Genomic DNA, 116,518 nt, shown 5'->3' with positions numbered 1-116,518 from the left:
TTTATTGACCTCGTTAAAAATTTATTATTTATTTATTTTAATCTTGTTTATATTTAAATATAAACAATTGTATTATTTAATAATTAAACAACTTTTAATTATCATATATTATAACATATTTTTTTTAAAAAATATTTATTTTTCATTTATAATACTTTTTTTAGTCTATTATTGTAAATACAATATTTATAAATATATATATGTTGCTATTGTTGACAATTGCAATACAATATACTCATAAAAGTTATATAATATATACTAAAATATTTTTAATTTATTACAAAACAATAGTTTTGTGAATCATAGAAAACATAGTTAAAATGTTAGTAAAAAAATTTTTTATGATACTATTATCTTATTATAATTAATACACTCACAATGATATTTATTGAAAAAAAAAACTTTTAAAATATTTAGTTTTCTGGAATTGATGTGTCTGTCTGTCTGTCTGTCTGTCTGTCTGTGACTTATATAAAGTATTGAATATTTTTGTTATAATTTATATTGACTAATTGTTTATTATTAATGAATATTTTGGTTATAATATAATTCAAATTGAATAAAATTACCAGCAATTAATAAATTTTTTTAAAAGTATAATATGATTTATGGACTAATGGTTAAAGCAGCAATAAATATTTATTTTTGAAATATTATAAGTTATAGTTTATAACATATATATATTGTAGAAATATGGAATCAGCAATAAACATTTCGATTATACTATGTTACTCTACTATACCATGGATTTAAAAAAAATATCGGTATAATGGTTATCAACAATAAATATTTATTATTATTATTATTATTTTTTGAATAATGTACGGCTTTTTCTATTAAATATTAATTAAATATCATATATTAAAAAATACAGCCAATAAAATCTCAGTAACTGCATATGTATGGGGTATATGTATATGTATACATAATTTACGCCATATTAAAGTTTGTTTGGCGCGGGGCATTGCTTTCTAGCATTGTCAACTGGCGGTTTTTTTTAATAATAATTAAAAAATAAAAATAAAATATTCAAAAAAAAAAAAAATATTTACTAGTCACCTTTTTTGTTAATCAATATAAAAATATTGCTAAATATTGAAATATTTGAAGTTTAATATTTGAAGTTTTTTTTTGTTTGTTGCTGTTATTGTTGCATAAGAAGCACTTAAAAAAATACTAGCAATTTCTTGTTGTTTATTATATATCAATAAATTTCAATTATTCAATCAATTGATTAATTACATGATTATTATTTGCTAAATAAAAAAAAAACAATATATATATATATAGTATAGTATATATATAATTTTTGTTTAATAACTATTGTTAGTAATTTTTTTTATAGTAAAACAAAAACTTATAGTAGTATTACATTATCACTAACTAACTAAATATTGTTGTTATCATTAATATTATTAAATTATTAATATTTTATTTTTTTTTTGGATAAATTATTCAATTTTTTTGTTTCAATCAAAATGATCGGTCAAACAGTTAACAGTTGTGTTTCGGAAAGTTTGACCCAAAAATATCGGCTATTTTTGACGATAGCTTGTGTTGTGTCTTATTTTTTATATGTAAATACAAACATAAATATTATTTATATACTAAATATATATATATATATATATATATAATTATTACTATTAGTAATCATTAATTTATTTTTTTAAATACTGTTGTGTGTTATATTGAATCTATTAATAATATTATTTATTATATATTTATGAATTGTGTTTTAGAAAGCTAACTATTTTTTATATAATTAATTAATTAATTATTTTTTTTAAATGTATTTAAAAGGCATTTAACAATTTTATTATTGGCCAAACATTGAAGGACTTGCAAGATATCTATCGGTGTAGTTATGGACAGATATCCAATATTAATACAATCAGGGCGTTTACATTTGCCCTGGGATCAATTAGTAAGTTATATTATCAATTGTTATCAATATTATCAAGTACATTTTTCTATACAATTAAAATAAAATAAAATACAACATATAATTACATTTTTTTTATAAATTAATTTAATAATAGTGTTAAATATTTAAAGGAAAAATAGTTAGCAATTTATTATTGATATAATCAAACAATGAAAAATTTTAGGTAATTTTTATTAATCAATATTACAATTAAATTAAGTTAATTTTAATTTTCTTAAAAGATAAAAAAATTATATATATATATATATATTATATATTAAATTATACTAAAAATATTTAAGTGTAAACTATGAATTTTTTGTGCAAGTGCATTTATTATACCTTAAAATATTGAATAAAATTTATCAGATTATACCCAGTGAGTAAACAAAAAAATAATAATTATTATTGAATTTGATTATATAAGTAAAAAAATATGAGATTGCTAATTTTTAATATAATTTTATTGAGTAATAATTTATAATAACGTAATAAAAAAAAATTGTAATTAATTATTTTAACAAATATAAATCAATTTACAATCAAACAGTGTAGCAATAATTTTTTACTATTTTCAAGTCAGCATAAATTAAATTTTATTTTTATTGATAGCATTAACTAAAATAATTTTTAAGTAAATCATATTTAATATACTTATTGTAACTATAGATGGATTTGCATTTGACATAATCAACAAACAACTGTGTCTATTGACATGTCATGTCATAATAGGTCTGACAATGATATTGACGCCATTCCTCTATTACTTACCGCTTCTATACGTTAATAATGCGGTCAACGGTTTCCTTAGCGGCGGTATTGAACTGTTACTCAACGTATGGGTAGTAGAAATGTGGGGCCAAAAGTGCGGCCCATATATACAGGCCGTACACTTTGGCGGCAGTATTGCTAGTCTAATAACGCCACAAATTTTCGGACCATTTTTAGAGGTAAAAGATATATCAGTGATTATGTCAAACAATACACAAGGATTGGCGGTCAACGGGACCGATATAGTAATAATCACACCGTCGACAATACAGATACCGTACGGCATATTGGGTGGCCTATCGGTAGCGTTCGGCCTGTTTATGGGTTGCAGTTATTTCTATCGCAAATATGAGGGACGAGTTGTCACAGTTAAGGGAAACAGTAATTGGCGACAACGGTTCACAGTAGCAACCAGTGGTCAATCACCGCAGTCTCTATTAATGGTCATTGTATTGCTGTGCGGTTATATTGTATCGATAGCGTTGACCATACAGTGGGCACAATTCAATTATATGCCCACATATGTTGAGGACTCGCAGCTACACGAAACCGCCCAGGGAGCCGTCACAATGACCACTGTATTGGGCGGCGCACTAGTAGTCGGTCGATTGGCCGGTATGATTATATCGCAGTTCGTCAGCGCCAAACTCATTGCTATATTGTTTTTGATCCTATTGTTTGGCGCCGAAATTGTTTACATTATATTCACAAATATCGGCTCAACCGGTGTATGGGTGGCTCACGTTTTATTCGGGTTCGGTTTGGGACCGATGCAGGCCGTCGGCTATCAGATTGTCGAAACGGTAACACCGATGACCAACACGATAGGTGTACTCTATATATTTATGAGCGGACTGGTAGCAGCCGTTACGCCCATAATTATGAGCATATATATCGATACCAATGTGTTTACACTGATCTATGTTAACCTGTTTTTTATTGTCACTGGACTGGCGGTAGTGGCTATTATTTGGTGGTTAATCCACAAAAACAATACAAATGTGTCCAACTATGATATGAAACCAAATAAAAATACTACTATAGATGTAGTAGAAATCATGACAGTAGCGGCACCGGTAGCTATCGATACTAGACGTGTCATAATAATTGATAAACAAACTAATTGGTAGTAACATAACTATATATTTAGTATATTTAGTTTTTAGTAAATTAATTAATTAAAGCAATAATGTAAATATAAAATAGTTATATATAATTTTTTTTACATTTATTACATTTTATTTAATTCAATTTTTAATTAAAAATTAAATTATTAATGTACTAATATAATAATAATAAACATAAAAAATCATATCATACTTATATATTTAAAAAAAATTATTTTTTAATAATATAGTTATTTTTTTGAATATTATTTTTTTATCGCTAACAAAATTTCTTTAAAAAATAAATTAAAATACAATTATAAATAATACATAATTTTTTATTTATTTATTTATTTAGTTAAGTATTAATTATTTCAGTCATACGATAGATATTTATTTATTTTATTTTAATTTAATTTATTTACACAATAAAAGTACAATATTTTTTTTTATGACATCAATATATCCAGTTATATCCTGATTTAATTTTTTTCCATAAAAAATATTATGAAAGTATAGTTAAATATTAAATAATTAAAACTAATTTTTTTCTCTATAATTTTGTTGTTGTTGTTGCATAAGAAACATACAAACATATAGAAACATGAGTTAATTTTTTTTAATATTATTTAATGAATAATAAACAATTATAAATCAATTATTGCCTAATATCATCAATATTTTATATATAATATTATATATATTTACTAATAAAAAAAATGATATAAATATATAGTATATATATATATATATATATATATATATATATATATATATATCTAATGATCATTTTTTTGTTGGTTTAATAGCAAATTTATTTTAATAGTTTGCAATATTAGTAGTAATAGTAAAATATAATTATTACTATTATTTTTTTTTGCTAACTAAACATCGCTGTCATTATTATTGTTATATTTATTAATGAAATTTACTATTATTTTTATTACAATAATATTGTCTATTTTTTCGCAATCAAAATGAACGACCAAACAGACCGGAAAGTCATTGCCAAACAGTCGGGTGTTTCGGGTAGTCTGACCCCAAAATATCGGATATTTTTGACGATAGCCCTCGTTGTGTCTTATCTTTTATATGTAAAAATACAAATACTTATTATTATTATAATAGTATTTTTTATAATTAATTTATAATACTATTGTTATTTAAGTTATTTGTATTATTTTTTTCGTTGTTGTTATAATATAACATAAACTATATATAATTATATTTTATTTTTAATATATATATATTTATTTATCATATAATACTGTTTTATTGATAAGTTATTAATATTAATTATTATTTTTTTTAAAATTGTGTTTTTTTAAAGCTAATTATATTATAATTAATTACTTTATTTTTCAATGTATAATATCTAAAAGGCATTTAACAACTATATTATTGGCCAAACATTGAAGGACTTGCAAGATATCTATCGGTGCACTTATGAACAGATATCCAATATTAATACAATCAGGGCGTTTGCTTATGCCGTGGGATCAATTAGTATGTATATTATCAATTGTTATATATATATATATATATATATATATATATATATAATATTATCATGTACATTTTTTATACTTGATTATAAGGAACTGGATGTCAATGATCCAGTTCCTTATATGTTCACACGCAAAAAAATATATAGATATATATTCAATTAATGAAATGTAGTCTAAAACTTTATATAGGGTTATAACTTTGTAAATGTAATAAAGTTTTGTAATATTTTAAAGATATACACTTATATATCAATATATGTCTTATCAATGTATATATAAGTTATTATTTTAATGTCTCAAAAAATGTTGAACAAGAAATTATAAATAGATATATAAGACTATAATTGTTAGTTTTAAAATAAAAATATCGGAAAAAATATTTAACTTTTATAATGTATACTTTATATATAATATATACAGTATAAAAAGTAAACTTGTTGTACTTTAAAAATAATTTATATACAGATTAAGTGTATGTACTGTATATATTTGCTGTTAATTACTTTAACAATGAGTAGACAATAAATACAACAAAAAATATAAATAAATAATAATAACTTATTATCAATTAAATCATATTTAAAAATTTTTTTTTATTTATATATCTATAGATGGATTCGCTTTTGACGTAATCAACAGACAGCTGTCACTAATGATAATTCATGTCCTGATTGGTCTGACAATGATATTGACACCGTTTTATCATTACTTATCGTTGTTATACATTAACAATGTGGTCAACGGTTTCCTGAGCGGCGGTATTGAACTCCTACTAAACGTATGGACAGTAGAAATGTGGGCCCAAGACTGCGGTCCATATATACAGGCCGTACACTTTGGCGGCAGTGTTGCCGGTCTGATAACGCCCCAGATTTTCGGATCATTTCTAGAGGAAAAAATTCAAAAAACACTGCCAAACAATACAACGGGTCCGGCAATGGATGGTCAGGTCACCGAAACTATAATCATTAGACCGTCGACAATACATATACCGTACGGCGTATTGGGCGGTATATCGGTAGCGTTTGGCCTGTTTATTGGCTGCACGTATTTCTATCGTAAATATGAGCGCCGAGTTGTTGTCCACAACAACAACAACAACATCAAAAATACAGTCGACGGTAAAAGTAATTGGCGACAACGGTTCACAATTGTGACCTGTGGTCAATCATCATCGGAATCGCTGATGTTGGCCATTGTTTTGCTGTGCGGCTATATTGTATCGCTGGCGTTGACCATACAGTGGGCACAATTCACTTATATACCCACGTATGTTGAGGACTCAAAACTAAAGTTAAGCGTCGATATGGCCGTCGAAATGTCCACTGTATTGGGCGGTGCACTGGTTGCCGGTCGGATAGCCGGTATGATTATATCCAGGTTTGTCAACTCGAAACTGATTGCCATATTATTTCTGGTCATTTTGTTTGTCGCCGAAATACTGTACATTATATTCACAAATATCGGCCCGACTGGAGTCTGGGTGGCCAACGTTGTCTTCGGTATCGGTTTGGGACCCATGCAAGCCGTCGGCTATCAGATTGTCGAAATGGTAACACCGGTAACCAATATGATTGGTGTACTCTATATATTTATGAGCGGACTGATAGCCGCCATTACCCCGATAATTATGAGCCGATTTATCTATACGGATGTGTTTACACTGGTCTATGTTAACCTATTTTTCATTTTGACGGGTCTGATAGTAGTGGCCATTGTCTGGTGGTTGATCTACAAAAATAATGACAACAAATCCAACTATAATATGCAAACTAAAGCTAACAATTTTACTAAAACAGATATAGTTATGGTGGCACCGGTAGTATCTATACTAGAAGTATCATAATATCAATCAATCAATGATTGATTGATTGATAAAAAACAAAATTTAAAAAAATATATCTGCATTTATTTTTTTGTTGTTTATTAGTTAAATTATATATTAATATAATTATAAGTAATTTATTTATTTAACTAATTTAATTAATTAGTTGTCATTTTAATTAATATTATACAATTATTGTTATTTTTTTTAATTATATTAAAATGTTATTTATTTATTATTGTTAACAAAATTAGGATTAAATTAAATTTAAAAAATTAAATTTATAAATATTTAATTAAAACAAATGTGATAAAACAAATTATATAACAAACAATTTTTTAAAAACAATTGAATTTCTAATAATATCTAAAAATTAGTTTCTAAATGTAAATAATTAAATTTCATATACTATTATGTAAAAAAACGATTTAAAAATATATGTGCTATAAAAATTAATAAAACAATAAGCAATACAAACATTGAACTAAAATAGATAAATATAATGGGATTGTTGTCTATATAGTGACCCAATATGGCCTAAAATGTGGCCTGAAATAAACCGGATAAAACTATGATTATGGCCCCGAACATGTTGGTTACCGGTAGTTTGCCGCTCAGTAATTGATAGTACGATGCCTGTATGGGTCCCAGTCCTACACCCATTAGGACATTACCCAACCATAGGATAGTTAGCGAACTGTTTCTATAAATACCGAACAGTATTACCGATACTATCAAAAACTATAGACCACCGTAAATACGTAAAACGGGTGGCAAATATATGGACAGTGGTATAACTGGTGCCTGACTAACTGTAAAAGCAATTTTGTTGACATTCATCATATTGTTGGCCAATTGTTTGCTGATTATATCCTGTTTGTTGTTGTTATCCGTAGAAAACTGTATGTATGGCAACCAATAGGCTGACCAAAACCATTGAATAGTAATTACAAGCGATAACTGTAAGCATATCATCAATAAGATAGCGCAGCCTATCATTGATGGACACAGTTGTGTGGCAAACAATCGGTTGGTTTTTGTTAATTAAATGTCTAAACCATTTGACGGTTAAGTTTGAAGTGTTGTCGACTGTTGTTAGCAAATCGTTGTTAGATTTGTTATTATCAGGCGATACATAATATCTATGCCTATAGTAAGCAATACCGGCAAACAATATGCCGGTAACTATATTGATTACACCTACTACTAGATATGGTATCCATATTTTGGATGGTGTTTCCATATAATCGTATGAAATATCCGTTAATGTAGTATTTAGTTGATTTGTATCTATGGTGGGGGTGGTGGTGGTGGATAGAAATTGGTTAACTAATGGTATGGCCACTATCTGACCCAAACCAATAACAAAATGTAGTGCCTCTGCAAATGGTCCGCATTTGTTCAGCCAAATGTCGACCATCCATACGGTAAGAAAACTGTCAATAATACCGCTATCAAAACCATTGATACCGTACACCACATATAATAAGCTCAGATACTTTAGATTAGCAAACGGTACTGATGTCAGACCAATGACTATTAGACACACCGAAAACACAATGTATTTATTGAACTTTCCATAGATTGCCACAACTATATATACAGTACATGTATATGTATATAAATATATAATCTTATATAAAGTTTATTGAATATGTTTGACAACAAAATAAAGTTTATTTAAAAATGATTTTTATTTATTTGTTTCGTTAAATACCCAGAGCACCCATCAAATAGGTAATACCCCAAATGGTATTGAGATAGGATATCTGTTCAAATGTGCACCGGTATATTGATTGCAGGTCAAGCATAGTAGGACCTATCATACTACTTTGAATTAACTTTGAATTTTTATAATAAAAAAATAATAATAAATCAATCACATTTAAATGATTTAGATTAATTATAATAATATAATTAATAATATGTTATTTAAAAAATAAAATCAAAATATTTACATAAAATAAGTCACTAATATAAAGTTATATTGAAAATTTCAAAAATATTTTATAGCTAATCGACCACTTGTTGTTGTTATCGTCAAAATTAACATTGCTAATATTATTATTATCCATGTTATCAAAAATTATTATGTTATTATTTAAAAATTATTTTAACAGTTAATTCAATACAATAAACTAAATAAAATTAATTTTGAATAAGTTTTACTTATAAATTTTTTTTTCATGTATAATTATTAACTTATATACGTAATCACATACATAATTAAATAATCAATAAAATAATTTTTTTTTTTAAAATTATATTTAACAAAAAACAAATAAACATTTGATTTGTTGATCTATTAATTCATATTTGAAATTTTCATATTTATAATAATATTATTTTCATATATTATAATATTATCTATTTGTAGTTAGTTTTACTTATTATTACAGTGCAATTATATTTTATCTATTAGACAACAAATTTAATATATATATATATATTGAATTTAATTAGTAATAGTTATGTAATTTTATTATAATTTTTTTAATATTTGTTAGTCAACATCTGTTCAAATTCAATTGAATTGAATTTTATTTTAACTAATTAACTTATTTTTAGACATAATTAAATTAATTTAATTAATTAATAATAATAATGAATATTATTAACAACAACAACAAAATGTTGAAATACAACTTTTAATAAAAATCTTGATATAATTGATTAAAAACTATGATCAACACTATATGTATTATTATTTTTTTTTAAAAATCAATCACATTTAAATGATTTATATAAATCAATTAGTTTAATATAATTAATAATATGTTATCCAAAAATTATATTTACATTTAATTAATTAATTGTTTGTTTGTTTAAGTAAAGCATGTGTTATAATAAATAGTAAAACAATGATCGCTACGAACATTACAGTCAAATAAATAAATATTATAGGATTTGTGTCGATATAGTGACCCAATATTACTGAAAATATTGCCTGAAATAAACCGTTTAACAATACAGTGATAGCCCCGAACATGTTGGTCACCGGTAGTTTGCCTTTCAATAATTGATAATACGATGCCTGTATGGGTCCCAATCCTAAACCCATAATTACGTTACCCAACCATAGGACAGTTAGCGAACTGTTACCGTATATGAGAAACAATACGACCGATACTATTAAAGCTATTAGACTACCGTAAATACGGGGAACAGCTGATATATAGATGGACAGTGGTATAAACACGGCCCGACTGACTGTTATAGCAATTTGATTGGCGTCGACCATATTGTTGGCCAGTTGTTTGCTGATTATTTTATTATGTTGTTGTTGTTGTTTGTCCGATGAAAACTGTATGTATGGCGTCCAATAGGTTTGCCAATACCAGTTAACAGTGAATATAATTGATAACTGCAAACATGTCATCAATATGATAGCACAGCCAACCATTGATGGACACAATTGTTTGGCAAACATGTGACCGGTTTTTCTAAAAAACTGTTTGAAACTACTAATACTTGTTTCGATAGTTGTATTGGTGTTGACTGTTGTTGTTGTTGTTGTTGTTGTCGACACACAACAACAAGTTTTGATATTAATTTTCCGATAATATCTGTAGTGTCTATAGTAAGCAATACCGCCAAACCATATACCGGTCAGTATATTGATGACACCCACCACTAGATATGGTATCCATATTTGAGATGGTGTTTGTATAGTATTATCAGTAATTAATGTGGTATTTAAATTATTAGTGGTATCTATTGGCTTAGTTGTTGTTGATAGAAATTGATTGACAATAGGTATGGATAGTATCGGTGCCAAACCGACTATAAAATGTAGTGCCTCTGCAAACGGTCCGCATTTGGTTTGCCAGATGTCGACAATCCATACGGTAAGAAAACTGTCGTTAATACCACTTTCCAGGCCATTGATACCGAAAACAATGTATAATAAGGTCAGATATTTGAGACTAGCAAACGATACTGATGTCAGACCATTGACTATTAGACATACCATAAACACAATGTAATTATTGAACTTTCCATAGACTGCCACACCTTTATATGTTTAGTTTTTTTTTTGTAGTATTATGTTTGGTTAAAAAAAATATACAAAATAAGTTTATTTAATAATGATTTTTTTTTGTTTGTTTGTAAATACCCAGAGCACCCACCAAATAGGTAATACTCCATATGGTATTTAGATAGGATATCTGTTCAAATGTGCACCGGTATATTGATTGCAGGTCAAGCATAGTGGGGGCTACCAAGCCACTTTGAATTAACTTAATTTTTTTTTAAAATAATAAAAAAAATAAATATAAATCAATCACATTTAAATTGATTTAGATTTTAAATTAATTGATAATATGTTATTTAAAAAATTAAATAAAAATCTCATAATATTTACATAAAATAAGACACTAATATATATTGAAAATGTCAAAAATATTTTATATCTAATCGACCACTTGTTGTTGTTATCGTCAAAATTAACATTGCTAATATTATTATTATTATTATTATTATTTTCCATGTTATTATTTTAACAGTTAATTCAATACAATAAACTAAATAAAATTAATTTTTTTAAATGATTTTTTAATTATAAATTTTTTCATGTATAATTATTAACTTATATGTAAATCACATACATAATTTTTAATAATCAATATATAATAAATTTATTTATTATAATAAATATATTTAACAACAAAAAAAACAATTAAAAACATTTTAATATGTTGATCTATTAATTCATATTGAAATTGTAAATTTTTACATTTTATAATAAGCAAATTTTAAATAATAATAATAATTTTAAAACTTTACACAATATTGTTTTTTTAATAAAAAAATAAATAATATCATTTTCATATATTATAATATTATCTATTTGTAGTTAGTTTTACTTATGATTATAGTGCAATTATTTTTATTTTATTTTATATATTAGACAAGTTTACATATATATATATATACAGTATATAATATATATATATACAGTATATATAATATATATATATACAGTATATAATATATATATACAGTATATAATATATATATACAGTATATAATATATATATACAGTATATAATATATATATACAGTATATAATATATATATACAGTATATAATATATATATACAGTATATAATATATATATTAGTATATAATATGATTAAAAAATAACATTATGTATAGAAACAGTTTAGGTGTAATGCTAGTAATAGTTATGCAATTTTATTTTATATTATTATTTGTTAGTCAACACCTGTTCAAATTCAATTGATTCAATTGAATTGAATTTTTAACTAATTAACTTATTTTTTAGACATAATTAAATTAATTTTTATTAATTAATTTTTAATAATAATTATAATAATGAATATTATTAACAACAACAAAAATAATGTTGAATAAAACTTTTAATTAAAATCTTGATATTTGATTAAAACTACTGTATTATCAACACTATATGTATTATCATTATTATCATTAGTAATATTATTATTATTATTATTATTATTTGTCTGTTTAGAAAAATTAAAAGTCACCTTGATTACTTTACTAACAAGCACATTTTGGCAAAACATTAAAAAAAACTAATGGCACGACAATACAAAATAATATAAAATATATGGAAAAAGCATAAGATTTATATATGGATTCAAAAATAATGATAATATTGTTTTTTTTTTAATACTATATAAGCAAATGGAAAACATAAATACATTTATAATTTTGTTTGTTTGTTTTATTTTATTAACAATTTAAAAATTCAATTAATAATATAAGTAAATTAGTGTAATAAATTAAATCACAATTATATGGAAATAATAACTAAAAAAATTTTAATACTAATATTGTTTAGTATTCATAATAGTTTGTGACAATAGTTTTTTATAAATACAATTATATCTGTTTTTAGTTAATAATTTTATAACATTTATCGATATATAAATATTTATTATTATTATTATTATAATTAAATAAATTTTTGCAAATGTCACTATAGATATTTGATTGTAGTTTTTACATAACAACACTTCAAAAAAAAAGTTGTGACATTAGTTTTTTTTCAAATAATATTTTAATAAAAACATTACCTAATGGTATCTAAAAAAAACCTAAAATCAGTAATTAATTTTTGTAGACATATAAACAACTATGAATCCTAAAAAATCAGTATAAAAACAAACTGGTATTTAGAAAAATTATTTTCAAAAATCAATACATTTTATCATTATTTTATCAAAAAAAAACTTGAAAAGTTTTGTTTTCTGAAATCTATACGAGCCTTTTTTTTTGTGTGTGTGTGTCTGTAGCATTTCATTTTGCGAATTTTGAAATTCTGACCTCAGATTCGGTTAGAGGACTACTAATAATGTATTGAAAAGTTTAATTCAAATTTTGATATCTCTTCGGGAACATAGACAAAATGGCGGCCAAATAAAAAAATAATTTTAAGAAAAATTTTTTTAAGTATAGATTTGAATAAAGCATCAAAAACAAGAATAAAAATATACATTAAAATTTTGATATCTCTTCGGGAACATAGACAAAATGGCGGCCAAATAAAAAAATAATTTTAAGAAAAATTTTTTTAAGTATAGATTTGAATAAAGCATCAAAAACAAGAATAAAAATATACATTAAAATTTTGATATCTCTTCGGGAACATAAAGAAAATGGCGGCCAAAGTAAAAAAATTAGGTAAAAATTTTAACGTTTAGAATTGTAAAAAGTATTAAAAATATGATATAATAAATCAGTATAAATTTTTTTAAATGGCGGTAAAAGTATATAAAAAATTTAAGAAATTTTTTTAAAGTATAGATTTGAATAAACCATCAAAAACAAGGATAAAAAATATGCATTAAAATTTTGATATCTACGGAAACAAAAAGAATAAGTATAAGCGGAAAAAGTATAATTATAGATGATTATTTTGTTATACTAAATCATTTGAAACTACACATGAGTAGTTGATTATTTTGTCAAACCGAGTCATTTGATACCCCACATGACTATAGTTGTTTATTTTGTCATACTGAATCATTTGATACCATACATGACAATATTTATATTATGTATATTTGACCAGTTTTTAAATTTTTATATGTTATTATATAGCCGCTATAATTATACAAACTAATAGTTTTCAATGTTATTCAAGTTTTTTTTCTGAAAATGCTTTCTAGCATTCTTAACTGGTTTTTATAATTAAATATATTTACACTTTGAGATTATAATAATAAATTAGTATAGAATTTATTTATTTTTTTGTAGTAATTGTTATATATTTCTATTAATATTTTTTTGTTGTTGCTTATATTATATTATAATTGTAATATTTTATTAAAAAATATTAATTAATTTTTTATATCATCTATAGACATTATTATAGACTTAACAATAATATATATATATATCTACATTTATATATTAATAGTATAATATTGATGAGTTCATGCATTGGTAATGTAAATTTTCATTATTGACAAACAATATATTTTATTTTAATTAATTAATAAAAAGTTTTATGTAATTTATTTTATGGATATTTAAGTGCAAAACACAGTATATATATGATTCAGATAGTTGTGAAACATTTTTGTATTTTTAGTTTTTTTTATGTCACTATTATCTTATTTATTATATTAGTACTGTTTATCACTAATTATAAGCAAAACATTGCTTTGATTATTATTATTATATTATTGTTAATAATAAATTTTTTTTGGTTGCAATTATAATGAACGGCCTAACAGACAGTTGTGTTTTGGGAAGTCTGACCCAAAAATATCGGCTATTTTTGACGATAGCTTGTATTGTGTCTTATTTTTTATATGTAAATACAAACACAATTATTAATTTATTTATCATATAATACTGCTTTTATTGATGTTATTAATATTAGTTATTTTTTTTATAAAAAAATTGTGTTTTTTCAAAAAAAAAACTAACTATACTAGAAATTAATTATTTATTTTTCAATGTATAATATTTAAAAGGCATTTAACAACTTTATTATTGGCCAAACATTGAAGGACTTGCAAGATATCTATCGGTGTACTTATGAACAGATATCCAATATTAATACAATCAGGGCGTTTACATTTGCCCTGGGATCAATTAGTAAGTTATATTATCAATTGTTATAATATTTAACAAGTACATTTTTCTATACAATTATACTAAAATACAACATATAATTACTTTTTTTTAAAAATAAATTAATATAATAATAGTGTTAAATATTTAAAGGAAAAACAGTTAGCAATTTATTATTGATATAATCAAACAATAAAAAAATTTAGGTAATTTTTTATTAAAATGTTAATTTTTTATAATAAATATTATAAAAATTTAGTAAAATTTAATTATCTTAAAAGATACACACATTATAAAAGAAATATTATTTATAATTAAAAAAATATATATTTAAATATTTATATTTTCTATATATATATATATATTAATATATTTATAGATGGATTTGCATTTGACATAATCAACAAACAACTGTGTCTATTGACATGTCATGTCATAATAGGTCTGACAATGATATTGACGCCATTCCTCTATTACTTACCGCTTCTATACGTTAACAATGCGGTCAACGGTTTCCTTAGCGGCGGTATTGAACTGTTGCTCAACGTATGGGTAGTGGAAATGTGGGGCCAAAAGTGCGGCCCCTATATACAGGCCGTACACTTTGGCGGCAGTATTGCCGGTCTAATAACGCCACAAATTTTCGGTCCTTTTTTGGAGATAAAAGATATATCAGTTGTTGTGTCAAACAATACACAAGGATTGGCGGTCTACAGCATCGATATCCTGGTAATCACACCGTCGACAATACATATACCGTACGGCGTTTTGGGTGGTCTATCGGTAGCGTTCGGCCTGTTTATTGGCTGCACTTATTTCTATCGCAAATATGAGGGACGAGTTGTGGTCAACAACAACAACAATACGGTTAAGGGAAACAGTAATTGGCGACAACGGTTCACCGTACCGACCAATGGTCAATCATCGCAGTCTCTATTGATGGCCATTGTATTGCTGTGCGGTTATATTGTATCGATAGCTATGACCATACAGTGGGCACAATTTGAATATATACCCACTTATGTAGAGTACTCGCAACTACACGAAACCGCCCAGGGAGCCGTCAAAATGACCACTGCATTGGGCGGTTCACTTGTAGTCGGTCGGGTGGCCGGTATGATTATATCGCAGTTTGTCAGCGCCAAACTCATTGCTATTTTATTTTTGGCCCTATTGTTTGGCGCCGAAATTGTTTACATTATATTCACAAATATCGGCTCAACCGGTGTATGGGTGGCCCACGTTTTGTTCGGGTTCGGTTTGGGACCGTTACAGGCCGTCGGCTATCAGATTGTCGAAACGGTAACACCGATGACCAACACGATTGGTGTACTCTATATATTTATGAGCGGACTGATAGCCGCTGTTACCCCGATAATTATGAGCCGATATATCGATACCAATGTGTTTACACTGATCTATGTTAACTTGTTTTTCATTTTGACGGGTATGGCAGTAGTAGTGGTTATTTGGTGGTTAATACATAAAAATGCTAACAATGTAACCAACTATGATATAGATAATATCAAAAATACTATAGATATAGATGTGATACAAGTAGAAATGGTCAATAAGGTTGAACCGGTAGCTATAGTTAGCATAATTAATAATCTAAATAAATATTAGTAAAAATAGATAATTACTAATAAATGTAATAGTAATTAAAATAAATTTTCAACAATAAAATAATCTAATAATTTAATTTTTTAATTGATAAACAAATATTTAAAAACTATATATTTTATTTGATAAACATTAATGATAATAATAATAATAAATGTAATATAGTGTATAATATTTATAAATGTTTATATAATATAGATGAATATTTTTAGATTATGTTTTAAAAATAATAATATTTTTTTGTTTCGTTTATAATAAATACTAATTTGAAAAAAAAATATCTATAAGTGCTAAAAAAATAAAATAATAATAATACTTAATAATATCTAAATATTTTTTTTGTTTATTAATATTTATTATAAATACAGTATTACATTACAATTAATATTTTTTTCGCAATTTTCACCTTATATTGAATAGTATAGTATTAAGCAATTAATAATTGTAATCATATTTATCTCTATTATATTAAACTAATTAAATAACTTTCACAACAAGTTATAAAAACTAAATTTATAATATTGATGAGCTCATGTATTTTTGTACAAATATATGATATATATATATATATATATATATATATATATATATATATATATATATAAATATAGTTATAAAAATATTGAACAGTAAATAGTAATTAAATAAAGTTAATGTAAAATATTTTTATTGATTGCAAAATAAATTACATTATGATCCTGTTTTTATTTATTTATTTATTATCAAATAATAATATACTTTATTATTATTATTATTCTAATAATTTATTAATAATAAAATAAATTATTGTTATAAAGTATATAATAATGTGTTAATTAACTTTCTCTCTCTCTCTCTCTATCTATCTATCTATCTATCTATCTATCTATCTATCTATCTATCTATCTATCTATCTATCTATCTATCTATCTATCTATCTATCTATCTATCTATCTATCTATCTATCTATCTATCTATCTATCTATCTATCTATCTATCTATCTATCTATCTATCTATCTATCTATCTATCTATCTATCTATCTATCTATCTATCTATCTATCTATCTATCTATCTATCTATCTATCTATCTATCTATCTATCTATCTATCTATCTATCTATCTATCTATCTATCTATCTCTCTCTCTCTCTCTCTCTCTCTCTCTCTCTCTCTCTCTCTCTCTCTCTCTCTCTCTTCTCTCTCTCTTTCTTTCATTAAATCATTCACAATCACACACACACACACACACACATACATACATACATATAAAACAAAATAATAATTTTTGAAAAATTATATTTATTTAGATATAAATAATTGTTTTATTTAGATTTATTAGATATTATTTTTTTTTATAAAAAAAAGTTGACAATAAGTTTATATAACAAAAAATTACATTAGAAAATATTAACAAAAATCATTTAATTTGTTTATCGATAACATATTTAAGTAATATATGTGTTATAATAAATAGTAAAACATTTATACCTACAAACATTGCAGTCAAATAAATAAATATAATGGGATTGTTGTCTATATAGTGACCCAATACTATTGAAAATATTGCCTGAAATAAGCCGCCTAAAAATGTAATAATAGCCCCGAACATGTTGGTCACCGGTAGTTTGCCTTTCAATAGTTGATAATACGATGACTGTATGGGTCCCAAACCTATACCCATTACTATATTGACTAACCATAAAACTGTTAGCGATGTCGATCCGTATACGATAAACATAAGGACAGATACTATTAAAATCATTAGACTAAAGTAAATCCGATAAACAGGACCAACATATACCGATACCGGTATATACAGGGCTTGACTGACGGCTAATGCAATCTGTTTGGAGTTCATCATATTGTTGGCCAATTGTTTGCTAATTATTAGTTGTTGATGTTTGCCTAAATTTGCCGAAAATTGTACAAATGGTGTCCAATAGGACGACCAATACCAGCCGAGTGTCATCATAATTGATGATTGAAAACTGGTCAACAATAAGACGGCAAAACCGATTTTCGACGGACATAATTGTGTAATAAATATATCCCTGGTTTTGATAATCAATTGATTAAACCAACAATAATTGTTGGCATTTATATTATCCGTAGTATTATTAGTGATCAACAATGTGTTGTTAGTCAATGGGTTGTCATCATCGGGTGATCTAGATTTACGGCGTCGGTTATATTGTCGCCTATAGATAGCAATACAGCCAAACAATATGCCGGTCAGTATATTGATGACACCCACTGTCAGATATGGTATCCATATTCTTGATGGTAGTTCCTCCTCCTCTTCGACAATATATAGACTATCATTAATTACTACTGTATTAGTAATATTAGTGATATTATTATTATTATTGATAATCAATGAACTATTGGTATATAATTTTGTTGATAAAAATTCATTGGCAAACGGTATGGTCATTATCTGACCCAAACTCATAACAAAATGTAAGGCAGCCGTAAATGGACCGCAATTGGTCTCCCAGATGTCGGCCATCCATACCGTTAGAAAACTATCGATAACTCCGCCTTCGATGCCATCAAAACCGTAGGCAATGTATAGTAAGCTCAGGTATTTAAGATTAGCGAACGGTGCCGATAGTAGGCCATTGGCTATTAGGCATACCATAAACACTATGTATTTGTTAAATTTGCTATAGACTGCCACACCTGTTATATATATATATATATATAATAATTAATTATCGTTAAATAAATATAACCAAAAAAAATTATTATTATATTATTTTTTAAATAAATAAAAGTTTATTAATACCCAATGCTCCCACCAAATACATGATACCCCATATAGTATTCAGATAGGATATATGTTCAAATGTGCACCGGTATATTGATTGCAGGTCAAGCATAGTCGGTCCAAATAGGCTACCTTGAATTACCTATAAATTTTATTTGAATAAATTAATTATTAAAAAAAAATATTCATATTATATTTAAAGTATATATATATATATATAATTGTATATTGCAATTGTATTGTATATAATTTCTAACTTATATTCAATATATATACAGTATAAATATAAGTTAGAAATTATATACAATAATATAAACATTAATTTAAAAATATATATAATTTAATACTTACATAAAATAATACACTAATATATATGGCAAATGTCAAAAATATTTTATATGATGTCCACCACTTGATATTATTATTATTATTATTTTTGTTATCATCATTATTAACATTATGGTTATCATTATTCAAATTTATCATCTCCATGTTTTRTATAAATTCAACTTTTTTTATAATTAAAAAAATACTAATAAATAAAATACTAATWATTTTAAAAAAAAACAATAGATTTATTATAGTTTATAATAGTTATATATAATTTTGTAAAAAAATAATATTTTTAATAAGTATTTTTTTAATTAAAAAAAAATAAAATAATAAATAATTTTTTTCTATAGAGATTTAATTATAAACATGTAGTACATTAATTATTTCATATAAATATTGAAATATAAAAATTAATATTAATATATAAAAAATTTAATACTAATACTAAATTAATATTAATTACAATTAAATATTTTGACCATGTCACTTTATTTTATGGGATTTTCATTTTTATATTTTAATAAATATATATATATATACTGYATATACTGTATATATATAATATRATTATATTATTATTAKTATACAGTGTATGAACATTAAATAAATTAATAKTTAATTAAATAATAAAAATTGTATAAATTTATTATAGATTATAATACAATTATTCATTATATAATTATTATTATAAATTATATACAAACTAATATATTAAAATATTTATTTTCAAACACATTATAAGTACTAAACAGTAGATTATATACTGTATATTAGGTATTATATGCTAATGATAAKTGTATWASAAAATTACAAAAAAATAAAACTAATATATAGTATTCAATAATATTAAGTTTAAAAAAAATATATTTTTATATTTAAAAAAAAAATTATTGCATATTATTATTATTATAGTGAAGTTGTGTTGTTATTAAAATTTAATATACAGTACAGTATTACAAAACACACACACAAACACTGTATTGTATTTATTTATTTTTCAAACAATTATTAGTATAAAACGTTATATTGATATGATTATTGTCCCCCAAATATTTGTCCCCCAGTTTCTCTCTCTCTCTCTCTCTTTCTCTCTCTCTCTCTCTCTCTCTCTCTCTCTCTCTCTCTCTTTGGTCGATTGATATTCTTAAATGTACTTTAAGAATTAAATTTTATACTTACCGTGTGTAAATTTTTATAATAACATTATACTGTAGTACTGTATATTTATATGTATATAAATTTATATATATGTATATTATATGTATTAAACATATAATTTATACAATATTTGATGAGTATATATATATATATATATATATATATATATAKAGAGAGAGAGAGAGAGAGAGAGAGAGAGAGAGAGGAAGGGAAATAAAATATTTTCCATATATTCCGGGAATATTAAAGTGAGAATATTTTAAGGAATTTCTCTATTAGGGAAAGTTACTCGAACTCTAGTAACGATTATATTATATAATATACTAATATAACTATTTTTAATATTAAATAAATGTAATATTTTTGTTAAAATAATAATTACAATAATACTATGTATAGTAAGTATTTGATGTTATGTTAGTTATTAAAATTAAGTAATAACTTTAATTTAATAAATATATATTTAAATTTTAATTTAATAAAATATTTATTATTAAAAAATTATAAAAAAATGTGTAAATTTTATCAATTTTTATTATTATTATGTTTGAAATACCTTAAGTATATAAGTAGAGTATATAAAATAATAATTCAAAAAATATAAAAATAAAATAAAAAATAGTTAATAATTAATTTATAAATTTAATTTTATAGTTTAATTAATAAACTAATTATTTATTTCTAGTATTGTATTTTTTTTAAAAAACTCATTTATTTAACTCATTTCCTAACCTATTATATCACACTTTAACTAAAAAAAAAGTTTGTATAAAAATTTATGTATTAGACATTAGACGTATAATTAACGCAAATAATTAATTAATTAATTACTTATTTATATTCTAATAGATATGTAATAATTTATTTTCAACAATAACAAACAATCAAACAAACAAAAACTTACCTAGCTTATAAATTGTTTTACAGTATTAACAAACAATAATAATAATAATAAATTTAATACTTTATTTGAACTTGATCACAAAAAATATTTTATAATACACATATTGATATATAAAAATCTAATAAACTATGAAAATAATGTACTAGGTTAAAATAATTAATCATTATTATATTTAAAAAAAATACTTTATAATTAGAGTCATTCAGAGAGAGAGAGAGAGAGAGAGAGAGAGAGAGAGAGAGAGAGAGAGAGATTGCGTTACTAATTAAATATTTTAATGACAAGAATTTTATTATTATTATTATTACATTATATTATTTTTAATATTATATATTAATTATCAGTAACCCATTGGCACGCTATTAGCAAACATTGCTATTATACAATTTAATAAACTCATTTAATAAAAAAAATAACAATTTTGATTAATAATTTTATATATTATATATATATATATATATACAGAAATCTTTTTTGCTTTACAAAAAAAAACATTGAACTCAAAATAAAAGTAAAAATAAATAATAATTTCATTATAATGACAATAACACAATAATTAGCTTTATATCAGATTATTTAGAAATATTAATAATACATTTCAATAATAAATGTGTTAAAATAAATAGTAAAACATTAAGAAATATAAACATTGAACTCAAATAAATAAATATTATGGGATTTTTGTCGATATAGTGACCCAAAACAGTTGAAATTATGGCCTGAAATAGTCCGGCCAAAAATGTAGTGATAGCGCCAAACATGTTGGTCACCGGTAGTTTGCCTCTCAGTAATTGATAGTACGAGGCCAGCAATGGTCCCGTACCGGCACCCATAAGCACATTACCCGCCCATAGTATAGTAATTGAACTAGTACCATAGATTATAAACAATACTATCGATACGATCATTAATAGTAGTCCGCCGTAAATACGGGGAACGGGCGATACATATATTGAAAGTGGTATGAATAGTGCCCGACTAACTGTAAAGGCTATCTGTTTGGCGGTCGACATATTGTTGGCCAGTTGTTTGCTAATAAGCTGACTTCCAGCCGATGAAAACTCTACGTATGGCATCCAATAGGAGTTCCAATAGGAACCGAATGTTAGTAAAATTGCCGTTTGTAGACATGTTATCACTATTACTGTACAACCGATCGTCGATGAGGACAGTTGTGTGGCAATCATTTGACGATATTTTCTAAGTAAATGCTTGAACTCGTCCGACCGTTGGCTTTGAAGTCAAGCTTTCAGTTGTCATTGAATTTTGTAATGATTTTCTATCACGCGTTACATAATGTCTGTAAACAGCAATACCGGCAAACAATATACCGGTGACTATATTGATGACACCTATTATCACATATATTATCCATATTTTAGATTCAGTTTCCACAACATGTGAACCAATGGTTGTCACGGAAAATGTTTGATTATTTATGTGTTTATTATCAGTATTATTAGTATATATTGTTTTGGTTGTCGACAAAAACGGGTTGATTATAGGTGTGGCTATTATTTCGCTTAAACTCTGGACAAAATGTAGTGCCTCTGTAAATGGTCCGCATTTGCTCTGCCAGATAGCAACCATCCATACGGTTTGAAAACTATCGATAATACCGCCAAAAATACCGTTAATACCGTACACCACATATAATAAGCTCAGATACTTGAGATTAGCAAACGGTACTGATGTCAGACCAGTGACTATTAGACACAATGCAAACGCAATGTATTTATTGAACTTTCCATAGACTACTACAGCTATTTAAATGAATTATTTTATTTAGAAAAAATAAAAAACTTATTTTTATTATTATTATTGAATATCAAAAAATAATAATTATTATTATATAATAAAATGGTTTTATACCTATTGCACCCACCAAATAGGTAATACCCCAAATGGTATTGAGATAGGATATCTGTTCAAATGTGCACCGGTATATTGATTGCAAGTCAAGCGTAGTCGGGCCAACTAGATTACCTTGAATTACCTAGTTAATTTTAAATTTAAATAATATTTTTAATAAAATATAAATATTTGATTAAATAATTAAATTTAACAACAAAATTAAAAAAAAAGTTTACATAAAATAAAATGCTAGTATATATAGAAAATGTCAAAAATAATTTATAATTTTTGTTATTATTATTATTATTATTATTATCCATATTAATGTTGTTTATATATATTAAAATATATTTATACAGTAATTATACATTTATTAAGTATTTTATTCAATTTGTTTAAGAAATATCATTGAAAATTAATATTTAATAAATTATTATAATGATAATTTTTTTTTAATCATAAAACTATAATATTAGTGACACAACCAATTTATTATATTAATATATATTATATATATTTATTTTTAAATTTTTTTATATAATAAATGCTATTAGTATTATTATTATTATTATAGAATAGCCAATGTCAAATAATTTATCTGTAAATTAATAAAAAATCAATGATTTAACAATAATATTTGACATATAATAAAATAAAAAAACAAAATAAAATAATGTACAATACATATAATTAATAACATTAACTAACAAATCATATATTTTTTTTAAAAAAATTATATAATGTATATGTAATTGTGTGCGTGTATATGTATAATTATATTTTTTATATTAATATATTTTTTTTAATTTAATTTTTATTATTATTATATTTATGTTTTCAATATGTTTTGTCAATATAAAAAAACATGTATTAATTTGTTAGTCTAGTGTTAATATTTTATTAGTATTTATTAATAACAGTTATTAATTTCTATTAATAAAGTTAATTGCCAACTTTATGGATTTAATTAATTTTGCAATTAATTTTTTTTATATCACAATTAATTATGTATAAATATGTAAATTAAATAATTTAATTTATTTTTTTATTAAATTATCAATTTTATTAAATCAATTATTGTATTTTATGTATAATATTTATATKTTRACCCCCCCCTCTCCAACCTGTATAGATAGTCAGCATTATATTTTAATAATAGATAATAACTAATGTGAATAAATAAAATATATTTAAATAACTATATATATAAACACAGGTGTTGCATAATTTTTTTTGTAAACTATATTAAAAAATTAAAAAATTAACAAACATTAGTTAATTAATTTATTAATTGTTGATATTACACACAAAAATTAATTTATATAATATACAAAATAATTTAATTAATTTACTGTTAATTTTTCTAAAAATAAAACATTTGAAAGTAATTAATTAATTAATTTTTATTAAAAACAAAAATATTAATTTAGAAATCTATTTGATTTACCATGGTAATTATTTATTTTTTATATAATAAATTTTAATTCAATTAATTAATCAAATAATAATTATTATTATTTTAATTAGTCATATATATAAATTAATTACTGTATAAATATTAATAATTAAAAAATATATATATATATTTGGTGCATTTAATAATATTTTTTTTTAGATAAAAAAATATAAATAAATTATTTTATAAATACTAATAATTAAATATAAAATAATATATTAAAATTTATTATTAGTAAGCATTGAATCCCAAAATTTAAAAAACACTAGTTGGGGGAATATATTGGGGGGGGAATTTTTTTAAGGGAATTATTAATAATATTGAACTTTTTAGTAAAAGTTTATTATTAGTAATACAAATAATAATTAAATTAAAAAAAAGACACAAATGTTACGCTTGTGGACACTTAGTTTGCAGACCTTTATTATATATATATATAYAYATATATATGTATTAATAATAATAATACTTAATATTTGGTTCCAAATGATTAAAACAATTGATTTATTAATTGGTTTTTATTTCATCGGTTAATACATTAGTATTGTATTTAAAGATATTTTTTTTGAAGACATTGTTTGAAGATATCGTTTGAAGACATCGTTAGAAGACATCGTTAGAAGACATCGTTAGAAGACATTGTTTGAAGACATCGTTAGAAGACATCGTTAGAAGACATCGTTAGAAGACATCGCTAGAAGACATTGTTTGAAGACATCTATTGTAAACAAACAGAGAAATCAAACCTTTTGGTAGTAATGGACACGAAATACGGTTCGCAACATAAACTAATGTTGAAACCGAGAGGACAGTTGACCAGTGGCCGAGTGATGGCCAATTTGGCCAGCAAATACTTTCCCGGTCATCAATTTGACCAGTTGTACGATAATACCGCCGAATCGATGACGACCACCACTATCGATGGCGGCCGCAGAGGTGTTTACTCAGGCAGTCAATCGCCGGTAATCAATATTACCGGTAATAGTAGTAGTAGTAGTTGTAGTCAATTGTCGGCGACCGTCGGCAATCAGTACAGTAATGTACTCAACGGTGGTGTCGGCTCTCAACAACAACTGGACAGTCAGCGATGGTCAGCATCGCAACAGTCATTGTTGTCGTCGTCGTCTCAGATAACGATCAACGACAGCGGCAACTGGTCTACGGGACGGCTGTTGCCAGCCATCAACAGGCGGTCATCATTGTCGCAACAGCCAATGGACACAGCGGTCAACAACAGTCGACTATTGGTCGGCATTAACGACAAATTGGACGCCATTATCGGCCAATTGAAACAACAATCGGATACTAATCGATGCTCGTCGTCGTCGTCGACAATAATGGCCAACAATGACAACAACAACAAATTGGACGGCAAATTGAACGCTATAAGCGAGGACATGGAGTCGGCCAAACAGGACTACCAGCGACTGGACAATGAACTGAAGTCTGTCAAACAGGAAGTCGAAACACTGATCGCCGGCGATGTTGTCGACAAATGTGTTGCCAAATATGTCGGCCAACTGTTGGACGAGTTGGCTGTTCTCAAGCGTCAGCTTCTGGTGGCGTTGGATCAGATTGACTACGAAGAACCAATCGATTGGTTCGATGAGATCCAGTGTTATTAACAGAACTATCATCGATGGTTCAGTCAATTAGCTATCGTCTCGATTGTATTTACATTATAATTGGTTTTATTTTTTTGTGTATTTTATTTATTTTTATTATTATTTTGTTTTTGTTATATTTCATATAATTTCTAATTATAATAATAATAAAACCAAACAACAAAATATAATAACATAATTACAGGTAATTTTAGATTTTTGTTTTTCTATTGTCTGTTTTTTGTATGTCGCTGTCTAGTATTTTTTTTTTGATATTAAATTTACCTATAATTTAATACTATTATTATTATTAGTTCAATATTTTTATCTATGTCTATTTTATGTCTATTTTATTTTTATTTCATATTATATATTGAATATAATGTTTATAATGGTTATACAATATTATAATTTATTATAACCATACGGGTAATTACAATGTATATAATGATATAATACAATTTTTTTATGTTGAAATTACTTATTATCTGATTACTAAATAATTAAACCAGTGATAGATATTTAATATTATTATTATTATTATGAAAAAAATATTGTGGGTGTATTATATTAAATAATAATAATAATATTGAAACATGACATTGAAACAAAATAATAAAAAAATTTTTAATACATTTTTTTATTACAAATGCTTATTATAATTACTATAGTATTTAATATAGTATTAATATAAAAACATAACCAGAATAATCTTGTTATATAAAAATTTATCTAGATAGATTATATTACAGTATATATATATATATATTTATATATATATAAAAAATATTTTATTTATTTGTTTTATTGATTCACACTGTCATTTGAGTGCTAATAACTTGCGTCCCCAAAAATAATCACATTTTCAATACATGTGATACAATACAACATTAAAAATAAAGATAAATAAAAAAAAAATAAATCAATTACCGTATCTATAATATAAAATGTCATCAAATTTTCATGCAATTTATTACAGTATATATATATGTGTTTACTGTATATGTTTTGCATGTTTTATTGTAATAAAAAACACACTTAAGAATAATCTAAATATATATATATATATATAATAGAGTAGAATATTATAGAATATTCTACTAAATGTATATTTATATTATGATATTTATTTATACAGTTTGATTAAAAGTGTGTGTAAATAATATACAATATAATGTAGAAATATTTATAAGATTTAAATTATGTCATTGATATTGTGTTTGATTTTTTGTTTGTAAGTTTACAATTAAATATACGTATTTAATATATTTAAAAAAATTTAACATTTATTTTAATACTACAGTACAATTAACTTGAATAAATTAATTTTGTATTAATTTTTCTTTTTTTTTATCTAAAAAAATAAATAAATCAAATTAATTATCCAAAAAATAAAAGATTATATTCATTCAAAGTTAATAACTATTTAATAAGTTTATTGGTGTATAAGTTTCAAAAAATCAAATTTATAATAATTTTTTTGTTTAAAAAAATCAAAAATAGCTATTTATTTCGTGACATGTTTTTAACTGAACTTAATCATAAACTTTTGTGTCATAAAATATCATATATATATATATATATATTTGATATATTATATATATATATATATTATATATATATGATATTATGATATATATATATATATATATATATGTATATTATAGGAAACGGTAGACAACGCAGGTGCCGGTATCACTATTTATTTTTTTAGCACCGACACACAAACACACACACACACACACACACACACAAGGGTTAGTATCAGTTTTATATTGTAAATGATAAAACAGTAGCTATTTTTTATATCAGATGTTTAGATATATATAAAAAATAAAATAATATGATTTGCCGATACATTAGTCTAATATAACTCATACACACACATAATATTTAGCCCAAATGTACGTATGTTTGTATTGATGTGATGTGATGTCAATGTCTAATGTATTGTAAATATAAATTATTTATAGAAATATATTAATACTTATATTTATGTGTCCATCAAAATACTGTTTTGATAAATAAATCTATTTATTATATTTCTATAAAAAAAATCATATAATGAAAATAAAAAGTATATTATAATTTATATGTAAGTTAAAAGATAAATCATTATATAAATTATATTATATATAAATTTATATATATATATATATAGTTAGATTTAAAATCTATTTTTTTCAAATAAGTATAATTAGTTATCATAATTATATTATTGATGATTATTGAAGTTATAATTTATTTAATTATTTTAAAAGATTAATATTAATTGTATTATAACTGTATAATTGTAATTGATATTTTATATTATGTATAACATAAATATATATATAAATTAATATTTATTATTAATATTATAACTATTTAATCATAATTCAATTGAAAATATACTCTATAAATATATATATAATATTTTATTTTACATGTTATATAATGTTAATATTGTAATATCTTATCAGATTATATTTAACATTTGATAAAAGTTATAAATAATTTATAGATACGACAATAGGATTATTATTATTACTGTAAAAATTATTATTATTAATACTTAATGATATATATAACTGTATTTATCTATTTAATTGCCTTAAAGTATAGTATTTAAAAAAAAAAATCTCAATAAATGAAATCCAATGAAAGTCGACAAACATATCATCAACAATATTACTACAGTAGTGTCGCTAACATGACTTTCCTAACATCAAACATGGATAGTAGTATTGGTGTCGACAACGGTAGCGGCAGTGGCGGCGGCGGACTCGAGGCCAACCATTATGTCATAATGTTGACATTTTCCTGTTGCTGTCTATCGGCACTGTTGGCCGTATTTGGCAACACAATGATCATCTGGCTAATAGCTACCACCAAATCGATGCGTACACCGACCAACCTGTTCATCGCCAATCTGGCCCTATCGGACATACTGATCGGCGCACTGGTCATACCGTTTCAGTTTCAGACAAATCTACTGAAACGTTGGGTATTACCCTATTTTATGTGCTATACCTGTCCGACCATTCAGGTGATAACTGTGTGCAATTCGGTGTTCACGTTGACCGCCTTAGCCCTGGAACGGTATCGGGCAGTCATGTATCCATTGCTGGCACACGTATCCAAGTTTAACGCCAAAATCGAGATACTGGTCATCTGGGTGTTGGCTATTGGACTGTCGGTGCCGACCATTATAGCGCTTAAAGTAAGTAACTATGAAGTAAGATATCATTTAAATTTTTTTATTATATATATATATTTATTTATAAAATATTACAATTAAGTTATAGTTGAATAAATGTTTTATTAGAAATATTTTATTTAATTAGGAAAAAAACTAAAAATAAATTTTTAATTTAATTGTAATTATTTAATAAAAATTTGTTAGTTTTCAAATATTTATTATTATTATTTTTTGTTAAATACCGGTATTTTGTTTACAACAATTTTAATACAAATATAAACTATTTATAAATCATTGATTATAAATCTAATACTGTATCTAATATATATTATTTTTTTTAAATAAAGTAATTATATATTAAAATTGAAAAATTTGTTTTCGTGAGGAATTTAATATAAATTAAATTAATTTTTTTTTAAAAATGATATTTAATACATTAGTAACTATACGATTAAATTTTTTTAAAAAATCTTTCAATCTATCAATTATATTAGTACTATACTGTAGATTATAGATACAAATACACTTTATATAAGTCTATTAATATATATATATATATATGTTTAGTCAATAATTGCGTCAATCAGTTATTTATAATTTCAACAACAAAATAATAATAATATTTTTTGTAGCATAAAAATTGAGTTGAATTTGTCAAAACTAAAAATCTTTAAATTAAGTTATACCATATAAATGTATTTTTTATTTGAATTTTTTTTTGTTTTGTTTATCGATTATATTATCAATAATATTTATAGAATATATATATATATAGAAATATTTTGCTAAATTATTAAAATGTTTTAAAAAATAAATAAATATAACTAAAAATACTTGAATGTTAGACATACATATTGTATTGTATTGTTATTTTTTTAGAAAAATATTATGATATTAAAATATTATTTTTATGTGTCCATTGTTATCCCATAAATTTTTATTTATATATAGTTTTATATATATATATAAAACTTAAATTAGCAAAATATTTCTTATAAAACTCAATATTATTGAATATTCGAAATTATTAGTATATTTTGTTTTTATAATTTAGTTAAAAATACTGTATATTTCAAAATTATTTTTATTTATTTATTATTATTATTATTTAAATCTGTATATATAATTAAATATCTAATATATCAGTTAATTTGAAAATTATATTGAAATTATTTTAAGCTAATTCTAGTTTATTGGTAAATCCTATTTAATTATATTACCGGTATGTGTATGTGTATGTGTATGTGTATGTGTATGTGTATGTGTATGTGTATGTGTATGTGTATGTGTATGTGTATGTGTATGTGTATGTGTATGTGTATGTGTATGTGTATGTGTATGTGTATGTGTATGTGTATGTGTATGTGTATGTGTATGTGTATGTGTATGTGTATGTGTATGTGTATGTGTATGTGTATGTGTATGTGTATGTGTATGTGTATGTGTATGTGTATGTGTATGTGTATGTGTATGTGTATGTGTATGTGTATGTGTATGTGTATGTGTATGTGTATGTGTATGTGTATGTGTATGTGTATGTGTATGTGTATGTGTATGTGTATGTGTATGTGTATGTGTATGTGTATGTGTATGTGTATGTGTATGTGTATGTGTATGTGTGTTTGAGTGTGACTAATATTTTATATGATTTTGTGCTAAAATTAGTTCAAATAAAATTTAAGCAAATAATTACATTTATACTATGCATTGATATATTGTGAAATCATTAATTTAGTATAGTTAATGTGTTTTTTATTTATATTTATTTATTCCCGGAAAAAATTGTTGCTGATAAATAAATATATTATTATATAGGTTTTTAAATTGAGTACAGTATATCTTTATTGAATAATCTAGAAAAATTATAGGATTTAATTTAAAGTAAACTAATAAAAAAAAATCGCCTAATATTAAATTTTAAAAATCTAAATGAAAACTAACTATTAGTTATAGACTATAACTTATAGTATATAAGAAAAAAATAATTTTTTAGATATAAGAAAAATATTAAAACATCAATCTATTAGCTATCTTATTATTAATATTTAATACAGTATTAAAAATTCAAATATATATATATATACTGTATATATAGCTAAAATTTTGTAAAAATGTTTTTTTAATACCTTTAAAACTGAGTTTATGTACTCTAATCTTAGTTTACGGTAGACTAAAAACTGTCGTTAAATAAAACAATTTTTTGTATTATTATTTTTTTTGTTATTTATTATTGTTATTATTATTCTTAGTATTTGAAGAAAAAAAACAAATAAAACTTATTAGAAATTCATTAAAAATATTTAAATAAATATCAATAATTAAGATTTCACTGAAATTTTGATTTAATGAGTTTTTTCTATTGTAAATATAATAATTAAATATTTATTTAATTTAACTTTAACAAAATTAATCTTTAACCAATTTTTGCTATCAATCCTATTTATTATTATTATTTAGAGATTTAAAATAATCCTAAAAACTATTTAATAATAGAAAATTAATATATAAGATATATATATATGTCATTAAAAATAATTAAAAAATTTTAATTTTCAATCATTAAAATTATTTGATCGTATAGTTTTAATTAATCTTTATTATTTACAACATATACATAATTATAGTTTTAATTATATAATAATATTATTTTTTATCTATATTTTTCAACAAAAAAACAATAATTTTATGTTTTAAGTATTATATAAATTAAATATATTGCAAAATTTATTTATTTTTTATATAAAATTTTTCTGAATTTTTACAATTATTTTGCAATATATTAAATTTATATAATACTTAAATACATTTATTATTTCTATTTATTTTTATTATATATTATTATTTTTCAAATTTTATTATTTTTTAGGTACACTTAGTGTGGGACGAGTTGACCGACGATAAGACGATGCCTTTCTGCCAGAATACTGGCCTAACAAACACATTATACGGCACTTATAACAGTGCACTGGTATTCATACAGTATTTTATACCCTTATGTATCATAACCTATACATACGTACGGATGGCCGTCAAGTTGAGCGTCGAGGACATGGAGACCGATCTGTCCGTACGTGTTATCAATAAAAATAGTGTCAGAAAAAAACGTAAAGTATGTGAAAACGGGAAAAAATGTCTTATAATAATAATAATTAATTAATATATATATAAAGATTTTATTAATTTTATTATTAATAATAAGAATTTTGTTTTGATTTTAATTAATTTGGTTTTCTTTTGTTCACAAAAAACTCTATTATTTATAACCATTTTTTATTATTATTATTATTATTATTATTATAATTATTATTAAAATTTTCTTTCAATAGATTTTAATTTATAATTATGTGTGTGTGTGTGTGTGTGTGTGTGTGTGTGTGTGTGTGTGTGTGTGTGTGTGTGTGTAGTATGTGGGTGTTTGAATGTATGCATATTTGTGTGTATATATAATTATGTAATATAAGTTATGCTAACATTGATTATTATTATTATTATGAAAAATATAAGAAATTAAATTTTATAATATAATTTAATCATTATGTCAAGTAGTGTTAATATATATATATATATACTTATTATTATTAAATATGTGTCCATAAAATATTTTAAATAACTTTAGCTTATTTAAAATAATTTATTTTTTTTAAAAAAAAATAATTATTCTTTATATTTAAAAATAAGCCGACAATTTATAGTAAATATTTGTAAACATTATTTTTTTGTTTTTTTTATTTTAAAATTGACAAAATGGTTTTATTTAGTATTTTATTTTATTTATTTTTTGGTAAAAATAATTTATATGTAAATTTTGTTATTAGATTTTTAGTTATTTGTAGAAAATAGTATTATTTTAGATTTTTTTTGCTTTTAGGCACATAGATAAATAGATAAATATATAAAATTTAATAAAATGTTATTTTTTTACAATAAATACCGTATATAAATGTTTTAACTAAAAACTTATTTAAACTAAAATTGAATAGAATAATATATTTTTACAATTTAGTTTATTTTATTTTTAAATATTTAATTACTTGTATAATATTGAATAATATTTTTTTAAAAAAAACTTAACTGCATTATTTAAATTAAATTTATTTTTATATATTTATTTTGTGTTTATATTATTTTTTTCAAATATTTGTTTTAATTAAATTTAAAAATTTTATTAATAAAATTTATTTTATTGAATCTAGGTAATTAAAATGCTATTTATAGTGGTCCTATTATTTTGTATATCATGGCTGCCATTACAATTGTTTAATTTTATCAAGGAGCTTTGGCCAAACATTTTAAAGTAATTTATTTTTCAAAATAATTTTATTTTAATGATATATATATATTAATTAATTGTTTTTTATATTATTTTATATTTATTTATTTAAAAAATATAACTTAATTTAGTGTCAAATACATGGATGTGTTGCGATTTACGTGCAATTGGTTAGCACTAACCAACTCGTGCTATAATCCATATATTTATGTCGTATATAATGTAAGTTTGATAATTAAAATATTTAAAAAAATAGTTTTATTATAATTATGTGTATATAATGTGTATATGTTTTTTTAAAAATTGTTTTTTGTATTCAATTTTAATTTTTATTATTATTATTTGTAACTAAATAATTATGTTAATGTTAAAAATATTTTACCTAAAAAATCATTAACAAATAATCTCAATAATAATAATATTTAATTATGAATCTATTAATTATTGTATATCTATTTTTGTATTTATCTATCTATTATTACACCAATTTTTGTTGTTGTTGTTGTTGTTAAGTACAACAAAACCTAAGTTCTGTATATTATTTGTCAAATCTAATCATCTTTTTTTAATGCAATATTAGGATTTATATGTCTTTACTAAGAGGTTTTCATGTATTAAATCGGATATCTGATACTATAGTTATATTTATATATATCGGATAATTATTTAGTATTTACAAATATATATTGAGAGAGAGAGAGAGAGAGAGAGAGCCTATTGTATGAAATAGTAGTATCAGTTGTAATGATTATTATTGTAGACTCTCTTTATTAATTATACATTAAATGTAATGTTATATATAATATATATATAAAAAATATTTTTGTTGTTGTTGTTGTTAATTTGTTTATTAATTATTGATATTTATAGGAAAAATTCAATCAACAATTTCGACAACAATTCAAAATTGTTTACTACCTGTGCTGTTCAATGCGACACAAACCAGGACCAGCACCTGCACCTAACGGCAACGTTATATCCGACAAGTTTGTTGCTATATATATATTTTTGATTATATATATATATATTATTTTTTAAATAAATTTGTTTAATTGTTTTATTTTTCTAAAAAAAATCTATTATTATTTTTATTATAGATGGTCATCAATCTAAAATCATATTACTTAATATATATATATATATATATATATATATATGTAATGAAATGGAAAATTAACTATAGATTTTAATTACCGGAAACATTATATATATATCTGAAAATATGAAAAATTATTTATAATTATAATAATAATAATAAGGGAAACATACATACAATATGTAATAAATTTTCTCAACTATAATTCAATTATAAAATATATTTATCACACAATGATTATCAATATTTGTTTTTAAAAATAATTGTTTTATTATTTTTGTTGTATAAATTGTTTTATTATTAATTTATATATATATAATACTTAATATATTAAGGTATTGTAATAGCCTAGTATATAAACTAATTTAATATCCGATCCATTTTTATTCATTACCCCCCGGTAATTGTTTGTACTAAAAAATAATTTTTTAAAAATATTTTGTATCAATAATTGTCAAATAAAATTGTTAAAAAAAATTAATACACAATATAATACTCATTATAGTAGTTACTGTATCATAAATAACCCATAATAATAAACTACAATAATGTGTTCAACAACAACAACAAAAAAATTTTCCAAACATTGTGATACATATGTAGTAATTATTTATTTATTTATAAAACTCTAAATATATATATTTATATTAATTAATTAGTATTATAATTTATGATATATCAAATTTGTTTTACATATTATATATATATTATTTTTATAGTGTGTGTGTGTGTGTGTGTGTAAGTAATTGTATTAATCATTTATTTATTACTATTATTAGTAGTAAAAACAAACTTGACTTTACTGTAAAATAATTTATAATAATAATAATAATAATTTTTTGTATTACAATATTATATTTATATGTTTTATATTTAACCATTTGTTATGACATTAGCGCACACATACATACATACACACACACAGAATATTCTGTAGTATTATTTATTGCTATTTGGAAATCATATGATAATTATTAAATGACATGTTATTTGTATAATGAATTATTGTATGACAAACACACACACACACACACACACACACACACACACACACACACACACACACACACACACACACACACACACACACACACAACTTGTGATGTTTTTTTAAATTTATTGTTTTTAATAATTTCATATTTATAATAATATTTTATAAATAGGTATTTATAGATATAAAAACATCATGAGTACAAAACAAAACAAAAAAATATTGAAATAACTAAATAAAGTATATATAAAATAAACCTAACTGTGCCATCAAATCTACCCAACCGTAATACCTGAATGTTGTTTTTGTAAAACAACAGTTATTTTATTAGTAGAAAAAATTATTAATAACTTTTATTTTTATTATTGTCTATATTTACTACTATACTGTATTTATACACATAAAAAACAAGTTTGAACTTGTAATACAATACTAAACAAATATATTTAATGTACTAAAAAAAAATATTATTATTTTAATTTAAAATAAAATATATTATAATTTATAATTTCATGTAACAAATAATATATGATTTTTATTTTACTAAATTAATTGTAAATTATTTTTTAGTTTAACATTAGTTTATATAGTTATAAATACTATAATCACTAATAATCTAATCATACAGTAATGTCATAATAATATAATAATAATACTGTATTTATAATTGATTGAAAACAATGGTATGGTTTTGGATGTCTCCACTGGCGATACTGTAATGTAATGTATATAATGTTAAGCCTATGGGTATACATCAGTGTTTTTACAACAATACACACTAGTGGTATCAACCAATCACACATGTGGTATCAATGTAAAGGTAGTAATGACATCATAAGTAAATTAATGCACAAATGTTATATAGTATTAATAGTGCTTTTAGCAATTAATACAAAATATAATATGCAGTGTTACCAAATAAAAAAAATAACAACCCAAATTTTAAAAATTAAAAATATAAACTTAAAAATTATGTTGCTTCAATTTAATTAGGAAATAAATATATATAAATAAATATTAATAATAATTTAATAATAATTTAATAATAATTTAATAATAAATAATAATTTAATAATAAATAATAATTTAATAATAAATAATAATTTAATAATAATTTAATAATAAATAATAATTTAATAATAAATAATAATTTAATAATAAATAATAATTTAATAATAAATAATAATTTAATAATAATTTAATAATAAATAATAATTTAATAATAAATAATAATTTAATAATAAATAATAATTTAATAATAAATAATAATTTAATAATAATTTAATAATAATATATAACATATTTATACAAAATTAATTAAAAAAATTTTTATAATATTTAATTATTAATTTAATTATTTATTTTATTTAATCAAATAAAACCAAAATACCTGTCTTGGATGGCAGTTAGATAATATTAGGTTCGAAGAGCGCAAACCGGTACTTAAAATGTCGCAAAGTGATGATAGCCCAGACCTCCCTGAGTCACACCATACTACTTACATACATATCCCTCTACCGCAATTGAGATTTTCGACAAGTTCAAAAATCGAAATTTTTTAATTCACGTTATTTATGCATATGATACATGATTTCAATGTATTTTTAATACTAATGATATATCTGAAAACAAAATATTAATGTCATTTAGTATTCGAAATATTCTACATTAAAATCGTAATTATTTAATGCGTTATTTATGCATTTGATAAATTATTTCACTGTATTTTTAAAAAATGATTTTTATACTCGTATAAACTGTTTTATTTTTTATTATCTTAATATCAAATATTTTAAAATTGTAATTATAATAAAAATAATGAAAATAATAAAATAATTAATTAAAGTAAAATAATTATCAAATATAAAAATAATACAATGTTAATTTCTATAAAGTAGTTTAATTATATAAATACTAAATACTAATTACTTTATTGAAATTAACTGTATTATTTCTATATTTGATAATTATTTCACTTTAATTAATTATTGTATTATTTTCATTATTTTTATTATAATTATAATTAATGTAGAATATTTCGAATACTAAATGACTTATTGATATTTTGTTTTCAGATATATTATTAGTATTAAAAAATACATTGAAATCACGTATCATATGCATAAATAACGTGAATTAAAAAATTTCGATTTTCCAACTTTAAAGTTGAATATCTAAAACTGCGGTAGAGGGATATGTATGTAAGTGGTATGGTATGACTCTGGTAGGTCTGAGCTATCATACATTGCGGAATTTTCATTACCGGTTTGTGTTCTTCGAACCCTTTGGATAACATGTTCTTTCATATTATTGAAACAGTTATGTCAATATAATTTATTGTCACTTTATAAGTCTGAGTAAGTTTTCGTGAGTTTTTAATTGTTATTATAGTAATCTTAAAATCATCAAAAATTTATAATATATTGCTTACTAGATAATTACTAGTGTATTACTAAAGTATTATTTGGTCATTCTAGTTATTTCAATTATGACATCACTACTTTACCACTAGTGTGTATTCTACTAAAAACCCTGGTATACATATAGCACACACATACACACACACACACACACACACACACACACACACACACACACACACACACACACACACACACACACACACACATACATACATACATACATACATACATACATACATACATACATACATACATACATACATACATACATACATACATACATACACACATACACACACACACACACACACACACACACACACACACAYACATACATACATACATACATACATACATACATACATACATACATACATACATACATACATACATACATACATACATACATACATACATACATACATACATACATACATACATACATATACATAGAGCATACATCTCAATGATGCTCATCATAGCCATCATCAGTTGTGGTGACATACAGATAGAGCACAGGGAGGACAAGGAGTTTGTGTGTGTGTGTATGTGAGAGAGAGAGAGTAAGAGGACGGTTAGTATTTGTTTGCAGAGCGCCTAACAGTGCGCTCTCGGCTATGACAGCGCACGCGTAGAGCACATGGAGTCCAACGACAAGAGAGAGAGAGAAAAACCGTTTGTTTGAGTGTTTCAGTCAATGAAATGACTGTTTGTTTTTTGTTATTAAATTAAAATTAAAATATTTTTTATTTTGTATTTATTTATTCAAATGAAATGATTTATTAAAGAGAGAGAGAAAAAAATCAATCAATTTTACCGATCAATTGATTTGCGGACAACAAATACTCTCTCTCTCACACACATCGAACCGTTGACTGACCATCGACTCCGACGGATTGCTGAGATAAACACCGAGTTGTCTGTCTGGCCATTGACTTACCGCCAGAGAGAGAGAGAGAGAGCTTCCGCGGGTTTCCCATCCGAAGTTGTCATTGTCTCCCACACCACACACACACACCCGAAGTTGTGGACCAGTTGTCTACGGGTTGTTGTTCGTGGCCACCACCACCAACGCCAAACAAAGTTGGCCAGTGATTTACCGGTTAGTGACATCATCATCATCGCCACCACCAATCATAATCATCGACATCATTGACCCGAAAAGTGTGAAACTACCACACATTTAGAAGACATCTGATAGAGAAAAAAAACAAGAGATGGATGCGTCCACTTGTATTGAGTTGGCCATCGAAGGCGAACGGCTATCCAAATTGGGCGACTTTAACGGTTCGGTAGCCTTTTTCGAGGCGGCCGTCAAGTGCGGTACGAACGACCTGAAAACATTGTCGGCCATCTATTCCCAATTGGGTAACGCCTACTTCTATTTGGGCAACTATCACAAGGCCATGGACTACCATAAAATGGACCTAACAGTGGCCAAGTATGTGTTCGGTTTCAATGGACACCATATAGTAGTAGTATCGCGCGCGGGACTACTCTTATAATTGTCCAGAGATTTAACTGTTTTTGTAATCATTATTTTTTCTCACTCTCTCTCTCTTTATTTCTTTCTTAAAGATCTATCAACGACCGCATCGGTGAGGCCAAGGCTTCGGGCAATTTGGGTAACAGTTTGAAAATGATGGGCCGTTTCGACGACGCCATCATTTTCTGTAAACGTCATCTGGAGATCAGTCGCGAGTTGGCCGACAAAGTAATATAATTATTATAATTATTACTCAATTCAACTGATTTACTAAAATGTCTTTTTCTTTACTCTCTCTCTCTCTCTCTCTTCCCCCGCGCACAGGTAGGCGAAGGCCGCGCACTATACAACTTGGGTAATGTGTTTCACACAAAAGGCAAGACAATGGCCAAAGCAGGCAACGAAGATCCCGGCGAATTTCCCGACGATGTCAAACAATGTCTGGAACAAGCGGTCGACTATTATAAGTACGGGCGGCTATGATGGTCTTCCTAGACTGTCTCATAGATCTACAAATATTAATTGATGTCTAAAACAACAATTGATTTTTTTATTTTGCAGACAAAATCTCGATCTGATGACACAATTGGGCGACAAGTCGGCTCAGGGTCGGGCCTGCGGCAATCTCGGCAATACTCACTATCTATTGGGCAATTTTGCTCAGGCAGTCGCCTATCACGAAGAGGTTTGTTGTCGTTGTTATCATAAATATCTTAATCCCTGTCCAGTATTATAATATTGTTATTTGTATCTCATTTTTGTTGTTTGTGTCTCATCTTTCTGTAGCGATTAAATATAGCCAAAGAGTTTGGCGACAAAGCGGCCGAACGTCGGGCTCAATGCAATTTAGGCAACGCTCACATATTTTTAGGACAGTTTGAAACGGCTGTTTATAATTACAAGTAATATATATATATATATATCCCTTTCCATTTAACTGATTGACTAATTTATGGTAAATTGTTTTTTTTACTAAATCGGTAGACAAACCCTAGAACTGGCCGAACAGCTAAAGGATCGGGTAGTAGAGGCCCAGGCCTGCTATAGTTTGGGCAATACCTATACACTGTTACGCGATTACAATTCGGCCATTGAGTATCATTTGCGTCATTTGAAGATTGCCCAGGAATTGCGCGACCGTATCGGCGAAGGTCGCGCCTATTGGAGTCTCGGTAACGCTATGACAGCAGTTGGCGATCACCAGGAGGCGCTCAATTATGCACAAAAGCACCTGGAGATTAGCCGCGAGATTGGCGACATTACCGGCCAGACCACTGCTCAGATGAGTATTTCGGATCTACGAAAACTATTGGAAAAAGATATGGCCAACAAAACTATAATACAATCCGATATTATCGGTCGACACAAACGGTTGTCAATGGAACGAATGGATGTGATGGCACTGTCGCCACAGCAACGGAAACTTTCACTCAATACTGTCGAAGAAGTGGTGGTTAATACTACTACTACTTCATCGGGTGTCGTCGTCGTCGAAACGGATCAACCAATTGATAATATAGTGTCGTCCACGAGTACCGATTTTATTAGCAAATCTCACGAAGATTTTCTAGATTTGGTCTCAAAGTTTCAGAGCAAACGTATGGACGACCAAAGGTGTCCGCTGATGGGTGCGGCGGCGATCATCGAAAACAAGGAGAATCGCAAACCCATTTGCGGTCAACCGATTGCTGCCAATAGCCGACAGTACGCCAGCAGTGGCTGCTCAGCAAATGCTGGTAACAATGGTGGTGGTGGTCCGGGCGGTGCTCATAACGCCCGCATTAATCACTCGGTCGCCAACAACAATGCAATGAATACAAATAATAATACTACTAATAATAATAATCACATCGGACGGGTTGGCCAGTCGGCGTCGCAGGACTCTCAACAGTCGTCCAGCAGTGCCGACCATTTTCACGATCTCATCGAAATGATCGCCGGTATGCAAGAGCGTCGTATGGACGACCAGAGGGCCGCACTGCCACCTCAACCGGCCGTACGCCGTAACAGTGCCACCAACGGTCCTGAAAGTCTTCCACAACAACGAAACCATACGTCATATGTACACCAAAACAATGAGAACGGCGGTGCCGGCAACGAATTGGGTGGACCGGCGGCGGCGGCCCGATTGCGGCCAAACAATGTTGCTAACGCTCGGCGAACGGCACCCAATCGGCAATACTCGTTGGGCGCCAATGTTCTGCCCGATGACGACTTTTTCGAAATGTTGATGCGCTGTCAGGACAGTCGTCTGGAGGATCAGCGGACACTAATGCCCAGTACGTCCAGCGACGACAACACTGGCGGCGGCGGTGCGACACTCGATCGGCCGTCGACTCTGGAGAGACCGCAAAGTGTGGTCTCGACGTCAAGTAATTCGCCGCAACAGGTAATACCATAAAAAACTGTAACCTATTTTTTTGTTAAGACACTGTTTGATGTGTGTATCTCCTCTTTCTTACGCTCTCTTATGAACTACCAGAGCGTCGCACCTACCGTTCCCGACGAAGATTTTTTTAGTCTAATCCTGCGTTTCCAAGCGGGACGTATCGAAGATCAACGATCATCGCTACCCGACCGCCAATCGGACGACGACCCGATGAAATCAAGTTCGCGAAAGTCATCGACGGCTTCGTCGTCCACCACAAAGTCCAGCTCTGTTGCCACTAATACGACTACTGTTACCACTAACGCACCGTCGGCTCGAAAGTCGTCGAAAACTCAGGTCTGAATCATCCAACAGCACAGTCGGTGCGCACATCCCATACCAACTGTTTTAAATTAAAAATAATAAAAATAACTCACGACTCAAGACACACACACTTACAGTATGTTTACACTACCGTACTCTGAGAGACAAACATAATATATAAACAGACAAACAATTGACAACAAAAATTGTCTAACCGTTTAAACTACTCGTTTGGGTATCGAACTCACTCACTCACTCACTCACACACACATACAGTCACTCCTTGTCTAATACCGACTCACAGTAATTATTATTGTAATAATGTGTGAATACACTAGAAATATGTACATAAATTGTATTTATTTAATAGTGTATTTGATTATTATTATTACTCTGTATTATGATTACTAAACAAACAAAAAAATTACCGCTAATATAATTGACAGACATAATAATATACTATCTTTTTTTTTGTCGTATATATATATATATATATATAACTATATATATACATATATAATAAATTTTATATATATATATATATTTCGTAATAATATTCAAACATAAAACAGGAAAATAGTTATTTGGGGTTTTTTTTATTAAACAAACAGAAAAATTGATGAATTGAAATATTTTTGTTGTCTTAGTATTATTATAAAAAATTATGATAAAATCATTGGAAAATAGTTTGCATACAGATATCAAAATATCAAATTGTATTATTACTTGTTGTACTTACAGTATTATTATTATTATTTTATTATAAATTAGTTAATAACTTATTGATATTGTGTCACCCCCTCCACCACCCAAAAAAATAGTTGTTTAATTTATATTTACTGGTATATCCCTACTGAATATATATATATATATATATATATCGATATATATTTATAAATACAGTATATTATTGATGGAAAAAATAATAGCATTTTATTTATCTTAATAAATAGTATTTAAAAAAACAACAAAAAATATTAAACCTCTGTAGTAATTCCGCAATCATAGCTATTATTATTATTAATAATAATACATTATATTACAGTATAATTTAAGATATAGTATTTTATTTACGATAATATTAAATATATATACTATTGTAGTAATATAACTAAATATTTATCTCATTTTTGTTGAGAAATTTTATTTTTTTAATAATTAACTTAATGACGATACTATAATTAGTGATTAATTGATTAATTTAAACAAAACAAAAATTAATTTATTAATTAATTATTACATTTATTATTTTATGCTTCAAATTATTTTTTAAGTTTATTTTTACTGTAAATTATTATCTATTTATAGTTTTTTTTTAAAAAAACATAACTAAAAACAGTTTATACATACATATATATTATATGAAAGTCTATTTATTAACAACAAAACAAAAAAAACCGTAAGAAAGACAATAATAATAATAATATATTGACGGAGATTATGATTAATTAAATCTATTATATATTTTATTGAAAATAAAAATAATAAAACTGTTAACTAAATTGATATATATATATAAGTTATATACTATGTATATATATATAGATGAATATATAATTGTAAACTCCGTAATACAATAGATAGCATTTTTGTTGTTAATTATAATATTACTGTAAATTGTTTTATCAAAATTATTGATTCAAATATATATATATATATATATATATCCATTTTGAAAAGTATTGAAAATAAAAATTTGTAATTAATTTAATTGATATATATATATATATATTATTTATATAACTTACGGTACAAACAAACAAAAACATACACACATATACTATATTACAAATTTTTAAATATGAATTTTTTTTGCATTTTTAAAAAATCAATTTTTGTTTGAAAAAAATATCCTATGATTTTCTGTTGTGTCATAAATAAAAACAAATTGTTTGTTAATTAATTATTTTTTTTATTATACAGTACTATATATTATTATTATTATTATTATTAAATGAAAATGAGTTATATTTTTATTATTGCTTAATATATTGTATTTTATTTTGTTGTTGAACTCAATGAAAAAAAAATCTGAAAAAGACATTACTATTTATTTGTATAAAAAAACAATTATTGCATTTTTTAAAAAAAACAATTAATTATGTGAAATTGAAATACCAAATATAATTTTTTGGATAAAAAAAATTGTTACAAAAATTGATGAAAATTTTTAATCTGTAATCAAAATTAATTGAATTAATGATTACATATAATTTTTTTTTTGAAAAAAATAACAGTATTAATATTATATTAATTAAAACTACAATAATTGTTGGTGTTTAAAATTTAATAACATAAAATTTTTTAAATAAATATAAATAATAAAACTAAATTTGTTAAACTAACTAAAAAAATATATATATGATAAATATATTAAAAATAAATACAGATTATATATATATACGAAAAAAATTATTGTATATCTAACAAAAAAATGACATTGGTTAAATCATTGTAAAAAATTTACATTATTATTATTATGAATATTATTGATTAAAATTATTGATAATAAAAAAATGTTTACTTAAAAAATATATGTTTTTTTCTAAAAAAAAATTAATTTGAAATCCTATCAAATGTTTCAAATATGATAAATTTAATTATTTTATATAAATATTTAATAATAAATAGATATAGTTTTTTTTATTATATTAGATATTAGTTACATAACTAATAATAACTAAAAAATCAACAATTATTATAATTTCAACAACAAAAAACATATTTAATAGTAATTTATTTAGAAATTAATACAGTTTATTACATATTTATATTTTTTGATAATAATAATAATTACAATAAATACTATGCTATATAGTTATAGTTTTTTTTCAAAAAATCAAATATATATTTATATTAATATCAATTAAATATATTAATACCGGTATATAGAGTATATAGAAATAAAAGTTATAAAAATAAATAAAACAAAAAAAACAATATTTGATTATATTATGAATTTAAATGTAAATATTATAATAGATAATAAAGATAAATGTGTTAATTAGGGAGGGTTGCGGGACGGGTATAATAAAAATCGACCACAAAACAACACCCTGCCCGTCCCGCCCCACCCAAACCCAGCCCCCCGAAAAAAAATCTATACAATTATACTGAGTCTGTCGGTCTTTTTTACACTAAACGATCGCCGTTGACGCTGACCGGTGGCACTCAACGAGTCGGACGGTCTGATTACCTGCAGATCGCAATTGAAGTCATCGTTTAACGGGTCGTACAGGTCATCGAGCGATTCGACTTTTGTGCCGTCGATATTGACAATAATATCGCCCAAATTGATACCAGCTCTGTCAAGGGGGATGGGGGTGGGGTGGGGTCGGGAAGTAAATAGGAATTGAAAAAAATTAGACAACAAATATACAGTATTGATATATATATATAATATAGTATATAGTGCTTACTTATGAGCTGTCGATCCCATCATTATGTGACAGACAACAGCACCGGTAATATCGGCCGGCAATTCGGGCGACTGGTGTCCCAATCGGGCGTTCAAATGGTTTTGAATGTTGGTTCGGGTGTTCGGATCGTTTTGGTTGAGCCAACCGACAATCAAACCAAACGCTTTCATGTCGTCTATAATCATATTATGAACTCCTGACAGAAATTCTAGGTATGGGTCGTCGGGAGAGAGAGAGAGAGAGAGAGAGAGAGAGGAGGGGAACAGTAGTCAGTGGTTATTAGGTTTATGTTATGATAAGCAACAACAACATGAAATAGATTTTAGAGAGCTAACTGTGCTCTTAAAAAAATATAATATAAAATTTCATGACAACCAACCTCGAAGACATGTGGCATTGATGGCTAAACATCTGTTTCCTCCTTTATCCCGATTGAGTCCAACTATACGACCCATTTCGTCGACAATAACGTTACCCAATCCATCGCTATCGAGACTACAAGAATGATAGAATGTTTGTAATGTCTGATTGATATTACCGCTAATACGGCCGGCCGTAAAATGATGGACAAAAGCGCCGGCACTGACCACTCCGTAGACTACTTGACCAATGTCTAGCTGTTTGATGGTTTGTTCGTCTGCGTAGACGGCCTCGCGTAACGGTTTGCCGTATTCGCGCATTTTGTCGTCCGATTCTAGCTTAATGATGGCCAGTTTGGCGTCAAACAATCGCAAGGCTACCCGTCCATTCAGATGATGGCCGTTAAACATGCGAACCTTGACCAGCGTATAGTAGGCCACAGTATTGATATGTGTGACAACCAGTACGTTGTCTTGGTGTTCGCTATCAAATATATAGCCCGAACCGAGCACTTTCATCGGACCGACATAACCGGCCGGGAATTTTGTTTCGTCAGCTTTGGCGAACCGCGGCTTAATGGACACAAACGGCTCGAACCATTGTTCATCGAATACCGCCGGCGCCGCCGCCGCCGATGATGATGATTGTCCGTTGGCCAACTGTGCGCTTCTCAGTCTCGGTGGCTGCCAATTGTCTGCCAATGAAACCAACGATCGGTCAATGGTTTCAAACCAACGGTACTGTTGTTGTTGTTGGTGTTGGTGTTGCCGTTGATAGTGTAACACATATATTGATGATATGATCGGTAAGTAACTCCTGTTTATACAATCATATATGTGTTCAAAAGGGGATAGGGATATGAAAAGATAGTTTATTTTTGTTGGTGTATTTGGTTAGTTGGTTGAGATATAAAACTTTAAAAAAAAAGATTTGATAAGGGATTCAGTTTATATAAACTGAATCCCTTATCAAATTAATTCAATGGTCAGTATGTCCTTACCTTTTCAGTAAACTGTTCATCAACAGTGACATTACACCCAATCAAATTAGATGACCACTGTTTTTATATATCGGGGGGGGGGGGGACAGTTTGATTTTTTTTTTGGTGTGTGTGTTCAAGTAGGACTTTCCCACTGTATAAAAATCAGTTAACAATTATGACAGTTATATTAATACTACCAAACAATAAACTGTAATGAAAAAAGAAAATTAAATTTAAATTATGTTAAAAAATTATTTTTTTTTAAATTTTATTTTTTGTGAATCTCGTAATTATTATTGTAATACAGTATATATTTTTAAAAAATAAATGTAAGTATAAATGCATGATATTATATAATGCAATTTTTTATAAATTAAATATTAAATAAATATTTACAATTAATTATAATTTAATATATTTTTCAGTTGTTTATAAATTAATTTTTTTTTGGTTACGTTGTTTTATATTTAAAAAAAATTAAATAATTATTGGTATTACAGTATTTTTTTTTTTAAATTAATAAAAATATTTACTAAATTTATAAAGTAATCTATAGTTTATTATTACTGTAATGTATACAAAAATTAAGATATTAATGACATTTAGATTATCGGTAATAAAAAATATATAACAAATGAGTTTTTTATATAAAAAACAAATACTAATAATAATTATTATTATATTATATAAAATATTTACAATACTTATTAAATTTATACTAATTTATAATATGATAGTATTGTTAAAGCAATATATTATATAATACTGTATATATATATAATGTATTTTATATGAGAAACAATTTAGCAATTATAGTAGCAAAAAAATAATCGTCATCACCAGTATTATCAATATTATGACAACAACACGACTGTCCTTCATATGGTAAGCGCCTGACTGTTGCACTGGCAGTGGTGGCCGCGGCGACGGTGGCAGAGATAGCGGCTGTTTGTCCGGTGCATCGGTTCCAGTATAGGTGCCACTGATGCGGGCCAGTACCTCATCAATACTACAATATAGCCATTGCTGGAACATTGGGTCGGCATAATGTAATTTGTCGTTCAGTTCATTGCAGAACTGGTCGGTTAGGTCGACCCCGTATTTACTGTTAAAATCCTGTCGATCCCAATCAAACTCTCTGACGATTTCATCGGTAAAATTCTTAGATATATTGCAATTTCTGCTAAACTTTTTGTTGTTGTTGTTTTATTTATTTATTTGTTTGTTTGGATAAATCAAATCAAATACAAAAGAAAATTTAAATTATATATTGATATAATACACACACACATACATACACACACACATACACACACACACATACATACATACACATAGAGCACACATCTCAATGGTGCTCATCATAGCCATCATCACTTGTAGTGACATACAGATAGAGCACAGGGAGGACAAGGAGTTTGTGTGTGTGAGAGAGAAAGAGAGAGAGAGAGAGAGAGAGAGAGGGAAGGAGAGAGAGAACGAGAGGACGGTTAGTATTTTTTTTGCAGAGCGCCTAACAGTGCGCTCTCGGCTATGACAGAGAAAGAAAGAAAGAGAGAGAGAGAGAGAGAGAGAGAGGACAGATATACTGTATAATAATAATAATAATGTATTTAAATTACATGAAAATATGTTGCACACCAAAAGTCTTTACGATAACAAAAAAATTTTGTATTCAATTTAGGCCTATAGTATCCATCAGATTTTCTATCCCACTCGACCTCCCATTTGGTAATATTTAAGAAATCAATGATACGATCCATTTGCATATGAGTTTCCCGCATATCATTGCAAACATAATTCTGTACGATTGACGACCGATAGGCCGTAGATCGGTGACCATTGTATCTGTTCATAGCATCCATAGTCAAGTGATGACTGTCTGACTGTTTGACCGATGATGACGACGACGACGACGACACCGACGATGACGACTCTTTTACACCAATTATGGCAATTGTCGTAACAATTATAGACAACACCGTCGACGGCATTATTGATGACTAACTGACTGATTGACTGACCAATTGATTAGATACACCAATGATTTTTTTGGGAGAGAGAGAGAGAGAGAGAGAGAGAGAGAGAGAGAGAGAGAGAGAGAGAGGACTATACTAAATGATTATTATTCAAAAATATCAGTTTTTATTTTACTATAACTTGCATTAAAAAAAATTAACTGTAAATTCTGTTTTGTTATTTCAAAAAAATAAATATATACAGTATATATATTCAATAATAAATAACTTAATCAATAGCGAGATGTTTGTAATGATACCAAAAAAATAAATATTTTATTAACAATTTAGTATTTTAGTTATTAAACTGTCGACATATAAATTACAATTACAACAACAACAAAAATTGCACGAGTTTTACGCGCGCGCGTGCTTTTAAATAGTTTTTATTTTGTTTTCAAACAAAAAAATCTCATAATTTTTTAGTGATTTACTACTACTAATAATAATATATTATATATACAGTATATATTGAGACAACATTTAATGATTGATTATATTGTATATTATGTTTAAATATTTAGTTTAAATTTATAAAAAACACAAAAAAAATGATTACAATTATTATTAATAGACATCAATATAGGCAAATATCTATTAGTATAATTGTATTGATATTATTATTAATATTATTATCAAAAATTAATACCAAAATATCATCCGAAACTAATAAGCGATTAAAACATGTATTTGTTGTTAGTATTTGAATTGTAATATAATTATTAATTAAATAAAACAAAATATAATATAATAATTATTTTTATTTATTTTGTTGGTTTATAACTATTAAATTGGTCGTCCATTTTGATATCAGATTCACCGACACGGCGAGCGGACACCGGACTATACCTATCCAAACGATCCGTACGGTTCGGTGGACAAGTACTGGCCCGACGGCTGGCAACAACTGACCAAAGTATTTATTTTTAAAAAACCCGAAATCTTATTATTGATCAAACATTTTATATATGTTTTTAAAAATTTTTATTTTTTTTTGTTTTATTTTAACAGAAAGGAAAGCAACGAATGTATTCATTGGGAAAATACATTAGAAAACGGTATAAAAACTTTTTAGGCGACTCTCCCCGCGAGGTCTACGCCCGAAGTTCATCCAAAGACAGGTGTCTGGAAAGTGTTGGCCTAGTATTGTCGGCACTGTATCCGCCGGTCGGCCGATGGAAATGGGACGGCCAGTTGGGCCAACATTGGCAGCCAATACCGATAATTACGGTCAGATTTTGCGAAGACGGGGTAAATGTTTTTTGGCGTTAAAACCTCTAATTATTAAATAATAATTTTTAAAAAAAAATTCAATATAACTGTCCTCTCATACTGTATATCACCCAACAGATGCTGAATCCGCGATCGTACTGTCCGACAGCTGATAGGGATCGCAAACAGATATCTAAGTCAAAACCGGTCAACGAATTGATGGCTAAACATCGAAATTTGTTGCAATATGTGTCGGATAAGTGTGGCGTCCAATTGGACGACTGGAGCGCCGGTATGCTATATAATACATTGGAAATACAGAAACTACATAATTTGGGACCAATTGGTTGGCTCAATCAGACTATCTATCGTATGTTACGGGAGTTTCACGAAATGGTTTTCATATTTGACGCCAACACTCGTCTACAGAAACGATTGAGAGCTGGTTTGGAGTTAAATATTTTAATTATTTTTTTTAAAAAAATAATATTTTATTATATTTTATTTTCTTTTGGTTACAATTGTTTTTTCTTTGCTTAAGGTTTACTACTTAAGGATATAACTGATCGCATGAGACAATCAATCAGTGATAGAAATTATAGCCACAAAATTGCTTTATACTCAACGGTAATGTTAAAAAAAATTAAACGATTATTAGCTAATTATTAACTATTATCCCCTCTACCCGCCACCTACCCCCACCCCCTCAATACAGCATGATATTCAAGTGGCGCTATTGCTTAACACTCTCAATGTTTATGATAAGCGAAACATACGTTTCGGTAAATATTAAATATATTATTTATATATATTTATTATTCAATAGTCAACCACTTATTCAACTACCTGTCCCCTACCCTCCTCTCCACTCTCCCCTGTTTATTGACTATTAGGCGCCACTATTATCATAGAGTTATACCAATTGAATGACAGACCCCAACAACAACAATACGGTGTTGAAGTGTATTATCTGAATGTTACCGAATCGGAACAGCCGTACAAATTGTATTTGAATCGATGCCACCAAAGAGGAGGACAGGTATGCCATTTGGATGACTTTGTCCGATCAGTACAAACCTATATACCCGACAATTGGTTGGACGAGTGCCGATACACGGGTGGCGGTGTCGGAGGAGTTTTTAATATCAAATTAGAGTTATAACTGTTTGCATATAACGCATGTTAAACAAAAAATAAATATAATAAACAATTATATTAATATTAAAATATTATTATTTTTAGTGTAAAATTTTATTATATAAAGCATAACTTAATTAAACTAATTTTTTCACTTTATTGATACATATACTGTATATAATAATATTTATTTTTGCAATATATAGATTTTAATTTTCATAATTGACATATTTATAATTTTTCAATTTAATAGTCAATATAATTATGTATATATTAACATCTATTAACTACAAACTGTAATTAATTAATTGAGCATATTTATAGACTATATATAAAAAATTTAAATTTTATAGATAGATTTTATAGATTAACAATACAAAATATTTCGTATAAATCTATTTTAATTTTTATGTTATATTTTTATAATTACAGTAAATAAATTTGATTATCAAAAAAAACTTGAAAAGTTTTGTTTTCTGAAATCTATACGAGCCTTTTTTGTGTGTGTGTGTGTGTGTGTGTAGCAATTTTTTTGTGAATTTTGAAATTCTGACTTCAGATTCGGTTAGAGGACTACTAATAATGTATTGAAAAGTGGCATTAAAATTTTGATATCTCCTCGGGAACATGGACAAAATGGCGGCCAAAGTAAAAAATATTTTAAGAAATTTTTTTTAAAGTATAAATTTGAATAAAGCATCAAAAATAAGAATAAAAAAATGCAGTAAAATTTTGATATCTCTTCGGGAACATAAAGAAAATGGCGGCCAAAGTAAAAAAATTAGGTAAAAATTTTAACGTTTAGAATTGTAAAGAGCATCAAAAATATGATATAATATTTCAGGATATTTTTTTAAAATGGCGGCAAAAGTACACAAAAATTTTTAATTATAGATTTGAATAAAGGATCAAAAACAAAAATAAAAAATATTCATTAAAATTTTGATATCTACGGGAACATAAAGGATAAGTATAAGCGGCAAAAGTATAATTATAGATGATTATTTTGTTATATTAAATCATTTGATACCCTACATGACAAAAGTTGAATTTATTTTGTTATACCTAGTCAATTGATACTCTACATGACAATATTTATATAATGTATATTTGACCAGTTTTTAAATTTTTATATATTATATAGCCGCTATAACTAATGGTTTTCAATGCTATTCAAGTTTTTTTTTCTGAAAATGCTTTCTAGCATTCTTAACTGGTTTTTATTTGTATACAATTTATTGTACCGGTAATATTATATTTTTTTTAAATTTATTTTATAATAATATGTATTATAAATTTAAATTATATGTAAAAACAATAGTGTATTAAGTTATATATATAATATATAAAAAAAACAAGTTTAACTGTTACGATAAAGTTATAAAAAAATAAATAATAAATTATTAATAAATTAAACTAAAAAAAATTAATTTCATTAAATTCGATGTTATTTAAAATTAATTATTTTTAATTATTTTCCAATTAAAATTTGTATGAAAAAAATACACCATTAAATTACTGTTAATTAAAAACTACCGTAATTTGAAAAACCAAATAATACCAAATATATTAACATCTATTTAACTAAAATTGTTAGTTATGAAAAAAGATTTTTTTTTTAAAACATCAAAATTACAAACTGTAATTAATTAATTAAGTATATTTATAGACTATATATATAAAAAATTAATTTAATTTATGAAGATTTGATTCAATTATAGATATTTAATACAAAAATTTTGAACTAAAATCTTTAATACTGCAATAATATATATTTATATAATTAAAAAAAATTATTTATTGACATGCATTAGTAACTTTTTTTTAAAAAAATAATTAATAAATACATAAATATATTATGTTAAATTATATTTATATTTCATAAAATGTCATAAATTGTAATATGTTTTTTATTTCGACAAATAAACAAACAAACAAAAAATAAAATTTAATTAACATTTTTATGGTTTATTATAGTTAATATTGATACAAAATTTTTTTTTTAAAAAAAACATCAAAATTATAAACTGTAATTAATTAATTAAGCATATTTATAGACTATATATAAAAAAAATTTAATTATATTTATGAAGATTTGATTCGATTATGGATATTTAATACAAAAATTTTTAATACTACAATAATTAAAATATTTATATAATTAAAAAATATTATTTATTGATATGCACTAGTAACTTTTTTTTAATATAATAAATTTTTATTATTTTTAGTGTAAAATTATATATATATTAATTAAAATACTTAATTAAATTAATTTTGCAATTTATTGATATAGTGTATTATAATAATTAATTTAATTAAATAATTTATGTTAAAAATATATTTTTGCAAAATAGATATTTTTTAAAAACATCAAAATTACAAACTGTAATTAATTAATTAAGCATATTTATAGACTATATATAAAAAATTTTAATTAAATTTAAGAAGATTTGGTTCAATTATGGATATTTAATACCAAAATTTTGAACTAAATATTTATATAATTCAAAAAAAAATTATTTATTGATATGCATTAGTAACTTTTTTTTAAAATATAATAAATACATAAATATATTTATTTAAATTTATATTTTTGTTTTGTTGTAAAAAAAATTATATACAATTTCTAGTCAAAAGCAATATTTATTAGATAATCATAATTATTATTATTATATTGTCATAAATTGTAATATATATATTTTTTTAAATTTCGACAAACAAACAACAAATAAAATTTAATTAACATTTTTATTGTTTATTATAGTTAATATTGGATACAAAATTTTTATATAAAAAAATTGTCCAACAATTCTGCAATCATATGAATCTTATAAAAATTCAATAAAGTTTTTTTTTAAAGATTTTATTTTACATACAAAATCATTGATTATTATTGGTTTAAATAAAGTTATTGTTTTTTTCCACAAATAATAATTTGATTTTCAATACAAAAATATTTAAATCTATTTTAATTTTTATGTTATATTTTTCTAACTGTATACAGTAAATAAATTTAATTATTTTTTTTTGTATCCAATATTATTTATTTTTTATTTATTTTTTGAATATGTATTATAGATTAAAAAAAATTATTGGTAAAAAATCAATTGTGTATTAATTTTTATATATAAAAAACCAGTTTAAATGTTACGATAAAGTTATGAAAAAATAAATAATAAATTATTAATAAATTAAACTAAAAAAAAATAATTTCATTAAATTCGATGTTATTTAAAACAAAATTATTAATTATTTTTAATTATTTTCAAATTAAAATTTCTATGAGAAAAATACATCATTAAATTACTGTTAATAAAAACTACCGTAATTTGAAAAAAACCAAATAATTATATATAAAATTAAAAATATTTATTAATTACAGCAATTAATACCTAAAAAAAATAATTGAAAATTCAATCACATCTTAAACCAAAAAAAAAATCAAATTTTTTTTAAATCAACTAAAAATAAACTTAAAAAACCCGATCTTTAATATCCTTCATCTGACCACTTGATCTCTTTGTAATCGGGAAATCGTTTCTTTAGTATTTCGCAGGCAATCGAGTGGTCAGCCTTGCCGTAGCCCTGACTGTAGCCGAAGACAAGTATGGTTTTCTGGTCGGCATTATGTTGAATACGTCCGCCGCCGACACAATCGCTCAACAATTTCAGTCGCCGTAACTGTGGTTCAACTTCATCGACAATATCGCCTGAAAAATAAAAATGATTTTATTAAACAACAAAAAAACACATAATTATTATATAACTACGAAATTATTATTTATTTATTTATTTTATAAATATAATTATAAAATTTTTTGTAAAATATATATATTGATAACAAAAAAAAAACTATATTCAAAATTATTATAATTATATATATATAATTATATGATAATAATATCGATAGAAAAATTTAAAAATAAAAATAAATTCAATTTAATAGTATTATTAAAAATTAATTTTTTTATAATTGTGTCATCTTTTTATATATATATTAAATAAATCAAATTTTCGTTAATATTTTATAAATTAATTAATTGATTAATAAAAAGCCCAAACAATATCTTTTCTAACTTATTATTATTATTATTATAGTATTTATTGTATGACAAGTAATAATTTATATTAAAAGTATATAAAACTTATATTAAAAAAAGGTGTTAAAATTTAATATATATTATAATTATTATTGACTATCAATAATAAGATTGAAGTACCCAGGTAACTATTAAATAGCAATAATATAAGTCCTTTAATTTGTTAATAATAATAATAAAATTATATAAATAATTAATTCATTGTAAAACTTAATGATCAAATAAACTTTTCAATAAATAATTAAAAATTAAATTTAGTATTAAAAAAAACTTCATTACTTAAAAATGTAAAAAATATAAATTAAAAAAAATTTATGTATTAAGTTTAGGTTGAAAAAAATTAATCAAATTTTCGGACCATTGAATCAATAGGACATAAATAAAATAAAACAACTTTTTTTGTTGATTAATATATAGTATTTAAAAAAAACATTATTATTATTACTATTATCTATCAAACAAATAGCAAATAAATAGTCAAATTAAACGATTATTTGTTGTGTAAATAACTAATTAATATGTTGTTTATTATGAGAAAGTTTTTTTTATATAACATATATATATAAATAAATAACATTTAAATCTCAATTAATTTTTTTGTACCATTAAATCAATAGTACATCAAATCAAATACACAGACAAAACAAAATATCATAAAAAAACAAAATAAACAAAACCTTTTTTTTACAAAAAACAAAAACAAAACTTTTATATATACTAAATAAATATACAAATAAATACAGTATATATATATATATATATATTGATATATACTATTGATATTATCAATCAATCAATCAATCAAAAAAAAAACAATAATATAGTATTAATAATAAAAAAAAATAACATAAATTAAAGGGCTATTTGTTATTATAATATAAATTAAATACAAAGTTATATATCATATATAAAAAAAAATAAAACAATAAATTAATAAATCATTAATAATTATATCAACAAATTTTTAAACAACACATGTTTTTTTTGTTAGTGGATATCATAAACAATATATTATATTATAATATATGGGATCAGTCAGTATAAGGTGACTATCGATGATATCAATCGGTGGTCAACTATATATAGGTATATATATATATATCACTAGACATACCATGAAATGGTGCCCTTTTGTAACCCCTGACAATATATTTGGTTTGGTTGGCATCCTTGGGATCCTTGACCTCAATCAATACATACTTAAATCTACCGCAATCTATGTCCACATCGGTTACTTCATCCATGGTTTTTTGGGATCAAAATAATAATAAATTTGTTGTTTAAAACAATGTATGAATTTTTTGTTTGTTTGTTTGTATATAAACCGATTGACAGTCAAAATAATATTAATAATACAAAAATAATGTGTTTATGTGTAATACCTGTATATTGTATAGCATTGTATAACAGTATATACATAGAGATGGCACTCTATGTATATATATATATATATACCATATATTTAAAATGCTATATAAAAATAAATTATTTTATCAATTAAATTATATATTATAATTTAATTGTTTATTTTATCGATAATTTCCGGTAATAATAATTATTATTTTAATTAAAAGTTAACTAAATACAAAAAAATATAATTTATTTATTTTGTAATTTTAACTTACATTATATTATTAGTATTATTATTATTAGAATATATTAGTATATTTTACATTTAAAAATTTTATTATCATTTAAACAAAAAAATACATATTTTTTGATATTTTTAATTAATTAATTAAACGACTAAATATTTAATAGCAATTCCTTATGTGTATTAATAATATAAAAAAAGTATATCTATTTGTTAATACAGTACATTAAAAAAAAACATAAAACACATGTTAACATACTATAAATTAAATATATTAAATATTTTTTAAATACTAAATTAAAATATAATATCAATTAATTAATTAATACAAAAAAATAAATAATTCACTATTTTTACTGATTTTTTTCACAAAAATAAATAAATAAAATCAATTTGATAGATATTTTCTATATATTTATATATATTTACCATCCATGTCCACCACCACCCCAACCACCATCGCCACCTTCACCACCATAGCCGCCAACACCTCCATGACCACCGTGACCTCCATAGCCACCCCAACCACCTAATCCGCCATGTCCGCCGTGACCACCAATACCACCCATTCCACCATAGCCTCCATGTCCTCCCTCGCCTCCATGGCCACCATAAACATTAATCTTATGTTTATGAGTTCCCGTATGTACCGGCACATAGATGGGAACTGTAATATAAATAAATAAATCATTTAGTATATCATAGAAATATATAGATATATATATATATATTATTTAAAACTAAAATTAAAAAATAAATAAATAATACCTTTTTTAGTCGACTCGTGATGATAGTGATGACCACCACCACCTCCGCCAATAGGTATGGGTATAGGTATGGGAACTGTTGATTGTTTTTTTTTGTTGTATATTGTTTATAGTTTTTAATAGAAAATATTGTATTTTTTTAAAAAAATAAACTTATATTAAATTAATGGCAAACCAATTTGAACATCCTGGTGATGGTGATGATGATGACCATCATGTCCGCCACCACCACCGCCTCCTCCCCCGCCGATTATAATGATAGTTCCGCCGCCTTTATTACGGCGGCCATCGATTAGTTGACTATAATTTATGATAATTATTAAAATAACAAAAATAATTAGTAGATTACTGGTCATAATCATCATCAGTGATGTAACCACTTATTTGGTGTCCAAACAAAAAAATAAATGTATAAATAAAAAATTATTTAAAAAAATTATTGTTACATTCAAGTTATACTTTTTGGTATATATATATAAAAATGGTTAAAAACAAAATAAAAATTTTGATTTTCAATCTAAAATTAATTGACTATTAGTTTTATAGTTAGGACTCATGTTGTTGTTGTTGTTGTTGGTTAGGGTATGATATGGACCCATCTCTTAGCTGTAAATACTGGTTGAAAAAAAGGGAAAGTTAGTTATGTTTGTCTATCACTTATTATATATATATATTATTATATCATTGGTATATATATTAAGTAAGTATAATAATAATAATATGTAATTTATATGTCAAACAAGTGAAAATTTTTAGTTATTTAGTTTATCAATAAATATATATTTATATATAATTATTTAATAGACAAAAAAAACCCTAAAAATTTTAAATCTACTTAAACTTTGAGAGCAAACAACAAAAAAATCTAAATATATATTAAAAAAAAGTCCAGACATTTCATTAAAAACCAAAACCAAACAAAACAACAAAAAATAAAACTAAATTAATGTTTAATAATAAACTATTTAATAGTAATTTTATTGTAATTTTTTCAATAAAAATTTGAAAATTAATTACACACACACATACAATGTGTACAGGTTGTAGACAATTTTTTTTGTCAAATATGTTATAATTTTTATTTTTATTTATATTTAGCTTTTTTATATAAATAAAAAAACTAATCTATACTTATTTTTTTTAAATTATAATTTTTGTTGTTATTTTTTTTGCATATCAAAAGTAAGTGATGCATAAAAATAAAATGTAATCCTTTAGGAAATATGTTTTTTTAAGGAAAATTATATTGAAATTATTATTATTATAATAATTATTTTATGTATCATAATAATAGCTAATTTGTTTTAAAGCCACATAATTATGAACTTTATTATTAATATTATAATAGGTTTGAGACGTTATAATAATACTGATAATACTGTTTAGTATAGTATAGTATAATATTTTATATGAATAATAATTATTATAAAATTTATAATATAAATTATATGCGAAAATCTGTAAAACTATTAGTTGTTTATAAAAAAATTAAACAATTTTAACATAAATATTAAATTTAAAATATTTTATTTTTTGAAAAAAAATTTAATCAAATATTTTTTTAATGTCTAAATATATATTTTTTTTAATTATTAGACATATTAATTAAATCACAATATGTTAAACATAAAAAAATAATTATAATTATATAAAAATATTTGGTATAATAGCACAGTATAAACTCTATAATTAAAATTATAAAAATTTTACAATTATTAATTGTGCATGATGTTTGATGATATTGTATTTTTTTAAAAAACACAATATGATATATATATATAAAAATTTAAATATCACTATAAATTTTATGTAAAAAAAATATTACATGACTTTTACTGTATGTAAATCAAAAAAATTGCTGTCCAACTTATGTAGACTTATGTATATGACAATCAATCAATCAATGATATCCACCGCCTCCATGTCCTCCATGATCCGACTCACCACCCATACCACCTTCGCCTCCATGGCCACCCCAACCGCCACCGCCACCATATCCGCCCCAACCGCCATAGCCTCCATGACCGCCATCGCCGCCATAGCCACCCCAACCTCCTTTACCGCCCAAACCTCCTTCACCGCCATAGCCACCTTCGCCTCCGTGGCCGCCGTAGACATTAATTTTATGTTTATGCGATGCCGTTTTGACCGGTATGTAAATGGGAACTGTATGTAATGTAAAATTATTTAGTTACGCTTATTAAGGTAATTAAGTTATTTATTTATAAAAAAAAATATCAAACCAGCTTTCGATGAATGATGATAATAATGACCGCCACCTCCTCCGTGACCCACTGGGATAGGTATGGGAATGGGAACTGTAGTTTATTATTATTATTATATGATTATACCAAATTAATCAGCACATAAAAAATTATAATTATAATTATTAATAAAAAAATTATTTAACAAAATATAATTTATTGATTGGTTTCGATTGAATTACCAATTTGAGCGCCTCCTCCATGATGATGATGGTGTCCGCCACCCCCACCACCACTGCCCCCACCAATTATTATAATATCCCGGTGCCCGTACTTACTTGACTGACAATCAATCATATTAATTAAGACAATAGCATAAATTGTTGATACTATTAACGTATAGCTTAAATTGCTATTGAAATACATTATTATTATTATTATAGAAAATATTGTTTTAATTAACTTATATTTATTATATTATTATTATCACTACTACTATAAAGTTATTGTTATATACAATAAAAATCAACAATAAATCTAAAAGATTGAAAGTTTTATTTGATTATAAAACTTTGGATTATCAAACACTAAACCTTAAAACTTATCAAAAAATTTTCAGTTATACTATATCTTTATATAAGATTTTTATTTATATATTTTTAAATAAACATGAAGTGAAACGTTTGAGTGAATTATTTGGTAAACAAAAAATAAAAATATTTAATTTCAATTTTATTATTATTATTCAATTGATTAGAAAAATAATAAAAACCAACCAAAAAATAATTGTGACTATAAATAAAAATTTTTTGAAAAAACTATAAAAATTATTACTATTTTATATTATTATTTAAAATAGTTATACATAATTTATAATTTTTTTATAAAATTATTATCTAATTTTATATGACAATAAATTTTATTTAATTTTTTGTATAAATCAATTTGAGATAAAAATTAATCAAAAAAATAGACTATATTTTTCTTTATGCAAACAATAAACGCTGTCTTTTTTTAAATAATTTTTTTGATACAATAATAATAAAAAAAATTAATAATATTGTAGTACATTGTATTCAAGTGTCTAAAACAGGAACATATGTTGAATTGTATATAAAAATTTAAAATAATTTTTTAATAATAGGGGAAATCATATCCGAAAATTTACTTTAAAAATAAAATTATAAAAATTATTTTTTTTTTCGATTTCTTGAATACTTACACCAAAAATAAAGTGTTAATTAGATTATATTTATATATATATATAAATATTAATTATAAAATTTTAATTTTTGTATCTAACAGTACTGTACTTATATGTAAAGTACTAATAATTTAATATTTTCAACAACAAAAAAATAAAAGTTAAAATAAATCAATAAAATAAAAACATGTTTTTGCAATTAATAAAATAATTTTATATTAATATAATATCTATAGTGTACTAATCTAATAATGAGAGTATAAAATAATGTTATATTTTAAAATATTAGTTATAAAACTAATTTATTTAATGTATTTTTATTTTATTTTTTTTAAATAAAAAAACTTTGCAATCAACTTTACTAAAATTTCAAAAATATTATTTGATAACCTTATATATACTGTATTATACATCTTATATATATTTTTTATTTATTTATTATAAATTTAAATAATAATTTTTAAAACTGAATAATAAATTATTTTATATCTATAATTTGGCCTTAAATTAACATTAATAATTATATTTTGAATTCATATGATATTATTATATATTACATATTGAAATAATTATATAAATAAATAAATAAATATATACAGTATATATATATATATGAGATTTAGATGTCTTTTTTAAATTTGATATATAAAATAAATAAATTATTCAAAAAAAAAATTTTTCCATTCATTAGTGGTTTAATTTTTCAACAAAAAAAACAAAAATTTCAAATTGACTCTCAAAAAAAAATAATCTTTTATTTAACTATTAATGTCTATAATATTTTTTAAAAATAATAATTAATAGGAATATTTTTAATACTAAAATAATACTAAATATAATCTTTTAACTGTATTTTCCATATTAAACATATTATTAATACATAAAAGTATAATTCAATGGTAAATAAATATATATATATATATTAAAAACTATATTTAAAATTAATTACTAATTACTAGAATTATGTTTAAACCTTAAATAAAAATTATTAGTACAACAAAATCATTTATAAAGTTTTACAAAAAAACTTAAAATTTTTTCGACAAAAATAAAAAACTATGTCAAACACAAGTGTCGTCTACTAATAATTTTATTTACATCAGAAAAAACATTTTATTTTTTTAATTAATTAGTTGTTTAAATTGTAGACAATTTTATTTTTTCATAATTATTATTATTAGTAATAATTTAGTTTTAATTTTTTAATTATCAATAAATTAATAATAATAATAATAATAATAATGAGTAAAATAGCTGCGAGTCTAGCGTTGGCGTCAAAAGGATGTCAAGCAATGGATACGTCCGACGATTACATTGAAGCCATCGGTTTACTAACAAAAGCTATTGAACTAAATCCAAGTGATTTCCGCTATTATGCCAACCGGTCGCTGGCTTTTTACCGCTTGAATCGCTACGAAATGGCCGCTCAGGACGCCTTGAAAGCCGTCAGACTTAATCCCAGATGTCCGGCCAATTATGTCCGGTTGGCCGCTGCCCTGAACGGCCGTCGCCGATATCGTGACGCCGAAGTGGCCGCTTTGCGGGCACTGGCTCTGGAACCGACATTACGAATAGCCGCGTAAGTGTATGGGTGTGTGGGTGTGTGTGTGTGTGTTGTGAGCTCAGGGATGTTAGTTTTTTTTCTAATATATGAATTTATAGATATGAACTACTAATGGCCCGCAAAATGGCACTAATATCTGTCGGCTTTGACAAACACGATGTCCTACAAGTGATAGCCAACTGTAATACCATTGATGATGGTTTCGGACGACTGTTGAAATTGATTCAAATGAAAGACATTTAAAAAAAATTTTTTTATTAATTAATTAATTTTGTTTTTGTTTTAGTTTTTCTATTGAAATGTTATTATTATTATTTTAATCGACACTTGTTTTGTCATTATATTACTGTATTATTAGTATTATATTGTTTTCTTGACTATATTTATATATTGTTTTTTAAAATTTTTATTGTTATATTTGTTGAAACGTTTTTAATTGTTTTTTTTAATTTATTGATTAATTGATTTATTGTATAACACAATATTATAAGTTATTATTTTTAATTGACTTAACTATTATGTGTTAAACCCATTGAAGTTATTATTATTATTATTATTATTATATATATATTGTAATTGTATAGAAACTTTTAGACAACAATATCAATACACATAATAGTTTGACTAAATAAATAATAATAATAATAATAATCTTAATGATAAAATTTTTTTACAATAATAAAATCCTATTTGAATGTAACTTTTGCAACAAAAAATTCAATCTCAAAATAAAAAAATATATATATTTTACTAACAATTTTTATAAAGGATATCCCCTCCGATTTCATGTGAATAATACTAATATTATTGATAGTTATATGACATTTAAGTTTTATACTTAACAAAACAATTACTACTAAACTGTATGCTATATTTTTTTTAGATGGAAAGGGAGGTAAAAATTTTTCACTGAGTAGGAGGAGGACGACGAGGATATGTATTATCGTAACTAAATGATAGACTAATAATTGTTGTATAATATATAGATAAAGAAAAAAAACTTTATAAATTGTCATCAATTTTCAATATTTTAATTCAGTAGTACTTGTTTGTTGGTTTTATGTGATCATTAGACACGATGGGCTTATTGGGTGGCATAACGATTGTATTATTAGTGCAATTAATTCAGATAAATGCACAGTACGGTGGTGGAGGAGGAGGAGGATATGGTGGTGGTAGGGGTGGCTATGGTGGGGGCTATGGTGGGGAAGGCTATGGCGGTGGTGGCTATGGATATGGGGAAAAGGTTTTTATTTTATTTTATTAAAAAAAAAATATATTAACTTAAATATAACTTTTTTTTATTATTATTAATATCCATCCCTTTATCCATTCATAGAAATTCCTGAAACCAGCCGTAATTAAGCCGCCGATAATACCGTACGTCAAACCAGTGGTAACATCCTATCAGAAATATCCGAGTTTTGGCGGTTACGGTCACGGTTACGGTGGCTATGGACATGGAGGCAAAGTTATACCGATTACCAAACTAACCGAATTTCAGCCCAAGTTCGATATAACACCGTTTATTAAGTCCTACGAAGGGGCACACCTACTACAGAAACACCATAAGCCCGAACTGATCGTCAAGAATGCGCCGCCGGTTTTCATCAGACAGCCGCCCATCGAAAAGACAATCATCCAGAATGTATACGTCAAACAGCCGGTTATTGTTAAGGAACAGCCGGTAATTCATAAGGAAAAAGAGATTATTGTCAAGAAAAAGCCGGCCATCGTTAAGATCAACGAAAAAGCGCCGGTAGATGTCAAAGATTTCGGACAGACAGCAGTGGTCAAGGGTGTAAAGTCTGAATACGGCGGTGGCGGCGGTAAATATGAGGGCGGCGAAGGTTTCGGTGGTGAAGGAGGACGCGGTGGCGGCGAAGGTTTTGGCGGCGGTCGCGGCGGTGGCGAAGGTTTCGGTGGTGAAGGAGGACGCGGTGGTGAAGGCAAACGCGGCGGCGGTGAAGGCGGTCGGGAGGGTTATGGAGGTGGCAGAGAGGAAATCCAATAGATAATTAGTGATTCAATTGATTCAATTGGTGATTGGATCAGTTTATATTTATTTATTGTTTTTTTCTGTTTATTTATTTAAATTAAACTAATTAATTAATTAATTAGTTTGTTTGTACCGTTGATTTTACAATAATATTACTACTAATAATAAAAAAAACCTAATTTAGATCTCATGTATGAAATTATAATTAATTTTTTTTTTTTCTCCGGTTTGTCTGTCTGTCCRTATATTTTGAAGTTTGAATTTATTGACAATCATATGTGTGTGTGTRTGTGTGTGTATGTGCACAGCACAGGTATTATAATTTATAAAATTTATAATACCTGTGCATATATATATATACAATACATATACATATAATATTATTAATCTATTGAAACATGAATTACAATAATGTTAAACATTTATATTATAATTTATTTTCCTAGAAATAGTAAATAATAATAATAATAATTAATTGATGGTTTATTTTTTTGTCCAGTATAAATGGATACAACAAAAAAAACTAATTAATTTGTTTGTTTGTTTGATAATTTGATTATTATAACTAATGTATTCAACAACAAAAAAAAGTATTTATATCGTTTCAATCATACAATATGATTGCTAAAACAAACAAACAAAATACAATCAAATTAATATTAAAACCAATTGATAATTAATACTGTATATAATATAAAATATAATTTATATACCTGTATTATAACTTATATATGAATAATATATAAACAAAAATCATTAAAATTTCTATTTTGATTTCTAAATTAAATGTCATATATTTATTAAGTTGCAATTAAGTTAGTTGTCTTAAATTTTATTTTTTAAAAATCATTTTTAGATATATTTAATAATTTAATTTAGCAATTGTTTGCTTTAGTACAGTATTATTATTATCAAGAATCATTAATTATTAAATATATGATTAAATTTATATTAATATTTTATTAGTTTATTATATTTTGAAAAAAACAGTTAATATTTATTAACTATGTTTCAAACAATATTACATTTGTTAAATAATATAAATTAGATTTATTTTCAGAAAACTTTTTTTAAAAATATTATTTTATTAGAAATATTTATTAAAATATACAGTTATATTAATACATAAAAATATTATACCTTAAAAATTTATAAATAATTTAGATTTTTTTTTTAAAAAATGATAAATATTATTTGTTAAAGTAGAATTTATTTTATAAGTAAAAATAAATTAGATTTTTGATTATAAATATTATTATAAATATATTATAAAAATTTTTTGAATTTATTTATTTAATTTTTGATGTTAGTCATAAATTTTAAATTTAATTTTTGTAAACAAATTTTTTTATGAATACATTCATGTCATATTTGAATATAATTTATATTTCATAGTTATTTATATGTTTTTTATATAAAAAAAATTATAATTTAAGCAAAAATAAAATATTTTTAATTTATTTTATAATTAGTTGTATCACAAATAATATGTTTGTTTAATTAATAAATTCATTTATACTGTATTATATACAATATAATAATTAACATTTAAAATACTTTGAAAACAAATAATATTTTACTGTTGCATTAAAAAATAAATAAATAATTTTTTGATTATAAATTGAATTAATAATAATAATAATAACATTTAGCTTATCATTTAGATTACAGTATATAAACAACAAAAAATATTACATTAAATATAGATTTAGTTTATCAATAAAATTAAATAAATATTTAAATATATATATACAGTATATACACATAATTAACTTATTATATAATTTATTTTTTCGGTGATTATATAATATTTAACAAATATATAGTAATTAAATCTGAAAATTAAAAAATAAATAAATTACTGTAACATGAAATGCCTGTCCAATTACTCTGTACATCCCAGTGCTCCATCACTCACACACACTCACACACACTCACACACACTCACACACACTCACACACACTCACACACACTCACACACACTCACACACACTCACACACACTCACACACACTCACACACACTCACACACACTCACACACACTCACACACACTCACACACACTCACTCACTCACCCACTCACTCATCGACGAAAATAGCACTTAATCTTATTGATAGTATCCGTCAATTCATTGCGAATAGCCGTATGAAGAAAGCCATAGAGTATGGCGTTAGTGGTCGCCGAAGACATGGCTATCAGATGACAGACGGCCAACACTAGGAACAGATCTCTGGTACTTAAGCCGACGTCCGGATTAAAGTCAACGTAAATGTTGAACACATTCAATGGTAGCCACGAAACGCTAAATATGGCCGTCAATGTGACCAGAAATATGGTCACCCGATTGTTTCGGTGCATCTCTTTGTTGATACACTTGTTGTTGTTGTTTTGGTTTAGACCAACAAAACTTGGCGATCCTTTTACGATTGACGTCTCCCGATCGTTACCGACGGTCAACTCGTGGCTGGAGTCAAGTTATATGGCAGTCATTATATATAAAAAATGATTTTATAAAAATAAGCAAAAAATAAAAAAATTATTATTTTTATATTAAAAGTTCATATATTAAACAAATAATAATAATAATTAATTACTCTTTTTTTTAAAAATCTACTAATTATTTATTTTAGATATTTATTCTTTAATACTATACTATATATTCAGTATATATAGTATTATATATATATATATTTATATACATACCGGGGTAATATGTAAACTACTTAACAATTAAAGTTTAGGCAAATTTTTAAAAGAGAGAGAGAGAGAGAGAGTTTTCCGTTTTAAAATTCCTCCAAATTTCCCGGAAAATAAAAAAATTAATTTATATTCCTATCCTTCAACTATATGGGTATTGATAATAAAATGAGAAACCGGGGGTGGGGGGGGGGGATTTGCTCCAACCCTATATACTGTACAGTATTTTTGTTTAAAATACTGTATCATTATCTTATTGAAACTACTGTAACATAATATTCTCTATCTCTCTCTCTCTCTCTCTCTCTCTCTCTCTCTCTCTCTCTCTCTCTCTCTCTCTCTCTCTCTCTCTATTAATAATAATAATGTTTTAAAATTTATATTTTCAAATAAAAATAACTTATAATATTATATTTACAATATAATTCAACAATTTATTTTCAATACTACTACTATTATTATTAATATATATTATATAATATGAATATCTTTCTTAATGGTTGATATTTATATAAGAAAAAAAAATAAATGTATCCAAAATAATAATACTAAATAAAAAAAAACAATAACAAAATAATAGAAACCATTTGAATGACAATTTTTATTGTTAAGTAATATTGTACTGTATATCTAATACTAAATAATAATAATAATAATAAATCTTACATTTAGTAAATGGGATTTATTTAAATAGTAAATATATTTCTTTATTAATCGTCCAAAAAAACTGTGTTTTTTGTATTATTATTACAATAGAGGAAATTATATATATATATATATATATATATTGATATATATATTATAAGTATATTTAAAAAGCTATGATTTATATGTAAATATATATATATTAATGCTTAGAATTGATGTTTTATTCAATTTATATATCTTATATAATCTATTACCTGTATATATATATATATATATATATATAAATATTTTTTTTGACTTACAATAGATAAATGCTTCAAACAATAGATATCTACTAAATAAATGTTTTTCTCTCTATTGTTTGTTTTAATAGTTATGTTAATAAAAATGATAAGATCTATCACAATATAAGTTTTATTTTCGCAAATAAAATTTAAATTTGCTCTCTCTCTCTCTCTCTCTCTCTCACTATCATTGTGTGTGTGTTTAATAAAATTGATTAGTTATTTTCAACAAACAAAAAAAATCAAATATAAACAAAACTAAATAAAGTTGTTTTGTTTTATTTACAAAAAAAATAAAATAAATAGAAATTTGATATTTTTGTGATTTTATTTTTATTGTTTTGTTTTTAACTATTGCTTAATATTTATTTTTTTCGCAATTTATATCGACTTACCAAGTAATATGATACAATATTTTATTAAGCTAAAACCATACAAATATCTTATTATATAATATAATTTAAGTAAATACCTTATTAAACATAACTTTCATATATATATATATATATATATATATATATATATATATACATTATATTTATTAAATTATCAAATAAACAACTTTTAACATTTTCCTTAATAATAATATTATTTATTTAATTATTTAATTTTTTTGTTGGTTTCCAGTAAATTCTAGTTAATTCAATTGTATATATATTAGATAAACAATATTATTTCCAACCCTATCCACAACTATACCATTCCTCAACTATATATATATATATATATATTCCAACCCCTATACCCAACCACACACCCCACCCCCTATCTGCCCACATAATATATATATATATATATAAAACAATTATTACCTGTTAGTCCTAACAATATTATTATTATTATTATTTTCATAGTTATTGTTTCCAATATTTTTAGTATTATTATTATTATTATTTCCGCTATTAGTGTTCAACTGTGTTGTCGATAAACTGCTGACGGCTTCCTCGTCATCGGGTTTGGGCGGCGATAAACTGTTGCCACAATAATATCTGTTGACCGACCGATAACAACGGGACACCCTATGATCGCTTAGATGCGATCGGATACGATAGTGCGATACCAGCATAACGGTGCTCGGTATGAGCAACTGTGTTATCAGTATGACCAGGGAATAGACACCTCGTATATGATAGGGCCAGTGTTCGACACATTTATCAAATATAACGACACCGGGTATGCCGTACTCGACCAGCGACTGATAGATACATATCGGCGACGATATAATTGTAGATAACAACCATATGATCAGTGTGTTTATGGCATATTTGATTAGTTTGGGTGTCGACTGTATTGACATACCGGGTCTCACTAAACAAATATAGATATTAAAAAAAATATTTAATAAAGTATAATATATCTAATTAATTAAATAAAAGTTAATTAAAATCCCGCCCCTCCCTCCCCCTCAAGTACAAACGTAATATATGAATCACCACCCTTATTAAAAAACTATTGGATTAACTGACAAATAATAATAATAATAAAAGTAATTATCATTTATATCATACTATAGTACTGTTAAAAACTATTGTAATTTTTTTGTCATTAAATAACTAATTATATATAAAATACTAATTATAGTAACTTTTCATTTCTAATATAAATAGGAAATAAATATAAATTAGTAAACATTATCAAAAAATATATATATATATATATATATCAAATAAATCATTATAAATTAATGAAAATAAATATAGATTGATTACAATAATGTTATAAATGATTTTTGATTAAATTTTTTAATTACAAAATTTTTTTTATATACAACTTATTATATAATAAAATAAATACTTTATAATAAATTAATTAATAAGTACTAAATTATACAGTATATATATAAATAATATATCTATGTTATTACACAATATATTTTTTTAAGTATTTAAAATTTTTTATTGTACTAAAAAAAATGTTTTTAAAAATAATCCGTTTTCAATTTTAAAACATTATAATAAAGTCGTTATATATTACTAAATAGATTTAAAAAAAAGATTATAAAAATAAATTTATTTAATAAAATATTAACTTTTCTGATTTTGAGTATTTAATTTTTAATCCTAAAATCTATTAATAATAGTAATAACTGTAAAATGTAGTAAATATAATAAATATTTTTCTTGGTAATTATATAAAATATATAATATCTAAATATCTATTATTTTCTAATTTAAATATTGTATTAATATTTATTGCTTAATATGCTTATAGATATATATTTTTATCAAAAATATTTATAAGGGGGTAAATATTACGTAAATAAAAAAATTAATTAATCAATTAAAATGTCAATTATTATACCGGATATTATATTATAATGAAAAATATTTTTGAATACTATATTTTTTATAAATTAGTAAAATAAATAAATATATTGCGAAAAAAAAACATCTATCTATATGTAAATATCTTTATATATATGTTTTGCAATAGTCTCAAAAAATGATTAGTAAAAGTCATCATTATAAATAAACTTTATATATATATATTATATACTGTATAAAGTAATGCAATTTTATTGTTTTTTTTTAATTTTATATTTTTATTAAGGATTTTATTGATGAATAAATTATTTAAAAATCTTATTGTGTAAAAAACATACATTAAGTAAATTGATTATAAATAATTTAATTTTTCTGTCTATTTTTGTCAATTAATTTAAATATATTTTTTTAAAAACAGTATAAAGTTTTATAATATTATATAATGTAATAAATTGACATTAAGTTATATATTTTTGTGATTCAAATTTTTTTTAATAAGTATAAAAAAAAAGTTTTACTAATAATTCAATTGAAATAAAGCCTTTAGTGTTTTTCTTAAAAAAAATATTATTTAGCACTTATGTATATTTTATTTATTTTTTTAAATTTTTTTATCTAATTTATATATATATATATATTATTCAATATAATTTCAGTGAATATTTATTTAGTAAATTTGATTTTTTATTGTTTTTATTATTTGTTTTGTTTCTAATAAAAAAGCATGAAATAAAATATTTTTTAAAAATATTTTTTAAAAACAGTTATTATATTCCTTTAATAAATATATTTCTTTTTATTATAATATAATACTAGAAATACAAAAAATAAATAAATAGCAGGTAATAAAATAATATATCACTACTATATATATATATATATATATACTGTATATATATTCAGAAAATATATATTATTAATATTATTATCACAATATATTGTTTTTTATTAAATAAAATATTCAATATATTATAATAAATACCTATTATATAAATATTATATATAAAACAAATTTAAGTAAAAAATAGTATCCAATTTTTTTTTTTTTGGTTAACTTTGGATTACTAAATAAATTGTATTATATTATATATTGATTTTTATTTATAAAATTATTATTTATACTGTGTAAATATAAATATATATATATACATGGTGAAAATATTTTTTTTTTAAATTTATGGTCGAATATTATTGATTTTTTATTTTATTTGATGTTATATTATGATATTATTTATTAATAAAAAAAGCTTATTATTATTTGATAAAAATATTTTATTAAATATTGTATTAAATACAGAAAAAATGTTTTTTTTGAAATTAATGAAAACGAAAAAAATAAATTTATAGTATAAATATATACTGTATTTGACATACAATATACAGTTGAACTACGGAAACTAAACTAAATATAATACAGTTTAATATCTTTAATAAGCCATTAAGTGGATTTGAGTGTAGTTTCCTTTAAAAAAATACATTTTATTTTATATTTCTAAATTAAAATATATATAACTTATATATATTACACTAAAATACAGATATAGATTTTTTTTTAAATAATAATTTTATGTTTAACATACAATATGCAGCAATAAAATTAATTTGTTTAATTTGTTTTTTTTTGTAAAATAACTATTTACTGTATTTATTTTTGCTTAAGTTATTTTATATTATCAACTATTTATATTAATAATATAAATATATATATAATAATAATAATATATATTAATTAAATTTGTGATTAATAGTAATCACATATATTAATAATATCCAGCCTAATAATATTGGGATTTAGTTTATTATTTATAAAGTAGCAAAAAAAAATATTAACATTAAATTGATCAAGTAAAATTGAATAAACTTAAATATATAGTTAAAGCAAAAAAAAAATAAATATTGTAAATAATTGAAAAGCAATGTCATATAAATATTGATAAAATAGTCACCAAAAAAAATCTAATAAAAAATTTATTTTTAGTCTACAAAAAATATAATAAATATTGATATATAAAATATAAAAATATTTTGTAATAAAACATTATAAATTATATATTATATATATAAATAAATCATAAATATTTATTAGTGATGAATAAGTTTAATTAAAATTGGAAAATATTAACTATAATTATAATTTTAAAATATATATTAAATTATGATATTTTTAGTCATCTAATCGGTAATTGATATATCTATTTGTAGTGTCAAATGAAAAAAATAATACAATTGTATGGAAATACTAAACTTAATAATTATATTAATACATAAATCTCTAAATATTTTTCCTCTCTTTCTCTCTCTCTCTCTCTCTCATTCATTCATTTAATATATAACTTATAACTCATTAACATTCAATATTAACGGTTCAATAAATAAATGCAATAAAACAAAACAAAACAGTAATTTATTTCTTTTATTTATTAAATTAATTTTTATTTATTTATAGTATCTAATATATATATATAAAATATTATTTTAGTTTAACAATGTAATGATTAAAATGTCGTCAAATTATATAAAATCAAATAAATTTTATTTATAAATTAAAAAATGTTTCATATTATACTTTATTTATTTATTTATTATATCATATTATGAATTTATAAAAATAATTATAAAATTAATTTAAAATTAATATTCTGCTACTCTCTAATATATTGAAAAATATTTTTTGTTTGCTTTAATATTATGCTAATTAAAAATAAATTATAATATCATAATTCAACAAAAAAAAACATATATTATTAAAAATAATAATTTAAATATCAGATTCAGTAAAATCTCAATCTCATCAAAGTTAAAGAATTTTGTTTTTATAAAAATATTAATTATATAAATATTTTATCAAAAAAAATTAATAAATTATTGAATTCAATTTTAACGATAATAATCTATTTTATTATATTATTATTATTATTAAAAAGCCACTAAAACAGGAAAATTGCAGTTAATTTATGTAAATATTTTTTTTTAATCATCACTACTACTACTTAAAAGCAAATATACCATCAAATCCCTAATGGATTTGCTTTTGGGGGTTAAATAAAAAGTAGTAGTGTTTTTGATTTAATATTAATAATAATCATATATTTACTCCTAAATCAATATATATATATATATATATATATATATATATATATGTATCATAAGTATATAACATTATACTTTATAATACAGTACTACAGTATTTATCATTTAACGGATACATTAGAAACCATAATACTAAACTTGTTGACTATATCTACTATATATTTGAAAAAAAAATAAATAAAAATTCATTGAAATCTATTAAATATTAAATATATATTATATATATATATATATATATATATATATATATATATATATATATATATTGCTAAAGTATCAATATTGTATAAACAGTGTATAAAAACGTTATATCGTAGTAAACATATGTTATAATTACACAATTAATTTCAAATATATTATATATATAATAGATTATATAATAGTGCAATAAACCTACTGTATTTATATTCAATATATACTGTTTATATAGTAAATTAAGTATTAAACTTATAATATAATATGTATTACAGTACTTATTAATAAAATTTTGTTGTTTTTATTATATAATATATTCAATATATATATATATTAATATCAAGATTTTTATAGCTTATGAAAAGTTATTATTATTATTATTATTAAAATACTATAATACCATTCATATATAATAATAATAATAACTTACCAGCAGTTGATTGATTGGACTTAATCTGTATCATACGGTCGATGGCTATCGATAGGACAGTGGCCGCCGAAACCAGTGTAGTGACCGCCTGTATGAATGGCACCAGTTTGCAGATCCACGGCCCAAACGGATAGCTTCGGCGTGTAATAGCCAACAGTGTGAATGGCATACAAAATATACACAATAGTATATCGGATACAAACAAATTCAATAACAATAGGTTATTGCTGGTCATCAGTTTTTTGTTGGCCACAATAATGCCGATGACCAACACGTTGGCCACAATACCCGTCAGTATCAGTAGTGTATAAGCGATTTTCAATACAGTTTCGGTCAGACCATCGAAAATATGGTCTCTGTTGGCAAAGTCGACTATGATTTTGTTGAGCACCTGACTCTTGAGCTCATCCATAGTGACATTCATAAGCAATTCATTGGGATAGTCATAGTTAATGATTAGTTGGGTAGTGTCGCTGATTGTGGCCATAGTTTTTTGATTTTTGTTTTGTTTTATTTTATTGATTATATGAATATTTTGTGTCTAATTTTTTCCCTCTAATATTATCTTGATTATCTAAATAAAGAGACAAATAATTTTTTTAGATTAATTATTGATTTAACAAAAAAAAATATTATTATTATTTAAATATAATTAATATAATTTAAATATAGTATTACTCTACAACTATTATATTAATTATACATTAGTTACAATTAAATAGTATTACAGTATATACAGTACTGTTTTTACTGTAATTTTATAGTGTAAGTGATTTTTTTTAAAAATATTTTTATTTGATAGAAAAACAATTAAGTAATTATTTATATTTTAATTAATATTTTAAATACAAATAAATATATTTAAGTATTTTTCCATGTATTTTTATTAATTAATTATAATAAATAAATATATGTATTATATATGTGTGTGTGATTTATTAAATAATTAATTTTTTGAATGATACTTATGTTACTAATGTTTAAAAGTATTTATATTTTTAACCTAAAATAATATATTATTTACTATTGAAGTATAAATATATTTTATTTATTAGTATTAGAAAATTTTCCGTTTAATAAATTAATTTTTATTATTAATAAAAACATTATCAATAATAATATTTATAAAAGTGATACTTGAATGGATTTTTTTTTTATATTTATAAAATAAAAAGTTTTCACTTTTATTATAATATAGAAAATATTTACATCATTTTTAAATAGCGAAAATAATTTTGTTATAAAATAGTATTTTTTTAATTCAAAATTTAATTATTTTAAATCTACTTTAAGGTTACTTTTTTGAATAGTTTTATTAAATACTAATTAAATAATATTTACAATTATATATTGTTTTAAATTAGTTGTTTTTTTAAATTATTTAAATTGTTTATAAATTATAATGAATTGAAAATAATTTTTTATATTCATTAAAATATTACATTAAATATAATATATATATCTTAAATAAATAATAAAATTTTATTTATTTATTTGGATTCAACTTCTATTTAGTTTAAAGAAGAGTTTAAATAATTTATTTATTATAATAAATTTAAAATATATAAATCATTTATTTAAAAATATTTTATTATATCAGTTATAAATTGTATGATATATTTAAATTAAATAATTCATTTGTTAATAATAAGATCTAAATGTCATATAATTATATGTCAAATATTTATTTAGTTTGTGGATTACAAATTTATAAGTAAATTTAATATAATCATAAATATATAAATAAAATTTTATTTATTTATTTATTTATATATATATTTAGTGTATTTGCTTTCTATTGAAAATAATGTAAATATATTTTTAACATAAAATAATAATAAATTAATAAAAATAACTTAATTTAATTTAAAACTAATATGTTTTCCATAGAATAAAATAAGATACAAATTTTTAGTTTTTTTTTAATTAACTATTGAATTAAATTTTATAAATAAAACATTTACATAAGTACTGTATATTGTATTGAATAAAAATAAATTAAATATTTAAGTATATTTTTATTTTTTTCATAGATACAAACTAAATGCTAACTAAATGCTAACTAAATGCTAAACTATTAATAGTAAATCTTTTGTATTATATAATTAAAAGAAACTTGGTTATATAATTGTATGATTGCTTAGAAATAGTTTTATAATAATAAAAAACAAACAATTTATTGTTTATTATAACTTTTATAACTTAAATAATATTTATTTTACACATTACATAACAATTTACATCACAATAACAATTTTTTTATAGTTATAATACATTACTTAATAATTAAGTTTTTTCAATTGTCAAAAACAATAACGTTAGTGTATAATAAATTTTTACAAAAAAATAAATAAAATAATAGCAAAAATTTTCTATATATATATATATATATATATACATAAATAATAATAAAACTTCCTATATGTGTAATTTATAAATCTATTTTTATATTATTATTATTATTATTATTATATAATAAATTGTTTGATTTAATTATTTTTGTTACTTTATAAAATAATATATATATATATATGTTATTTATTAATCTAATCTTTTATTTTATTTTATTAAAAAAACATTTCTACTAATAATTACAAATTAAATAAAAAACAATTCGTATATTTAGTATAATAATAATATTATATAATATAATATAAGAAATTAGTTAAAATCTATATTAACATATAATTTTATACATATATATACAGTATATTCATTATATAATTATATTATACAGTATAGTATAGTATAATTATATTGTTTTCATATGACTAATCAAATAAAAGCATAAAATCAGTAAAATTGCTTTATTTGTACAATAATTGAAAAATGTTAATTCAAAACGGATAGTAAAATCAGATTTTTTTTAGCTATTTATAAAATGCAATATTAATAAAAATAAAAGTTAATTATTAGTACAACAATCTTCAAACATTTAAATAAAAATTAAATTAAAAACTGACGTTTGTTTTCATATGTAATATAATTTTAATTTATAAAACAAACAACAATTTCAATAAAACAATAGTTTTATAGAAAATAAAAAAAAATTTGCTAAAAAAGTTTTGATAATAAATAAATTTCAAAAACTATATCAACAATTAATATATAGTATTTATTTTTGGTGTTATTTAGAAAATATTCATGGATTTGAATTTATATTATTATAATTTATATATTGAAATACTAATCTGTTTTTTATGAATATAAATATCAAAATTGCGTTTTTTTACATAAAATGTTTGCTCTTTTATAATATTTAATTTATTTACAGATATTTTCATTAATTATATTTTTTTCGAGCAAATATTGTGTTTATATTAAATTTTTATGTCTGATTTTGAATTTAATATTAAAATTATTTTTATTGCACTTCAAAATGAATAATCTAATGAATAATTTGCATTAAAAAAATTTTGTAATAAACAAAAATTTAAAACAAAAAATCAATTCAAATCAAATATAAGTTTTTAAAAAATTATATATTAATATACAGTAATATAATTTTTTAGATTATTTAATATATTATTTAAGTAATAAATTATTTAATACATACTTTTTGATGAATTTTTATTTTAAAAGTGTTCACAAATACCACTGCAAATCAATAGCACAGACAGTCAGACACTATTTGAGTTACAAAATCATAAACTAATTGACTGTTTGTTTAAATATATATAACAAACAACAACAGAATCTCCAGAATTTCTCTTAGCATTTGATTGAATGAAACGACAATTGAGAGACAAATCGTTTTTTCAAACAGTCTATACTATACAACATAACATTCACTTAAAACACAACATCACACGTATAGGTGCGCACAAGCAATGGGTCCATAGATATGATAAGCAAATCTTTTATTATATAAATTTTATATTAATATATATATATATATATATATATATATATATATATATATATATACTCTCTCTCTCTCTCTCTCTCTCTCTCTCTCTCTCTCTCTCTCTCTCTCTTTATGTCTATATATATTTGTATGTGTATGTGTATGTGTATGTATGTATGTGTGTGTGTATGTGTGTATGTGTGTATGTATGTGTGTATGTGTGTGTGTGTGTATGTGTGTGTATGTGTGTGTATGTGTGTGTATCTGTGTGTGTATGTGTGTGTGTGTATCTGTGTGTGTATGTGTGTGTGTATGTGTGTGTATCTGTGTGTGTATGTGTGTGTGTGTATCTGTGTGTGTATGTGTGTGTGTATGTGTGTGTGTATGTGTGTGTGTATGTGTGTGTATCTGTGTGTGTATCTGTGTGTGTATATATGTGTGTGTGTTTAGTAAAATTAATTAAAACATAAATATTAATGTCTAATTAACTTTTAAATTTTTAAATAGCTGTTTACCATATTTAATTACAAAATTATGTATAATTAATGTCTAAGAATGTTAAAAATTAAAAATATTATATTATATCAAATAAAACATTTTGTTTGATAAACAATTGAAATAATTGTTTACAATTAGTCTTAAATAAAACGATATATTTAAAACAATAAAATTTTTAATTAAATTAATTTTAGTTTGTTAAAAATATGTTCAAAAAACACATGTTTAATATAATTTATGTTTTCTAATAATAACAATTAATTTTTACAATTTTTTTTAAAAAGATTATTGATTAGTAAATATACATAATATATATATAATATTATAAAAACGTTTGTTAATTTATCTAACTAATTATTTTATTTAATTATAAATATAAATAAAATTTTAGATTATGAATAAAAAATATATATATAATTAAAATTATATTTAATTTCTTACTTTATAGAGTATCTTATGTATGAAAATTAATATAAAATATATTTGAATAACACATTAGTTTTGAATGTAAATTCAAATAAAATTAATTTTAAAAACCAAATAAATATACTATTTATTGTAATTATAATACTGTATATTCAAACTATATAAATACTATATTATTGGAGTATAATATATACAGTATATACAGTTTGATTCAAATTATTATATTTATTAATGCATCCGTAAAAATATTTTTTTTAAATAAAATTTATGAACAAATATTTCAACAAATTTAAAAAGCAAATAATAATTAAATGAATTATTTTTTTATAAATTGATTTTTTTTAAATAAATAATTCATAATATATTATATTTATTTTTTTATAATTCTAAAGCATCCTATTTATAAATAGTATATAATTATATTTTATAGAAATTTTAATATCAGGCACTATTTTATTATATGCAATATTTTAATATTATAATTTTTTAAAAATAAAATATAAGTTTAATTTATTATATTTTTTTTAAATTAATTAATTTACATAATTAATCAAAAAGTAAAATTACATTTATTATATTTTTGTGTAACTATAATATTATGGTAATTTCCTTTAAATTTCTATATAAATCTTATATATTGAGAGAGAGAATATTCCTTAAGGGAATATTCCTTTATTAATATGCAATTGTATTAAAAAAAATCAGTTAATATAAATGTAAATATATAATAGATAGCTTTATTATTATTATTATAAATACATTATGTTATTAAAGACATTAATTAAAACTAGATTTTATATTATTTTTATTTTTTTAACTTTACTTTTAATAATAAATTACTAATTCAAGATATATATATATTGAGACACTAAGCTTTTAACATTTAAAAATAACTAAAACATAACTGATTATAATATTAAATTTTATATAAAAAAAATATATTAAGTAATTTATATGAACATATTTTTTTATTATATCATATTTATAAGAAAATATAAATTATCTTATACTGTAATTTTAATATTTATATATATATATATAAATTTACATTTATGTATACATAAATAGACCAAAAATATTTACTTGAAATATATAAATATAAAATTTTTTTAGCAAAAACATTAAGATTATTGAAATTGCAATGATTTTTATTTTTATAATTTATAATCAAATAACTTTATTATTTGATATTATTTAATAGTTTTATACATAAAGTTGTAGTTATAATATTTTTTGTAGTTTTAAATATCTAATTTAAAAAAAAAATTATACAGAAATAAATAAATAAAATAAAATACTTCAGTCAATAGTATTATTCACAAATAAATATATATAATTATTGAATAAGATTTTCATATAATATTTTTTTCAAGTAAAATTGAATAAAAAATATAAATGTTTATTTAATTAAGTTTAACTAATTTTTTGTTTATTAATGAAATTTATTTGGAAAAAACATTATATCATTTATACAAAAAAATAAACTTTTTAATTTCAAATCATCATGGACATAATAATAATAATAATAATAATTTTAATACACAGGTTATCTTAGTATCATTTATACAACAAATGTTTTTTTTTTAAATTAATACCATTTACAGTAGTTTTATTTATTTTTAAAAAATAAAAAATTGTATATTAAGTTCATTGTACATAATGTTATTCACCATATGTAACATTATCTTTATAAAAAAAAAATTTAAATACATAATAAATATATTAAAGTAATTATATGTACATTTAATAATAATAATAATAATAATAAACTAATGAACTATTTATTATTTATATAATACACCACATATTACATTGAACTATATATTTTTAATACAGTATATACTGATATACAATAGTATTATTACATGTATATTGATATATGCTGTAATAATATGGCACATGTATTACCAAATTTATATATATATATATATATATATAAGCTAAACAACAAACAAATTAACTGTAATTTTTAATGGTATTTTTCTTACACAACAAAATTAATTACTATATATATATATATAAACAAAATATATACACACAAAAAAAATCTCAAAAAAATGAAAATTAATTCATAATTCAAACGATATAAAACTTTTGAAACTTTTAGCATATTTGGATAACTCTTGTTTGATGGCTGTATGATAGTAGCCATAGAAGACGGCATTAGTTATAGCCGAAGACATGGCCACCAGATGACAGACAGCCAACAAAATATAAAGATTTTTCGTAGACATTGAATCCGTGTCGACAACAAACAGATCCGTCCATACGTTGAACAGATTCCAGGGAAGCCACGAAACGCCAAACAATATGGTTATCGATAGCAAAAACATTGATATCCTATTGTTACGTATCATACCTTTGTCAGCACAGTTATGGTGATGGTGGTGGTGGTGGTGATGATGATGATGACTACAACTAGTAGTCTTAATAGTAGATCGATGGACATCATCAGCATCGTTGGTGGATGTGATTGAAATGGTCGGCATCGGCGGCTTAGTTGTCGACGTCAGGGTAATCGTAAAGTGATCGCTGATAATGTTATCCCTAAATATATATATATCAATATATAATAGTTATGTTTATAGTTTGGTAGTAATAGTAGGCGTTTTTTTTGTTTGTAACTACCGTTCCGATCCCTTGTCCAACAGTGATATGTCGCCATTAGCCGCCAGTGTCAACATGTTTGTCCTGATCCGCCGATAGGTATTATTATTATTAGCAACCGATTTACCGAACCGATGCCGGCGCAGGTAGTGTCGGATACGGTAGTGCGATATAAGCATAACAGCATTGGGTACCAACAGTTGGACAATCATAACGGCCAACGAATAGACTATTCGGTAATTGTATGGCCAAATTTCGGCGCATTTGTCGTAAGTGGCCACATGTTGTATGCCGTAAGCAACTACGTCCTGATAGATGGCTATCGGTGCGGCCAACAGTACGGCCACCAACCATATGATTAGTGTAGTTAAGGCATACCTGTGCCGGTAGTGCGGTATCCATGACTTTTTTTGTCCTACAGTTTGAAAAAAAAATATTATTTTTTTTAAATAGTTTTTTAAAAAATTATTTTTGTTTGTAATTATTACTAAAATTATAAATTTATTTCAATAGCATACTTATTATTATTTTGTTTACTACAGTATATTAAGTAAATTATATAATATAAAAAAATCTATAATAATTATAAGTTATATATTATTTATTTATTTTTATAAATACTTTATTTAATTAAATTAGATAAATTAAAAAAAAATACTGTTAAATAATTTATATTTTACGTATAAATTATACATTTAATTTTTTTGCTTGTTTAATTTTGCTAAATTAAATCTAACAAGTAATAATAATAAATTTTTATTTTATTTATTTTTTAATTACTATACACGTGATTATTATTTTCTTGAAATAAACGGATAACAAAATAATAATTATTATTATCTAATATAATTAAATTAAATCATTTTAGTGATAAAATACAATACTGTACAATACAACAGTACAAATAAAAACATGTGATAAAATAGATAATAGATAATTAAATACTATTAAAAAAGATTTTTTCTTAACAAACAGTTTAGTTTAACAAACCTTTAATTATTTATAAAATATATAGTAATTTTTGAAAACAAACAAATAAAAACTATATATTGCTAAATATACAGAAATAGATAATTAATTAATTTATTTAAATATTTAAAAATAATATTGAAATTATATATTTGTTATTTGATTTGATATTTGATTTATTATAAAGTTAATTGTGGAGTTTATTTAGAAAATAAAAAAACAATTTATTATTATGTACATAAATAATATATATATATATCAGGGTTGCGAAAGGGGGGGTAAGGCCATCTTACCCCCCTGAGGTCGAGATTTTTAGGTTTTACCCCCCCCTGGCCTAAAGCCAAAAAGTTAGGGGGCCCTCTACCAATTTTCGGCGCCGMAGGCGCCGAAAATTTTTTTGATTAGTGTAAAGTTTAAAATTAAATAAAAATATAAATACTTTATTAAGTTTTAATATAAATAAATAGCTTATCTTAACAAAATAAATAGATAAAAATACTTAATTACATCAATTTAACATTATTTACACCAGTTGGGGCACTCCACTAGTTCCCTAATAAATTCCCACCAATTTTCAAGAAATTTTTTTCATTTATGTAAAATTTAATATTAAACAAAAATATAAATACTAATTGAGTTTTAATATAAATAAATAGCTTATCTTTAGAAAATAAATAAATATAAATTTGTTAAGTACTAAAAAAACTATTTAGAGTTGGGGCATTTCAAGGGTGGATAGTTCCTTAATAAATTCCCTCCAATTATCAAAAAAATATTGATGTTTTTATTTTATAAATTATAATAATTGTTTATGCTACTTAATAAACAAATTGATCTGTATTTTTCAGATTTTTTAATAATTACTAATTAAATTAACTAAATTACAATTTAATTTTTTAAGACAATAAATTCACTACAATATCATTAATTTTAACAACATTGTAAATAATTAATTAAATAGTAGACAAGTAATTATAGTAATTGTTTTTATCTTATATATATTATGTAAAATTTCATTTTTTAATATTGTAAAAATAATATTGAAAATATATTTTGAGTCTTAAGAAATTAAGTTGGAATATTTTCCTTTTTTAAGAAATTTATGTGAGAATTTATGAAGAATTTAATGGGAATTTAATGGGAATTTAATGGGAATTTAATGGGAATTTAGTGGGAATTTAATGGGAATTTAGTGGGAATTTAGTGGGAATTTATTGGGAATTTATTGGGAATTTATTGGGAATTTATTGGGAATTTATTGGGAATTTATTGGGAATTTATTGGGAATTTATTGGGAATTTATTGGGAATTTATTGGGAATTTATTGGGAATTTATTGGGAATTTACTCAAATTTGGGAAAAATTGTCGTTTAAAAATGAAATAAAAATTGTTCACCCCCCTATACCCCCCCCCCCCCCCCAAGCTTTTTCAAAAATTTTGACATTTTACCCCACCCTATACCCCCCCCCTGAGATCGAAAACCTTTCGCAACCCTGATATATATATTACTGTAAATTAAGATAAAAATAACTAAATAAATTTTATATTAACAAATACCATATATATATATATATATATATATAATAAACTAATTGGAAAAATTTTTACTAAACTAATTAACTAAAAATTTAATTAATTCAATAAATATTAAGAAATAATAAGATATTGTAATTAAAATATTTCCACTGAATTTTACAATAATATTCAATATACTGTATATATATATATATAATAAATTTAATATTGAAATATTCAGATTTACATTTTTAAAAAAAAATTATTATTATTATTATCAATACTAATATATATTAATATTAATATTTGTATATAAAGTTTTTAAAAACAATAATTTTTCATAATATGAAACCATAAATGTCAATAAAAAAAAGTTTTTTCTCAATACAATTCAATGGAAAAATTTATTTATTATTTTTTTGTAGATCTATTAATGTATCAGATTCTGGGTAAAGTTATTTAGTATTAAATGATAAAATTAATAAAAAATAAAATAGTTGTAACCTTGATATTGTTAATATATTATATAACAATATATTATTATTTAATATTTTTATAATAAATATCGCATTACAATAATTGTAACAAGCACACATCAAATAAAAAACATTATTATAAATTAAATGTTAATTTTTATATAACTATTTTTTTTTATTATTTAAAACAATTTATTATTTAAAATTTAATAAGTTTTATTATTATTATTATTATTAATACTGATATCTTATATCCATAATATATTTGCAATAAACTTTATATTTAAATAAATAGATATTATATATAAACTAGAATTTATTTATTATAATATAGATAAATATATTATTAGTTTTTTAAAAAAAACATTATGACCAAGCTTAGTTATACAGTATATATTATATACAGTATAATCATATAAATAATATATATATCATTTATTTTAGTTTAGACACAAAAAACAAACAATTTTGCTATGAGTTTAAGATTTTATTGTTTGTCTTTTTTTTGTATTAAAAATAAATTAAATTATTTATTGAAATGTATTATTATTTTAAATCATGTTATTTATAAAATATTTTGTTATTCCCGGCAACACATTATATACTGTATATCTATAAAAAAATCCTATTATTTAATAATACATAATATATTTTCTAGAAATAGTTAACAAAAATATATAATAAAATTCTGTTTTAGTTTTTATTTAATTTAGTATTTATTATAATTTCAATACAAAATTTTAGTTTAATATATATATTGTTAATATTTTTATAGATATTTTAATTCCTGTATAATAGTGTTTAATACGTTTTGATAATTTTTATTTATTAAATATAAATTTACTGTATTATATAGTTGCTTAATTAATTTATCCAAATTTAGTTTATCTACAATTATATATATATATATATATTAATAAGTAATTAATTTATATAAATATTGATAATATACAAAAAAAATTCAATGTTTGCTATTAATAAACAAATTGTTACTAAATATATATATATCCAATTGTAGAGTATATTGCCATTAATTTATGTGAAATATTATAAAATTATTACAACAAAAACAAAAAACTTTAATGCAATTATTATTATTATCATTATTATATAACTCTTAGTTTATTTTTTGCTGACAATTATTATTGTAAATATTTACATTACATTTAATTATATATATATAATGTAAATTTATATGATATTTATATAATATTTTATAAATATAGTCAACATTTATATATAAAATTGCACTGTTGCAATGTTTGATTTTTTTATAGATAATTAATAAAATCAAACATTAGTTTTTTAATTTCTATTTTTATCAAACAAACAAACAACAAAAAAAGTCATAAATAATTTTTGTTTTGTTAATTTTTTTTGGTGGGAATAATATATTATCTTACTATTGATAATAATAATAATAATAATAATGTTTTTTTTTGTGTATTCAATAATTATTAACAACAACAAAATATTACAACAAATATGTTGTAATATGTTTTGTTTGTTTGTTTTTTGTTTTTTTATATAAATGTCATTGATATTTATTAATTAATATTTTTTATGGTATGTATTTAATTAACAAGGTCATTAACAATATTTATTATTATTACTAGTATTATTGTATCATGTATTATAATAGTAATAGTATATATATTTAATTGTTATTAAATAATTATATATTTATTTATATATATAACTATATGTATAGAATTTCAATTATAATCTAATCATAAAACAAAACTATAAATGGTACCTGGTACAATACCTACAATATCAATTACAATTTATTACAATATCAATTTTATCAATTTATAGTGCAATACTTATATAATTAATATTTATTTTTTTTGAAAAATACGGAAACAAAATTACGGTAACTGGTTTTTTAATAAATTAATATACTAATAAATTAATATTATATAAATATTCAAAAGTTTAGCTAGGACAAATATATTTTTGGTTACATTTAGATTTTATTTATAATGATATAAAATCTTTTTTTTGTTGTTTGAAGCACCGGTATGCCATGCTCAGGGAGATACTTACGCCAGAAAAAATTAGATAAATATTAAAACAGACACGTATTTATAACTAAAAAAAACTATAGCTACAAAAAAATATATTTTTTTTTATAAAAAACCAGTTACTATAAGTTTGTTTGCAATTTTATATAGATATATGTAATATGTATATTATATACAATATATAAACCTTATATATATATATATATATTATACATGGTATTATTATTATAATATTGTAAATATCGTATAACTTATATAAACTTTTATATATTAATTTGCAAACTTTATGTATGCAATATTTTTTTTACATATTATGTAAAATTTTGCAACAAAAAAATATTATATATAATATATATTTATATTAGCTTATATTTCAGTCATATTATTATTATTAAATATGTAATATAAAGCTTATACGGTATGTATAATACAATAAAAACAACAACAACAATAAAACTTTGAAACTTGAGGTCTTAAATCATTTAAAGAAAAAAGATATTAATAGTAATTTTATTTTTATCAATAGATTAAAATTATTATATATTTTTTTATATAAATATAAATCAATATATATTATAAAATATTATTTTCCCTAAAATAATAAGTACTATATATTATATATATATTATGCTATAATAATAATTATAATTATTATTATAACTTTTTATTGTTTAAAATTAATATAAAATTTATTCAATGCTATATTTGTAATATTTAAATTAAAATATGTATATATATTTATAAATTTATGCAAATAAAAATAGTCAAACAAACTTTAACATGAAAATTTGAAAACAACAAAATAATTTTTTTTAAATAACTTTAAAAAATCCAATATTTTAGTCACTTTACAATAAATTATTGATATCTTTGTTGATTTATTTATTTTTTTACTTGAAATAAATATAAATAAATTACTGACACAGACATAGACACAGTTATGTATGTTTTATATTTCATATAATGATAAAAATAGTTTATTTTTCTGAAAAAAATATAATATAATACTTAGTATTATATTTATATACTGTACTGTATATATAAAAAAAATAATATAAGTCTCTTCAAGCAAACATAATATATGGGTATATAAAAAATGTATTAATAATAATAATAATAATATTTATATATAAATTTTAACAATAACAACAATATTATTATAATACGATTATAATAATTTGATATTATTATAAATATATTATATATATTTTTTTGGTACAACAAATAAATCATAATATTAATAAACATCTATTATATTGATTTTATTTATACTGTATATTTGGAAAAATTTAAATTGATTATTATTATTTCCAAATGTTTGCATTAAAAAATTTAAATATTTATTTATATATCTATATATTATTAATACATAATCAAAGATTATTATAAAAAATATATTATATTTTTTTAAAAACTAGATAAAATAAATTAATATAAAACTCAATGTACTAATAAAAATATTATATAATAAACTATCAAGTTTTTTTGGTGGGATTATAAGTACATACTTTGAATTTAATTTATTAGAATTTTAGTACACATTATTTTTTTTATCAATAACAACACTAACAATAAAACTAAAAAATAAATTATATTATGATTATAATGCATATATGATTTTAATCATTTTTATTTATTTTTAACCAAAAAAAATAAATAAAATAAATCATATCATTATCATCTTATTAAATGGAAAAAAATATATTATTATTATTGCTTAATATTAATATTATTATGTGATATAATAATTTTATATTTTTTTAAAAATAATTAATAAAAGATAAAAATTAGTTTTAAAATTATTAATAAAATATAAATATCTTATAATAATAAAATATTTTAATAATTATTTTATTTAATAAAAATATTTATTTTATTTTTTTTAAAAAAAACCAAAAAATACCTGTCACTGGATTAGCAGTTATATGTAGCATACGGTCGATGGCAATGGTAGTGATGGTGGCGGCCGACACAAAAATGGCCACTCCCTGGACAAACGGTATCAGTTTGCACAGTGATCGGCCAAATGGCCAGTCCTTGCGTACCAATAGCAACAGTGTAAACGGCATACATAATAGACATAATAGTAGATCGGATACAAACAGATTGACCAGCAATAAGATGTTTGACGATTGCATCAGTTTTTTGTTGACAACAATAGCACCGATGATGACAATGTTGGCCAATAGACCGGCCACTATGAGTATACTGTAGACAATGGTCAGTATAATTTCGGTACCCGAATCAAGTATGCGGTCGTGTTTGATGTACCGGTCGACCAGTTCGGCAATCTCTTGGACGGTCAGATCGACCGAATCGATGATTTGCGGCTCATTTGTGGCCGAAATCATTACTAGTGTCGATAAATTCATTAAATATTATTATTATTATTTGTGTTTTATTACAAAAAAATTAATAACTGTTTAAATGGGATATTATTTTTAAAAAAAAACTATTATAAGATATATATATAATCATAAAATAACTTAATATATAACTATGTATTATAACATAGAAAAATAATTTTTGTTTTAAAAATTAAATTAAAATAATTAAATTTATGTTATAAAAAACTATATAAATTTTAACAGTTATAAAGATTGAATGCACTTTTACTGTATATTATACTATTCAATATTAATATATATATAGAAAAATAAACTATTTTTTAATAAAACAACTATATTATATTATAATACAAATATAATTGTTTTTTTTAAACAAAATCATATATATATATATAACAATAAAATTCAACAAATAATAACTTATATATATTATATGTATCACTAATTTAACACTAAATTATAAAATTATTTTCTTTAGGCTAATACTGTAATAATTACATTAACTGTGTGTCTGAAAACACTCATTACAAACACTCGTATATATTATATTAATATTGTTTTTATTAAAGTATAGCCTTTTTTTGTTGTATGGATGAGTCGACTCAAATAATTTTTACAGTAAATTAGTTATAGTAGTAGTAGTAGTAGTAGTAATATATAGTATACTAATTATGATACTGTATTACTATAGTATAAAAACAAATATATAAAATTATAATTTTTATAAAATTTACTAAATTAAATTATTTTTTTTTAAATTATTAAATAATAGATATCAAGTTTATGGCAATACTACAATAATTAATTAATTATAATAATTATCAAATAAGTTATTTAATTAATTTTTTAATCATATGATTTTTTAATTTTAATGCATTACGATACTACAATATACAGTACTATACGTTTATAGTATATACAATAAAAATTTATATAATGTATATATAAATTATAGTATCTGGTTGTACTGTATATATTGTAAATTTTTTTTTATAATGTTATAAGTTATTTATTGTATAATTATCTTATCTATTTTTTTTAAAAAATAATATATTTTAGCATTAAAAATGTATAACTAGTAATACTATATATATATATATATATATATATATTACTAATATTACATAATCTCAAATATCAAATAAAGATTCTTTCTCTCTCTCTCTCTCTCTCTCTCTCTCTCTTATTTTTTAATCTGGATAATAATTTTATCAATTACTATTATTATGTATTATGATTTAATATACTTTATATATATATGCTTAATATATTGATATTGTATTGCATAATATTTATTTATCATTATATACTACACGATTAGTTTCGTAACAATCTATTATCAGAGAGAGAGAGAGAGAGAGAGAGAGAGAGAGAGAGAGAGAGAGAGAGAGAGAGAGAGTTATTTATTATTATTATTATTTCAATAAATGATTATGATATGATATTTTACCAACAAAAATATTATATAACTAAATTTTATTTTATTTTTTATTATTTAGCTATATTATTGCTACTACTACAACTACTACTATTAATATTATTATTATTATATAAATTAAATAAAGATGATAAAATAATAGATATTATTATTATTATTATCCAATTAATTTGGTCCCGGACATAATTTTTTTTTATATAGATTAAATATCTTAGATATACCAGTATATATACAATAAGTAGTACTGTACAATAATATAATATTATTAATATTTTAATCCAATTATATATAATATATATCAATATATTTTTATAGTGCAGTAAACTTAGTTTATTATTATTTTTCAACAAAAAAAAATAAAATTATTGTAATTTGTAAATAAAACACTTAATACAAAAATATGATATATATAAACATTTAAGTAATAGTTAACATTTAATTATTAAAAGTGTATTAAGTAATTATATAAATATATATAAGTAATAGTTAAATTTAAAAAAAACATGTAGAAAAACTAAATTTTAAATCAGTAAAATTCAGTCATTTAAATTGTATGTTTATATTTATTTAAAACTATCGTAAAAATAATTTATTTTTATTAAAATTTAAAATAACTGTATTAATTGTTTATATAACTTACAATTTAAAAAAAAATTTTTTGCATATCATTATAAAAACATATATTAACTAAAATTAAGATCTAGTTTATATAGACTATACAATAAATATATTAACAAATAGTCTATAGATAATCATAAAATTTAATTAGTTCATAAATAAAACAATTTTAAAATTATTATTTAAATGCAATTTTTTTGTTTACTGTATTTGTATTGTTTTTGTGCAAACTTTTTTTTTATTTTTTTTTATTATGTATGTCCGGATTATGCAATTTGTATACACAATTTGTATGGTTAAAGCAATAATATCATTAAATAAATAATTGTTTTTAACAAATATAAAATGTGTTTGAATCATAAAACTGAGAGAGAGAGAAAAAAAAAAAAAAAAAGTAAATTAAATTTTTATGTATTTGACGTATGATTTTTTTTGATTGCCTTACTTTAATATTTTGCTAATTTAAACAAATAGACTATAATACTGTATAATACTGTATATATTTAGTGATATTTAGTAAGTTTTAAAAGTATTTTTATTGCAAATGTTAAAGTTATTTTTAGCTTAATAATTAAAATCACTAAGTAAATTAAATATTATGTGTGCTGGATAATTTGAATAATATATTTTTTTATTTGAAAAATAATTATATTAAAATCAAATATTTATCTTATATATATGATATTATGTATACCAATTATGTTTTAATTTAGTTTAAATTAATAAGTATTTTTTTTTTAAAATACTAGTAATAGAAACATTTAAGCATATTTTTTAAAAAAATGTTTTTATTAAAATAATATATAATTTATATATATATATATATATATATATATATTATTTCAAATTCAGTATGTTTATAATAAAAAAAAAAATATGGTTTACAAAAAAAATAGTACTAATTAATTTATTTATAGTTAATGTAGTGTTTTATTATTTTTTTTATTTTATTAACTAAATAAGTCAATTAAAAAGCAATTTAATTAGTTTACTTAAAATTTAAGTTTATATATATATATATACACTTTTATAGTTATATTATATATATCGATATATATATATATATATTAGAGTTAAGCAAGGTTTCGGCTTGACCCCCCCCACTACCCCTTACTTAACCCTGATATATATTTATATATTTGTAACTTATAACTGTAAACTTAGTTGATTTTGAGTAGTTTTTTTTAGATATCAAATTTTTCAACACAACAAAATCAATTAATTAGTTTTGAGAAAAAAAACATTTTAAAAAAAAAAAATGGTAAATTAACTAACCATACGAAAAATCTGTAAATAAATAAATGTGATATAATTTTATATAATAATAATAATAATAATAACAAAAAAAAACATATTTAATTATACTCATCAACTCACACTCACCCACTCACCCACCCAAATGGATTTATATTGGTATTCAAACAACAATACACACATCAACTTAACAAACTATACCATCATTGACGAGTTAGGACCGCAATTGGAGGCCATTCCCAGTAAATATCATATCATTGTCGTATTGGTCTATACGGTAACAGCCGTATGTGCACTGTTGGCCAACGCACTGGCCATTTGGGTGCTTGCATCGGGCACTCGGACGTCGGCCGAAATGTCCAAATATCTAATCAATTTGTCCGTTTCGGACATAATTATGTCGGCATTTTCCACACCCTTTTCGTACACAAACTTTATGTACGGCCGATGGCTATTCTGGCCAGGCTTTTGTCCCGTTGTATTGTCCATACAAGTGTTGTCGATGTTTGTCAGCATCTATACACTGATAGCCATCGGTATCGATCGGTAAGTGATCTCAACAAACAAACAAAAATAAAACAAAAAACTTATCCAAACCTAACTACTATACCTCCGGGGGTACACAACTATTCCAGGTATTACGCAATCGTGCGGCCACTGGACACCGGCAATTGGCTGAAAAACTTTCCGCGCGTAACAATAGCCGCCATCTGGTTTGCGGCTCTATGTATATGTTTGGTCACCTATTTTAATAGCGAAGCCGTCGAGTTTGTCTGGCCGGCCACCAACCAGACATACTATGATTGTCGGGAAACTTGGACCGATCGGGCCGGTAAAGTCTATACCATATCCATGTTTGTCATTACGTTTGCCGCACCCGTACTGGTTATGGTGTTTGTCTACTCCTGTATGGCCCACGCCGTAAGCCATCGCAGACAACTGGGCCGACACTTATCCACACATTTAAGTCGACAAAAAACTCAGGCATTGAATTGAAATTATTTATTTATTTTTTTTTTTTTTGATAATCATTATTATTATTAATTAAAATTTAGAAAACTTTTATTTTAGTATTATTATAATTATAATACTGACGCAAATAATACTAACAATTAACTATTGCTATCAGTTTGCGTATTGCTATACTAACTATTATGTCATATATTTAAATTATTTTTAATTATTTTTAGTTGATTTTAATTTAGCAATTTTGATGTATATATATATATATGTTTTATGTGTATGTATGTATATGTGTGTACAGTATGTGTGTGTGTGTGTGTGTGTGTGTGTGTGTGTGTGTGTGTGTGTGTGTGTGTGTGTGTGTGTGTGTGTGTGTGTGTGTCTATGTATATGTCTGTAAATGTTTTATTTGAATTTATTTATAGAAATAAACTAAAAATAACCAAATAATATCTAATAACTAAATTTATTTATAAATTTTGGATTTTAATTATTTATTTATAGCTATTATTAATTTAGTTATTTTTTTAACAATTAAATTTATTATATATATTTTTAACAATTATGCTTTTATTAGTCACAAAAAAATAACATATAATTTAATTTTTTGTTATTTTATAATTAAATTAAATTTTTTTTAATTACTATTTTAATAATTAGATAATCAAACTGTTGATAACAGTAGTACTGGCTTTCATCATATGCTGGACAGGTATCCAATTGTTCGGTATAGTTGTCTGGCTGTTCCCCCAACTGATGAGATTTAGTACAAAAGCTAAATACTATGGCTATGTTGGCATATATTTTACACTTAACTGGATATCAATGTTTCACTCGACGGTCAACCCTATCATCTATACCTTTGTTAGCGATAACTTTCGGGTAATTATTATTATTATTATTTATTAAAAATAAACTTAATTAACATAATAATAATGACAATACTAACTAAAAAAATATCTATTAAAAATAAATCTATTTATTATTATTTTATTTTTATTAAAATCTGTTATACAATACTATAGTCTGATTTGAAGTCAGTGTTGCAAAAGTTTTTCAAAAACAGACACCTGTTGTCCCGTTTCGGTACAAACAACAGCAGCACCGGTAGCCGTAGGTCACAGACATCGCAAACAAGTAATAAAACTATTATATCGTTCAATACAAATGATAGTAGTGTCGAGGTTGCGCTTATCAATTAATTAATTAATTATTTATTTATTTTATTTTTTTGTATTGTAAATAATTATCATTTTTTTGTTTGTTTGTTTGATTTAGTATTTTATTAGATTTCTATTATTAGTTTATATTTTCTTTAAATGTTTTTTTTTGTTGTATTAATTGTTTAAAACATTTTATTAATGTAAATGAAAATTTCACATTAAAAATTTTTGTTTGTTTGTTTGTTTTTGAAATAAAATTATGATTATTATTAATTCATTACTAATAAACTTTATAATTAAACTTTTTATTAACTATTAATTAGTTTATTATTATTATAATTATGTTTTGGTGAATATTTTATTTTTAAAATAATTTTTTTGGCATATTTTTATATATAATATTATTAAAAAAAACAAATGAAAAATTTCGGGAATAAAATATTTTAGGATAAATTATATTTAATATTTAGATATATTAATATTTCTATTATTTAAAATATAATTTTTTTAAAAATAGATAAATAATATTTGTAAAGTGAAAAAATTATAGCAACAAAAATAAATAAATACATTTTATAACATATATATATATATCAGGGTTAAGCAAGGGGTAGGGGGATCAAACCAAATGACCCCCCTTGATTTTGGATTTTTTGAAAAAATTGTCGTTTAAAAATACAATAAAAGTCTACACCCACCCTAACCCCCCCCTCTAAAATCCAAAACCTTGCTTAACTCTGATATATATATATACTGTATATACAGTATATTGTTTTATAATATTTTTCAGATATAAATATTGGTTGAGTTGTTGGTGTTGTTGGCGTTTGTAGGCCACGAAACGGCCAACGTTTTGGTCTGATTTTGTTTGACGTGTCGCTTAAGAAACGAATTTCGCCGATGATATGAACTCATCCGATGAGTGGCCTTCAGTGCCGTCAATACCTTCTTCAGACGCATTCTGGCCACCGATTTGTTGGTCTTCAGCGACGTATTCTGCGGCAACAGTGTATCGTCGTTGGCCTCGTGTGAGGTGTTATGTTCGGCAAAGTCGGCTCCCCGTAGTTCGTCGTTTAAGGACAACCGTATGGCCAGCAGGAGTCTCATTGATGGCAGTATGACGGCTGTGGCCAATGCTGACCATACGGCTATACAAACTATGGCCAACATTTGTACGTACAGTAGTCGCATAGAACCGCCGTATATGAGACCGGTTTGGTTGTATGTCATTTGTAGGAGTGTATCCTTTTGGACAAATATGGCCAACGCTAGCATACCTGTGCGATAATCAATGATATAATAAGTAAATATATAATTACTATTGTTTTAATACCCCAAATAGATCCAATCAAATGTATGGATATTGTATTGATTGGATCGTCGATTTTCATCAGTCGCAGCACCGGTATGTTACCAATGGACAGCAACGATCCGATAAAGCCGATGATAAGCGACTCCCACGGCTGATATAGTGTACAGCCGGCCGACACCGACACCAGACCCGATAGTAGGCCACAGATGAACAGTTTGATGTCAAACTTGTGTCTCATAAACAGATAGCTAAGTAACAGTGCGGTTGTGCCGCCAATCGATGAGGACATTATCGTAGACACGGCCGACCTTTTTATTAGTAGATAACAATTATAATATAATTGTAATTACATAGTGATGATGGGGTGGGAGGGGGGGTTCTAAATATATATAAATTTACTGTGGTATATTCCCCTGGATAAATTTCCCAAAAAATATTAAAACTAATTTTCTAAAATTTTTTATATAAACTAAATAAAAAAAATTCAAATTTATAACTTCTATCAAACGTAATAATCAGGACTTTTAGTTAATATATTTATTTATTTTGTTAAAATATTTAGTAATGAATTACACTTTTTTTCAAAAAAATGTTATCCCGAAAATTGCTTTCTCTGGGAATATAGAAAATAATATTTTTATTTATTAATAGTTTACCTTGCTGAATATTTCCATTTATTATTTGATACACCAAATGCCGATGACATATGTAGGCCAACCCAACCCCACCTAAAAAAAAGTTTTATATAATGTTTATATACTTTTTTTTATAAAAAATGTATTATAAAAGTAAAAAATAAATTAAACAGTAATTACCATAACATAAAAGTACCCAACAGTGCATTGGTCGGCGAACTCATGGCAAAAGTGCCGGCATTTTGCGAGAAACGGCCTAATCTGGGCTTCAATATCAATGTGGCGATCAAACCGGACATACCTATCGGTAATACAATAAAAAACAACAACAAAAATATATAGTTTTATTTATTTCAATATTATTTATAGTTGTGTTTATTGTGTGCACAATAATATATACCACCGGCCAAATGAACCGTTGAACAACCGGCCACATCTACGGCCAGCCATTGGCGTAGAAAACCGTTTGGCGACCAAATCCAATAGCTGGGTACGGAAAACACAATAGTTATGAGAAACGAAAACAGACAATAGGCCAGAAATGTGATACGTTCGGTCATTGCACCCAAAACTATAGTAGTGGCCACCGATATCAGTGATAAACGATAGGCATAAGTGGCAAACAGTTGGCCCATATCTACTTGGGTAGAGTCGACCAGAAAATCGCCAAAACCGATAAACGGATTCCTGTGACTGACAGTGCCGTCAGCGACCGCAGTATCGGCTGTCAGCGATAGGCCGTAGCCGATTGTCCAGAAAGCTAGTCCCGAAAACAGTGGATCGCAACAGTTTTTCAATATAATCGATACGTGATTCTTGCGCCGCACGCACCCGCTTTCCAGTAGCGAGAATCCCGTTTGCATCGTGAATATGATGAACGATGAGGTGAGTATCCAAGTGGCGTCGTCCCATGATATGTCTTCGGCTAATAGATGTATGCGACTACTCGTGTCACTCGCGGCCATAATATTTGGAGTGAGTGAGTGTGTGGGTGAGTGAGTGAGTGAGTGAGAGAGAGAGAGAAAGAGAGAGAAAGAAAGAGAGAGAGAGAGAGAGAGAGAGAGAGAGAGAGAGAGAGAAAGAGAGAAAGAGAGAAAGAGAGAAAGAGAGAAAGAGAGAGAGAGAGAAAGAGAGAGAGAGAGAAAGAGAGAGAGAGAAAGAGAGAGAGAGAGAGAGAGAGAAAGAGAGAGACTGTATAATAATAATTATTATTATTATTATAGAGAAAACAGTTTCACAATTTTCGGCTGTTTATATAAATTCCTTATTTATATTATTTTTGTTGAATAATATATATTATATATATATAATTTATAATAAAATTTATATAACTTTATATAAATCACAGAAATATTATAAACTATTGATTGATTATTATTTTTTGATTTAACAATTAATATACACACAAATAATTAGTTAATTAATTAATTTTTTTTGAGTGTAAATAATCAATATACACTATATTATACAGTACAATGATGTTTTAATTTTGTTGTATAAATTTTTTAAATATATATGTATAATGTTTTATATTTTGTTATGGAGTTGCCCAGTATAGATTATTAGTTTATTACTATTATTATTAATATAAATTTATTATTAACAACAACGATAAAAAAAATTGCTCAGTTATTTATGGGTCAACTATTATTTATTATTTATTATAGTTAGACTAAAAATCTTATTAAAAAAATTCAATTTTATCTAATGAATATATAAATACTGTATATTGATTATAATAAAACAAAATATAAATTAATGATAATAAAGTCACACACAGTTTATATTTGATATTATAAAGTATGTATTAATAATATACTATAAGGTTTATATAAAAAAATAAATAATCATCGATTTGTGATTACATGAAATGGGTTGTAATAAAAATTGAGAAAATATTATATTATATTTTATTTATAGCCAATTTTATATAGTATATAATAATTGTTATATCGTCTAATTTATTTTAAAATTATACAGGTATACCTATATATAGTGTATATAAAGTCAAATTTATATTATTGAATTGTAAATAATATTTATAAAACAAATAGATTTAATGTTAAATAAAAAGTTATAAATTTATTATTAAATGTATTGTTATCACTATCACATTGTTATCACAATAGTTATCACTAGAAAATTATTTAATTTTTTTTAATCAATAATTGCTTGATAATTATATAACCAACATTTATTATTAAAGTAATTATTTTTAATTTTATTATTAATTTAGTGGACATTAATTTTTTCAGTGGTAATAAAATAAAATTGATTAAATAAAATGTATTTCATATGATATGAACAAAAAAATAATTAATATTATAATTTCCAATAAATATTAACATTACCTATAAATTCAACCAAAAAAAATAATAATAATAAATAAATTAAAACAATTGAATACAAACCTTAAAATAAAAGTTGTTTTCATCACACAATCATCGCAACCGGTGGTCACATAATCAGTGGTCACAACACCATCACCACCACCACCACCAACAACAATGTTGCTGTCGCTGATGATGATGACACCAACAATACCAGAGCCGCCATCATCGCCACTATTGGCTGAGCCGGCGTCGGCACCCGAAGTGGTTACGCACAGTCACTACGACCCGAACACGCCGTCCACGGACGTAACCTCCGATGACGCCACTTGGATACTAACTTCGGCGTTCGTCATATTTACAATGCAAACCGGTTTCGGTTTGCTCGAGTCGGGCGCCTGTGCCAAGAAAAACGAGGTCAACATACTCATGAAAAACGTAGCCGACGTAGTACTTGGCGGCCTATTCTACTGGGCCATCGGCTACGGACTACAATTTGGCGACGACCCTAACCATACCGGTTGGTACGGTTCTGGCTATTGGTTTCTCGATTCGCCCGACGATAAAATGGGACCCGTATTCGCCACATTTATCTTTCAGTTAAGTTTCTGTACGACTGCCACTACCATAGTATCGGGATCTATGGCCGAACGTACCAACTATAACGCCTACATACTTTTCTCGTTGTTGAACACCATTGTCTACTGTATACCGGCCGGTTGGATATGGAGGGACACTGGCTGGCTATACCAGTTGGGCGCACTCGACTTTGCCGGTTGCGCCTGTGTTCACCTAATTGGCGGCGTATCGGCACTGGTAGCCGCATCGATGCTGAAGCCGCGAGTTAAGCGCTACGAAAACGGTACCGACCCGTTGCCGATGGGCAATCCGGTCAACGCCGTGATCGGTACGTTTGCCCTCTGGTGGGGTTGGCTCGGGTTTAACTGTGGCTCTACGTTTGGTGTGTCGCACAGCAAATGGCAGTTTGCCGAACGGGCAGCGGTCACCACATTGAACGGCTCGTTCGCCGGCGGACTCATTGCACTGGTCTATTGTTTTGCCAGTCACGGACGGGCCGAAGTCAGTCCCATTCTCAACGGTATACTCGCTGGTCAGTCACATAGTTAACAGTAATTATTTGTCTAAACAATTAAACAACAAATATTGGACATTCAATATATGCAGGACTGGTAGCAGTAACATCCGGTGCCGGTTTTTTCTTGCCGTTTGACTCGTTCATCATCGGCGCAATGGGATGTATAGCTAACACATTGATCGCCCCGCTATTGGATAGATTGCGTATCGATGATCCGGTCGGCGCTGTGGCCGTTCACGCCGGCGGAGGAATAGTATATCTAATAATAATGAGAAATTAGAAATGATTTTTTTACTGACATCCCTGTGCTCTCTCTCTCTCTCTCTCTAAAAAAAAGGTTGGAACCATATGTGTCGGACTGTTTACTATAGACGAACCCGATTTGATACCAAACGGCGGCCTAACTCGCGGCCAGTCGGGTCTGTTCAAAGGCGGCGGTTTTCATCTGCTCGGCGTCCAGTTGTTGGCAATGATTTGCGTGAGTATGTGGAGCGGTATCACCACTTGGATGCTGTTGGCGGCCATCGACAAAGTCATACCCATACGGATGTGCATCGAAGAGGAAATACTCGGCGCCGACATCTGGATTCATGACATCCGTAGCGATTACTATGACTTCGATGCGGTTATCGGCGAAATGAGACGCGAAGGTATGGATTTGGCGCCACATATTCGGTCGGCAAAGTCGAAGACATCGGTCGATCATAACTTGTCTATTGTCGACAAGTTTTTGGTCGCCCGACTTAATAGACCCGATAATAATAATAATAATAATAATTGGATGCGACAACACCTGTCGAAACAGCACCGATTAGTTGGCCACCAAAGAAAAGTTGGCCACACTTTGCCGCCGCCGCAACAACAACAACAGTCGCAGACATCATCATCATCGGTGAACAATGAGTTGATGGCCACTAATAATAATAGCCGTACGATGACTGCCACTAATGCATGGATTTCGGCGAAACCCGAATTCAGACCAATTAAACGATATTAATATAATAGCGATACTAATGAATAACTTACCAAAAAAAAAAAATAAATAATTTACATTTAATTAAAAATATTAATAATTAATTATTATAAATATATTTATGTATTAATTATAATAAATTTAATTTAAGTGTGTATTTTATTTTATTTTTAATTTTTATAGTTTTTAATTAATTTATTAAAAATTCAATTAAAAAGTTAACTTTAGGAAAATTTACACCCTAGATAGTTTTTGTTTAACATTATAAATTATAAGTTACATACTAAATGTTAAATATAATATTACTATTATAATTTATAATAGTAATATACAGTAGTAATATTAATAAATTATAGATATTATAAAGTAATATATTGATTAATCAAAAAATTAAAAAAAATTAAAAAAAATTAAAAAAAATTAAAAAAAATTAAAAAAAATTAAAAAAAATTAAAAAAAATTAAAAATACTAACTACACTACAGTATCACCTTGAGTAATTTTATATATTAAATAAGTTATGGAGTTTAATAGGTGACTGTTTTTTTTTATTTTAAACAAATACTGTTTATTATAATTTTTAAATAAAAACTTTTACTAAAAAAATTAACTTTAAATAGGTATAAATTGATGAATATATATAGATATATATATATATTTAAAAATTACAATTTATTTTTAACATTACCCAAAAAATAATAAAATTCTAAAATTTTATTCATAAATAACGTCAACACATTTACAGTTCAATTTATAAAATAAAATAATTGGAATATTCTAATAAAAATAACTAAAATAAATTTTAGATAAAAATTTTAGTTTTAACTTTTTTTTTGTTGTTGTTAGTAGCTTATAATTTTCATAAATAACTAACATATACAATAGGATAATAATAATAATAATAAAAGTTTAATCATAGAGTTAAATGATTAAAATAAAACAAAAATTATTTTTAAAAAATAATGTAAAAAATATAAATACAGGTATTTTTTTAAACAAAAAAATAGTGTAACGTTTACTATGTTTGGATAGGATATTACAGTACAGTAGTGTAGTGTATATTAAATGGTTGTATTCAACAATAAAAAATAGTATATGATTAACTATATAAAAAATGGGCCCAAATTGTACTTAACATTATGCTAGTAAAGTAGAACATTTTTATCTACATATTGAACAATATATTTGAATTTTTATATACCTAATAAGCTAGAGTATAGGGTACACACTGTACGGTTTGGTTTGATTTTTAATAATAACCGGTTAACTAAACAAATGCAAATTAACCCATTTTTTATAGTTTCAATTAGTTTTTAGTTTTTTTTCGTTTAGTTTAGTTTTTTATAGTTTTAGTATTAAAAGTCTAATAAAAAAAACACACACATTGATTTTATTTGATTGGTTTGGTTCCCGGGTTTCTATAGTTTTTATATATACAGTATATATTAACCATAACGTTAACCAAAACGTGATTCACAACAATAATAACGGTTTGGGTATTCCTGTACAATGCAATTACACACCTCTAATAAATATACAGTATATGCCATACTTTTATACAGTACTACTACTACTACTACTACTGTATATAATATATTACAGTTTATATGACTCTAAACACACTGTTGTTTTGTGTGGTATATACTTATCGCTCAGTTATTAATATTATTACTATTACTATACAACTATAATAGCACTGTTGTGTTGTGTTCAGGGTTTTAAAAATGGCAGGCATAAACAATAGATGCCAATTTTGCCAAATGCATGCCCTGTCTCTGCCATGCCCTGGGCATCTATTTTCAGGTGGTGACACCTATTATTTTAATTTTATATTATTAATTAATTTATAAAACATTGTTTTTATAATATATTTGCTTGTATTTTTGTTTTGTATACCTTTAATTAAAAGGTAATATCATTGGAAATAAGTAAATTAATTGTAAATTTAATTAACACGTTAAAACACTAAATTGCATTATTTTTATAAATACAGTTGCTTTTTAGCAATTTAAATTGGCAGGCAAATAAAATAGATGCCCAAAATGCCAGGCATTTATGGCATCTATTTGGGCATTGCCAGGGCAGGCATTTATTTCCTTAAAACCCTGGTTGTGTTTAGTGAGAGAGAGAGAGAGAGAGAGAGAGAGAGAGAGTCGACACTAACACAAACACACAGACAGTCAGACACAGTGTGTGTTCACACAACACAAATGGTTGGCTTTTTATTATTTGTATTATTATTATTATTATTTAATTAAATAATTTTAATTAATAATCAACTAATTAAATAGTTTTATATACATATATATAATTAATTAATTAATTAATTAATTGATAATAATTAATTAAAAAATATGTTACCGCAGGCGCCCATAGACCCGAACCAATTGTTGGCCGCCTTTGCTCCGCTATTGACGCCAACGGGTGGCATAAAAAATGCATCGGAAGTTCCCCGACTATCGAGGTATATATATATATAGTGAGAGATCCCGAGTGGGTGGCCACTGGCCAGTGATGGACACACACACACACACACACCGATTATCCATTGATATATACACACACACTATATATATCCTATAATTTAATAATACATTTACTTATTTAGTTATTATTATGTTTTATATCAACAAATGTTATGATAATTATATTTATTAACAATTATTTAATTACTTTTTTTGTTTTGTTTTGTTTTGTCGTTTAGTTTAATGAAAAAGTTTTCCCGCAAACTGGTCTCGCGATGCGTCTATTGTAATGTATTGATGGCCACCGATGAAGATATACTTGAAGAGTATGTCTAAGTAGTTGTTGTTTGGGATCAAATTGATACCCATTAAGAAAATAGTGTTAAAATTATCGGTAAATTTTTATGTATTTTTTAAATAATTTGTTTTTTTTGATTTCCCGAAATAGATTTCTAAAGTCCGGCGGATGGGAGACAATACACCTGTGGATCAAATCGGCCAAAGACGGCGGCAATAAACCATTTCTCAATGAACTAATGAATCTGTTGGCAAAGTTGCCGATGACTGTCGACCGACTCAAAGAAAACGATTCGCCAAAATTGATCAACAAGTTGGCCAAACTGTCGACAACCAATTGTCCGATACTCGCTGGCAAAGCCCAACATTTGGTGGACAAATGGAAAGTGATTATCACTGGCGAGCCGTCGTCGTCGTCAGCAAAAGATAATCACAAAAGTAAGGAAAAGAAGCGAAAGAGTGGCGAATCAAATAGCGATTCAACAAAAAAGTCTAAGAAAACATCAATAGACGATTCAAGTCTCGGTGAGACCAGCGGCGGTAGTAATGATGGCCTCAGCAGTAGTAGTGGTGGCGGCGGCGGTATTGCTGTCATCAAAGATGACTCTAATAACAAATTTGAACGAACACCGCGGCCGACGACCGCTAAAGTAAAGCCAGGAAAGTCGCGATTGGGTGGACTCGTTAATACTATTACTACACCCTCTTCATCATCATCGCCGACCACCACCACGACTAGCGCTCAAATCAATGCCAAAGCCGGTAAACATCGTAAAGAATCTGCAAATATAGACAACAAGAAGTTGTCGTCGTCGCCACTGATGACTATCAGTTCCAGTAGTAGTAAATCTCAAAACTTTAACAACAATAATAACAGCAGCAATAGTAGCGAATCTTTAGATATTATTAGCGGTATTATCAGTAGTAGTACTACAATGATGCCAATCATCAAAAGTCAAACTATCGACTCGGCTTTATCTACCGCCACCACCACTACCACAACTACTGGCACTGCTGCTGCTACGGCAGCCGTACCTACACCAGCACCGGCTCCTCCCATACCATCCAAACCTCATATACTTCACGTATACTTTTTATTTATTTATTTTTTTAATTTAAGTTATACCAAGATTTTCAATTAAAATTTATTTCTTTGTTGTTGTTGTTGTTGATAGGATTCAACCAGTTTTATGGACGCACTGACAGCTCCGCCGACTATCGCACAGACAAAGAAGAAACGGCGAACCAGTTCGTCGGTTGCAAACAATAATATTAGCACTAAAGATACAATGAATAATGACTTGTTGTTGTCGTCGACGACGACAATAAATAATTCATTAACCAATAATAGCTCTTCTTCTAGTCCACCCAAAGTTTCTTCTTCTTCTTCTGTTTCTTCACCACCGAAACCGTTTTCCTTTTATAAAGACATTATTGACGAAAAAGTTGCCGACAATTATAGTAATAGCGGTGATATCGATACTATGAATGACTATCAAACTGTCGAAACTAATAGTAGTAGTAGTAGTGATCAGCAAACCATTGATAGGTTGTCCTCCACTTCTGCCAGTGACGGTATGGATGTGGACATCAATATAGATATCAAACTTAGCGCTGATCTACCATTGAGTAGCCCATTGTCTGTGATTCCCTCAAACAATACTAGTTATAATAACAATAAATATAAATCAATTTTATGTTATGTTAAGCGTGGCGTCAAAAAGTCTGTTAGGTTTGTATTAATATATAATCCGATAATAATTTCATTAATAATGAGAGACCGGTTATTATTATTATTACTGTACTCTCAATTCATATTATATAATAATATGTATTTCGCTAAAAAATTATTGAAATGAGTTTTTGAAATTTGTTAACCAATTTTTATATATCAATTACCGGTATATTTATGATGAATCAATTATGACTGGGATTTCTATTAATTTCCAATTATTTATTGATTTATTTAAAAAAAAACTTTATTTTTTTTTTTACTGAATCATCAAAATGTAATATAACAACAACGTCAATGTGTGTGTATATAACATAAAATAAAAATTTTCATTATGTGTGTGTGTGTATGTGTGTGACTGTATGTATATCTGTCAACACATAACTTAACAGTAATTTTACAATAAAAAGATTGAAAAAAACTAAATAAAAAATTAAAAACTATTATATTAAATACTAATATAATAATAAAAGTTAGACAATTAAAGTTTTTTTTAAAAAAAAACTGATGAATAGATAGAAATAAATATATATATTTATATATATATATAATTAAATTTATATGATAGTATAGATAGGATAATTAAATAAGTTATATATATAGGTTGTATATATATATTTATATAGATAGTTAGATATATATATATCAGTATAATTTTTTTTTTAAACAGCATATAAACTATATATCTATATTATTACTATATATAACAATTATATAACTCATTATATAATAATAATTGTTAGCACACGTATATACCCTATCACTCATTTCACTAAACGTTATACATATATATATATATATAATTTATGAAAATTTTTTAATGATTTTTTTTAATTTATTTGTTTTGTCTTTTTTTTGTTGTTACCATTAGATGGGTTGACGAGACAAGCAAAAAGAATCTGGAAGTTGTCCGCTATTTTGAATTGGACGAAACGGAACGATGCAACGTTACCCGACCGGCTACCGGTGCCGGCAGTTTCAACGATGCCAAACGATTCGATATGAAACACGAAGCCGAACTTATGTTGCTGGCCAGACGCGGCGGCCCTGGCAGTGGTGGTGGCGGCAGCAATAACTATGATCTGGCCGACGATCACTCGTCCCGCGTCCAGACAATCGGTTTGTGGCGACTGATTCCGTGCGACGGCGACACCTATGCCATCGAATACGGCAAAGATTCGAAGGAGCGGCTAATCCAAGAGCAGAAACAAAGGACATCGTTGCCGATAATCTATATGAAAGGCCAGACACCCGATTCGGCTCAGGAACCGGATCATGAAATTTTTATCGAATCGGAACCGGCAAAAGTGATACCACTGGAGGACGACAACAATCCGAACAATTGTTACGATTTTTCCAACAATGATTTGCCTCAACCGAAAACCGGCGAACAATTGCCGGCCCGAGTGACTGTTCCCGAATTTGTGCCGGTGAACAACATCAATATGACACCACAATTTCCCGGACCAGCAGTAGGTGTAGGTGGAGGAGGAGGACCTCCCGGCGGTATTCCGCCGTTTGGTGGCCAACAAATGATGCCGCCGTTTGGCGGTCAGCCAATGATGCCGCCACCTGCCGACCAGTTTGGCCGAAATATGTCGTCAGGTCCACCACCGCCTGGTCAGCCATATTTCAACAACGGTCCGCCGCCGCCGCCATTCCAACAGTGGCCTCCCGATGGCGGGCCGCCGCCGATGTCCCAATCGGGTCCGCCGCCGCCAAACTTTGGCCCACCATTTCCCGGTCCTCGCGGAATGGGTGGCCCGCGAACGCCACGACTGCCCCGTAACGCCCAGAACACTGTTTGCAAACACTTTGCCCGGACCGGGAAGTGTCGGTTTCAGCCGAGATGTAGTTTTTTGCATATAAACAATAATGACAGATGAGGTTTAAAATGACTTATAATTACCGATAGATTGATATATATATATATATACACATTATGTATATATATATATATATATACAGTACATATAAATATATATTTAGTATATTTGACACCAAAAATTGATATTTTTTTTAACAAAAAATGTAAAAAACAATATTTTTGTTTGTTTTTACACACACTGTATATTGCAATGAATAGATAACTGATTATTGAATAATTTATCATTTTTTTTTGTTTGTTTGTTTGTTTGACTATATATTTACTGATAATAGGATTTTTTTTGTGTGGAGTTATATGATTTGATATAATATTTTTATTTTTTAAATTTATTTGTTTGATTTGATTTTGTTTGTTTTTTTGTTTGTTTGGTTGTTTAATTATATTTACAATAATATGATTATAATCAAATAATTATTTTACTTCATATATATATATATAGTATATTATAATAACACTAATTGATTATAATTATATTTATGACTAAAAAAATAATTTCAAGTTTAAGTACTACCCATCGCGTCATTTAAAAAAAAAAACGAAACACATTTGTATTTTTTTTAATTATCAATTGATTTTTTTTTGCTAATTATATTAATATTATTAATTAATAATAATAATAATTCATTTTCACTCTATTTATGTACAAAAAAAACAAAACAAAAAATATTTGAATAATTGAAACTCTCATTAAATATCGTTATCGTTACTTAAAACAAAATGTGATTTGATTTGAATTGATTTTTTTCGGGAAATTTTTTTTATTTATCTCATATGTATTGATATTTTTAAAATTGATTTTTTTTAAAAAAAATAGTTGCCAATTATTTTTGTTGGTTGAGTTAAATATAAACATTTTTTAACGATAATTGTGATGAATTTATTACATAAATGTTCGTTAATTGTAAAATTAAAACATATTTTTTTTTCGGTGTACACACCATATGTTTTTGGTGTATTCAAAAAATCTTTAAATATATATATATATATATATATCAATATACAGTGATATATATAATGTATGATACTTTTAAAGGTATTCTACTGTATTTGTAAACTATGTACAATATTTAATATATATATAAACTAAACTATTATAGTAGATGACCGGTATTAAAAAATTTTTCAATTATTTAATTATTTATATTAAAAAAAATTCATACTATATTTTATAAAATAATATATATATATATATTATCATAATTTACTAGTTATATTATATTTTTTATTTTATTATTATTTCAATATATATATATATATATATATATAGTATATATATAGTATATGTATTCACACACAAAAAATTTAAAGTTTAAAACTCAACAAAGTTTGAGTAAAAATATATTCATTTATGCATTTAATTGCAATAAAAACATTAACAATAAAAACATTAACCTAAGGGTATATATATGTATATAATATTTGATTAACTTATATTTCATATATTTATTTTGTTTGTTAAATAATTGCAATTGTAATATAAAATAATAATAATTATATGAATTATTGTAAAATTGTTAAAACATAATAATAAAAATAAATTTCAATAATTATAATAAGAAATATTTATTAGTAGTTAGTATTGATCTAATAGTATAAAATTATTACAATATATCAATTAATAGCTAATATTGTATATAAAAAAAATTAAAAATAATCAATTTTTCTTGTTTCTATAAAAAAATATTAATTTTATTTTTCAAAAAAAAATTCAATTATTAAATACATTTTTTACGTACAATTAACAAATGTTTGACAACAAATATCATAGTTTAAGTATTATTAATATTATAGTAATATTAGTATATTATTATTAATATAAGTGTTTATGAATAAAATATTATATTGTAATGTTTATTGTGTTTTTTATTTCTATTATTGTGTGTTTTATTATGTAAATAAAAAAATATATTTATGAATAATTAAATTTCTATTAATATCGTATAAAAATGTATTTTCAAATAATAATAATAATAATAATAATAATAATAATCAATATATAATATATAAATATAATTATAGATGTATGAAATTTTCCTTATAATATATATAAATATAATTTATTATTATTTTTATATTTCCCAACAATAAAAAACACTTTATATTTTGTTTATGTATTTGTATTTGTATATTAAAATAATTTGTTTTTATATTAAGTATTTAAATTAAATAATAATTTTATATAATAATAATAATAATGTAAATATATATATATATAAAACTTATTTACAACAACACAAAAATTATTGTTAATTTTTCTCATTATTATTATTGCTGTAATAATATTGAATATTTTTTATTAAACTAAAAAAACATTAAAATATTCAATAATTTTAATGATATTTTATAATTTTATTGATTCAATTGTCGATAATAATAATAATATTAGTTAATTAATTAATTAATTATATTAAACATATAATTATTACTATAAATGAGATACTTTGATGATTGCAAAAAAAATTACTTCAAAATAATTATAAAAAACATAATTATATGATATATATATATATTAAAAAAAAATAATTCAATATAAAAAAAATTAATAATTCATTTATATTTTAATAATTTTTGGCCGATTTTTCGATTGCTTTCTACTGGACTTATTCGACCTGTGATGGTGTCGGACGGCCGTCGGATAAAATGGCATTATATAGTGTACGGGAATGGATGGCTGGCCCTGTAGTTGATGATGATGTGGTGGTGGATGATGTATTGGATGCGCTGGATGGTGGTGGTGGTGGTGGTGTGCAAATGGCACCGATAGCTGCGATGGCGGCTGGGCTATGAAAAACGTTTGTTGGGCCGATGTTGGCGCCGCCGGCATCGGTGGCATAGGTAGTCTTGAAGGCATTGCAGCGGTAAACAGCTGCGAATGCTTAAGTGATGGCCCGACAGGTAAGTGTGCGATAACTGCCGAAGCAGTTTTCGACAGTTTGGCCATTGATTTCGGTGGACGACCAGTGCCGCTACCGCTGCCGGTGGACATGGATATCGGCAGCATAGGTATGTGATGCGAAAAGGCTGTCTCCAGTGCGCTGGTGTCAAAGTGTTTAACAGCCGTTGATGGCCAGCCATTGTCGCCGCCGCCGGCGATTAGCTCCTCGATCAGGGCGGCCGTTGCCAACTGTTGTTTGGTCGGTTTGACTGATAGAGGACCGGCCGGATATTTATACATATGATGTTTGGCCGACGATTTCTTATTATCGTTTGTTGACAGCTTATGTAGTTTGGGAATGGCGTGCGTTTCGGGCAGCCTTAGCGGAAACTCTTCTTCGGCCAGTACTTCGGGCACATAACTGGTCATTTGATGTTTCGGTTTTAATAGTTTCGGGTGTTTTTTTACTTGAAGCTCATCATCGTTGTTGTTGTTGTTGTTTGGTTTGGGAACAGTGGTCATGACCTGCTGGGACGGGTATTTCAATGTATCGTAATTGTTGACAATAATCGGATTGCGGTATTTTTTCTGCGATGATTGTTGACCTCCGCCACCACCGCTACCGAACTCTAGGTTCTCTTTGTTGTTGTTGTTGTTGTTGTTACTGTTGTGCAGCTGATGATGACTGTCCTTCGAGTAATGGGATTTCATAAAAGATTTTTCCTGATTAAGACCTTTACGCGGGAACTCCGCCGGTGGTGGCGAAGAGTTGTCGCCAAATTTGAACGGTTTTACTGGACTGTCGTAATAGTAACTTGATTTATGATCCTCTTGTTGTGGCCGGCGATTGGTGGCGGCTATCGGCGGTTCATTGTCTAGACTACCACCACTGATACCACCGCCGGGAGTGTCGTAATAGTCTCTGATAGTAAAATCGTGTCCTTTCTTTGACTTTTGATTTTGTTGTTGTTGTTGCTGTTGTTGTCCTCTATAATGACCCGAATCGGGTTTACGGTGTTTGTGACCACCTCTACCGCTGCTGCTGATTATCGGTTCGTAATTTTTCGACATTGTTTGCGTGGATTCCGGTATCAGCGGCTGTGTCTGTACGGACAGTGTCTGATACTGAGGCGTTTCGTCCATCTCTTGAGCCCATTTGGGTTTACCTGGATTCGACATCTGTGACCTATAGCCGCCGCCCGATGCCGATGATGGCTGGGATTGTGATGATAGTTCCGGTGCCCGATAGCTGTTGTTGTCATCGTAGTAAATCTGCTGTTGTTGTTGTTGTTGTGGTCTCTCATCGGACCATAACTGGTTGGTCAATACCTCTATTCCGTTACCACCACCGCCGCCGCCGCTGCTGCCGATTTCCTGTTCAATTGTATGATGAATTGGCGCATAGGTGTACACCGGTTCCGGATCTGGCTGTCTATGCATTTTAGGCGGCCTATCGAACGACTGGACATTACTACTGCCGGTCCAAATTGACGACTTAAATACCGGTGCTCTGGTGGTGCTAGTGGTGGTCGACTTGTGCCCGGAAATTGCCGACAATTCCGGTATCAACTGTACGCTATTGTATGTATGTTGTTGGTGATGGTGGTTAACAGGAGCCCAGTTCGGGTGCCCTGAATTGTGGCCACCAGTGTGCTGCTGCTGGTGGTGGTGTTGTTCCTCAATGTGCTGTATGTTTGTGTGTTCAGCTATTATTGGATTGTCAAACTTTCCGCCGCCGCCGACGGCGTCGGTGGCCGGTTGGACATAGTTTGACGGTTCATATATACCGCTCGGTGTATGCTTTTCTTGTGTTTGCCATATATCTACTGGCAGTTCGTAGCCTTTCGGCGATTGACTTTCAATGATTGTCGTCTTTTGTGTATACTCTTCGACCACTTGGGGCGGCGGCGGCCGATAGTGTTGCCGATTGATGACAGCCGCCGTAGTGTCCGAAACAGCAGGTGTTACCACCGATACGGTCGATTCGGTTCTGACCGGCAACGGTGCGTAATCAATAACCGTTGGCCGTTTGTTAGGCCATTTCAGATCGGGTCGGTTTGTCGGTGCAGCCGACGGCGCTCTAGTGGGCGGTTCGTACGGTCTGTGCGCCATTCGTGCGGTCGTATAGTATTTGGTCGCCGGTTTTTCAGTGGCCACTGTCGGCGCCAGAAACGCTTTTTCCGGTGCCGCCGACGACGGAAATTGCGGCTCAGGCGCCGCAACCGTTGCTGGCGTTTGCCGGTGACTATTGCGACCGATATTATTATTATTATTATTGACATCACTTGTATGCGCACCGTTAGCTTTGACGCTAAACGATTGATAGCTACTACTGTCGGTTGGCGTAAATGATTGCTTTTGTCTACTATTACCGTTACCTACTATAGTATGTGTGCCGAAATCACTGGTGCCGTAACTATTGCTACTACTACCAGTGCTACTACTACCAGAGCCTCTATGACGGCTATTAAAACCACCAGTGCTCTCATTATTACTATTATCATCCTTATTATTATTATTATTTTTATTATTATTTTTGCTATGATGATGATTATAGGCCTTTTTATTTGCATCACTGACTGTCCCAAAATCATTGTTAGTATTACTACTACTACTACTACTACTACCAGTGCCGTGCGTGTGATATACATTTTTAACGCTATTACCATTAGTATTATAATTTGTACTCTTTTTATTATTATTATTATTAGCACCGGTAGTCGTAGTAGCACTAGTAGTAGTAGTACTACTACTACTACTACCAGTGCCGTGAACTGGGTTTCGTTGGCGTTCACCAAAGTTGCCGCCAAACAGATCTACTTTTATATTATCTTTATTGCCATTGTTTTCATTAGTGTCTTCATTATTATTATTATTAGCATTATTAGGATTTTTGTTATAATTATTGTTTAGATTATTGTTATTATTATTAATGATTTTGTCGTTGTTTTTATGATTATGACTATTGCTATAACTATTATCAAACAGTTGACTATTTTGATAATTATGTTGATTGTTGTCTCCAGTATTGCCTAAATAATTTTAAAAAAAAATAGATATATATTTATAATTTATAATAATTTGAATTAATTAAAAATAAAAAAAACTAAAATTAAAATTTATCATTTAATGAAAATCTAATTTTATTATTATAATTATATCATTATCATTAATTATTGATTTATATTTTTAAGTTATAAATATTAAATTTATAGTTATAGTTATTATCTTAATAAGTAGAGTGTTATATATGTATTATATAATATTACATTTATCATTTTTTTTAATCATAAATTTATAATAATAATTAAAATACAAAAAGATTACTATTATTTTATATTTCGTTTAACTATAATAATAATAATAATAATAATAGTTATTATTATTTTATATGTCATTTGAAAAAAAATTATTAAATTTAAGTAAACCTTAACCTAACTATTGAAATAACTTTTTTTATATATATAAACTAAAATAAATTTTATACAACAATTGATATATATATGTTTGTATAAATCTTATTTATAAAAATAACTTATATATATTAATATTTATAAATTGTAAACTCTTTTTATAAAAAAATCATTATTTATGTGTTACTAAAATAAACTTTTTTTTCCTTATATTAATCCTTAACATTGAACTTCAATATATGTTTTTTGTTGTTGTTGTTGAATGTAAACGATAATACTGTATAAAGTTTGCAAATAATAATAATAATAATAATTTAATAATAAATAACATTGTATTTAAACAAATAGTTGTTAATAGTAATTATAGTACACTAACTAAGTATATGGTATACACTTGTATTACCACAAAAAAAAACATTATTTTCAAATTTAACAACTAAAATGCTATTTAATACCAACAACAACAAAAATTACTACAGTATAATAATAACAATAGAAAAACATTACCAAAACAATACTACCTATTGATAGCCACTTTTTTTAAATAGGTATATACACTATATATATATATATATATATATATATATATTTTAAGAAAATACAATACATAGGCAAACAATATGATTGCATAATGAAAAACAGGTATATTGTTATCAACAATAGAAAAGTATATAAGTTATATATATATATATAATATATATATATGTGGACAGGTATACAAATAGGTAATACTATAATATATATATATAATATAATTATAATACAAAGTATTTAACTAAATATATTCATTCATACAGTTAGGTCTAAWATATATATATATATATAAACTTAAAGTAGTATATACTGTATATATTTTGTCAGTTATGTTTGTCGGCATTGAAATATTTATTTTTTTTAAAAAAAAGTTTTAAAGTTTTTAGGCAATGAAATTGTTTGAATTTGATAAATAAAAAATAACAAAATTTGGGTTAAAACTATACATTTGTACACATTTACAAACAACAACAACAAAAATCATCACATTTTTTGTTATTATATTTTATTTTTGAAAATTTTTATCAATGAATCTCTTTATTTATTTTTTTTTGTTGAAAATAAATTAATAGGATTTTTATTTGTTTGCATTTATATATATATATATATATATATATATATACTGTATATATTATATGTGTTAACATTTTATTATTATTATTATTATTGATAATTTAATTTTTTTAAATAAGATTTATTTTTTTGAACAATTTATTTATCCTTAACAACAACAACAATGTATATAAAAAATTTATTGTTATGTTTGAATGTTATTTTTATAGTTATAATATTTTTAAATATTTACTATTTTTCTAAAAACCTTAAATTTTTTGTTTGTTAGACTACTATTTCGAGATAARTAAATAAATTAAAACCCAATTTATTTAATTTTAAAAAATAATTTATATGTTGACATATTGATGAAAAAATAAGCAAAATATTTATCTATTGCTTATACAGTATATAAATTATATTATATTATAATTAATATCAATAAATAATTATAATCTAAAATATAACTGCTTTTGGTATTACTGTATAATTAAAATAAATAATAATAATAATAAATATTATATATTATAATCAGTTAAAATCATAGATACGGTTGTATAAAATATAATTATATAATTAAAGGAAACTTTTAAGTATAACTTATTATTATTATTATTTTTTAGTAAAAAGTCAAACAATTATAATATACTAATAATATACTATTAATTGACACATTTGCTAATTATGTGTGTGTGTGTGTGCCTATTGATAATAATAATAATAATCACATCATTTAATCAGTTTTTTTTTGAAAATATTATACAATTGTATTGTAAATACATTATATAATTAACACATCTAGTTTTTTTAATTGTTAAAATGCAAAAATAAATAAATAAAATAATTAGGTTTATGAATCTGTATTATACTGCATATAATTTATATATATATATATATATAATGTGTTTTTGATAAGTAATCTAATGTTTGTTTTTTTAATAAGTAATCAAATATTTGTTTTTAAAAATTTTTTTTTGTAAATCTAATTGTTAACCAAATTCAATAGTAATTATCAAAAAATAATAATAAATTATTTATAAATACTTAAATAATGATTGACTCT

At 24.4% G+C, this 116,518-nt stretch overlaps 17 protein-coding genes across 17 annotated transcripts; 10 read left to right on the top strand and 7 right to left on the bottom strand.

Annotated features, from left to right (window-relative positions):
- The first annotated feature begins 4,781 nt into the window (after positions 1-4,781).
- LOC128955253 (sodium-dependent glucose transporter 1-like) lies at positions 4,782-7,158 on the top strand. The gene is made up of 3 exons (XM_054300903.1): positions 4,782-4,898; positions 5,187-5,310; positions 5,924-7,158. Exons 1-3 carry the CDS (start codon positions 4,782-4,784, stop codon positions 7,156-7,158), a joined length of 1,476 nt encoding a protein of 491 aa, XP_054156878.1.
- A 7,693-nt stretch (positions 7,159-14,851) lies between these two features.
- Positions 14,852-17,337, top strand: LOC128955252 (sodium-dependent glucose transporter 1-like). Its single transcript, XM_054300902.1, has 3 exons — positions 14,852-14,924; positions 15,653-16,803; positions 17,332-17,337. Exons 1-3 carry the CDS (start codon positions 14,852-14,854, stop codon positions 17,335-17,337), a joined length of 1,230 nt encoding a protein of 409 aa, XP_054156877.1.
- Positions 17,338-29,584: 12,247 nt separating this feature from the next.
- Positions 29,585-35,456, top strand: LOC128955251 (QRFP-like peptide receptor). Its single transcript, XM_054300901.1, has 4 exons — positions 29,585-30,094; positions 32,940-33,182; positions 35,214-35,329; positions 35,441-35,456. The coding sequence occupies exons 1-4, from the start codon at positions 29,585-29,587 to the stop codon at positions 35,454-35,456; spliced, it is 885 nt and encodes a 294-aa protein (XP_054156876.1).
- Positions 35,457-39,416: 3,960 nt separating this feature from the next.
- On the top strand, positions 39,417-43,499 carry LOC128955272 (G-protein-signaling modulator 2-like). Its single transcript, XM_054300924.1, has 8 exons — positions 39,417-39,528; positions 39,642-40,294; positions 40,432-40,567; positions 40,664-40,806; positions 40,901-41,024; positions 41,126-41,241; positions 41,324-42,728; positions 42,822-43,499. Exons 2-8 carry the CDS (start codon positions 40,071-40,073, stop codon positions 43,068-43,070), a joined length of 2,397 nt encoding a protein of 798 aa, XP_054156899.1. The 5' UTR covers positions 39,417-39,528; positions 39,642-40,070; the 3' UTR covers positions 43,071-43,499.
- A 2,594-nt stretch (positions 43,500-46,093) lies between these two features.
- Positions 46,094-47,996, bottom strand: LOC128955274 (serine protease HTRA2, mitochondrial-like). The gene is made up of 4 exons (XM_054300928.1): positions 47,811-47,996; positions 46,830-47,626; positions 46,451-46,658; positions 46,094-46,336 (listed from the first exon to the last, which is right to left on the bottom strand). The coding sequence occupies exons 1-4, from the start codon at positions 47,840-47,842 to the stop codon at positions 46,132-46,134; spliced, it is 1,242 nt and encodes a 413-aa protein (XP_054156903.1). The 5' UTR covers positions 47,843-47,996; the 3' UTR covers positions 46,094-46,131.
- LOC128955250 (uncharacterized) lies at positions 47,926-49,952 on the bottom strand. The gene is made up of 3 exons (XM_054300900.1): positions 49,415-49,952; positions 48,633-48,980; positions 47,926-47,943 (listed from the first exon to the last, which is right to left on the bottom strand). The coding sequence occupies exons 1-3, from the start codon at positions 49,784-49,786 to the stop codon at positions 47,926-47,928; spliced, it is 738 nt and encodes a 245-aa protein (XP_054156875.1). The 5' UTR covers positions 49,787-49,952.
- A 496-nt stretch (positions 49,953-50,448) lies between these two features.
- On the top strand, positions 50,449-52,184 carry LOC128955249 (prostatic acid phosphatase-like; the record flags this gene model as incomplete). The annotated part of the gene is made up of 7 exons (XM_054300899.1): positions 50,449-50,505; positions 50,625-50,726; positions 50,822-51,061; positions 51,161-51,467; positions 51,564-51,649; positions 51,738-51,804; positions 51,916-52,184. Coding segments are annotated over 7 exons (1,128 nt in total), but the record flags the coding sequence as incomplete, so codon positions are not given.
- A 3,367-nt stretch (positions 52,185-55,551) lies between these two features.
- On the bottom strand, positions 55,552-57,631 carry LOC128955278 (14 kDa phosphohistidine phosphatase-like). Its single transcript, XM_054300931.1, has 2 exons — positions 57,377-57,631; positions 55,552-55,872 (listed from the first exon to the last, which is right to left on the bottom strand). The coding sequence occupies exons 1-2, from the start codon at positions 57,504-57,506 to the stop codon at positions 55,652-55,654; spliced, it is 351 nt and encodes a 116-aa protein (XP_054156906.1). The 5' UTR covers positions 57,507-57,631; the 3' UTR covers positions 55,552-55,651.
- A 650-nt stretch (positions 57,632-58,281) lies between these two features.
- On the bottom strand, positions 58,282-58,979 carry LOC128955248 (uncharacterized). Its single transcript, XM_054300897.1, has 3 exons — positions 58,799-58,979; positions 58,625-58,699; positions 58,282-58,523 (listed from the first exon to the last, which is right to left on the bottom strand). The coding sequence occupies exons 1-3, from the start codon at positions 58,977-58,979 to the stop codon at positions 58,282-58,284; spliced, it is 498 nt and encodes a 165-aa protein (XP_054156872.1).
- A 4,284-nt stretch (positions 58,980-63,263) lies between these two features.
- On the top strand, positions 63,264-63,941 carry LOC128955277 (uncharacterized). The gene is made up of 2 exons (XM_054300930.1): positions 63,264-63,610; positions 63,694-63,941. Exons 1-2 carry the CDS (start codon positions 63,273-63,275, stop codon positions 63,836-63,838), a joined length of 483 nt encoding a protein of 160 aa, XP_054156905.1. The 5' UTR covers positions 63,264-63,272; the 3' UTR covers positions 63,839-63,941.
- Positions 63,942-64,608: 667 nt separating this feature from the next.
- LOC128955276 (probable H/ACA ribonucleoprotein complex subunit 1) lies at positions 64,609-65,763 on the top strand. Its single transcript, XM_054300929.1, has 2 exons — positions 64,609-64,841; positions 64,935-65,763. Exons 1-2 carry the CDS (start codon positions 64,674-64,676, stop codon positions 65,607-65,609), a joined length of 843 nt encoding a protein of 280 aa, XP_054156904.1. The 5' UTR covers positions 64,609-64,673; the 3' UTR covers positions 65,610-65,763.
- Positions 65,764-67,581: 1,818 nt separating this feature from the next.
- LOC128955247 (neuropeptide Y receptor type 2-like) lies at positions 67,582-75,691 on the bottom strand. The gene is made up of 3 exons (XM_054300896.1): positions 75,205-75,691; positions 70,038-70,533; positions 67,582-68,072 (listed from the first exon to the last, which is right to left on the bottom strand). Exons 1-3 carry the CDS (start codon positions 75,689-75,691, stop codon positions 67,679-67,681), a joined length of 1,377 nt encoding a protein of 458 aa, XP_054156871.1. The 3' UTR covers positions 67,582-67,678.
- Positions 75,692-81,637: 5,946 nt separating this feature from the next.
- LOC128955246 (neuropeptide Y receptor type 6-like) lies at positions 81,638-89,951 on the bottom strand. The gene is made up of 4 exons (XM_054300895.1): positions 89,474-89,951; positions 82,604-82,997; positions 82,077-82,522; positions 81,638-81,660 (listed from the first exon to the last, which is right to left on the bottom strand). Exons 1-4 carry the CDS (start codon positions 89,940-89,942, stop codon positions 81,638-81,640), a joined length of 1,332 nt encoding a protein of 443 aa, XP_054156870.1. The 5' UTR covers positions 89,943-89,951.
- A 3,407-nt stretch (positions 89,952-93,358) lies between these two features.
- LOC128955243 (RYamide receptor-like) lies at positions 93,359-95,393 on the top strand. Its single transcript, XM_054300894.1, has 4 exons — positions 93,359-93,774; positions 93,864-94,212; positions 94,852-95,073; positions 95,217-95,393. Exons 1-4 carry the CDS (start codon positions 93,374-93,376, stop codon positions 95,391-95,393), a joined length of 1,149 nt encoding a protein of 382 aa, XP_054156869.1. The 5' UTR covers positions 93,359-93,373.
- A 580-nt stretch (positions 95,394-95,973) lies between these two features.
- LOC128955241 (putative ammonium transporter 3) lies at positions 95,974-98,266 on the bottom strand. Its single transcript, XM_054300890.1, has 6 exons — positions 97,702-98,266; positions 97,482-97,602; positions 97,323-97,394; positions 96,688-96,974; positions 96,198-96,631; positions 95,974-95,991 (listed from the first exon to the last, which is right to left on the bottom strand). The coding sequence occupies exons 1-6, from the start codon at positions 98,264-98,266 to the stop codon at positions 95,974-95,976; spliced, it is 1,497 nt and encodes a 498-aa protein (XP_054156865.1).
- A 1,542-nt stretch (positions 98,267-99,808) lies between these two features.
- LOC128955240 (putative ammonium transporter 3) lies at positions 99,809-101,724 on the top strand. Its single transcript, XM_054300889.1, has 3 exons — positions 99,809-100,742; positions 100,817-100,980; positions 101,065-101,724. The coding sequence occupies exons 1-3, from the start codon at positions 99,809-99,811 to the stop codon at positions 101,722-101,724; spliced, it is 1,758 nt and encodes a 585-aa protein (XP_054156864.1).
- Positions 101,725-103,839: 2,115 nt separating this feature from the next.
- Positions 103,840-108,184, top strand: LOC128955271 (serine/threonine-protein phosphatase 1 regulatory subunit 10-like). Its single transcript, XM_054300923.1, has 6 exons — positions 103,840-103,912; positions 104,066-104,163; positions 104,404-104,490; positions 104,613-105,546; positions 105,637-106,193; positions 107,065-108,184. Exons 1-6 carry the CDS (start codon positions 103,910-103,912, stop codon positions 108,077-108,079), a joined length of 2,694 nt encoding a protein of 897 aa, XP_054156898.1. The 5' UTR covers positions 103,840-103,909; the 3' UTR covers positions 108,080-108,184.
- Positions 108,185-116,518: the final 8,334 nt, after the last annotated feature.

The sequence above is a fragment of the Oppia nitens genome, unplaced genomic scaffold, assembly GCF_028296485.1.
Source record: "Oppia nitens isolate AA-2021 unplaced genomic scaffold, nextdenovo-longstitch-racon4-pilon3 scaffold2_pilon_pilon_pilon, whole genome shotgun sequence".
Taxonomy (NCBI): Eukaryota; Metazoa; Arthropoda; class Arachnida; order Sarcoptiformes; family Oppiidae; genus Oppia; species Oppia nitens.
The sequence above is the reverse complement of the archived record's forward strand: the minus strand, read 5'-3'. Positions and strand labels throughout refer to the sequence as shown.

Coding starts and splice junctions, on each gene's coding strand:
- LOC128955271 (XM_054300923.1), top strand. Junction 104,164..104,403: donor GAAGTTCCCCGACTATCGAG/GTATATATATAT, acceptor TTTGTCGTTTAG/TTTAATGAAAAAGTTTTCCC. Junction 105,547..105,636: donor CCAAACCTCATATACTTCAC/GTATACTTTTTA, acceptor TGTTGTTGATAG/GATTCAACCAGTTTTATGGA.
- LOC128955276 (XM_054300929.1), top strand. CDS start 64,674: ATGGGCTTATTGGGTGGCATAACGATTGTATTATTAGTGCAATTAATT. Junction 64,842..64,934: donor GCTATGGATATGGGGAAAAG/GTTTTTATTTTA, acceptor ATCCATTCATAG/AAATTCCTGAAACCAGCCGT.
- LOC128955248 (XM_054300897.1), bottom strand. CDS start 58,979: ATGACCAGTAATCTACTAATTATTTTTGTTATTTTAATAATTATCATA. Junction 58,700..58,798: donor TCACCAGGATGTTCAAATTG/GTTTGCCATTAA, acceptor AACAATCAACAG/TTCCCATACCTATACCCATA. Junction 58,524..58,624: donor TCACGAGTCGACTAAAAAAG/GTATTATTTATT, acceptor TTTATATTACAG/TTCCCATCTATGTGCCGGTA.
- LOC128955246 (XM_054300895.1), bottom strand. CDS start 89,942: ATGAATTTATCGACACTAGTAATGATTTCGGCCACAAATGAGCCGCAA. Junction 82,998..89,473: donor AACTGCTAATCCAGTGACAG/GTATTTTTTGGT, acceptor TTCAAACTGTAG/GACAAAAAAAGTCATGGATA. Junction 81,661..82,076: donor GTTATCCAAATATGCTAAAA/GTTTCAAAAGTT, acceptor TTTTTTATAAAG/ATAATGTTACATATGGTGAA.
- LOC128955252 (XM_054300902.1), top strand. CDS start 14,852: ATGAACGGCCTAACAGACAGTTGTGTTTTGGGAAGTCTGACCCAAAAA. Junction 14,925..15,652: donor GCTATTTTTGACGATAGCTT/GTATTGTGTCTT, acceptor ATGTCATAATAG/GTCTGACAATGATATTGACG.
- LOC128955277 (XM_054300930.1), top strand. CDS start 63,273: ATGAGTAAAATAGCTGCGAGTCTAGCGTTGGCGTCAAAAGGATGTCAA. Junction 63,611..63,693: donor CCGACATTACGAATAGCCGC/GTAAGTGTATGG, acceptor ATGAATTTATAG/ATATGAACTACTAATGGCCC.
- LOC128955253 (XM_054300903.1), top strand. CDS start 4,782: ATGAACGACCAAACAGACCGGAAAGTCATTGCCAAACAGTCGGGTGTT. Junction 4,899..5,186: donor TTGTGTCTTATCTTTTATAT/GTAAAAATACAA, acceptor AATATCTAAAAG/GCATTTAACAACTATATTAT. Junction 5,311..5,923: donor TTATGCCGTGGGATCAATTA/GTATGTATATTA, acceptor ATATATCTATAG/ATGGATTCGCTTTTGACGTA.
- LOC128955241 (XM_054300890.1), bottom strand. CDS start 98,266: ATGGCCGCGAGTGACACGAGTAGTCGCATACATCTATTAGCCGAAGAC. Junction 97,603..97,701: donor AACGGTTCATTTGGCCGGTG/GTATATATTATT, acceptor TATTACCGATAG/GTATGTCCGGTTTGATCGCC. Junction 97,395..97,481: donor TTGGGTACTTTTATGTTATG/GTAATTACTGTT, acceptor ACTTTTTTTTAG/GTGGGGTTGGGTTGGCCTAC.
- LOC128955278 (XM_054300931.1), bottom strand. CDS start 57,506: ATGGATGAAGTAACCGATGTGGACATAGATTGCGGTAGATTTAAGTAT. Junction 55,873..57,376: donor CAAAAGGGCACCATTTCATG/GTATGTCTAGTG, acceptor TTTATTTTTCAG/GCGATATTGTCGATGAAGTT.
- LOC128955251 (XM_054300901.1), top strand. CDS start 29,585: ATGACTTTCCTAACATCAAACATGGATAGTAGTATTGGTGTCGACAAC. Junction 30,095..32,939: donor CGACCATTATAGCGCTTAAA/GTAAGTAACTAT, acceptor ATTATTTTTTAG/GTACACTTAGTGTGGGACGA. Junction 33,183..35,213: donor GTGTCAGAAAAAAACGTAAA/GTATGTGAAAAC, acceptor TGATATTTATAG/GAAAAATTCAATCAACAATT.
- LOC128955272 (XM_054300924.1), top strand. CDS start 40,071: ATGGATGCGTCCACTTGTATTGAGTTGGCCATCGAAGGCGAACGGCTA. Junction 40,295..40,431: donor ATGGACCTAACAGTGGCCAA/GTATGTGTTCGG, acceptor TCTTTCTTAAAG/ATCTATCAACGACCGCATCG. Junction 41,242..41,323: donor ACGGCTGTTTATAATTACAA/GTAATATATATA, acceptor CTAAATCGGTAG/ACAAACCCTAGAACTGGCCG.
- LOC128955240 (XM_054300889.1), top strand. CDS start 99,809: ATGTTGCTGTCGCTGATGATGATGACACCAACAATACCAGAGCCGCCA. Junction 100,743..100,816: donor TCTCAACGGTATACTCGCTG/GTCAGTCACATA, acceptor CAATATATGCAG/GACTGGTAGCAGTAACATCC. Junction 100,981..101,064: donor TTCACGCCGGCGGAGGAATA/GTATATCTAATA, acceptor TCTAAAAAAAAG/GTTGGAACCATATGTGTCGG.
- LOC128955243 (XM_054300894.1), top strand. CDS start 93,374: ATGGATTTATATTGGTATTCAAACAACAATACACACATCAACTTAACA. Junction 93,775..93,863: donor ATAGCCATCGGTATCGATCG/GTAAGTGATCTC, acceptor CAACTATTCCAG/GTATTACGCAATCGTGCGGC. Junction 94,213..94,851: donor TAAGTCGACAAAAAACTCAG/GCATTGAATTGA, acceptor TTTAATAATTAG/ATAATCAAACTGTTGATAAC.
- LOC128955247 (XM_054300896.1), bottom strand. CDS start 75,691: ATGGCCACAATCAGCGACACTACCCAACTAATCATTAACTATGACTAT. Junction 70,534..75,204: donor GTCCAATCAATCAACTGCTG/GTAAGTTATTAT, acceptor ATATTTGTTTAG/TGAGACCCGGTATGTCAATA. Junction 68,073..70,037: donor AATATTGTTAGGACTAACAG/GTAATAATTGTT, acceptor GACTGCCATATA/ACTTGACTCCAGCCACGAGT.
- LOC128955274 (XM_054300928.1), bottom strand. CDS start 47,842: ATGTCACTGTTGATGAACAGTTTACTGAAAAG. Junction 47,627..47,810: donor ATGAACAGTTTACTGAAAAG/GTAAGGACATAC, acceptor TTGTATAAACAG/GAGTTACTTACCGATCATAT. Junction 46,337..46,450: donor ATGGGATCGACAGCTCATAA/GTAAGCACTATA, acceptor CCCCCTTGACAG/AGCTGGTATCAATTTGGGCG.
- LOC128955250 (XM_054300900.1), bottom strand. CDS start 49,786: ATGCCGTCGACGGTGTTGTCTATAATTGTTACGACAATTGCCATAATT. Junction 48,981..49,414: donor GGTGTGCAACATATTTTCAT/GTAATTTAAATA, acceptor AACAACAAAAAG/TTTAGCAGAAATTGCAATAT.